Source organism: Mangifera indica, chromosome 1, assembly GCF_011075055.1.
Source record: "Mangifera indica cultivar Alphonso chromosome 1, CATAS_Mindica_2.1, whole genome shotgun sequence".
Classification (NCBI taxonomy): domain Eukaryota; kingdom Viridiplantae; phylum Streptophyta; class Magnoliopsida; order Sapindales; family Anacardiaceae; genus Mangifera; species Mangifera indica.
In genome coordinates, this window is record NC_058137.1 from 25,300,372 (window position 1) to 25,439,814 (window position 139,443).

Below are 139,443 nucleotides of genomic sequence, written 5' to 3' on the forward strand. Positions count from 1 at the left end.
GTTATCAGAAGACCTTAGTTATGAAGAAAAACCGATTCAGATACTTGACAGAAGAATTAAACAACTAAGGAACCGACAGATTCCTCTAGTAAAAGTCTTGTGGAGAAGCCAGAAGTTAGAGGAGGCTACCTGGGAAATGGAGCAAACCATGAAGGAGAAGCATCCAGAGTTGTTTTTGTGAATTCCGAGGACGAAATTCTTGTAAGGGGGGAAGAGTTGTAATACCCTCAGGTATATTCCAGGGGTAATTATGTCTTTTGACCCTGTTTTGAGATTTTTCTCATTTTAAATATATATATGTAGGGGTGTGCTTTATATATATATATATATATATATATATATATATATATATATATATATATATATATATATATATATATATATATATATATATATATATATATGCATAAATAAATATATATATATATATATATATAAATGCAAAAAAAAGGGCAAAAAGGGAAAAGAGAAAAAGAGAAAGAGATAAAGCTTATTAGATAAAGAGAAAGAGAAGACTTTTCCATCATTTTGCATCTTCTCCCGTAAAAAAAACTCCAGCAGCCTCCTTTCATGTTCTTTTCTTTGCTTTCTTGAAGCCAAAGGAAGAAGTTGAAGGAATATTAGAAGATAAAATAAGAAGAAAAGAAAAGGAAGCACTTGGAAGCTTTGGTAACCAAAGATCTCCTTCCTTCTCCTTTCATCTATGTTTATATGCATGTTATGTGAATATGTTAGAGTGTTTTGGTATTGATTTAAAGTTGTCTTGATGATAAAGGAAGCAAAACAAAGAGGAGAAAACCAACTTGCAAAGGTTTGACTTGAAATAAGGTAAGGGGTTTCCTCCTTGATATGTGATATGTTTTAGGGTTTTGGTTCCTTAGATCTATATTATATATGTTGATTTTGATGTTGAGGAATGTTGTTTTGCCATTTGGGATGTCTATGTATGTGATTTTGCTCATGGCAGAAAGTTATAGAATATTTACAGTTTTTGCCACTGAGTTCGTCCCATGTTTTGGCTGCCTTATTGAATGAATTATGAGTGCTATTATATCTTGTTGGAAAGATCTTTGAATCCTCTTTCCAATGATATATAGCTTATATGAATTAGAGATCATTTTGACTGTTAAAGATTGTATAAACCGAAAGGACTGTTTTACTAAAGAAAAACAGGGGAGGCAGTTTTTGCCACTGAATTTATCTGCTGTTTTGACTGCCTGATTGAATGAATTATGAGTGCTATTATAGGTCGTTGGAAAGATCTTTGAATCCTCTTTTCAACGATATATAGTTTGTATGAATTAGAAACCATTTGGGCTGTTAAATTGTATAAAAAGTATGCTGCCCTGCTAAATGTCTGTTCTGTGAACAGTATTTCGTAATTTTATCACTGAGTTTAGCTCACGTTTTGACTGCCATATCTATCGAATTATGAGTGCTATTATAGGTCGTTGGAAAGATCTTTGAATCCTCTTTTCAACGATATATAGCTTGTATGAATTAGAAACCGTTTGGGATGTTAAATTGTATGAAAAAGAAGGTTGCCCTGCTAAATGTCTGTTCTGTGAACAGTGTTTTGCAATTCTGGGCAGGAAAGAAAGAAGGAAAGAAAGAAAGAAAGAAAGAAAGAAAAGGAAGAAGAAAGGAAAGAAAGGAAAGGAAAGGAAAGAAAAGAAGGAAAGAAAAAGAAAGAAAAATAAGAAAAAGAATTTGGGACTCAAGATTTAGGGGTCGTCCCAAGAGTAATGTCTGGTGAGTTATGAACAAAATTAAATGGAAGCAAATTTAGTAAAATATAAGATCCGTATGTATGCTATAAACTATGAGGGGGCACTTTACACTACACCGCCCGCAGTAGGGCACGTCCGCAGTAGGACACGTCCGTAGTAGGACATAGACCCCTAGTAGGGTCCGCTCACAGTAGAGCATGCTCGCAGTAGAGCTCAATTCAGATTCAGAAATAGTGTAGTGAAAGAAAAAGAGCTTGAGCTTAGAAAAGTGCCAAATCCCTATAGTTAGCTTCCAGAAAGTATTAAATAGACACCAGATGGGACGAAGTATGACCCAAATAGTAAAGAGTGAACTAAATTACCCCCTCAATCTCTTATAGAGGTTAGGATGTGGGGTTGAGTCCCAAAAGTGAGTTAGAACAGGAAAAAAAGATAGTTTACTTAATTTTTCCACTTACTGAGTGTTCTTATCACTCACTCCCTTTTCTTTCCTGATTGCAGGTACAGGTGATCGAGATAGCTGCGAGGCAGGGTCAGGTCAGCATAGGTAGATCCGGCTGGAGCAGGTTATCTCTGGTTTATATTACATGCATACAGTGGCATGTTTTTATCGATTTTTGACGTTTTGAGATTATGATACAGTTGCATATGATTACTCCTTGTTTTCAGATGCTTTCATATGAGTATATACATCTTTTGTTCGCTTCCAGATTTTCAGTTTTCTTGGAATACTTTCTAAACACTTTTAATGATGCATTTATTTTAAAGTATTTTTAAATAAGAAAAAAAATAGATGCTACGAATATTAATTCGTAACATTTCTCCTTCGATGGGTAGTACTTCTAGGGAGGGATGTTACACGCTCGTTCGTTGGTGAAAGAGAAAAATCATTTTTCAAATTGGTGTGAAATGACACAAAGACCCCTCACGTGTCGCATGTTCATTCGCTCACTTTCCCTAGACTAATCCCTAGTCGTCGATTTGTGCCCCAAAAATTGCCACCGTTGATTTCAATATAATCATTCTGCATTTAATACAGACTGCGGCACGTCCTTCGAGCGCACAGTATTCGGCGGCTGATTCAAATTTTGTGCGCCCGATTATTTGCTTTTTCGTCAGGTGTCTTCTTTTCGTACTGCCACGTCAACCACCAAAGATTTGCAAACCCTGAATCGCCAAAAATCGTCGAAAAATCGTTCTGCTTTTCAGATGACAACGCCACGCGTCAGCTATCCGTGCGTTGCGTGTGCACGCGTCCCGTGCAGCATTAAATGTTGCAGGAATTTTTTTTTTTAAAAACGTTTATATTGATTTTAAAATGGAGAGCCAGATTTACCATATTACCCTTTTTTCTGACGGAAACTGTCAAAGTTAACCACTGATGGGTGGGCTTTTGGTGTTTTCATAGTTAACGGGTGGGTATTTGAGAAAACGTCAAACCTTGGGTGGGAAATAGTCGTTTGGCCTAAAGTAAATTCGGTTCGGCTCGCCATATCCTGCCAAGGCCCATCAAGGTGTGGCAAGACAATGGCTTCCTTGGCTTCTTTAATTATGTCTACTTGGGTCATCTGCGAGTCACCGAACACATTTTAGGGGTCAACCTGTTATATTATATACATATTTGTTTTTTAAATATTTTAATTTATTTTACAAATTAGGTCTTGAGGTCTTTGATATATCCTGTAAGTCTAATATGACTTATTAAAAAAATTGATTGTACCTTTTTAGAGAGAGCTAAGTAAATCCTCTAGAGAAGTCTACTCGATTTCCTCAAATTAAATTAAACTTAAGTTAGTTAAACTCTAGTTCGAGTCAATTCAAACCAAACCCTAGTTATCAAACCCAACCTTAGTTATTTTCATTTGTCGGTGAAAAACAGCAAAGGAACGTCTTCTTTATGAAATTTAGAGCTGGGCAAACAGGGTTGCGGGCCCTAAAGACAGATTCCGGATCCTGTGTAAGGTCTGAGGGACCTAGTCTAGTCTTGCGTTCAATTTTTAATATTATTCTTTATTTACAATGATTAATTTTATTATATTTATGTTTGTTTTAATTTTTTAACAATTAAAATTTAAACAATAACTTAAAACTTTAAAGCTAAGGTACCATTAATAGAAGCTGTAATTAAATCATTTATAGGCAAAACTCCTCAGCCAAATTTATATATACGTCATTTAGTGAATAATGATCCACGATTAGTTACAATAATAGCAATTATAGTAAAAGAATTATACAAAGCAATACATCAATATCTGAAAGATGGCTTTCTTGTTCTCTCATATCCACAAAAGACAGCTATTGTTTCCACTAATTCGAGATGATGTCGGTGATATATAATTATTTATTTTTAGTTTAATTATAATATTAATAAATATTAAAAATCATATTTACATTAGGAATATACAAATTTATTGCTTAAGTGCGACTCTACCTTCTTGGCTAATAATCCAGTGTATCCTCTAGTGATCTGCATTCTGCCACTAAAACCAGCCCGATCAGATGTACAGGTTTTTCTGTCCCGTATAATGCTGCTTTTTCCTTTCAGTTTCTCTCAACTTCCCCTCAATATCCTCCTTTGTTATAAAAGGAACAACTGATCAGTGCAGGCTATGGGCTCCATTTTCAAATACCATGGAGGCTTTTACAATAAGATGCAATGCGTCAGCTGAGAAAGCCATGAAGAAGGTTGTGTTTTGCTGCAGTAGTAAAATTTATGAACTTATAACATTAAACCTGTAAGCCATATTGCATTTAACTTTTTGTTGTATGATAATCTTCTGACTTCCAAAACAGTAACACTGTCAATGGTCTTGTGAGTCTGTTGCCAGATTTTCAGAACAAAATTATCTGTAGTAAGTTTTCGCCTATAATTTAATAACAATCATTGTATCATGCATGTTAGTCATTCTCACTCTTCCTTACTCCCAACAATATCGATGAAGAACTGATTTAAACGCTGGCCAAAAGTCTTCGTAGAAAAATTCTCTGTGACATGCCTCCAGGCCTCTTCACCAATTGTCTTGGCCAACTGTGGATCCTTGATGAATGTACCCATTCCCGAAGCGAATGCTTGGGGAGTAGGGTTGCAAAGGAATCCAGTAACCCCATTCTTAATTGTCTCCACAGGGCCCCCACTGTTGCATGCAATTACAGGTTTGTGAGCTGCCATTGCCTCCAATGGAACAATGCCGAAGTGTTCATCCTACAATTTTTTAACATTTGGTTTGAAATTCCCATCTCCATTTAATCTAATATTAATGAATTGTAAACACAATGCAGGAGAAAACCACACCTGTGGAGTATAAAGGACACACAAGCATTCAGATAGAAGAGCATTTCTTTCAGCTGTCGAGTAAGATGTAACAAAGTTAACCCGATCTGCCACTTTGTTTTCTATGGCAAAGTGTTTAAGCTCCTCCAAGTATTCAACATTCTCTCTCAAGCGTTCATCATACCCACCTACAACAAGAGAGAGATAGCTCAATTACTCTGTAAAACGAAAAGTCATGCCAGTTTTTTGTTCTCACATCAGCAATAACATTTCATTCATGTACATGCAGCACATATCTCAGTACACTATTTTGCTTTCCCTGCTGCAATAATTGAGTTCCCCCAATTCCATGTTAAAGGCCACTAGGAGTTTCATAAAGTAATGCTATTTCAATCTTTCACTGTGAAACTATAAACTTGACTAAGACATTGTTTGCAAAAGACTATTCCAGTACAGATGACATTATGCCTGATTTTCTCCCTTGTTTTTACCATGAACAGAAATGTGAGTTATTTGCATACAATAAGCCATAAAGTGCAGCATTACAGCCAACTCCAAGTTATTCAGGAAACAATTCAGTACAAAACTTGAGTTATGAGTCCAGTTTCCAGAAGAGACCAATACTGCCATATATATATAAAGTTTAACATGCAATCAAGATTAATAGGGAAAAGTTTTTACAACAGAGGAAGCCAAGCACAAAGTCTGTCTGAAGTTAAACAAATGAAATATTCCTACTGCAAAACAAGGATGGATCAAAGACATGTCATTAGAGACTTCATTCCTAGAAAAACTATATATAAGTGTTTCTGACAGGTCATTTCATTCCCAGACAAACTATCCACAAGTGTTCTGACAGGTAACCAAGACTACTATCAGACTGAAAGTGAACACATTCAGCACAAATATCCAAGTTACATGGGCATCCACTGCCCATGCAAAAGATCTCAGCTTACTGACATGCCCAATATGCAATATGAGATATCTGCCAAACCAGAAATAGGGAAAGACTTGCCTGCAATGGTCAAGGTAACATCAGGTATGTTATGGTCCCCATCAAGGATATGAAGCATAACAAAGGCTGAAAGTGCTAAATCAATATTCTTTTTTCTTTCAAAACGGTTGACGGAGAGAAAATTCAACCTACACCCAAAAAAGCAAATAAGAGATGAGAATCCAAATTAGTGCCAAGTAAAAAATACATGACCAATAACATGTTCTCACAGTCTTCTAAGAATAACTCATGCTAGAAACAAGGGATATGAGTATATTCTTTACTTATTAAAGCAGGGTTCATTAAACTGATCCATATTGACTGCTGGATATAGGACAGTGGGGAAAATTCCTCATGCATGAAGATGCTTGAAAGTATTTGCAAAGGTAGTGGCAGTAAATTTAGTATTTACAAGAATCATATCTGCCATCCCTGCATTTCAGAAAAGCAAGAAAAATAGATATTTATTGCAAAAGAATAATAAGAAAATAAAAATGAATATCGTATCACACGTAAGCAGTAGAAAACAAGAATTTGGAATCATACCAGTTGCTATTTCTTCAACAAAGTCTATAGGTTTCCTATAGAAACTCCTCAGAAGAGTTGTATGTTGAGCCAGCAACAAATCCGGGAAATGACAATAAAATAAAACCTGGCAAAGAAATGTATATATGTAATACATGAAACAACTATAGCAAGGAATGGCATGCAAGCATTGATTTTGATAATAAATACCTTTGTTGGCCCTTTAAGTTTCAACAATGGGATGACAACAGAGACTTGATCTGCTAGTATAACATCAAATGATGACCAATTGATAAGCACACAAAGCGCAACAAAAATACATCGAACATATGCACATAATGCATGAAGACGGTAGAATATATGGCAAGGTAGGAAATCTCCATACACTGTAACCGGGAAGGTACCTGGAGAGCCAAATGAAATAAATATGGTACATCACATGACTTTGATTAGAAAACAGAGAAAGCAATTGGAAAGCAAAAGAAAAGCATCAAGATGTGGCAGAAATAAACTTCAAAAGGATGTCAATGACCCAGTGGTATGACAGGACCCTAGGTTGCAATAAGCATATAACAGGAATAATTTTTATTGAATAACAAGCAAATACAGACAAAAGGCAAAATAATTTAAAATAAAATAACATAGATGCCATGCCTAGATAGGAACTGAGGTGTTCCATTTAACGTGATAGAGTTAATCTGTCAACAATGTTCAAAAAATTAATTGATGTTTTTCCTTCCTAACAATGGCTTGTTTAAAAAGGTAAATCCATTCTCTTATCCAATCCTAGTTCCTAGTTTATTAGGAAATCTTGCTTGTCCTAAATGCTCATTTAAATAGATTATCTTGTTTATAAAGGATTCCTGAAATCTTATCTTATAAAAAGCAATTGGGAATCTAACAAATACCTCTCCCTAGACCCCCTCAACAACTAAGTTGTCCTCAAGGCACAAGGACGAAATTGTGCTTTGATTTCACAAACGTCTACCCTATCGATAGGTTCATCATCCATTTCTATTGTGTACGCCACGGGTAGATTCCCTCCCTCATTGTTGTTGGCTATCAATACCCTCAAATGGATGTTCAAGCAAATATGATTTGGGGTGTGCTACTCGTCATAGCGAAAGCACTAATGCCTAGTTCGTTAAGCCTACATCTACATCAATGTCAAATTTAGATTGTCGTGACCTATACAAAGTAGAGATAGGAGATTTGCTAGAGGCGGAGTTGTTGCTTCCTTCATATGATGTGTTCATTGCTATATTTCATTTAGGTCGCCATGAGTTGGGATTTGGGCCTTGTCACTCATTTGTCATTGGTCATATGAAAGGGGTTGTGTGACCTGAGTGGTGTCATAGTCCAAAGTATCCCCATTTATTTCCTCCTCTCTAGTTTGAGCCAACTCCATTACCTAAATGCCATTACCTAAATGAGCTCCTGTAGGTCATTTGACATTATACGACATTTGATTTCTTCTTGGAGCCCATTGATGAAATTTCCCAAATATGCTTGTTTTGACAACATGTTCAACTTGTTGGATGTAGTCTTCAACGATTGCAAACTAACAAAAAGCTTCCATTTTCTTGTAGGGATTTCCGAACTTCCATTCGTTGAACCCCTTTCATTAATTTTGATGGCAACATCTCCTAACTCATTGGCGACATTTTCCCCTTCATCCATCTTAACTAGTGAACAGAAATTCTCTCCATTATTATAAAAGCCAATATGACTTTATGCTCAAGATTGACATTAAGAACCTCAAAGTATTGCTTAGCCAAATATACCCACCTCATCAAATCGTGGTCATTAAAATTTGGGAGTTCAACCTTCTTAACCGACAATCAAAACACATTGCCCTGTTGGAGGAACAGAGGCACAAGTGGTGGTGACACGACTTGGTTCGTTGGCATGGTTGGGTTTGTTGAGGTGCCAATGGGTCAAACATGGGTCACCATGAGGTAGTTGGTATTACTCCTACTCCTTGAAGTTACCTCTCTTGCGGACGTTTCAACCTATCTTAAGCAAGTCCTTGCCTGGGTAGTCAACCTCTAGTTCACGACAACCAGCATGTCCTGGTTAAAAAAAAAAATTCAAACAACTTCTTGTCAAACACTTGAAATTTGCTCATTGTCTTCTTCATGCTCTTGGCAACAAGCCCCTTAAATCTTTCATCTCCTTCTCCAAAGATTCCACCTGACTCTCCATTTGCATGTTGACCATAGGCTAAAAAAATGACATGGTTTTTTTAAATTGCTACTATGATACCAATTGATAAGACCCTAAGTAGCAATGAACAAATAACGAGAAGAATTTTATTTGAATAATAAGCAATTACAACCAAGATGTAAAATAATACAAAATAAAATAACCTAAAAGCTATGTCTTGATAGTAATGGAGGTGCTCCACCTATTGTAACAGAGCTACAATTGTTAGAATCCCAATTATAGTTAAATAGATAAGATTTTGAGAATTTTTTCTAGACAAGATTACTTATTAAAACTATAATTTAGGATAAGCAAGATTACTTGTTAAACTAGAATTTATGATCGGACAAAGGAAAAGATTTACCTATTTGAACAAGTCATTGTTGGTAAGGGAAAACATCGATTAACTTTCTAAACATTGTTGATAAAGTAACTCAATTACGATAGGTGGAGCACCTCTATTCCAGTCTAGACATAATGTCTAAGTTATTTCATTTTATACTATTTTACCTTTTGGCACTTTTTGCTAATTATTCAAATAAAATTCTTCCCACTATTTGTTTATTACAACATAGGGTCCTATCATAGTAATTCATGTCACTGTCTCTCTAAATGAATAAAGAATATACTATTCATCCAAAACATAAGGGCAAAATATGGATGCGAAGGACTGTCATGTACACATGTTTGAGAAATTACAAGGACCTTGAAATACCTTCACAACTATTCAACAGACCAAATTCCTGAATTGAATTAAAACAAAACAAAATGAAGCTCAAAATGAGACCCATTTTTTTTTACTAACAGAGAGAAATCACTAGTTACAGTCATCTGCTTAATCAACTAGGAATTAAGCTTAATGAGCAAGTACTTCAACAAAATTCCAAAAACTAGCAAATACTGTCCTACCATTCAGAGTAATAGTTCCAATGAATTAGCAAGATACTGGAATCAATTTTGTTCCCTACCAACCCTATCATTTTACTCTAAGATTTCTCAAGTGAATTAGTTTATACCGCACTAATTTACTAACATTAAACTTAGTCTCAGAGCCTTTTCAAACACATTTTTAGTCAGACTACATCCTAAAATGTCAAACATAATTTCCTTATTCTGTATAAAGAATTCAATGATGGGGTCACATACAACTTATTAAAGGAACTAATTCATCTAACTGTTCACATTGAACTTGGAAAAGCATACATACATAGCTCCTAGCCTTGTAAATAGCACATAAGAAATAAAACATGCAAAAAACGAGATACAATTATCACATTAAAAAATAACAGAAATATATTCAGCCTCTTCAAAACAACATACTAATCATAACCCATTTTCATTAATCCTGTGCCCACTAATTTACTCAACCATAAAAGTTGCATAGGACAGACACTTGGAGAAAATAACAGATAGAAATCCCAGCTCTAATTTAACTCCAGCTCAGTTTATTATTTGCATTTCCAGTTCAATCACAAATAAGTTAAATAATGGAAAGTTACTGGCCACCAAGAGTTTCCTCAAAACACCGAGTCCTATCAATGTGAGCTGTAAATACATGAACATTGTGACCATGGGAAACAAGTTCAACAGCCGCATCAACAATTAATCTTTCAGCTCCACCTATCAATTATTGAAGCGTGCCCAGATAATAAGATCAAAATCACCGGTTCTAAAAATACAACTAATGAACTACCAAGAGGGTCAAAATCCAATTAGCTGAACATCGGAAGTTCCATTAATCAAATTTTAATCCCAACAGAAGCACTAAAAGAAATAATTAAACGAACAAAAAGATAATTAATGGAGGTTTAGAAGTAAAATTACCGATTCCCAGATCTGGGTGTATGATGGCGATGTTCAGCTTTTTGCTTGCTTTGTTCTCCATTGCTTTTGCTGCTGGGTTTTCACTTGCAATTTACCATTCTTCAGGCGGACACGGAAGCTAGATGGGTTCGAGTACAGAGCAGAGAACTCATCAGCAACGAGCTAATATGATGCCTGATGATACGTAAAGCAATGCAATGGGAAAGTACTATTTCCCACCCAAATTTCAGCCCACCCATAATTCACACTCATAGGAAATGAGAAATCTATACCCTACTCGTAGATTACCTGCACTCTAAATTTTTAATTAGAGTCTAACGTAAAATTACTATTTTTTTATAAACCCTAAAACTTTAAAATTTATGTTACTCTCCCTTTAAAGTTTTAAAAACTAACATTTTAATTCAGTTTCAAAGTTTTAAATATTTAACTTTCATCTTTAGAGTTTGTTTCCTTTTTTTGTCACCATTGTTTTGACTAACAGTTGACACTTTTCATCTATCTTGTAGATCCAACTATGAAGAGTGATGAAGGATAGTCATTTAAATGCGACGATAAAAGATGATATCGAATTTTCTCGATCTAGACGACAAAAGGTCATCCTTTGTTAGAGAAGACTTTCATTTTTTCCCGATTACTAAACAGTTTCTTAAGCCATAGGAGATGAAACCTCAAAAGGGGGGGAAATGGATTTTTTAAAAGTTTAATCATGAGAATAAATATGAGTTTTTTGAATTAAGAGGAGAAATAAATAAATCTTTTAGGTTTTAGGATTTATGAGTAAAATAACGATTTTTATCTCTGTTTCTAATTGAAAATTTAGATGATAGTTGTCCTATAGATAGATGTTTAGATTTTTCATCAGCTATAAGTATGATTTTGAATTCATACTAAAATTTAGATGAAAAATTATCCTTTTCCCCAATGGAGTTTGTAAGCAGTGTCCTTTAAGTCTATTTGAAAGAGTAAGGCTATGCCTAATTAAATAAGGGAAATTAACTAAGTTTCAGGTACCAAAAATATATGCTCTTACATTAATTCTAATTCAATCCAAAAAAAATTCCAAGACTTACCAAACCAAACTTAAATAAAGAGGTGTTTAATTTGCTTTAGTTCGAATTTATATTTCTAATCAAAAGTTTAAGTTTGTCGCATAGTTTAAATTTATAGTTCAATTCAACTCAAATTAATGATAATCATATTAAATTTGATTCATTTCTACATATCAATTGTGTATATTAAGTGATTTTGCTAGTGTATAACTTGTGAGGATGTTTTGGTTTATGTTTTGGATTTTGGACCTTTCAATTTAGCCTTCACGTTTTGTTGTAATAATTAATACCTCTTGACTTAATTTAATAGTTATAGGATTAATCACCGCACTTAGTGTGACTAAAGTTTTCTTTTTATCTCTTACTTGATATACGGATGCATGGCTTTGGAATTGAAATTGAACTTGGAATTAGATATCAAATATTGAATTGTTTGGTTATCATACTGGACTTTAAGATTTGGTTTGTATTGGTTTTTCCAAGGAGTTAACACTTGATTATTCTTGGAAGACTTCTTGTGCACCACTGGCAAGATAGATGAGAGAGTATAATTTTTCTTCTTCAACTTCTTGATCATGAAGCTTTAACTTTTTTATCTCTGTTTGTTGCAAATTTTGAGTTTCCTTAAAACATCCAAAATGTTTTAGGATTTCATAAGTATAATAAAGACAGGAACTTAGACTTCTTTTTTTTTTTTTAATTCTAATATTTCATAGTTTTGTTAACTCCTGAAATCTCCAAAATGTTTCTTTTGGCACCCCAAAGAATCCTAGTTTCCTTTCTTTATCAATCATCCGTTTTTGTGGAGCCATGTGTAAGAAAGCATTTTGTCAATCTGTATAAGGATGGCAGCCATGAAGTAACGCATTTGTTGGTTAGTGGAGTGATCATTCAACTGCGTTTCTTTCCACTTTTCTTTTTTTTTTTTACCAGCAGGGTGAAATATCTTATTGTTGCATCGCAAAAGAGAAGTAATATTGTTCATTTGTTTTTGGTAGTGGGGATAGAAACCTGGAGAAGCTCTCATGAATGCTCAAGTAGAAGTCAAGAAACAATTTTTTCTCTTAGAGCCATCTCTAATTTTCTTTGATGAAAGGGCAGTTAGGAGCACCACTTTGTAGGTTCAAAAGGTGATGGAATCCTGGAAAATGGTACTCAGTGTTATTCCTGTGGTGATTGTTTGGTTTGCATTTCTGAAATTTCTGGGTTCCTTACACTGTTGTGGCCGTGGCGGAGGTGAGGCAGTGGTCGAACTGCAGATGTGGGATATTACGGCCGAACTGGAGGCGTGTGGTGGTGGTGATGGCGTGGTCATGCTCATCATTTATTTATTTATATTAAAATATAAATAACAGCAATATTATACCTACCAATTTTAAATACACAAATGAATACATATTTATATGTGTTATTATATGATTGAATATTATTTTATTATAAATTTAAAATTATTTAATCATATAATAATACATATATAATACATGCGTTATAATAATACATATATAATACATGCGTTAAAAAAATTCGCCCCAATACTCCCTGTCAGGCCTGCCAAGCTCCCGAACAGGACCCGGTCCTGAGCTCTGTCTTGGTCTTGCATTTAGAGACACAGCTTGGGCCCTTCAACTAATGAAGCCCTGGATCCTGGGCTGGGTTATTATGCTCAGGCTTGGACCATAATACAAAAGGATTTTTGATATTTTATAGTAATAAAATTTTAGACAGATGAAAATATATTAATAATTTGATATTTATATTAAATATTAATAATAATTTTATAATTTTAATAAAATAATAAAGCATCAATTTTTAAAAAAATTACACAGGATAAGCTGACATAAGTTTTAAAATTGAAAAGGTGATTATTGCGATTTCTCCAACCTTGGGTAGGAACTAATAATTTGGCCTTATAATTATTAATAGCATTACTGAAAAAATGAACATTTCTAATAAGACAAAAGAAAATGCATTTGGCTTTAAAAAAGTAAAGCAATGAATTTAGAAAGGCGTCTGACGAGGTAAGTTCCAGCCTTCCAGGTTGGAGTTTCTGCGTTCAGCAATGAATTTAGAAAATTTATGAAGAGGTACTTCCAACCTCCCAGTTCCAGGTTGGAATTTCTGAGTTAAAGTTTGATTTTATTTTATTTAAATATTTTACTTTTTAATTTTTAAATTTTATTGACGATAAAAAATTAATTATATTTTATGTCAAAAAATATAATAGTATTTTATGTATAAATTATTCTTATAAAACTTGTATATCATATATTTTTGCACACTTTATTTACCAAAATCAAAATTAACCATCATATATAATTATTACAAATATTAATTATTTTAATCACATTTTAAATTGTTTATATATATTTAGTCACTGTTTTTTTAATATATATTCATAATTATATTTATGTTTAACTTTTTTTTAAATATGAAAGTTGTTTAATCAGATATTTGATCTATCGAACAATCATTTACTACTAAATATGTTACAAAAATATGGTTGATTGGCTAGCTAAGGATTCGGCCAGCAACTATTTTAGCAAAAACTGGTTGGTTGACCAATCAAGCACTCGATCAAACAAATTTTATTTTTAAGAGAAGTTAAATATAAATGTAATTATAAATATATATTAAATAAAATGATGATTAAATATGTATAAAAAGTAAAAAATGTGACTAAAATAATTAATATTAACAATCAATATGTTTAAAAAAAATTGATCAAATAACAATACAATAATTACGAGATCAATTAAGAATGACCTCTTGCAAAAGATTTAATTAATTTAAATGTTTTTAAATTTTTTATAATAATATTTTAATTATTATACAAAACAATATCATGAATCAATTATCAATATTTTTTATATTATTTATTTTGTTTTGATTTTTATTATTTGCATTAACATGGTTATCATGCAAATAAAAAATATGAAATTAGCTTCACAGAATTAAAAAAAAATCAATAAAACAGTTACAATAAAACTTTATAAAAAATTATATCAAACACAATTGTATTGCACGTGCACGCGTGCACACACATATTTACGTAAAATGTATTCAATTTCAGAGATTAAAAAAATAAACATAATCGTGGTAACCACACTCGACCTAACTACACAATTAAAAAATATCCTTTTTTTTTTTTTATTTTGTGTACAAAAACAATCCTTCCAAATTTTGTTAAATTTTGTAGCCAATAGAATTGGGTCAAACAAATTTTCTTAATATATAAAGAAAATTTTATCAAAAGTTGACTTATGAGCAAATGAGAATCTGGTTGAAGGAAAACAAGTTTCAACCAAAACACCAGTTTTCCAGGATTTTTTTTTTATATATAAAAATGAGTGCAAAACTTAGAATATGGTATTTGTTAAATTTTATGTTTTTTGGGTTTTCCGTTTTAAACTTGGGTTTGTTAAATTTTGTTGATAAATGTTTGTGCTTTTTGGGTAAAAATTGATATATTGATGATGAGAAGTAAATTAGAAAAGGTTAAAATGTGTTTATATGTAGAAAATATAAGATTTAACATAAAATAAAATAAAAATTAGGTTGGTTGGCTTCCCAAACACTAAAACTTAAAAGAAAAAGACTTAGTTTCTAGTTTTTATTACATTTGTTAAACTCTAATTTTTTCCGTATAATGGTTATGAATTCGATAACTGTATCTTAGAGTTTATCCATCAAATTAATCCGAACAGAATTTCCTAATTAACCAAAAAAATAAAAACTTGATTTTGTTGAAGGGGGGATAAAAATAATTTCCTAGAAGGCTTTTTTTTTTTAGTTTGGGGGAGTATAAATTTACTAGTTTGGTTGGAATAATTTTCTAAATCACACCAAATTAAATGGTACATATCCAATAAAAAGTATCGATCTTAAAAAAATACAGTAAAACATTAACATACGTGTAAAAAATTGTATACATAGTGAAAGTTAATAAGTAAAATAATTAATCAATTTTGCACATATTCAAGAGTTTGCTTGATTCACTCATAAATAAACATATGTTGACCTACACGAAATGTCGACTTGCCAGGACATAACCTTAAAAAAAAAATCTAAAAATTTAAAAAATTATATAATATTGCTTGTTGGTTCACTAAATGTCCAAAAAACATGGTCCAAAAGTCTTTTAAGTTATATTTTAAAGTCTTATTATTTTGTAGGCTCGTACCGCATCAAATTTGGTCTAACATGTGCCACATCCATATCTACCTATAAAAAATAGATACTCATAGATATATATAAAATAAATTCTTTAGTGATCGATCTCACTATTACTAAATTAAATAAATCAAGGTTTTTTATCTCAATATGTCTCTAATCATTGAGACTTACCTTTTTACCGTCCACACTATTTTTTTCGAATTTAAAAACTAAAAACTCATACTTTTTTAAATGGGTACTTGTGTACTCATTTGTTAAGAATACTAAAACTCAAAATTTCTTAAAAGTTCGGTTGTCGTAATTTTTATTACTTTAACTAATATCTTATTTGGTACTTTAGTATATTCCAAATTATTTTTTGTTATTTTTATTATAGTATTTATATTAAATATATGATTTTACAAATAAAACTATTTTTTAAACAAACCGTCTGAAAAATTGAAAATCAACTTTAGATGTACACTATGGTTTAAATTTTAAGTCCAAGGGTCAAATGCAACGCAACCAAACCTAATTATTAATTGTTAAAAGGTTGACCTTTTATAATTATTTTGACTTAATCATGGCAACTTAACGTTAAAGTCATTAATTAATTAATTACATTAATCGTCCGTCAAAACAGTCGAATTTGTTGTTTAAGAAAAAGCCAAGCAAATTCCGAACCACTATCCCCACTTACTCACCGTCCTATACCCAATCAGAACAGGCCACGTATAAAAAAAAATTCACATAAGGCGTCCGTCGCAATTTCTTACCATTCATCTGGCCGTCTTCACTGTCTTACGCTCTCCCTTTTGTTTTACTCTTCCTTCTTGAACAGAAGCAAATCTCTCTCCATATAAAAAAACCCAAAGAAATTTTTCTTTAAAATTTTAAAGAATTCTAGAGACGCAAATGTCTCTGAGAAGGTCGTGTCTCTCTCGAAGGATCTCGAGATCCTTCAGGGAGACACAGAAATCGTTGAAAGAGACGCGACTCGGCGGCGCCGGGGAGGACTCGGTTGAGTCGGACTCGGACTCTGGGTCCTGGGCCGGGATGCTACCCGAATTGTTGGGAGAAATCATTAAGCGCGTGGATACGAGTGAGGATCGGTGGCCGCAGCGCCAGCATGTCGTTGCTTGTGCGTGCGTTTGTAAGAGATGGAGAGATATTACGAAAGATATTGTTGGGTCACCACTTCTTAATGGAAAAATTACTTTCCCTTCTTGCCTTAAGCAGGTTTTCGTTCTTTAAGTTTTTATTTGGAATTTTATGAAATGATGGGTGGATTGAGATTGGATCTTCGTGACCAGAGCTTGACTGAGGGATTTTGTTGTTGGCTTATGTGGTTAACTTGTTTAATTTAGGTTATTTTGTTGATTTGATGTTGTATTGAATCAGCTTTTTTAATTTTTAAAGCAGGGTAAATTAAATGTAATATAAGAAAGGGTAATAGTCGAAAATTTTGAATTTTGGGATGAAATTATCATGGAACGGGCAAAATGAACAATGTTCAACGTATTTGATTTTATCAAAAAGAAAAAGCGAAGTAACGAGGGAGTATATTTGGGGATTTTTCATTTGTGTTATATTCAGCATTTTTTAGGGTATTATGCTAATTGAAAACATAAATGATAGAAGGCATTTGAAGTCTTTTAAAACTTCTAAGTGTTAATGCTTTGATTTGACTTTTCAGTAAACAAAATTAGAAAAGTTTGTATATATTTGTCATATAGATCACAACCTTTTTGTAGGATTTTCTTTGAAAACGAGTGACACCTAAGAAATTGTATTTTCGTCTCTCAATTGTTCATGTAAACTATGGGTTTTTGATTTGGTGTATGCCAAGGAAATTTTTTGCAGTACTGGGATTGATGTCTCTGTTATTTCTCTTTTAAATGCAGCCAGGTCCACGTGACTTTCCTCATAATTGTCTGATAAAGAGGAATAAGAAGACCTCAACCTTTTACCTTTATCTTGCTTTGACGCCATGTAAGTTACTCTTTTTGAAGTTGAATGGGTCATAAATGGAGAAGGAAAACTTCTTCTTTGTTCTGCTTACTAAGTTTTCTCGACAGTAACATTTATTTGACTGGGCATATATTTAATTCAGACATGCAATAAACAAGTTGAAAGGGCTATATTTCCTTTTTTCAAATCTGTAGATTGACTTTTTAGTCCTGGTAGGCACATCAGATTTTAGTAAGCTGGCCTTGGTCTGAACCTGACAATTTTAAAGATTTAGAAAGCAAGTTGTTCCGTTTTTTAGTTTGATATATTCTGCTTACTAGACCATCTGGTAAAAACCATTTATGGTTATACAATAAGTGATAGATGCAAATTGGTGTCCTTTTATAGCACATGAAGTTATTTCCCTTGTGAGTTCCTCCTTTTACCTGTTGAGAGTAAACCATTATAGAATGTTTGTAAGGGACTCCCAAAATTGAAATATCCTTGGAACGAAGGTTGCTCATGAGCTAGAATATTATGTCATTTTTGGTCTGGGATTTTGATGTAGAATATTGGTAGAATGGAGTGTGATGGATTTTTCTGGGAGTATACAGTTAGGTTATAAGTAGGATGATTACTTGTTCATGCATCTTCAAAATTTGTGGTATAAAGTGTAAGATGGCATACAAGAAGGGCATTTTTAGAAAAAAAAAAACTAAAAAGTATATAATTTATATGAAAGAAGAAACTGTGAAGTTCTCATTCAGTTGTCAGCCAATAATTGGAATTTTACTTCTAAGTTTTTGAATTTAAAAATTAGGTTTTGTTGCAGCAAATGCTGATGCTGAGTTCCTGATTAATCTTAAGTAATTTATCTGCTTAGAGGTGCTTTCAAATCTTGAATCTTGTTGCCATTTTGCCTCGCTGCTCTTCTCATTGATTCAAAGATATCAGCGGTTATTTTATTGGGGACCTGAAATATCCTAGTGACTTGCCTACATTATAGTGAAAGCTTTTTCTTTCTAACATTGTGTAGAATGGCTGAATTTAATTCTTGTGGTCTATAGTACAGCTCTACAAAAGGTTAAAGGTGCAATGAATCCCCATCCAAGCCCCCTTCCCTCCCAAACAAATTATATCTGTTACTCCTTAAATTCTTTAGCAAGTCTTCAGCATGTGGGAGACTGAGAGGGTTATGTCTTGGCACTTAACATGACTATAACTTTCGGCCTACAAGGAAAAAAGGGTAAACCCAGTCAACTATTCAATTGAACTGACATTTACAATTACAACTTCAGTTTATATGAATACAATATATTGAATGATTAAACCAAGGATCCTAATGTTTCTGGGTTATATTTTATGCCATAAAATTTTTTATTTAAATTTCAATGTTTTCCAATTCTTTGGCAGTTGTTTATGATGAGAATTATAATACCTATGGTGTAATTAGTTAAACAACTTGATTAGGTGACCAACTTGGTCTAATATTTAAGGTAGTCACATGTTTGGATAAATTTCATTCTAATTGTAATATTTGTTTCCACCAAGCTTAATGTTAGATGTTAATCTTTTTTAAATTTTCTCAGTTTTGAATATATTCTGCAGTTCTTTTTCCTGCAATTATAACTTTGATGACCTTGATTTTGAACTCTTGATTGTTTATTCTCTCCGATTTTTCTTGTTTCCAGCACTCAACGATAAGGGAAAGTTTCTTTTAGCAGCTCGGAGATACAGGTGCGGTGCCCGCACTGAGTATATTATATCACTTGATGCTGATGATCTATCTCAAGGAAGTAATGCCTATGTTGGAAAATTAAGGTACAATGTTAATTTAAAGAAGTTTGTGAGAGGTATTTTAAGTTTTTTGCTTTGTTCATAATACAACTATCAGAATTTCTATGATTGTGTCTTAACACTTTATCAATTATACTTGATCGAAAGTTAGTTGACTTTCATATTTTCTGTTAGTGTATGTTTTGTCTTGCTGAAAAAGATATTGTCTTGATTATGGCATCTCTTGCAAATTTTCTTTTGAAGGGTTCATTATGTGACAGAAGCTCAATTTCCATTCATGTTTTTTAATTTATTTTCTCACTTGCCTTAAAAATTTTGCAGTTCAGATTTTCTTGGCACAAACTTCACAATCTATGATAGTCAGCCACCACATAGTGGTGCAAAGCCTTCAAGCAGCAGGTCTAGTCGAAGATTTGCAAGCAAGCAAATAAGCCCCCAAGTACCAGCAGGCAATTTTGATATTGGACAAGTCTCCTATAAGTTTAATCTCCTAAAGTCAAGAGGTCCAAGGAGAATGGTTTGCACACTGAAGGGCCCATCATCAGGAGAAACTGCTGATGACAGGTATCTGGACAATTCCAAGATGAAGAAACCAGAGACCGCTGTTTCTGGGTACACAGTTTTGAGGAATAAATCACCCAGGTGGCATGAGCATTTGCAGTGCTGGTGCTTGAATTTCCATGGACGGGTAACAGTAGCATCAGTAAAGAACTTTCAGCTGGTAGCAACAGTGGACCAAAGTCAACCAGGAGGGAAAGGAGATGAGGAAACGGTTCTCCTCCAGTTTGGTAAAGTGGCAGATGATACTTTCACGATGGACTACAGACAGCCGTTGTCAGCCTTCCAGGCATTTGCCATTTGCCTTACAAGCTTTGGCACAAAATTGGCATGCGAGTGACAGCATATTTAGGTATGTTATATATAGTTACCAGTTCAGGTGTATGTTTTATGATTATTGCTTCGTTTACTGTAGTCTTGAACAGTCTTGTGGGATGTACATTTTGCTGCTGTATAAATACAACTTTGTTGAATTATCATTGGTTGGTTAAAAATCTTCCTACGATTTTAGTAAGTGTCCAAGCATCACAGTTTCAGGCTCTTTGCATAGAGTCAGCCAACTGCTGCTAGGATTCTCCCTGGTGTCACGAAGTTAAGTTGCTTTTCAAGCTGCTGCTTGGTCACTAGGAAAAGTATCTTACTCTAATTGAATCTGAAGGGTCGATCAATGAACACAACCAAATCGGGAACAGAAATCTGCTGTTGTGATCGTTATTCAATAACAAATGCGGCCGTAGCCTGTTGGAATTACTAATCAGTAGGAACGGTATGTATCCCATTCCAAACCCACTGAGAAAAAACATTGACCAGTGACTTCTATATAAATTAATCTATTTTCTGAAGTAGCTTAAATAGCAATCATCCGATTAATATTTCATCCCAGATCTTTTTTTATCAAGGAGAAATTTCAATTAAGTTAGAGCGTGCTTTTAGGTTTAAATTAATCACATTAAATAAGTAAAATTTTAGATTTAGTGATTAATTTAATAACTATTAGGTTGAATCAAACGAGTTTAATACCCAAATTCTCATTTTTGTTATCACACCTCATTGTCACATATGTCCCCTTTTGGGGGCTATTTCATCCTAATTCTATCATCCAAGCTCTCATTCTTGACATTATACCTCATTGTCGCTCAAGGGTTATTTAATCTTAGTTTTACACTAGTGGTGATAAACATTTTGGGTTACGTTAGAGAAAACACAATTAACTATATAAATTATTCTTGAATTATGTATTATATTGTGCATCAAAAATCTAGTTTTATACAAATATATATTTTTTAAAATAAAATATTAAAAAATAATAAAAAATTCTAATTATCTAACCTTCATTTTAAAAAATATCACAAACTCTAATAAAAATTTGAAATTTCTTTTATATATATATAATTTTTCAACGATATAATATTTTTAATAATCATGATTCTCAACACAAAGTAAACTGCAGTAGGTGGGTACTTTCATCTTATCATGCAATATGAACTTGAAATACACTTAATGCAAGTCTAAAACAAAGACCTCAAATTTATAGCGATCACAGAGTCAAACTGTCAAAGACAATTCTTACAAGAGAGCCTTGATGATGGTAGAACAAGTTAATAAATACAGCCAATTTTAGAGACTCACACAACAATATTAAAAGTACTGGAAGTAGTTTCCAAAAAGTTCTGCTTCACTTCTTTCCCCGCAGTTTTGCACCAAGGGCCCTCTCCAGCTTGGTAAGTATCTGCTGATTAGGAATGGCCTTACCAGACTCGTACTCCTGTATAATTTGGGGCTTCTCATTGATCAGCTGCAGAGAAACTACAGATTTAGTATAATGGTCGTCATTAAGAATGACTCTATTGCACAAATACACCCATGCCTCTGTGTGTGTGTGTGTGTAGAGAAAGAGAGACCTGAGCAAGCTGAGCCTGGGTGAGTTTCTTTTCAGTTCGTGCCTGCATAATTGCTTTCTTGAGTTCAGTTGGTACTCGTTCATCTGTTCATTAATAACAACATCACATGGTACCCATTTAGACAATTTTGCTTAACAGTATCACTCACATACTATTTAAATAACAAATATGAGAAGTAACAAGAGAAGACAGTGCTGGTGAGAACAAATAAACAAACAGCCAAACAAGTCTAGAATCATGTGATAAGCTTTTTCATAGTCTTAACAACTAAATTTCAATTCTTAAGTCCTTATTAAGATTTATGATCTCTTGATTCCCATGATTACTAATCATTCACTTGCTTTGACCATTTATGTTATGGATGTGGTGCATCAACCACAACCAAGAGGTTATAAATTATTGGAATTCTATGTTGGCTGACTTGGAAGCATATCATTTCAAGGTTCTGCTATTTTAACAGAAAGGCACCCACCCATGTATTACATCAATTGAGCATTTCCTATACCTTGCAAACCACTCTATACTGATTGTACAATACTAGTTATCCTAAAAACAGCCGCACATGCTTCAAAAATCATATGCAATATCAAAACAGATGATACTATCATATAATTGAACTTTCGCATAAAGCCAACCTACTGATCACCATATCAAACCATTTTAAAGACAGACTGACAGTACAATAAACACGATCTCAATAAGTTGAGAATAGATTGGTTGAAGATTTTTCCCTAGGGAGAAGCTCCACAGACCTTCCAAGTCTATACAAGGTACATATTTCTAATAATAAAAAGTATACGAAGATAAAAATACAACATGTAAGAAAAGGACTACTCACGGGAAAGATTCTCTGTGTCTTCATCAAGTTTCCTTGTGTTCAGAGAAGTGCTGCTAGAGGCAGCCTTGTTCGTGCCAGCATTTGCTGCAGGAGAAAATAAAAGACATAAGCAATTAAACAGCTAATAATTGCACGCTTACAGACTTTTGATAGATCACTATCCATCCAGTTCATATATCCTTAAACACAGGTAAAGAGTAAATAAATGTCTTATCACAAACAAAGATCTCGTTAAAGCACCCATCAAACTTTTACTGGTTTCACATAACATTACTCAATTTTCAGAAAGATCCAAACAAAGCAATTAACATCTCATTTAATTCAAATTTTCATGCCATACATAAAATACAAACACACACATACACATGATCGGCTTGCCACATATTCCATATTATATTGCAGAAAATAAGTACTAATTTAGGATGATAAGAGATCAACATCATACCCATCAAAGACCTTTTCATTTCGAAATTCCCGTTGAGCATGAACAATTAACCACATAAGAAAGAAAAACCCTAAATATTCTATACAAAAATTACTAATCTCCCAAAAGAATACAGAACCCATTAAAGGAAAAAAACAGTACAGGAAATGTGATAAAAAACTCAGAAACACCTAATAAACTAAATAACGACCCATAAAACCTAAAATAAATTCAAACAAAAAAGCAAAGAAAAGCAGATATAAAAATCAACCGCAGAGATTATACTACTATCTAGTAAGAAATAAAGATTAACTCAAAGATTAAAAGGCGAAAATATGAACAGAGAGTTAACATTTTTTTATAGTTTCAATATCGGCGCCAGAGCGACGGGCGGCGTTGACGACTTTCTCGTCCTTCTTGGTGGCGGCGTTGGGGGCTTTCTTCCTGATGACAACGGGTTCCCAGTCCTGCGAGATAGGTCCCACTCCTGCCATAGCTCAAAATACCTCTGTTGATTGATTGATAGATAGATTGATTCTGATAAAATGCAATGGGGTGATAACGCGTGCTTTGATTTTGCTTTTATAGGAGATTCCATCTTCACCCAGAGACGTGTCGTGTTTATCTTGTGCCCTAACTATCTATTTCCCCTTTTACCCCTTCTTTTAATTAATTTAAGACATTTAATTTTAGGTTATTTGATTAAATAACCTAAATGAATGCATTAAATTTTTTTACTTTAATTTGAGGGTAATGCCATGCTTATCGGATATATAGAGATGATATGTGATTAAATACTAATTTATTTTTAATTTAAAATTATTTAATTACATGATAATATATTATCTATATGCTCAAATAGTGTATAAAAAATATTTATACATAATGTTATTATTAATTGGCTATTTATTTAAATTTAAAAAAATACTATCTCTTAAATGCTTAAATAGGATTATTAAATTTTTATTCAACAGTTTGACATACAGATAATGTGTTATTGTATGATTAGTGTTACTTTATTTTTAATATAAAATTATTAAATCACGTGATGATAAATTACCTATGTATAATCCAACTGTGTATTCAAAAGTGGGTATACATATTTTTACTTTATACCCAATAGTGCATAGATATACATTTAGTGAGTTCATCCCCCATCTTTGGAGTCCCCTGGTAATTGAATGGGCAGAGATTTAGGGAAGGGGAGCATGGTGATTACTCGTGTCATGCAACTGAACATAATTAGGAGATTTGTTTGGTCACCTCTGTTTTGACATCCTCTTAAATACAAACTCAGCTTCCTTTGGTCTTCCACCGGTCTCTAGGGAAATTTTCAAATCTTCTAGGCAAGGCAACTGTTGATGGAGCCCCTTCTCCACCAATTCATAGTACAATTCAAATGCTTCTGAAAGTTTATGGGCTTTACAAAGACCTTCAATAACTGTGCTGCATAAATGAATATCAACACCATGATTCTTCTGCAAACTAAATAACAACATTTTATGTGCCTCTAAGATCTTTCTATTCTGGCAAAGGAAACCAATTACTTCTTCTATCTCAATCACAAATCCATTATCATAAAGCAAAGCAGCAATCTGAAATGCTTTATCCCTCAGTCCACTACCAAAGAGTAAATTAACAGAGCGCGTTGAAAGAGCGATGCTTTGTCTAACTTTTTTCTCCAACATTAGCATTACCAAGCTTGCAGATTCGTGGGCACACTTCTTTTTCACAAGCTCTGCAAGAATAGAGTGGAAAGTAGATGTTCTAGGAAGATAAGAGCTCTTCAGCATCTTCTCTAGAGTCTCCTGGGCAAGAAGAGGTTCACCCTTCTGCAAGAGAACATTAATCAATGAATCATATGTCTCAAAATCAGGAACATAATCTCTCCTTAACATCAAGATCAACAGATCAAAGCCAGCTTTAAATGTGCCTTCCTTACAATGTCCCAAGATCAAAGTCTTGAAAGATGAAGGATCTTGTGTTCCTCTCTTCATCAGCTGCCTAAAGACTGTCTCTGCCTTCTTAGTCTTCCCGTTTCCACACAAATACTCAAACATAGGGTTGTATGCTGCAACCAGAGGAGCACACCCAGTCTCACTCAACAAGATCTCTTTCTCTGACAGCTCATCAAACAACTTCTCTGCTCTCTCAAAATCACCAGTGTGACACAAACTCCTTATCAGAACACTATACGTACTTGAATCTGACTGGACCTGCAACTCCCTCATCTTATCAAATATCTCAAATGCCTCTACCAATTTCCCTTCACTACAATGTGCATTCATCACTGTGTTGAAAGTACATGTATCAGGAATAAATCCTCCACTTTCTTTTGCTCCCTCCAAAATTTCTCTTATCTTCTCAAACTTCCTTCCTTCACAAAGACCCTTAATAAGAGTATTATATGTAATTCCACTAGGCTTCAATCCTTGACTGATCATCTTTTCAAAAACAAGCAAAGCCTCATCAATCTCCTGCTTCATGCAATACCCTCTAATCAAAGTGGTATAAGTAACAACATTCGGTTTCAAATCCACACTCTTCTTCCCCATGCCCTTGACGACATTGCAGGCAATCTTAACCTTACCGGCTCTACACAAACCATCAACAATTGTATTAAACGTAACAACATCAGGGACACACTTAAACCTCTCCATTTCTTGAAAAATCCTAAACCCTTCATCAACCATTGAATTCTTACAAAACCCTCTAATCAATATGTTAAAAGTATAAACATCTGGCGTTACACCAAACGTACTAAGCATTTCATCGAACACATTCTTGCCCATATTAGTTCTCCCCCTTTTCAACAAAACTAGCAAAAGACTATTAAAAGTAACAATAGAAGGCGAAACCGCCATACTTTTCATCATTGAGAGCATCTTTATAGACTCTTGAAACAAACCCGCTTCACCATAGCTCCTAATCAAACTATTAAAGAACTTGTCCTCGAGTTTAACCAACCCATCAGATCTCTTCTCAATAGAGAGAAGAAAATTACGAGCCACGTTAAGGTTTCGACATTGGCCCAGTATTTCAAGCATTAAAAAGAAAGACTGGTGATTGTGGACGAATCCCATCTGCTGAACCCAGTTGAAAAATTTAAGGGCTTTTTGTGGGGATTTAATCAGGCGAAGAGTTTGATCAACGGTGGTTTTAGAAAGGGATGGAGATAAAGAAGAAAGAGATGACTGGAGCTCACTTGACCAAGAGTTGGTGTTAATGAGTCGTGCCATGGATATAGCCGTGCTAGTCTTTGTCGTTGATTTTGGTCTTTTGAAGCTCTGCTTCGTTCGTTGCTCGGTACTTCTATGATTATCAGTGAAATTACGGTTGGGTTGAGAGGAGAAACACCTGAATTTGTGAAGCTGGGGCGAATAGTGAGAGGTCGAGCTGAAGAACTGCTCAACGAAGAACGATTTCGGCGCCATGAAAATGAAATTTGATTTTCCACGACTTGATTAACCGTCAAAATCCCTTTAATAAAGCGGTGGATTTTGTTTTAGTAGGGGCATGATATAAAAAAAATTAGAACACTAAAGATTTTCCAAATAAATTAAAATATAAGGCATCAATTGATACTACCATTTTAAATAAATGAAATTCTTTTTTTAGAATTTTCCACTCTTAGGGTCAACATGGAGCATGACCGCATGAGCTCCCACTTATCATTGCTTTTTACGTTCCCTTGTTTAATGGGTCATGCCTTTGCATTAGAGACATGGTCACAGAGGTATACTTGCAAAAATGTTAACCGTGCCAGATTTGTGGGTCACGTGAGCCTTATCAAGGTCTTAGCACAAGACTCACAAACCGATCCGCTACGATCCATTAAAAATTTTTTAAGTAATTAAAAAAATATAATTTTTCATATAGGCCTGTCAAAAACCTACAAAAACATGCCTCAAAAGACCTTGATTGTGACCTGGCCCATTACATCTGCCAATTCACAGCCCAGCCCCTAGGTACGGTGGGTTGTACCAAAGCCCGCTGCCATGTCTCTACCCACCTACTTTTCATAATTCCATGAAGGAGAATTTGGTATAAAGTATCATGTTCAACACATAAGATAGGGGAGAATTGCCAAAACTAGGCAAAAACATGATTCATCATTAGTAGATAAATCATATCCACAAAGGAAAACAAGATAATGAAAGTTTTAAATGCGCTTAAACATTACAATCATCTCATAAAGACATCTCCCTCTTGACTCATCTCCGAAACCAAAATGTTAGTACCTTGCTCACTGCTGTTATCTTCAATTAGAGAATCCTGCGATCCAAAGCACTAAATGAATAAATGCAAACATCAATTTTGCCACTCAGATTTCCACAAAGAAACAAACAGTGAAAGCTCCTCAACTTGGTGTGTAGCTAACCTCACTAATTCTCACCACTGATTCCTCTTTTTGAGCTAATTCACATATTAATTTGATGTTGGGATTACTTCGAGCCATCCTTATCATCATTGGCATTTGCTTCGACTCCAGCCTACAACATTTCACTTACGATATTAATGACATCAAAACTACTTGGAAAACCATCACATAGCAAGATCAGTTACCAGGAGAAAAGATATCAAGGGAAAAAAAATTCCAGTATACCATTGCCAAGAACGTTTCCACCTTAATCTTAAACAGTTCTCCAGTGATATGAGGTACTTATCCCTCAGGTCACCATGGATATCAGGTCTCAGGAATTTTGGTCCAGGCAAATTGCTTAAATTATAATAATAAAAATGAAAAAGAAAATGGTACTCAATTTTTTTGCTATTGATTTTTTTTAAGTGGAAATGCCATAAAGCACGAACCAAAATCCATAGTAAGGAAACCAAAATCAGAATGAGGAAGAAAATAATATCATGATCATGAGCTTTTCAATTTCGAACAAAATGGCATGTAGGGACTCATCATTTCTCAATAATCCATTTAACTAAATATTCAAATCATGGCTCTTTCTACTTATTGACAAAACCAAAGAGCTCAATGTTTTCAGCAGCTTTTAGTGTTGTAAGCATTGTTTAGTACTGAAAGAACATCACTCACAATGATTATCTGGGTTTCCTTTTGAAAAGGTCAAGCAAAGAAACAAGAAAAAAGAAGAATGAACAAAACTCATGATAGCATCCTACATAACAAATGCAAATGACTGCTTTCACCAGACAATCAACTGTTACATTTTTATTTGCTTCCAACTTCAAGAACTCACCATCAGAAGTTTCAACACATAAATTGGAATTATCTACCATTAAAAGAAAAATATTGTTTAGTCCCATACAAAAATGACCAACAGGCAAAGAAAAAACACAGAAAAAGGTTAAATACACACATAGCTAAACCTAAACCTTCCTGGGTTTTCAAGTTAAATTTGTAGTAAATAACTTTCAAAATAATACACATCACTAACCTCACCAATCATTAATCCACCATCGTTCCAATTACCATTTAAAACCACTTTCTCAACTATTTCACCATCATTTCCACTTGTAGAGCCCTCATCTACCTGAGCAACAGTCATATCTTCCTCATTATCCTCAGCATTTGCATTTGCCCATTCATCCTTCAAGATTTAAACCAATTCATGAACCACAGTTTATTTTCAATAGACAAATATTTCCCATAAAGATACCGTCTTGCAAAAAAATAACACACAGACCTCAAAACACCAATATCACAATTCAGAAAATGCACAAAAAGAATTGTTTTTGAATTGATTTCTGATTATTTCACACATATTTAGAGATTGATCTTTTTTAATGAACTCATTCTTACCAATCATCAATTCACCATCATTTCAATTTATAGTAAATAACTTTCAAAATAATACACATCACTAACCTCACCAATCATCACTTCACCATAATTCCGATTACCATCTAAAACCACTTTCTCCACTATTTCACCATCATTTCCACTTGTAGAGGCCTCATTTGCCTGAGCAACAGTAATATCGTCCTTATTATCTTCAGCATTTGCCTTTGCCCCTTCGTCCTTCAAAGTTTAAACCAATTCATGAGACAAATTTTATCTTCCATAAACGAATACTTCCTGGTAAAGATACCATCTTGTAAAAAATTAAAACACTGACTTTAAAACACCAACATCACAATCGAGAATATGCACAAAAAGAATTGTTTTTTTGTATTGATTTCTGATTATTTCACTATATATTTTAAGATTGATCTGTTTAAATTAACTCTTTCTTACCTTTGTAAGGTCGGAATTCACCAAAGAAGTTCCAAGTGGCTCACCCTTCAACACAAGCACTGGCAAACTATCAAAATCCCATCCAAGAACCTTACACACAACCTGCCCAAAAGCTCTATGAGCTCTCTTTCTTTTCGTCTTCGATATAGAAATTGTATGCTGAACAAGGCTTAAACAATTTTTATACCTCTTGTTAAGTTTTTCCCCAATCCCACGACATACCAGGCAACAAAATTCACCATTCTCATGGTTTTTCTCATAGAAACTCCTCAACTTATCATCTTTTACAAACAATTCTAAAAAAAACTTAAACTCTTCACTATCTAAATCTCCATCATCCTCAGTCAAATAATCTTCCTCATCAAACTCCTCATCACGAATGTGATCCTCTTCTTCATCACTTTCATCCCTATTATAGAAAAACTCGTGGCAAGCTTCAAGACCCTTCTGCTCTGTTTGCATTGCCATCACTTTAGCTTTCTCTTGTGCCGACAAAGGGCCAGATTTGCTCTCTGTTTTCATCTTCATCTCTCCCCATCCAGTTGTGAGCAGAGGAGGCGATGGTGTAGGCTTGATGGGCCATTTGCGGTCCAAATCACAATCCGGGTTGCAGTCTGATGTGTTACCATCTAAAACCGCTTTCTCCACTATTTCACCATCATTTCCACTTGTAGAGCCCTTATTTACCTGAGAAAAAGTCATATCTTCGTTATTATCCTCAGCATTTGCCTTTGCCCATTCATCCTTCAAGATTTAAACCAATCCATAAGCCACATTTTATATTCCATATATGAATACTTCCCAGTAGAGACACCATCTTGCAAAAGAATTAAAACACAGACCCTAAAACACCAACATCACAATCGAGAAAATGCACAAAAAGAATTGTTTCTTGAATTGATTTCTGATTATTTCACACATATTTTTAAAGATTGATATTTTTTTAATGAACTCTTTCTTACCAATCATCAATTCACCATCATTTCAATTTATTGGGAACAACTTTCAAAATAATAAACATTACTAACCTCACCAATCATCAGTTCACCATCATTCCGATTACCATCTAAAACAACTTTCTCCACAATTTCAGAATCATTTCCAGTTGTAGAGCCCTCATTTACCTGCGCAACAGTCATATCTTCCTTATTATCTTCAGCATTTGCATTTGCCCCTTCACCCTTCAAGATTTAATACAATATATGAGCCACATTTTATTTCCCATATAGGAATAATTCCCAGTAAGGACACCATCTTGCACAAAATTAAACACAGACCTTTAAACACCAACATCACAATTGAGAAAATGCACAAAAAGAATTAATTTTCTTTTGCATTGATTTCTAATTATTTCACACGTATATTTACAGACTGATTTTTTTTTTTTAATAAACTGTTTTTTACCTTTGTAAAGCCGGAATTCCCCAAAGAAGTTCCAAGTGGCTCACCCTTCAACACAATCACTGGCAAACGATCAAAATCCCATCCCAGAACCTTACACACAACCCGCCCCAAAGCTTTATGAGCTCTCTTTCTTTTCGTCTTCGATATAGAAATCGTATGCTGAACAAGGCCTAGACAATCTTTATACCTCTTGTTAAGTTTCTCCCCAATCCCACGACAAACCAGGCAACAAAATTCACCATTCTCGTGGTTCTTCTCATAGAAACTCCTCAACTTATCATCCTTTACAAACAATTCTAACAGAAACTTAAACTCCTCACTATCCACATCCCCATCATCCTCAGTCAAATAATCCTCCTCGCCAAACTCCTCATTGAGATTGCGATCCTCTTCTTCATCACTTTCATCCCCTATTTTTTCAGAGAAAAACTCATGGCAAGCTTCAATACCTTTCTGCTCTGCTTGCATTGCCATCACTTTCGCTTTCTCATGTGCCGACAAAGGGCCAGCTTTGCTCTGTGTTTTCTTCTTCATCTCTCCCCATCCAGTGGTGGGCGGAGGAGGGTCCGGTGTAGGGTTGACGGGCCATTTGTAGTCCGAATCACGACCCGGGTCGCCGTCTGATGTGTTATCCATATTGTTATGTTTTTTGGAACTTCTCTTTCTCTTTCTCTTTCGCTTCTTCAAAGGCGAGGCGGTGGTGGGTTTAAGGGGGCTTCTTGATGACTTGTTAGTGTCGTTGGGTTGGTTTGGTGGTGGGTCTGGGTTTCTGGAAGGGCCTTGACGCCACAGAGAATGAAGATAAATCACTTCATCTCTCAGTCTCCGCTCATCGTAGGGGTTCATTTTTCTCCAGGCTTTTCAAAAGAAAAACAAGTCGATTTCATTAAAGACCAATCTCCTCGGTAAGATATTTTAATTTTTTTTAACTTGTAAATTAAAAAGTGTGCTTTTTAACCTCTTTTAGGTTTCATCGAAGTCTGAAATTTTAAAAATATAAATGCTTATTTTCTTTTTTGTTAAAATCCCCTCTTACAGCTGAAAATAGTATCGTTTTTTAATAAAAATATTTAAAAAGTAAAACTTTACTTTATTTTCTTGTTAATTTAAAATATTAATAATTTTTTCTCATTTAAAAATTTAGAAATTATATTTTTCTTGAGTTTTCTTTCTCTTTCAAATATGACTATTTATGTTCTCACTGTTGATCAGTTTTTTAATCATCTTTTTCTTTTGTTATTAACCTTTCCATCACCTAATTTTTTCAGATGAAGATAAATTATCTTTGTCTGATAAAAAAACAAAAACAATTATCGTCTTAAAAGCTAAAAGTAATTCTTAAGTGAAAACTTATCGAATTTATATAAACATATTATTAATTTGACATTGTATATATAGTTGTATATTATATTAGAATGTCCAAATTATAAGTTTTTGCATATAAAATGTTTGAATCATCTATTATTTATGAAAAATCATAAACAAATAAGTTAATTAAACTCTAATACTTTTCTCAATTATATTCTAAAAGAGAAAATAAAATTTTAAAACTTATGAGTTGGTCGAATCTAGTTAAACTTTCTCTCTCTCTGTGCCAAGTTTGATATATACACAACAACTAAATTCAAATCGAATGGGAGCGTTTTGGCTAGATTCAATCAACAAATTGGCCAAATATAAGGGTTGTGGAAATTTTTGGTCAGATTTTTCCTTCAATTGCCATTTTTATATAAGGGTTTGTTATAAGGTCACAATAATTTCATATAAATTTCACATAAAAAATGAGAATGTACATTAAAGACAATATGGATAGTATACACTAAATGACTCTAATGATTTATAGATAGAGAAGTTATTTACGAAGATACGAGATTTCTGTATGTCTTTTAGATCGTGTCTATATGAATTATGTCGACTATACTATGTTAGTGTCGTGTTTTTTCCCTTTAAACATGTATGGATTATTCATTAGTTTCTTAACTGTCCATTAATTTTAGATAATAAAATTACATCTACTACATTTTGAAGGAGTGACCTAATCAAAGTTGTCTCCCATGGGGAAAACATATTTTGCATAAGACATCCTCATATTGTTCTTATGTTGACAACTAAATTTTTTTTTTTCAAATTTAAAGGATTAACAGAAATGGTGAAATTTTAATTTTTTCAGAACAGGCCTGGTTTCATACTGTATCCCAAAGTCCTTTTGTCATCTCTGCAAAAAGGAAAAAAAAACAGAGAGCCTTTTTCTTCCATGTGGTACCTTATGTATGTTATAAATAATGATAATGAAGTATTTACTGGTGAAGTTTTAATCTTTAACTTCGTGCAGTAACAGAAGTAATGGCGGGAAACGATTCTTGAGAACTCTCAGGTATCTCCGCAGCACAGAAACGAACTCCTTTCTTTATGTATAATCTCTGCACTTTCCGTGCACCCTACTGTAACGCTATCATTGTCCAACCCTTACTCACTATCACGTGTCGCCGGTTTCAGAAAACACGAGATTGCTTTCGCTCTTTTTGCTTCCAAAATCGCCCGTTAAAGCTATCAATGGCCCCCACTGCAGTCGTTGCGGAGTACGCGAAATCGAACCGGTCAGCATGCAAAAAGTGCTCCGAAAAGATTGCGGCCAAGGCCTTGAGATTGGGGTCGATCAGCCGCGGCCCGCAAGGGTTTGACTTGACCAAATGGTATCATGTGGACTGCTTTCCTTTCGCTTCTGAGCCAAGTGATTCGGCTGACAACATCAAAGGCTTTTCATCGCTTAAGGTTTAAGCCCCGTTTTCTAAGTATTGAGGTTTTTTTTTTTTTTGGGGTTTTGTTTGGGTGGTTAGAAAATTAGGGAAAAGAAAGGGAAGTGGAGAATGGGGGGAAGTATGACCATTTTTGGCTCTGTTTATAAGATTAAAAAAAAAATATGTTCCTTTATTATAATTTTAGGCTAAGGTATGTTTGTGCACCTGATTTTTTGGCGCTTTCAACTCAAGGAAGAACAATGAATAATCCACGCAAATCTATTTTTTCTCTTTTTTAACTTTGTATATAAAATAGAAGATCAAAGGAGATAGGGCCAAACATGTCTTGAACTTAGATTGGTATATTTTTATTCTTATCTATTTATTTATTTTTTTGGTTACCTTGGTATTCTTTGCAACCAAGTGGAGGCTTTGGCTTTGAAGTATGTGCAATACAAGTTGGAAGAATTTAGCTTATTTTTATTCTTTTGTGGTCTATATATTCAGAGTGGTGATCAGGAAGCTTTGAAGAAATTGGTGGTTGAATGCAAGAAGTCTCTTGAGGAGGTATGAGTTGATTTTCACAATAACATATACCCAAATGACTTCTCTTCCATTGGAGGTGCGGTCTTTTCACTATTATGGTTGTTGTGTTATATTCATGTACCTTTTCTGAGCATCTACTTGAGCAAATTGTGAACTTTGCTAAAATTAAAATTCAAAGGTACTGATGGTAAATGATGTAGATTTCAGTTATCCGTGTAATTCAGCTGGTATTCTTATTAATTAATTCTCTGTCAAATATTTTCTCTGTTCTGTAACTATGTTCAGAAAACTGATGGAGACAAAGAAGATGTTGAATCGGAGGAAACAAATTCAAAGAGGAGAAAGGTAGTAAATATTCTCTCTCTTGGTTTAGGAGTTTGGAGGTCTTAAAATTAATTGATACTTGTAATAATTCTGTTTGCAATGTGTAAGATGTTTTTTTAATAGCTGAAATGATTGTTCTTGTATTGTAATCTAAGTGGTGGAATTTAGTAGCTCATGGAACACAATGAATGACAAAACGGCAATTGCAATAGACAGAGAACTGTGTAAGCATACACAAAGATATCTTGGAGAAAAAAATGAAGATCCAAAATGGTAAATTTAGAGCAAAGAAAAAAAAAAAAGGACTAATGCTTATTCTTAGAGACATTTTTTTATCTGAAAATGTTATATTTATTGATCATTTCACGGTCGATGACCTTATGCTTATTAATATTTCATTTGTATCTTCTTGCTGCCTAGTTTTAAAGTGTATGTCTTTTGACTTAGAGACAAAAGATGTGACGGCGGGCATTTAGCCTTTTGCTATAGTTGTTTCATTTGTCAGTTTTTAAGTAGTTAAACTCTCTATTGATTGTTATCACTACTTTCTGTCCATTAGCACGCTGCTCTTAACATAAACAGTTGTAGGCTACTATGATACTTACATCCTTTTTTCACTAATCGCTTAGAAGTTGGATGTTAATTTCCTTTCTGCCTCATTTTCATGTAATTCCTCCAAGTTATCAACTCTTAGTACGGAAGCTAATGTGGAGATACCATTTTCAGTCTCTGACATCAAGGAAACCTATAAGGTATGCTATATTCTAAGTCAATTTATTTTCAAATATCAGTTTTCTGTTGTTTATTCTCCCAACCACCTGTATCCATATATTTAACTATCTTTTTTATGCAGGATGCTAAACTGTTACCAAACTGGAAGGCCTTCCAGACAACCATTTTTCTTGAACGGGTCAGATGCTGGGCTTACAGATGGGCACTATAGCTTTTGCTTCATCATCATCATCTTCTTCTTTTTGTTGCTTTTTTTAAAATTTATTTTTTGCTTTATTATTATTATTTTTTTGGTTTTGGTGGATGTTGACTGTGGTAAATTATTGTGTAATATTTGTTAGTATTTGTTGGTGAGGATTTCATAGTGGGGTAACATTGGCTAGAATTTCCTAGTGGGTAAATGCGCTATATTTAGTCTTATGATCTGCCTTGTTTTATGCTTTCTTTTTTGAGGCATTTAAATCCATGCTATTTTCTTAATGTTTCCAGTTACTTTGCTGCTTTTGTACACTGTAGTACCGCATATACGTGGTTACTCATGTCTCATATTTACTTGCATCTGTAGTTTGTCTGGAGGACTTTACATACTTATGCTTTTCATCAGTAGTGAAGAACCTACTTTGCTTATATGTTTTGTGCTTTTAACATTTATAGGATGATGGTCTTCATGATTCAAAGAAAATTGCTGCATTTGATTTTGATGGATGTCTTGCAAAAACATCTGTGAAAAGGTATACGTATCATTTTTTGACACATTTGTTTATAATAAATTTTTTATTAAATTATCTAAAAAGTGTATTATCATGACATCGAGTGTCTGCTAGACAAGAACGTAGATATTTGTTTTCTACTAATGTTTGATACTCTATGCAGTTATTCTATGATTTTGGGTGCTTGTTTTGCTCCAAATTAATTTGTAAGTCATGACTTACTGATAAACTATATGCTTATCTATTAATTCCAGAGTAGGTGCAGATGCTTGGTCCCTTATGTATCCTTCAATACCAGACAAGCTGCAGAGTTTGTATAATGATGGCTACAAGCTAGTCTGTCTCTTTTTGCATCTACAGCAATCCTATGATTCTGGTGTTACTGTTATTATATTCCTGGTAGGCTCTGTTGATTGTGGGGTGTGACAATTTTTTTAATGATGGTTAGGTAATTTTCACCAATGAATCTAACATTGAACGCTGGAAAAACAAAAGACAAACAGCTGTGGATTCAAAAATTGGACGGCTCAACAATTTCATTAAGCACGTGAAGGTCCCCTTTCAGGTTGCTCAACCTTGTTATTTAAATAATTTATGTCCATAAAATGTTGGTGCCTGAATTTTAATCCTTAAGTAATTGGTTTGATGTGACAATTATCAAATTCTGTGTCAAGCACTCTACTATTAGTCCTGACAGAATGACAATTATCAATTTCTGTCTTGAGTAGTTGGTTTGAAATGACAAGAGAAAGGATAAAGGATGTGTGGCCTCTCCAGATAAGAAATTTCAGCTTCATAATGTTTTTCCTCCTTAGACTGATTAAAGAGGCAAACGATAACTCGACATTGTTTAATTGTGAATGTTTTGATAATTTTGCTTGTTCTTACATTCAAGTTAGTGTCATTGTATCTCCACATGTATTGGTTTAGGTATCTTTGACGTCTACTATTTATACAATATAATTCCTAAATTAATTACTTCTGCTGCTGAACTTGGTGAATCCCAAATTATCACCAACTTGCCTTGGTAGTGCTTTAATAAATGCTTTAGTTTTTACTCTTCCACACCCTTTAATGCTTAAATTTTGTGAATGAAAGTGGCTTCAAAATTTCAGCTCAAAAGATATCGTTACTTGCATTGCCCTGATCAGTTAGCCTTAAACAGCATCTTCTAAAATTTATAATGAAAGCAAATGACTGTTAAGTTGGTAGTGCATGTGAAAATCTTTAACTGATGATCCTTCCAAGAGTTGCCATGTTCTCACTGTTCTTTAATGATAGTTGTCTCCATTCTCTTGCTAGAATAAAAGTGTGCACTTTATCCTTATGTTGCCATAGATCCATCTTTTAATTTGTTATATTTTTCATAAATGTGACCATGTGAACTAAGATAGAGCCTATTTGTTATACTTCATTATTTTGTTTAATTACATGTCTGAAGCATATGGCAAAATTTTATATTCTTTATTATTTATATATAGTATGTGGATATATTAAAGGAGGAGCTTCCAATTTTCTTTATGCAGGTTTTTATTGCTTGTGGATTAAGTAATTCTGATGGTAAAGCCGATCCCTTCCGCAAGCCAAAACCTGGAATGTGGCAGATTATGGAGAAACATTTCAACTCTGGCATTCCAATTGATATGGATCAGTTATTTTCCTCTTCCTTTTATTCTTTTAAATTTGGCTTTCTATTATTTCTATCCCATTCTTTTCACATTAGAAAGTTTACCTAAATTTTCATGTTCATCCTATTACCAATAGTTTTTCTCATGACTTTTTGTTTCTTCATCACTTATGAATTTGGCAGCTTGCCAATGTCCATCCAACCATTTTTAACTTGAGTAGTTCCCTATTGACTTATCTGCATGCATGCTCTTCAGTAGGATCCTTTTCCAGTCAGCAAATTCAGGGAAATCTGGAGTCTGCAAAAAACTTAAAAATTTTGGGGTGCTTTTCCATTGGCCTCAAAACAAACCATTTGAGAGTAAAAAATATTGGTGGTTTAATCTCATATGTCAAGTAATTGTGAGGATTATTCTGAAAAGCTTAAAAGGGACGCTAGGTCCACAGATATGTTTGACAAAGAGTTGAAGGCCCCACTCTGAACTTCTGAATGTATAGAGGTGATATTTGTTAAATGCCAATTATGTGTAAAATGACTTCAAACTGGGAAGCCCTCTCCTTGAAAAAACGAACTAAATGATTGGCAAAGGACTTGTGTGAATGAACTGCCAGGGTTTTGCTTGCATTGAATTAGATGCTTTAGGATTTGAAATCTTCTTTTACTTTTTTGAAGAATTTGGTTACTGGGGGCTGCAGTGACTTTGATGTGGTCCTTTTATATCTTCATTGTTTGTTGAGGGTTGTTATTGGCTATCTCACTCTTAGCAATTTTTTATATTGTTGATGGACAGTTGTTTAACCTCTATAAAATTTTCAATAAATAGTTTTGGTCCTCTTCATTTCCTGTTAAAAAGAAAACAAATTTATAATGCTTTTATGTTGCTGACTCCATACACTGAACAGTAATGCTGGATCCCTTCTTATCTGGTTAATCTCAAAACTATGACACTGTCCAGTCATGTAAGGAATGCTTTCTAAAGAGACACTTTGTCTTAATTTGTAGATCATTTTACGTTGGTGATGCAGCTGGTAGAGACAGTGATCATAGTGATGCTGATATTAAATTCGCTCAGGTATTGCTGAAGCCATCAGTTATATTTATGTATTGTCTCTATGCAAAATATATTTGGAAGTTCCTTGTCACCACTTCTCATATTGAATGCACTGCTTTCGTATTGGCAGGTCATTGGATTGCAGTTTTTTGTCCCTGAAGATTATTTTGTCTCTTAAAATGGTTATGGTTAGTAATGGATGCATAACACGAACTTTGCTGTTGTTATGCGTGTATAAAATAAACATATACATTTTATCGTTCTTGCTTCTGATGGTTGTAACTGAAAGCTTCCATTATGTTTGATAAACATATACAGAGTTTATGCCAAGCTTAACCCCCTCTCTCTTGTTCTTTGTCTGTGTGTGTGAGTATAGTTTGAATGAAAGCAACCCACTTTATACAGTGTTTATCTGTTAGTAACATTTGTAGCAGAAGTTGGGAACTTGTTGATGGAATGTTGGGCATGAGCATATGGTGTAATTGGAATTGTGGCAGATAAGTGTATTAGGCATCTCTAGGGCTGGTTTCGAAACGAACTTGGTTGAGCTTGAAACAAGCTTTACTCAAACAAGCCCGAATGCGAACATGAGATAAACAAACACGAACCAGAATACCAGTTAGAGAGTAATAGAGAAAACGAATTCAAACCCAAACCTGAATAGAGACCGTGCTTGGCTTGTGGGCCAAACATGACTCACGTTATTTAAAAAAAAAAAAATTAAAAGGAACAATATTGTTTAGGGGAGTTGAGTCGAACATCTTGTTCGGCCCGTCCACAGGAATTTGAACCGAACACAAACTCCTAAATTGCAAAGTGAGCTGAATATGAACTAATGTTTTTTCATGTTCATGAACCTGAGTTAAAAACGAGTCGAGTCCACCTAAAATCAAGCTTCACTTTGTTCTGCCTCGGTGATGAAATGCTCATTGTAGTGGACTAGTACAAATTAATGCATTGGCTGGTGTTCTCTACAAGGTTTTTTGTGCATCATCTGATCCATCAAGAAATAAATTACAATGAATTAGGTTCAGCATGTTTTAACCATTTGAGCCCTGGAGGTGCTTTCAGGAATGGACCAATAACTACGCTCATTGATTTAAATCCTCATTTACTCAACTTGGTTAAACAACTCTTTGATGTCACGATCTATAGTTTCTTGGTTCTCACAATTTCATTGAAATTGAATTTCCGAGCTCCTTTCCTTGAAATTATACAATCCATATATTTAAAAGTTACCATATTATATTCAAAATTTTGGTCCAATTATCTGGTATTAAGCCTAAAGAAATGAAATTGTTCTCAGATTTTGAGCTAGAGACAAGTAATTTATCTTGTTTAATAGTCGAAAGTGGATAGTCCATTGTTTTAATTTGTATACCACTGTTTGAGTCCATTGGTTTGTAAAGCCTTTGAGAATATTTTTAGCCTTGCCTGGCATTTGAGGAATGATTAAATTTCCAAGGCCATTTCCAGATAACACCAATACTCTGACAAATTGCGGCATCTCCATTGATTATTATTTTCAGAAATTTTGTATACCAGAGACCGACTTCTTCCTCTACCCTTGTAACTATTCATGGATTTTCATTTTTAACATTACCATGTCCCCTTTGAATGGTAGGTAAAAACTATTCAGTTATAGCTGAGTATATAAATGACTCAGAATTGCCACATGAATTTAATCAACACTAGCTGGAGGGAAAAAGTAAACTTGCATTTACAGCTTACAAGAATCACCAAGTCTTTTCAATATCATTTCTTGATATCTGAAGATGGTTCATCTGTTGATGCCGATGTTTGGAGCTCTTCTAGCCTCAATCCTGGGACTGCTTTTCTTGCAAAGTTTTACAGGAAAGAAGAAAAGTGGAGATGCTTCAATTGAGATGAATAGGAACGAGTGTTCAAAGAAATCAGAAAATGTAGAACACCCTGCAGAGGTTGCTGAAAGCACTACCGACATAATTATTGTTGGAGCTGGAGTTGCAGGTTCAGCTCTGGCTTACACTCTTGCAAAGGTAATAGACTCTGCAAACAGAATTTGGTTATCTTTTATTCAGAAACTTGGAATATGCTTTTTCTTGTTGTTGGATTTGCTTCAAACTGTTTTTGATTGCAGGATGGTCGGCGAGTGCATGTGATTGAAAGAGACTTGACTGAACCTGACAGGATTGTTGGTGAACTCCTGCAACCAGGAGGCTACCTCAAGTTGATAGAGTTGGGTCTTGAGGGTAAGAAAATAATTAGCTAAATCACTCTCTTATTGCTACAACACCTTTATTCCAATAGGTGAAATATGTTTTTGTGGTGACAGATTGTGTGAACACCATTGATGCACAACAAGTGTTTGGTTATGCTCTCTACAAAGACGGAAAAAGCAACAAAGTATCTTATCCCTTGGAGAATTTCAATTCAGATGTGGCTGGTAGAAGCTTCCACAATGGCCGCTTCATTCAGAGAATGAGGGAAAAAGCCGCCTCCCTATCCAAGTAAACTTTTCTTTTTCTCTTGGAATGTTCATTTTTCAATAGTTTGAAAATTCTCCTTGCGGTCAAGTTATAGAGATTATCTAAGTTTGAGATCATCTTGTTTAAATCATTTTTCTTATTTTCTGCAGTGTAAAATTGGAACAAGGAACTGTAACATCTCTGATTGAAGAAAAGGGGATTATAAAAGGGGTGACATATAGAACCAAGACAGGTCAAGAGCTGACAACATATGCTCCCCTTACTGTAGTATGTGATGGCTGTTGTTCAAATTTCCGGCGCTCCCTCTGCAAACCTAAGGTTAATATCCTCTTTGATCCGTTTTGTTATGCAATTAAACAACCTGTTTAGTTAGATGAGCTGCTTTGAAGTATGGAAGTACAGACTTTAGTAAGAAAGATGAGTTAGAAATATCAGGAAAACTTATTTATTTCTATAAAATTTAACACACTAGAGGCTAATGTAGGATTAATTCTTACTATTTCTGCAGGTTGAAATTCCCTCTTGTTTTGTTGGTCTGATCCTGGAGAAGTGTGAGCTTCCATACAAGAATCATGGACATGTCATATTGGCAAATCCTGCGCCAATCTTGTTTTATCCTATTAGTAGCACTGAGGTTCGATGCTTAGTAGATGTACCAGGCCAAAAAGTGCCATCCATTTCAAATGGTGAAATGACAAATTATTTAAAAACTGTGGTGGCTCCCCAGGTATGTGCAATTTGTTTCGAACAAAAAGTCTCAATACGGCTTAAAACTATGTGCAATTTAGCTTGTGACTGATTCTTTAATACTTACCGGAACTTGCATGTTTCAGATTCCCCAAGAACTTCACTCTTCTTTTATTGCTGCAATTGATAAAGGAAACATCAGAACAATGACTAATAGAAGCATGCCTGCTGCCCCATCTCCTACTCCCGGTGCTATTTTACTTGGGGACTCTTTCAATATGCGGCATCCTTTAACTGGAGGAGGAATGACTGTGGCTTTATCAGATATTGTTATTCTAAGGGATTTACTTAGGCCCCTAGGCAATCTTAATGATTCACATGCCCTATGCAAGTATCTTGAATCTTTTTACACTCTTCGTAAGGTAAGTAGCACTCACCGATCTCACATCTGACAATATTCCTACTTTGGTTATGATATATATAATGTTATTCTTGGATTTACAAACAGTTTGAACTTAATTCTTTTTCACAGCCAGTGGCATCTACGATAAATACATTGGCAGGTGCCCTCTACAAGGTTTTTTGTGCATCATCTGATCCTTCAAGAAATGAATTGCGCCAAGCATGTTTTGACTATTTGAGCCTTGGAGGTGGTTTCACAAATGGACCAATAGCTATTCTCTCTGGTCTAAATCCTCGTCCACTCAGTTTGGTTAGGCATTTCTCTGCTGTTGCAATCTATGGTGTCGGACGTGCATTGCTTCCCTTTCCTTCACCTAAACGCATGTTGATTGGTGCTAGACTGATTCTGGTATGTATCTCTACTTCTTGAAACTTTAATGTCCTAAGTAATTTACCAATCGTTTGTCTATCTTTCAATGGATTCAACATTTCCCAATAATGTCAACTATGATCTTCTTCAGGATGCATCAAGTATAATTTTCCCGATTATAAAGGCTGAAGGTGTAAGAGAGATGCTGTTCCCTGCTAGCATGCCAACACATTACGCAGTTCAGGATCTATGCTTAAGTTAGTTGAAGAAATATGTGAATCATCAAAAAAATTTCATTACATTTGTTCTTAAATATGACAGAGTTCCAATTGAACTGAACCTAGACATTCTTTGTGCAATGTTGTACAATGAAAATTGTTTATTCAGTCTATTTAACAATCATGACCCTTATACTGGAAAAAGGATTTACAATGTGCCTGTGTATGCTGAAACTTAAAATTATTTGTATATTGTAAACTACCTGTTCATCCTACAGCATGCCTTTTGACTGGCAACGAACTTATACTGTGATTGTGTTTGTTGGAATTGAGGGGAAAAATACAAAAAATAAGTAGCAACTGTCATCAACTGCTGCAGTTTCCATATCCATAAGGAATTACGATGATATGCTAAGTTTTTTCTGGTGAATACATTTTAGGCCAAAAGACATATTTCTACCCTAGACTTAGTGCAACTCCAAAGTCTCACCTGCTAAGTTTTGAAAATCTAAATATCTACTTGTTAGTTATTAAAGTTAACAAAATAAATTAGTTACAGAAATAAAATTATCATTTAATTGATAATATTAAAAAATATAAAATTTTATATCATCCCCCCCCCCAGACTGAAGTTTTGAAAAGTGATATTTTCCTCTCTAAAGTTTCCATTTTCCTTCCAACATTTCCAGCCACCGAAATCCATCTTTGGTCGCTTCTTCAGCAAGATCTCTCTCCCTACCAGTGCATCCACTCCTCCCGGTGCTAAGCGACCCAATATCTCTAGCATTTTGGCCGTCTTCTTCAGCGTGAACTAAAGAGATTCGCTATCACGTCTCTGCCTCTCCGACTTCGTCATAGTCATCTTTGTCTCTAGTCATCCATTTGGAATAAGCCTTCTGACCTTTTAGAATAACAGAACCATTGGTAAAATTGGACAATAGAACCATAGACAGAAGAGACACGGTTGCATATCTCTTCAATTTGCGTTGAAAAAGACGACCAAAATGCTAGAGATATTGCATTGCTCAGTGTTGAGAGGAGTGGGAACGCCAATAGGGAGAGAGATACTATTGAAGAAGCAGTCGGAGATGGATTCCAATGGTCGGTAATGTTGAAAGAAAAATGTCATTTTTCAAAACTTAAGTTTAAAAAAAAATTATTAATTTTTTAAATTAAAAAAAAAATAACATAAAATTTTATATTTTTTAATATTATTAATTAACAATTTTACCTTGTAACTAACTAATTTTATTAACTTTAACAACTAGTAAATAAGTATTTAAATTTTTAAAACTTAACGGATGAAACTTTGGGTTTTTATTAAAACTCTGGTGAAATATGTCTTTTGGCCGGCATTTTTATACAAGAAAACATTTTATATATACATAAAAGAAAAAAAAATCTGTAATCAAGCCATTTTTTTCTTGGTTGTTGACATTTGACAACATTATTCCGCAATTATTTTCTTCAGTAATTTTTTTGATTTAAATGTTGTTTACAATTATTCAGTGTGCCAAAGGTAGCAAAATTCTACAACCCTCTTATAGGTTTGGATCATCGATGAGCTCTTCTTCCTATGTCCCCTTGGAAGTTTCTTGTTAAATGGAGGCGCTGGTCAATTATCAGTTCTGAATCCATCTCTTACTTGAGTATTTGAAGGACAACATTCTTATTTCCTGATTTCCTTATAAAATGACATATATCTCTGACTGCGCTTCACTTTGTCAAAATCTGACATGTTCACATAATTTATAAATATGTAAGAATGTTCAGAATCTGTATATTTCTCCATTGCTGTTACTACAATTTCTTGATGATACAGCATGCCAACCTAACAGATGACTACAGAGATATTTCCTTTCACATGTGGTCGCTGAAAATATCAACCAACTTTTCCTCATCAGTAAACTAGGAATTATAAGTTTTCCGAAGAAAAGTGGGAAACACTACTTTGGTGTTTTCATTGTTCATAGAATTAATATTCTAGACATTGTTTTGCTTGTATTTCAAATATTTTATTGAACACATTTTTACTGTTTTCATCATTGGTTATCGATGAAATTCTTACTTGACAGTCCCACAACTGGAAGATAATCTATATGCACTTATTGTCAATGTATCACCCAACCATCTGTATGACCTGTCGAGGCTTGGCTATTTATATTTGTATCCCGTTATGATCGTAAATAAAAATTCATCTATGAGCTTACAGATATACCATTAATGAGTTAGCTGGTGTATGTAAACAGCTTACTGATACCTTGAGCTGTAAATCCACAAATGTATACACTTTCTTTCACCTAAAAGCTCCCCGAGAAATATATTCAATGAAAATACTTTCTGCAAGATAACCTCACTTGAAAGAGGTACTTTTGACATCTAAAAATGCACTTATTATGTTTATATATTCAGTCTCTTTTAACCTGGCCTTTTGAACTTTCCATGACAGTAGACATGGTACCCTTGTCTCTTATGGGTAGCGCGCTTTCTGCCTTATTCTCTCACACCATGCTGTCGATGGCCAAAAAAAATGTACTTGTATAATACTCTTAAAACATATTCGGTAGAATTATTATCTGCAGCTTGGAATATATCCATGCCATTGACATAGAGCATGTATTCTAAAAGGTTGATTATAGATACTGTTTGATATGAATGAGGATGGCAATGTTAATCCAATTAGGCTGTTGATATGGGTAAAGTATAGTTTTTTATGTTGGCTTGCACATTGCTTAGCTTTAATTCTGGTTTTTGTCAAAATGATGGAAACTTTAATGGCTTATTTAACACAGTTTTACCTTGCAAGTAATTTATCTACATGTCAACTCTTTGTTCTGGTGTCGTAATCCAATTATAGTTTTGCTGTTATAAATTTTCGTGATTGCATTTCAACTCCCTTCTTCCCCTCTAAATCCCCTCAACTCCCTGCTTCCTTAAGGGTCCATAAGCATACAATGGCCCTATGTGAGGCAATGAGACCCTATGACACAAAAAAGTCTTGGTTTCTAGGCGTTTTGGTACATTTGTCTTACTCTATTAACTCCTTACAAGCTCCATCAGAATTCTCCAAATTTCATCAAGCTTTTCATCATGAATTCAGGCTTCAGCATTATGTATAAATTCAACATGCATCGTTTAAGGTGATCAAGACAATGCATAAAAATTCTAGCCAATAAAACCAACAGGGCAACCGTTAGTCGATGGCTTCTTCTCAGCTCCCTCTTCTTCTCTCCCTTTTCCTCATCCTGCTCCTCCAACTTCTCTCCACCAAAGCCAAGCTTCTCAACAGCAAGTTACTCACGTCAACCATCCTTTCCCAACTATCAACCACCACACATGTCAATGAAACCAAACCAATCGTCTACTTCGAAGTGACCAAACCAAACAAACTACCCAGAACAAAACCTTGTTCCCAACTCATACTCAGCCATGACTTTGGCAACACCTATAGAAAGCCCCTAGTACTTGCAAACTATACCCCTCCCTCTCATTGCACTTCCCTAAAGTTATCCAAAATCATTCTTGAGTGGAAAGCAACATGTGAAGGAAGACAATTTGATCGCATTTTTGGAGTTTGGTTAGGCGGCGTGGAGCTTCTCAGAGGCTGCACTGCAGAGCCAACAGCCATTGGGGTCATGTGGAGTGTTGATAAGGACATTACAAGGTACCAATCATTGCTTGTTAAGAATCAGACACAAACTTTTGCCGTTCATCTTAGTAATATTGTTGATAATACTTATACCGGGGTGTATCATGTGAATATAACTATCAAATTTTATCCTACTGAAGAGAAGTTGAATTCTCATGAGAATGATTTGGATTATCCATCTTCCAGATTTTTTGCTAATGCTGATTTAATCTTACCCATTTCGCGAAATTTACCATGGAATGATGGGTTGTGGTTTGAAATAACGAGTCCAATGGATGCTCAAGTGAAGGAATTCAAAATTCCACAGAATGCTTACAGAGCTGTACTGGAAATTTACTTATCTTTCCATCAGGAAGATGAATTTTGGTATTCAAATTTTCCCAATGAGTACATTTCAACAAATCATCTTGGAAACACACCAGGGAATGGACCTTTTAGAGAGGTTGTGGTCAGTCTTGATGATGAAATAGTCGGCACAATTTGGCCATTTACTGTCATCTATACAGGAGGAATAAACTTCCTATTCTGGAGTCCCATTACAGGCATTGGCTCATTTGATCTTCCTTCTTATGATATCGAAATCACTCCTTTCTTGGGCAACATATTAGATGGAAAAAACCATAAGTTTGGTTTCAGTGTCACAAATGGTATGAATGTGTGGTTCGTAGATGCTAATTTGCATCTTTGGTTGGACAGTAAGAGCAGAAAAACCCAAGGAAAGGTTTTGGAACACAATGTCTCAGCTCTTCATGTTTATTCGCAGTCAGATTTTAAGGGTCTAGATGGAACAGTCTTGACAAATGTAAGCAGATCAATGTTCTCATCTGGGTGGGTCAACTCCTCCTATGGAGAGATGACAACCGAATGGATTCAAGATTTTCGCTATACTAACTCCATGTCGATAAGCAAAGATGCGACTAAACAGATCATTAATCAAATGATCCATTTTAATGACAGTGTTTACACCAGAATGCCTAACTATTCTGTGTACTCAATGTATTCATATAAAAGGTTTCCCCTCGGTATATCCACTGATGTACTGGATAAGGGAAATGAAAGTTATTCATTGGTAACAAACATCACGCTAGGATTCAATGAAAAGGAATCCCAGATTGCTGGTTCTGATTTCTCATTCGGCTCTCTCCAGAATCTGCAGAATGGGGAAGTTTTAGTAGCTATCCAGGACAACCATGTTCTCAACGCTCTGTGGAATACCAAACAAGCATATGAATATCATGGCAGTGACTTGTGCTACTTCAGGAACATAAGCAGCTTAAACGACAACATTCTCTATGATATTTTGTCAAATACATGCATGCAGTGAAGAAAGAATCTCATCTGAATAAGTTGAATCCAAAATTGGTTCATGAAATTCCTCTTTGTAAACATTCCATGTACTCTTTCCATTTATCAGCATGAAATCTTATTTGAGTGAAGCTAATGAATAAATTGAATGCTACATTGTCAAATCCATGGAAATGAGCACAGGAATAAGAAACTTCTAAGATCAATTGAGTGATTAAAAAAAAAAAACATTGCAAGTTAAAGAAATATCCCAATTAATAATATTGGGTGAAAGAAACATCCATGTTTGCAATTAATTATTCAGCACAAGATGTGTTAAGAAATGGACTCCAATGCAGAACCCGCATCTTCTGTAAAAATTAGTCTACATAAATGTCCTCAATCAGTTCACATGAAGAAATTGGACTACAATATGAACTGCATAACAGAATAAGTCTCAACCAAATGAAGAAAGATTTAATCTACATTAACATAGAAATTGAGTTTAGTTAGAGCCTATTTGTACATGGGTCTATGTGTATTGCTTTGGAAGTGTGAAAGAGAAGGTTCTAAATGTATTTAAGCCATGTGCTAAAAACTAGCTAAGAATACAGACATTACTTTATTTACTATAGCATTTTGGTTGAACTGGTTTTCATCATGTTGAATATTTGGCATAGTTTGTGAAGTTTATGGTTTAATAACCACCTCAGAGATTTTGAAAAATAGTAAAATCTACTCTCTGATCTAAGGCTGCCGTTCAAAATAAGTTCAACAAAGTCAGCCTTTCTTAACCCCCTTTTTTGCACTGCTTTTTGGCTCTCTCAAGAATCAGCAGGGCAACTGTTATTGGTGAACACGACAACTATGTTGCCAGTGCACTGTGGAATGCACAAGAATATAAATGTCATGGAACAGAAATGGGCTCCATTTAAAGCAGATGCTATGGAGTCGTCATCTTTTGTTAATATAAGTTCACATAGAATGACATGTCAAGAGCTTATTCACCAAGAATAATCCTAGTAAATGTGCACCATTTGTGTTGGCTAATCGGTATTCTTCTGTAGCCTCTTTAACATTGTTGTTCAGAAAGAAATAGCAATGTACAGCAAATTTTAGCTGTCTGTGGAAACTAATATAACAATGTAAGATCTAGGAAGGACATAACAACAAACAAGAGAGGAGTTAAGAAACTTTCCAGTAGCCTAACCGATATAACATGCTTGACAAAGCCAAAGGCAGTACCGTGCCCCTACATCATAACAAGACATTTTTCTTGTTCATAGAACACACAATGCTAGTGCTGAATATAAACATTATCAAAGGCTAATATTGAACTTCTATTGTAGGCTGCATCCAACATGGTTACAGCCTTGCTTGTAATAAATACTGACGGCATTGATTCATTTGCGTTATAAGCCAGCCATCTCAACAGACTCATCTAATTCAGTGGACTATATGATCATAAGCAATGATTACTTACCATAGAATTTGTGCTTAGAACATATCGGCAGCTCATGCTTCCACTAGCAATATAACGTAATAAAAAAATATACTCTTCAAAACTGAAGTTCATGAAACTCAAACATCAACCGCACCCAAATCCCTATATGACATTCAATTTATCATTCTTGGAAAAACAAAGCCAATTTTAAATTTAAGCACATAACTGAAAAGGTTAATATAAAAATATCCTCAAAGCTGATTTGTTCATAACAAATAACACCAGACACAATTTTTATTAGTTGCAGCTACATTCAGGTACCCATCCAAAAATCCAAGTAAAGGGGGCATCTCTATAAGAAAATGACAAATGATCCAATGATTAAAATTAATTTGCTTCCTCACAAATCACCATCAAACTGTTCAGATACTACAGGACCATTCTATCTGGCAGAAGCTGGTACTTTTGCCAACCCAAAACCAGACCGAGACACCATTCCTTTATTGCAATTTTTTTGAAATTTATCATAAAGAATGGTGTAGTTTGAGCTGCTTATGTTCCTAAAATAACAAAATTTCCTACCACCATAGTTATACAATTGCTGTGTGCTGCCTACTCCACTGCTTACCAAGTTGTTCTTCACAACCAAGACACCCTGTCCATTCTGCAAGTTATTCAGAGTGCTGCCTGAGAATCCAAAGCCAGCCTCCTTAGATTTCTTCACATTAAATCCCAAACTGAAATTTGCAACATTTAAAGAACTTCCATTTCCTTGATCCAAAGAGTCTGAATACAAGTACAAGGAGAACATTTTAAATGATTTCGCAGAGTGGAACTTAGCAGATGACAAGTTGGCAGAAACCCTGTCATTAAAATGAATTGTTTGATTCACAATCTGCAAATTGGCATTTTCGCCCATGACCACTGAGTTACTGAAACTAAAATCTTGAATGAAATTGGTTGTAATCATTCCCTGAGATGACTTAACCCAACCTGTCGAGGATATGGATCTGTTTACATCTGTTAAGAATGTTCCATTTAAACCTGCATAATTTGATACATAATTAACTTGAAGAGGTGTGGTCTCATGTTTCAAAAGCTTCCCCTCAATTTTTGTGTACTCACTGTCCAACCAAAGATGCAAATTAGCATCTATGTACCACACATTTAAAGCATTGGTAACACTAAACCCAATCTTATGAGTCTTTCCATCCAATATATTCCCCAAAAAGGGCGTGATTTCAATATCATAAGTAGGAAGATTGAATGAACCAATGCCTGTAATAGGTCTCCATAAGAGAGGATTAATCCCTCCTGTATATACCACAGTAAAAGGCCAAACTGCACCAACAACCTCACCGTCAAGACTCACCACAACCTCCCTAAAAGGTCCATTTCCAGCATAACCAGTCAGATTATTTGCAGCAATGTAATCATTCGGAAGATTTCCATACCAACCTTCATCATTCTGATGAAAAGAAACATACACCTCCAAGACAGCCCTATACACATTTTGAGGAATCTTGAATTCCTTAACCTGAGTATCAGTTGAATTCTCAATCTCAAACCACAGCCCATCATTCCTCGGTGAATTCCGCGAGATGGGCAAAATCAAATCAGCCTTAGGACTATACCCAGATTTCAAATCACGCTTCACAACATACTCATTCCTATCAAAACTCTCTTCAGCGGGATAAAAATACATACTTATATCCACATGATACACACCAGTATAAGTTTTATCAACAATGTTACCCAAAAAAACAGCAAAAGTTTGAGTTTCATTCTTAAGAAGCAACGAATAGTACCTTGTTATATCCTTCTTAACACTCCAAACAATCCCAGTAGCCCTCGGCTCAGCCGTACAACTCCTTAAAAGCTCAACCCCACCTAACCAAACCCCAAAAATGCGGTCAAATTGTCTTCCTTTACACGTGGCGTTCCATTCGAGGACGATCGTGGAGAACTTCTGAGAAGAACAATGAGTAGGAGGGGTGTAGTCAGCAGTAACCGGGGGTTTCCGGTAGGTGTAACCAAAGTCATGGCGGAGAATTTGATGCAAACAAGGCTTCGTTTTGGGATGCTTGATGGGCTTGGTTACTTCAAAGAAACGAGTTGGCGGGGTGTCATTGTGAGGGAGAGTGAAGAGTTGTGAATCGTAAAGATTTGCAGGGTTGTTAAGAAGGGCCTTGGTATTGTGGAGATTCGCTGAAGTGGAGAGAAAAAGAGAGAGGAGGAGAAATAGAGTAAAGAGAAAGGAAGCCATGAATGTTAAGTGGATTTTAGTGGTTGAGTTGAGTTGAGTTGAAGAAGATGGGATTGAATGAAAAACAACAGTGGCAATGATTAAGTTGGACAGCGAATATTAATTTAAAGGCCAAACGACTATTTCGCACCAGTTTTAACGCAATCTCAAAATTATTACTATAGACAAAATATTCGAAAATATTTGCATAGGTTAACTTCAATCAAAATTTTTTGTTTGAAAAAAAAATAAAATTAACCCTAAAATCTTAAAAAATATACACCATTTTCTCTTTCAAATTTTAAAAACTAATAATTTACCTTATTCTCAAAGTTTAGATAATTCAAATTTCATTTTTAGGGTTTATTTACCTTCTCTAGTCACCGTTATTCTGATCGATGACCGACATTTTTTATTAATATTTCATATTTGCCCATAAAAGACTATCACCCACTACCATGAAGGACGATGAAGTGTCATTTTTCATCGTCTGAAAAACGCAATGATAAAGGATGACCCTTCGTCACTTCTTCTCGATCTGGATGATATTTCGTCATCCAAATCTGAATGCTAAAAGGTCATCCTTAAGAAGATTGTCGGCTGCAGATGAAACCTAGAATTTGGGGGGGGGGGGGGGGGGGGAGTGTGAATTTTTATAATTTAATCATAAGATAAAATTGTTAGTTTTCTAAATTAAAAGAGAAAATGAGATAAATTGTTTAGATTTTAGGGATAAAATAATAATTTTACTCATACCTCTAACTAAAAATTTTTACCGCAATTAATTTATGAATGAGTATTTAGATTTTTCATCTATTGAAAATGTATTTTTGAGATTACGTTAAACTTAAGTGAGAAATTATCCTCTGGCCTAATTTAAATTAATTAAATTTAGGAGAAACAGCTAATAATTAGATTACCATAAACTTTGTGTTTAACTACTCATTAGATGTTATCAATGAAATTAAAGATTATAAAATTAAAGGAAATTTTTTTTTTTAATCTTTTTATAACTTGTCTTTTGACTTCACTCAAGTAGTGAAAATTAAATTAAAAATTTCTTTATATTATAGAAATAAAAAAAATAAAACAGAATGTTTTTTAAAAAATAAATAAGGAATGGAATAAATATTATTAATTATAGTGATTTTGCTTAATTATTCATTGGTAACAAACATTACGCTAGGATTCAATGAAAAGGAATCCCAGATTGCTGGTTCTGATTTCTCATTCGGCTCTCTCCAGAATCTGCAGAATGGGCAAGTTGTTGTAGCTATCCAGGACAACCATGTTCTCAACGCTCTGTGGAATACCGAACAAGCATATGAATATCATGGCAGTGACTTGTGCTACTTCAGGAACATAAGCAGCTTAAATGACAACATTCTCTATGATATTTTGTCAAATACATGCATGCATTGAAGAAAGAATCTCATCTGAATAAGTTGAATCCAAAATTGGTTCATGAAATTCCTCTTTTTAAACATTCCATGTCCTCTTTCCATTTATCAGTATGAAATCATATTTGAGTGAAGCTAATGAATAAATTGAATGCTACAATGTCAAATCCATGGGAATGAGCAGAGGAATAAGAAACTTCTAAGATCAATTTAGTGATTAAAAAAAAAGACATTGCAAGTTAAAGAAATATCCCAATTAATAATATTGGGTGAAAGAAACATCCATGTTTGCAATTAATTATTCAGCACAAGATGTGTTAAGAAATGGACTCCAATGCAGAACCCTCATCTTCTGTAAAAATTAGTCTACATAAATGACCCCAATCAGTTCACATGAAGAAATTGGACTAGAGTATGAACTGCATACCAGAAGAAGTCTCAACCAAATGAAGAAAGAGTTAATCTACATTAACTTAGAAATTGAGTTTAATTAGAGCCTATTTGTACATGGGTCTATGTGTATTGCTTTGGAAGTGTGAAAGAGAAGGTTCTAAATGTATTTAAGCCATGTGCTAAAAACTAGTTAAGAATACAAACATTACTTTTATTTACTATAGCATTTTGGTTGAACTGGTTTTCATCATGTTGAATATTTGGCATAGTTTGTGAAGTTTATGGTTTAATAACCACCTCAGAGATTTTGAAAAATAGTAAAATCTACTCTCTGATCTAAGGCTGCCGTTCAAAATAAGTTCAACAAAGTCAGCCTTTCTTAACCCCCTTTTTTACACTGCTTTTTGGCTCTCTCAAGAATCAGCAGGGCAACTGTTATTGGTGAACACGACAACTATGTTGCCAGTGCACTGTGGAACACACAAGAATATAAATGTCATGGAACAGAAATGGGCTCCATTTAAAGCAGATGCTATGGAGTCGTCATCTTTTGTTAGTATAATTCACATAGAATGACATGTCAAGAGCTTATTCACCAAGAATAATCCTAGTAAATGTGCACCATTTGTGTTGGCTAATCGGTATTCTTCTGTAGCCTCTTTAACATTGTTGTTCAGAAAGAAATAGCAATGTACGGCAAATTTTAGCAGTCTGTGGAAACTAACATAACAATGTAAGATCTAGGAAGGACATAACAACAAACAAGAGAGGAGTTCAGAAACTTTCCAGTAGCCTAACCCATATAACATGCTTGACAAAGCCAAAGGCAGTACAGTGCCCCTTCATCATAACAAGACATTTTTCTTGTTCATAGAACACACAACGCTAGTGCTGAATATAAACATTATCAAAGGCTAACATTGAACTTCTACTGTTGGCTGCATCCAACATGGTTACAGCCTTGCTTGTAATATATACTGATGACAGTGATTCATTTGCGTTATAAGCCAGCCATCTCAACATACTCATCTAATTCAGTGGACTATATGATCATAAGTAATGATTACTTACCATAGAATTTGTGGCTAGAACATATCGGCAGCTCAGGCTTCCATTAGCAATATAACGTAATAAAATGGATACTATTCAAAACTGAACTTCATGAAACTCAAACATCAACCGCACCCAAATCCCTCCATGATATTCAATTTATCATTCTTGGAAAAACAAAGCCGATTTTAAATTTAAGCACATAACTGAAAAGGTTAATATAAAAATATCCTCAAAGCTGATTTGTACATAACAAATAACACCAGACACAATTTTATTAGTTGCAGCCACATTCAGGTACCCCTCCAAAAACCCAAGTAAAGGGGGCATCTCTATAAGAAATTGACAAATGATCCAATGATTAAAATTAATTTGCTTCCTCACAAATCACCATTAGACTGTTCAGATACTACAGGACCATTCTAGCTGGCAGAAGCTGGTAGTTTTGCCAACCCAAAACCAAACAGAGACACCATTCCTGTATTGCAATTTTTTCGAAATTTATCATAAAGAATGGTGTAGTTTGAGCTGCTTATGTTCCTAAAATAACAAAATTTCCTACCACCATAGTTGTACAATTGCTGTGTGCTGCCTACTCCACTGCTTACCAAGTTGTTCTTCACAACCATGACACCCTGTCCATTCTGGAAGTTATTCAGAGTGCTGCCGGAGAATCCAAAGCCAGCCTTCTTAGATTTCTTCACATTAAATCCCAAACTGATATTTGCAACATCTAAATAACTTCCATTTCCTTGATCCAAAGAGTCTGAATAAAAGTATAAGGAGAACATTTTAAATGATTTCGCGGAGTGGAACTTAGCAGACGATGTGTTGGCAGAAACCCTGTCATTAAAATGAATTGTTTGATTCACAATCTGCAAATTGGCATTTTCGCCCATGACCATTGAGTTACTGAAACTAAGATCTTGAATGAAATTGGTTGTAATCATTCCCTGAGATGAGTTAACCCAACCTGTCGAGGATATGGATCTGTTTACATCAGTTAAGAATGTTCCATTTAAACCTGTATAATTTGATACATAATTAACTTGGAGAGGTGTGGTCTCATGTTTCAAAAGCTTCCCCTCAATTTTTGTGTACTCACTGTCCAACCAAAGATGCAAATTAGCATCTATGTACCACACATTTAAAGCATTGGTAACACTAAACCCAATCTTATGAGTCTTTCCATCCAATATGTTTCCCAGAAAGGGCGTGATTTCAATATCATAAGTAGGAAGATTGAATGAACCAATGCCTGTAATAGGTCTCCATAAGAGAGGATTAATCCCTCCTGTATATACCACAGTAAAAGGCCAAACTGCACCAACAACCTCACCGTCAAGACTCACCACAACCTCCCTAAAAGGTCCATTTCCAGCATAACCGGTCAGATTATTTGCAGCAATGTAATCATTCGGAAGATTTCCATACCAAAATTCATCATTCTCATGAAAAGAAACATACACCTCCAAGACCGCCCTATACACATTTTGAGGAATCTTGAATTCCTTCACCTGAGTATCAGTTGAATTCTCAATCTCAAACCACAGCCCATCATTCCCCGGTGAATTCCGCGAGATGGGCAAAATCAAATCAGCCTTAGGACTATACCCAGATTTCAAATTATGCTTCACAACATACTTGTTCCTACCAAAACCCTCTTCAGCAGGATAAAAATACATATTTATATCCACATGATACACACCAGTATAAGTTTTATCAACAAGGTTACCCAAAAAAACAGCTAAAGTTTGAGTTTCATTCTTAAGAAGCAACGAATAGTACCTTGTTATATCCTTCTTAACACTCCAAACAATCCCAGTAGCCCTCGGCTCAGCCGTACAACTCCTTAAAAGCTCAATCCCACCTAACCAAACCCCAAAAATGCGGTCAAATTGTCTTCCTTTACACGTGGCGTTCCATTCGAGGACGATCGTGGAGAACTTCTGAGAAGAACAATTAGTAGGAGGGGTGTAGTCAGCTGTAACCGGGGGTTTCCCGTATGTGTAACCAAAGTCATGGCTGAGAATTTGATGCAAACAAGGCTTCGTTTTGGGATGCTTGACGGGCTTGGTTACTTCAAAGAAACGAGTTGGCGGGGTGTCATTGTGAGGGAGAGTGAAGAGTTGTGAATCGTAAAGATTTGCAGGGTGGTTAAGAAGGGCCTTGGTATTGTGGAGATTCGCTGAAGTGAAGAGAAAAAGAGAGAGGAGGAGAAATAGAGTAAAGAGAAAGGAAGCCATGAACGTTGGGTGGACTTTAGTAGTTGAGTTGAGTTGAGTTGAAGAAGATGAGATTGAATGTAAAACAACGGTGGCGATGATTAAGTTGGACAGCGAATATTAATTTAAAGGCCAAACGACTATTTCCCAAAGTTTTCTTTTAACGCAATCGTGGAAGCATATTTACCGTATATGTAATATTCAATCATATATTTATAAGAGAACTGTAATCAAAATTGTATTGTTAGGAGTAAAAGTAAAAGTTTTACTTTATTTTAAATTCTAAAATTTTTAAAAATATATATAATTTTTTTTCTTAAATTTTAAAAATTAATATTTTACTCTCATCTCAAAGTTTAGAAAGTTTAAATTTTATCTCTACGGTTTGTTTACCTTTTCTAACCACTATTATTCTAGTTAACGACCAATGTTTTTCACTAATTTTTTGAATCTGACAACAAAGGATTATCACCCATTATTCATGAGAGACGATGAAGTGTCGTTTTTTGTCGTTTAAAAAATGTAATGATAAAGGATGACAGTTTCTCATTTCTTCTTAATCTGAATGATGTTTCGTCATCCAAATCTAGATGACGAAGGATTGTCCTTGAGAAGATCATTTTTTAGAGATGAAACCTAGAAATTGTGAGGTGGGGGGGGGGGGGGGGGGAATAAATTTTTTATAGTTTAATTATAAGAGAAAATTATTAATTTTCTAAACTAAGAAGAAAAATAATATACATTTTTTAGATTTTAGAGATAAAATAATGATTTTATTCATGCTTTTAATTGAAAATTTTAACAACAGTTAGCCTATAAATAAATATTTAGATTTTTTATCTGTTATAGGTATATTTTTGAGATTAGGTTAAAACTGAGGTGAAAAATTGTTCTCTGGCCTAATTTAAATTAATTAAATTTAGGAGAAACAGCTAATAATTAGATTACCATAAGCTTTGTGATTAACTACTAATTAGATGTTGTCAATGAAATTAAATATTATAAAATCAAAGCAAATTCTTCTTTATCTTTTTATAGCTAGCCTTTTGACTTCACTCAAATAGTAAAAATGAAATTAAAAATTTCTTTATATTATACAAATAAAGAAATCAAACAGAACGTTTTTTAAAAAATAAATAAGGAATGGAATAAATATTATTAATTATCGTGATTTTTGCTTAATTATTTTACTATAAAATCATCCAAGAAAAGATAATATTTTAATTTTTGGTAATCAATTAAATTAGTTACTTTGTATCGGTGGATACAAAAAGAACAACATTATATATACATATTTTTTGTATATAATTAAGATACTTAAATGATATATCATCAAGTGAATAGATTTTATTTTATTTTTAATTCAAAATTATTTAATCATATAATAATATATTATCTATATATTCAAATTATATCATATAATTTCACTAGATACAAAAATACCCACCTAACTGACGTATTTAAATACGATATTACTCTTAAAATACGATATTAATAAATGCAACAAAAAGCATAATCTACAAGGGAAAGATATTAACTTGTCCTCTTTCAGTACCTGGCCAAAGTTGCAAGTTAATTTTTTCCAATCCCATTGTTGAAGTTCCTTTTAGTAACCTTGCCTTGTTCTATATAGCCTTTTGGTAACCCTACTTATAACTGTAGAGTTTATTTGATTGCATGTTCATATGGAAATTAATTACATTAATAACACCCTAGTTACCTAGTATTAGCAATTTTAAAACCAATAAAATTATATGTATCTATTTTGAATATATAAATAAATACATATTTGATATGTGTCACTATATAATTGGATAATTTTGAATTAAAGATAAAGCGACACACAATCACATGATGACACATGTAAGTATATACTAATTTGTATATTCAAAATTGGTTCACATAAAAACTATCAAAATGGTAAGAAACCATATTCTGTTTTTTCAACAAACTGAAATTTTCAATAACTGAAAGCTGTTGCAGAATAGGATTTGCTGCTCTGTTTCTACTTGTAAAAACATGTCTTTAACATGTTTTTCATTTCATGAAGACATGATTTAAACTCCCCTGCTCACTAAATGCTTGTTTTCTTTCAACACAATATGATATTGTCTGCATCAAACTTTTCATGTATTAAAATGTATTTATCACTATAATACATAGTCACCTGGATAAACTTACCATATCATTGTAATTCCTTGTGTATATGGTAACTGCAGCAGTTGATGACAGTTGCTACTTATTTTTTGTATTTTCCCCCTCAATTTCAGCATACACAATCACAGTATAAGTATTCATTGCGAGTCGAAAGACATGTTGTAGGATATATGAATAGTTTTCAATATACAAAGAATTTTAAGTTTCAACATACACAAGCACATTGTGAATCCTTTTTCCAGTATAAGGTCAGGAATGCTAACTTGAAAGAATAAAAAGTTCACATTGCACAAATAATGTCTAGTTTCAGTTCAGATTGCACAAACAATGCTAACTGTGTCATATTTTAAGAACAAATCCTGCAAATTTGATGAATATAGTTTGATGATTCACATATTTCTTTAACTAACTTAAGCATAGATCCTGAACCGCATAATGTGTTGGCATACTTGCAGGGAACAACATCTCTTTTACACCTTCAGCCTTTACAATCGGGAAAATGATACTTGATGCGTCCTGAAGAACATAATTGGCGTATTAGAAAAAAGTTGAATTGATGAAAGATAGACAAATGACTGATGAATTATTTAGACCATTTAAAGTTACAAGCAGTAGAGATACATACCAAGATCAATCTAGCACCAATCAACATACGTTTAGGCGAAGGAAAGGGAAGCAATACACGTCCGACACCATAGATTGCGACAGCAAAGAAATGTCTAACCAAACTGAGTGGACGAGAATTTAGACCAGAGAGTATAGCTATTGGTCCATTCGTGAAACCACCTCCAAGGCTCAGATAGTCAAAACATGCTTGGCGCAATTCGTTTCTTGATGGATCAGATGATGCACAAAAAACCTTGTAGAGGGCACCTGCCAGTGTATTTATCGTAGATGCCATTGGCTGTGAAAAAAAAATTATGCAAGTTCAAACTCTTTGTAAATCTAATAATGACACTATAAATATCATAACCAAAGCAAGAATATTGTTGGAGATCGGTGAATGCTACTTACCTTACGAAGGGTATAAAATGATTCAAGATACTTGCAAAGGGCAGGTGCATCATTAAGATCACCCAGAGGCCTAAGTAAATTCCTTAGAATAACAATATCGGATAAAGCCACTGTCATTCCACCTCCAGTTAAAGGGTGTCGCATATTGAAAGAGTCCCCAAGTAAAATAGCACCAGGAGTAGGAGATGGGGCAGCAGGCATGCTTCTATTAGTCATTGTTCTGATGTTTCCTTTATCAATTGCAGCAATAAAAGCAGAGTGGAGTTCTTGGGGAATCTGAAACATGGAAGTTCCGATAATGGTTAAGGAATCAGTCACAAGCTAAATTTACATGTAGTTAGGAAAATTTAATACTTTGGTAGTTTGGTTGCACAAACTTTCAAAATTTGCTTTTGTCGCCTGGAATCACTCATATGTTTTGATGAATAAGCTAATATTATATTCTAATTTAACTAGTTTTACTAATGAACATATAAAACATGATTATGCATTAGTGATAAGATAGTACAACAAAACTGTACTGAGACCTATCGGTTCAAACAAATTGCATATACCTGGGAGGCCACCACAGTTTTTAAATAATTTGCCATTTCACCATTTGAAATGGACGGCACTTTTTGGCCTGGTACATCTACTAAGCATCGAATCTCAGTGCTACTAATAGGATAAAACAAGATTGGCGCAGGATTTGCCAATATGACATGTCCATGATTCTTGTATGGAAGCTCACACTTCTCCAGGATCAGACCAACAAAACAAGAGGGAATTTCAACCTGCAGAAATGATAAGAATTAATCCTTCATTAGCCTCTAGTGTGTTAAATTTTACAGAAATAAATAAGTTTTCCCGATATTGCTAACTCATCTTTCTTACTAAAGTCTGTACTTCCATACTTTAAAGCAGCTCATCTAACTAAACAGGTTGTTTAATTGCATGAAAAATCGGATCAAAGAGGATATTAACCTTAGGTTTGCTGAGGGAGCGCCGGAAATTTGAACAACAGCCATCACATACCACAGTAAGGGGAGCATACGTTGTCAGCTCTTGACCTGTCTTGGTTCTGTATGTCACCCCTTTTATAATCCCCTTTTCTTCAATCAGAGATGTTACAGTTCCTTGTTCCAATTTTACACTGCAGTAAATAAGAAAAATGATTTAAACAAGATGTTTGTTTACTCAACTTGGGCTTAAGGAAACTTTCAACCTATTGAAATTGGCAGTATGTTGAGAAATGAACAATCTAGGAGTGAAAAACTTTACTTGGATAGGGACGCAGCTTTTTCCCTCATTCTCTGAATGAAGCGGCCATTGTGAAAACTTCTGCCAGCCACATCCGAATCGAAATTCTCCAAGGGATAAGATACTTTGTTACTTTTCCCATCTTTGTAGAGAGCATATCCAAACACTTGCTGTGCATCAATGGTGCTCACACAATCTGTAACCACAAAAACATAATTCGCCCATTAGAATAGAGGCGGCAATAAGAGAAAACAAAGATAGAGTGATTTAGCTACATATTTTCTTACCCTCAAGACCCAGCTCTATCAACTTAAGGTAGCCTCCTGGTTGCAGGAGTTCGCCAACAATTCTGTCAGGTTCAGTCAAGTCTCTTTCAATCACATGAACTCGCCGATCATCCTGCAATCAAAAACAGTTTTAAGGAAATCCAAAAAAGAAAAAAAAAACATATGCCTAGTTTCTGAAAACAAGATTATCAAATTCAGTTTGCCGAGTCTATTACCTTTGCAAGAGTGTAAGCCAGAGCTGAACCTGCAACTCCAGCACCAACAATAATTATATCGGTAGTGGTTTCAGCAACCTCTGCTGGGTGTGTAACATTTTCTGATCTCTTTGAACGCTCGTTCCCATGAATCTTAATTGAAGCATCTCCACTTTTCTTCTTTCCTCTACAACTTTGCAAGAGAAGCAGTCCCAAGATAGAGGCTATAAATGCTCCGAAGATCAGCATCAACAGATAAACCATCTTCAGATATCAAGAATTTATATTGAAAAGACCCGGTGATTCTTGTAAACTGCAAGTGCTAGTTTACTTCTCCCCTCTGGCTCGTGTTAATTAAATCCATGTTGCAATTCTGAGTCATTTATATACTCAGCTATAACTGAATAGATTTTACCTATCATTCAAAGGGGACATGCTAATGTTAAAAATGAAAATCAATGAATAGTTACAAGGTTGAGGAAGAAGTTGGACTCTGCTATGCAAAATTTGTGAAAATAATATTCAATAGGGATGCCGGAATTTGTCGAAGAGAATTGGTGTTATCTGGAAATGGGGTTGGAAATTTGATCATTCCTCGTATGCCAGACAAAATTGAAAATATTCTCAAAAGCTGTGCAAACCAATGGAGCCAAATTACAGAAACAGAGTTAAAAGGGCTTTCCAAGTCCCTGTATTGGACAAATTAATATAAATGTATTTTTTATATATAATTTGAGTATATAAATTATCTTTAATTCAAAATGATATGTTATTCCTATTGAGACTACGGGTCATTACTTACTTGTGAACTACATGTCGGTTTCTTTCAAAACGACCTGTTGTACATTTATGAAATATTAGTCAGATCTCATGCACTTAGACCTGGTTACGGTTCATGAACCGATGGTTTCGGTTCGAAACCACTAGTTTACGGTTCAAAAAAATAAAAACTCTGAACTGGAATCGTTACAGGACAGTTCGTAATCAGTTTGGAACTGACGGTTCTGATTCATAACCCCTATTCGAAATCGACATTAAACCATTGGTTTTAATTTATGACGCCTATTTATTTTTTAATTAATAATTATAATAATTAAGAATAAAAAATTAAAAAAACGCTTATATTTAATTTTTTAATTAAATTTTCTACGTATCCATTTGAGATTTAGAAAAATCAAAATTTACGTGGTTCTATTTACTATTTTTCGAGAATGAATAAAAAAAATTATATAATTAATTATAAAAGATAATGAAAAAAATAATATATAATAAATAAAATTAATTATAGAGATAAATTCTATAATTAATTATGAAATTGTATAATAAAAAATAATAATTATTAAATTATATAAATTAAAATTAGAATTGATAAAAATAAAAAAGGAATTTAATTAAATTTGAGATAATTTGATTGAGATAGTATTAAGAATTAAGAGAATGAGAAATGAGAAATGAGAGATTTGAAAGATTGAATAATATTTATAAATAAAATTTTATATTAAAATTTTTTTTAAAAAAAGCCAAACTGCCATACTTTATACATTTGCAGGGGACCGGTCCCGCAAGAAGCAGCCATATTTTAGAATTTGCAGGGGACCGGTGTAAATGTTTAAAATATGGTGGTTCCTTGTAGCATTTTCCGGTTCATTTAAAAAAATACCGGTTTATGAATTTTTGAACCGTCGGTTCGTGAAACCGGACATGAACCGACGGTTCCACTGTTCGAAAATATTAAAACCGGAACCGAACAGTTAAAATCCGGTTTCGATTCCGGTTCATCCGGTTCCGGTTTTGACGGTTCCGGTTCCGGTTTTAAACGGTCCGGTTCACGGGCCAAACCGGCCCGTGGCCAGGACTACATGCACCTATGTTTAAGACTAAAACGTTGTTACCTTCAATGTGGGCCAATTTTATCCCCAAGCACAAATGTGGTAAAATCCAAGCCGTTGGCTTTGATTACAAACCTAAAGTCAGCCTTCTGATCAGAACCCTGAACTAAAACATAGAGAAGAAAAAGATAAGAAAACAGAGCAGTACAAAAAACCCCATAGCCTCTAACAACTCAACAAATCTCTTCACTGGAGAATGAGCTTCTCTTCTTTAACCAGGTCATTTCACCTTTTGATTTTTTTTGAACATTCAGTTGTGATTATAATTATTTTTTTTTTCATTTGCGTTGATTTTTCATTTCAGCTTTACTGCCTAGTTCTGACCGTGTTAATCGGTTGTATGTATACAGTGCGTGCAGTGTCTTAGGAAGCTCGTTCGTTCAGCTAGGGTTTCATTCTAATTCTTTAAATGGGATTCTATTTTCTTCTTCTAAGAAGACAAAATTTGCTGTGAAGAAACTAACTGTGTCATGCTCTTCTTCTGGTATGTTCAATTATATCTCTAATTGATATTTCTTTTCAGATTAAAGAAGCTTTGTTCATCTGTAAGTTGTACTAGTGAAAAGTTTTTAGCTTTTCAATTGTCATCGGAGTTTAATTTCATCAACTTTCTAAACTAGTTTAAAGGGAACTCTATGTATGCTCATTACTAGAGGTTTTTGAACCAATTCAGAGCAAATTTGATATAAGAAGTGGTAAAATTAGAGAATTTAAGTTATAAGTGGACTTATTTTGTCAATTGTGGAAGGATACATGATTACATGAAATGGTTTGGTTTGGTGCAATGAATATAGCTGAAACCAGCAACGTAATGTGCAGAATAATAACATGCTGTATCAGTTGATGTTGTTACTGGGATTTGGTGATTTTCAAAACTAAACCAGCTGTTGTTAGTTGCTGGAATTATATCTCTTATTCATGTTTTATATAGATCCGCTGTTGGTTAAGGCTGCAAAAGGACATCTTGTAAGTCGACCTCCAGCATGGATGATGCGCCAAGCAGGAAGGTATATGGCTGTTTATAGAAAGCTTGCAGAACAACACCCATCCTTCAGAGAGAGGTCAGAGACGACTGATCTCATTGTGCAAATTTCTTTGCAGCCTTGGGAAGCTTTCCGTCCAGATGGGGTTATCATATTCTCTGACATTCTTACTCCTCTACCTGCATTTGGTGTCCCATTTGACATAGATGAAATGAAAGGACCTGTTATTCAATCACCAATTTGTTTGGAGGAGGACTTAAAGGCATTACATCCCCTTGACTTGGAGAAACTTCAATTTGTGGGGGAATCCTTGAAGATTTTGCGCAAGGAGGTGACTTCTCTTTTTCTTTTTTCTTTTTTCCCCTTCACACAGACTGAAATGAGGTGAATATATTACATCTATTTGTGATATGGTAATAGATGATTGCCTATCATGCTTTCTCTAAAATTTTCTGTTTGCATAGGTCGGTGATTATGCTGCAGTTTTGGGTTTTGTCGGAGCACCTTGGACAATTGCTACATATATCATTGAAGGGGGCACAACTCGCACATATACCACCATAAAGAGTATGTGCCATACAGCACCACATATATTAAGGGCTCTTCTCTCTCATTTAACAAAAGCAATATCTGAATACATTATCTTTCAAGTGGAGTCTGGGGCTCACTGCATACAAATATTTGATTCATGGGGTGGACAACTACCTCCACATATGTGGGAACTCTGGTCTGAGCCTTATATTAAAGAGGTAAGTTGGAGCTGCTTTATTCAATCCCAAGAAAGTTGTCTTCTTCTCAGCATTGCGATGTCACAGTGACATTGTCATTGTAAAAGCAACAATTATGCATAAAGGAGTTGGAGTGACATTGCTTTTTCTAATCTCATTTTACATTTTTTGTTATTTTACTTGAATTGGTTGCACCATCTCACTCTCTTGTGCAAGTATTCTGGTTGATCTTATGTTATTGATGATATTGTTATAGACTTCAGTGAGAACAAAGATATAAATCCTTTTGATCAAAGGATGACATCTTGTGCCTAAAAGATCATTAGATTTTCTATTACTAGTTGTTTTTTGTTGCCTTGTTTTTGTCCTGGTTGTACTTAAAAAAATTGTATGATAACTAAGAATAAGTTTGGGGTTTCTGAATGTGCAGATTGTCAATTTAGTGAGGACTAAATGCCCTGACACACCACTTGTGCTGTACATTAATGGAAATGGTGGCCTCCTTGAGCAGATGAAAGGAACTGGTGTTGATGTGATTGGGCTTGACTGGACAGTTGACATGGCAGACGGGAGGAAACAATTGGGTAATGACATCAGTGTTCAGGGAAATGTTGACCCTGCTTTCTTATTCGCTCCTTTACCTGCATTGACAGATGAAATTCAAAGGTAATTATTTCGTGTTCCTACTGGGCTTTATATATTTATTGATTGGGTTTGTCACATCTAGGATGTAAGGAATTTCCACACTATGTTGGTATGTTAGCAAGTAATCACCATGAACTAGAATATTTTTAGCTAGGTTTTTAATTTGTATTTTAGGGTGTATCTCTCTAGAGATTGGTTAGCATGGACTAACATTCAAAACTCATGAAAGGAAAAACTTTTCCTCCCTCTAAATTTCTCTCCTACTCCTCTCTGGTTTCTCTACTTTCTTTATTCCTCCTGTTCACCTTTTGCTGGAATCTTCCACATTATTTCTTGTTGTTGATTGAACATGACGTTTGTAGCATTGTTAAGGCTGTCTCATTTCTTTTTCTTGGCTTTTCGGCTCTACACTGCTGTTTCTTCATGATTTTGGGCTTCTTTTCAGTGACAAGGTATCATTTTCCATGTTGGTTGGCAACTTGTCCTTAGGCTATTAGCCAAATGGTTTTCATATTTTGTGGTGTTTACTAGTTAGGGGTGACTTATTGTTCCTTACTCTTAAGGCTTTTGAAGCAATTTCATAACATAAATAGTGAATTATTATATAATTTAATACAATGTAGTTGTTGTTAATTGTTAGGCCCCCAAGTAATTTAGTAAATAGTAGGTTTTGGGAGGATTAAAATGAGCTTTTGAGAATCTAATTTTAGAGTAGCTCTTTATTATGGTAGGTGGAACACACCGTTAATCTCTTGGGTGAGTGCCAGAGACATTAGGTCTTTCAATTGTAATAATTCCTTATATATATAACAATTATATTTATTCAATACATTCAATTTATTCGACACGCATTTCAATTAATTCTATTACAACCGCAAAGTGCTCACCCTTACAATTCAGGGTTGCAACATTAATTCACAGACAAAAGGAAGAATAATATTGGAGTATCATTTGCATAGATGCATAGCTTGGCTTGTTAATCTTGCTGTTTCTTTCTGCTCAGGATAGTGTTTGATATGTGATTCACTACTTTCATTGGTGCTCACATTGGTAAATTATATTTTTCAGGGTTGTCAAGTGTGCAGGACCAAAGGGGCACATCCTTAATCTAGGGCATGGAGTTCTGGTTGGGACACCTGAAGAAGCTGTTGCACATTTCTTTGAGGTTGTGAAAAGCTTGAAGTATGATTCTTCGTCTCAAAGTCGTATGCTGGAGGAATCTAAATCGGTAGTCTGACAATATACCTATCTTCAAGCATAAGCCAGCAGTTTTGTTTACATGATGGCTGTTCATTATGAAGTTACACCCTGTTCCTTCCTGATGACCACTTGATACTGTTTAACTTGCCCTTTCCTGAGAGGTAGTTTAAAGCTAGAAGTGTGTAAACGCTTTTGCTGAGCTAACTAGTTTTTTCTCTTGTATCATTTATTCCCAATAAATTCATAAGTAAATTAATATATCAATTCTTCTTATCACTGATCTTGCAGTGTATGAAGGGCTTTTTAATGTTTATCAACAAATTATTTGAGTAATTTTCCGGTTGAACTGTTTCTCTACATGGGCTAGTAATCAAGCCTTTTTAGCCACCTTGATTTGCGATTGGTTCATTAGTCTGGCTAATTGAAATGTAGCATTCCTTCGATTGATTGAAGAAATCAGCGTAACAATATTTACGAGAAATGTTATCAACATATTGTTGACAATGGGTGAAACACTTTCCTTGATGGTAACTGTTTCTTAAATATATTTGTTTATTTATTTTTTATTAGTTGTTTTGTGCTTAAAAAAAAAAAGCATCTGAGTAAAACAGGTCTTGTTGTTTCCATGCATACTCCCATGGTCAAGGACAGATCAGAATGGTTGTGTGTGCACACAAACTTATGCAATTCATACTCAGTATAACAGAGAGTTATGTGAATGTGGTGATGGAGGTAAATAATGCAAACTCTCCACTTAACTTTTACCTGTTTAATTACAAGTATTCATTTATTTTCATAGGCTGTGCATAGCACTTGGCTTTTTACCCAACAGTTCTGTCGTAGAGTTTTAATTATATACTCTTCTTTTTCAAACTGCTTTGAACTGCTTGTTGAATTGTTGTGGAGCTAGGTATGTATTTAAAGGATTTCATATTGTAGGTGTCTAGGTGAGGTCCTTCAATATCCATACAAGTTCATTGTATTGGAGTTCATTATTCATTATTATTAATCAAATTTTGTATAGATGTCAGATTCATTGTATATATTCTGTATTTTTTTTCTCCTGCTTGTTATGTGTTATCTGTTCATTAAATTATCAACCGCCAAAACATGATGTCATATAGTTGCCATTGCATTTCTTTTCAGAACATATACAATGCTATGAAGTTAACTCCACTCTACATGTTGAATTATACTGATTTTCCTGGAGACTATTCATTCTGGAAGATAGATGGAATGTACCTTATTCATATATGCTTTAAGTTGCACTATTATATCTTCTAAATTAGTTGGTGTAACATTGTCCTGATGCATATATTGTGCTTAAATGATTAAGATTCAAACTCCACTGTATGTTCAACAGATCGGAATTTCATTTGAAGACCATCATCATACAATTGTTTTTAATAATATTTCATGTACAAATAGTTGGGTACTAGCAAATACAAACAAACTGAGGTATTATTATATAATTTAGTGATTTTGAATTATAGTTAAAACAATTAGATCATTCAATCACATGATAACACGATAGGTTGTTTGTACTCAATTATGATAATACGGCAATTTGTTTATACCCATTAGTAACCACCGTTTATACACATAATATTACTCTGTTCTTTCAGGAACCACCCTTTTAATGTAGACTACTGGACTTCATGTTCTCCTCTTGCTGGTTAGACGGGATGAACACTCCATATTTGCTAAATCGATCTACAACGGCCAGCCATAATGTTGTTGTATCCCTCAGACTTTGGCAATGGTGGGTGTAGGATATGATATGATTGGTCTCATTGAAATTTATGGGGTGCTGGTGTAATTTTTATCACAATATATGTGGGAGAGATAGCAAACAATATAGCAATATACTCATATAGAAAATTAAAATACATTTTCAGTTCAGTGATGTTCCTGTTAGCTTTTGCATGGTCACTGACTTCTCATTCATTTGCATTCAAGATCATGGATGCTAAGGAATATTAGGCTTGAGAAAAAAAAAAATCATAGCATGCTTTGTTGTTATGCTTCAGGGCCTGGTGAGAGAGAGAATTGATGTTACTTGGTGAAGTCTCAATTTGATTGGGTTACACCAACTAATTTTACACTTCTTCAAACGTTATGTGTCTACACTTTTGAGCACATAATTAGATATACGATGTGTTATCATATGATTAAGTGTTATTATATCTTTAATTTTAAATTATTTAATTGTATTTATCATTTATATATCCAATTATTTATTAAATAACGTATGCCCATAGTTTTATTGATCAGATAAAAGTAATCTGTGCCGCCACTGCTTCGGTGAAAATCATATTACTGATGTTTAGAGCAGTTGGATTGGCTAGTCATCCACCATGGCTAAACCCGCAACAGAAGGTTTTTTTTTTTTGGGGGGGCCACCATTTATGTAACTCTTTAATTATTATTTACGGTTATTAAATTTATAATTAAATATAAAATAATATATCATCATATAATTATTAAATAATTTTTATATATCATTTTATTAAACCGATGTAACAGCGGTTCGGAAATAGTTTTGATCCATGAATTCAAAGCACTTTGTTGGTCTGGATTTGAAGTCATTTCGAATAAGGAACTTGGGCTGTATCCTTCGGTATCAAATTTGTTCAACACAGAATTACGTTACAGGAGAGCAAAATGACTCCAAATCCAGTTGCAACAGTAACACAATCGGAATTGAATTTATTTATATATTTATATATATATTGGTAATCTGTTTTGATTATTTAATTTGAAAGAGGTAAATCACGTGATGAATATGTACTCAAGTATAAAAAATTATGCCCCATTTTATTTTAAATTTAATTGGATCAGTACATATTTTTTTTTATAATTTTTATATATTAATATCATATATATGTTGTACCAAAATTATTTTATGTAAAATAAAATAATGTTGCCCTCCTAATAAATTATTTATAAGCACTGGTTTTTAGGCTAACACATGACTTTCTGATGGTAAGCCATGGCCAGTTTGAGATATTCTCTTTTCTTCTTCGGTCCATGTGTCAGCCGTGCATGTGACATGCAGTCATATATTAACACATCACGTACAATAACTGGCCATTCTCTGTTAGTGTTTATGGGCTAATTTACTTAATAATTTTTACCATAAAATTAATCACACCTATTTTAGCTATATAAATAAGTTATATTTGATATATATTATTAAATAATTATATAATTTTAAATTAAAGATAACGTAATATTTAATCATATAATAATACATCATATATATACTCATTTGTATTCCAAAAAATGGATCCATATAAAATTACTCAATTTTTTACTATAAAGCTTAAGCTTAATTAATGCACTCTTTAGGATTATTGATTAAAATAACCACTTTTTTTTGCCTTTTATACATAGATAATAATTTTTTTTCTTATTATACAAAGATAACTACTTTTTAAGTTAACTTTGTTTAAAAAAAAAAAAGAAGATTATGAGATTTAGGGTTGATTTGATGGGTTGGGCAGCTGGCCAATCACCTGGCCAACTAATTTTTTAAAAATAAATTGGTTAGCTGGTCAAACACTCAACCAACCTTCCTTTCATATTTTTATCTCACTTTATCTCATATTTCAGTCTTGATTGGGTTAATGAGTGAATTTTATGTCTTAACTGAGTGAGTCTATGTTTGGTTGGGTGAGTCTAGACTAGGTGAGTCTATGTTTAGTTGGGTGAGTCTTGGCTGGATAAGTATAAAACCTAAAAATATTTTACGTTTTAACTTGTATATGAATAATAGAAAAAAAAAAAAAAAACTCTATTTATATATATGAGAGAAAAAAAAAAGTTATTTTAATCAATATCCCTACCCTCTCTGCACGGGTTTCTCTTTCACATATAGGAAACTGCAGAAATCTTTCAAACAAAATGAAAAAAGAATCATTATTTTGAATTCTGATCAATCATATATGTGAATATTGCTAGAATTATCAAACAAAAACAGAAAATTAATATATCAGTATGAAGATTAAGGAGGATTCATCACCAACTTGATATCTACAGAAAGCCCTTTTGAATGTAAATGTTTTCTTCATCAAAATTAAACAATCTAAAATAGATCTAAGTAATGGAATAAAATTGTTTAAGAGCACTTCTTCCAAGTATAATGAAGGGGAAAAAAAAAAGAAGAAAATAGAAAGAGGAAGAAGAAAACATAGAGAGGTGTGGCAATAGTGGGAGCATAAATTGGGAGAAGCAACTCACCAAGAATGTCTTTAATAATTTTTGGTCAAAAAGATAGAAAATTAATAGATTATTTTCAGAAGTGTTTTTAAGAAGTGGGTCATCATCTAGATCAAGTTCTTGTGGCAATTTTAATTTAGGGTTTCGTGCAACTTGACGTGGGGCTGGCTTGCCATGGCCATCACTATTCCCCGGTTATAAGGAAAATGTAATAAACTTTCTTCTTTGAAAATTTTCACAAACAAACATGTGATGAGTACACAGCCTAGTAGATCATATTGAATACTCGCATATAATATCACAAGTTTAAAAGATCCGACAACATAACAGCAGTATAAATTTACATATTTCTGGGGATTGTTTGTGGCAACAAACTTGAATAAATATGTTTTATGTTTCAGAAGATCGATCAAAGGGAAGAAGAGAGGCAAAACGAAAGAAACTTACTTCAGCTTATTTGGAGTGTTGCCCCTTCACCATCTCGATCGATGCTTTAATTCTCATAAATTTATAGATTGCTTCAACTACTAAAGAAATTCAAGAATTTCTTCCCAGAAGACTTGTTTGCAGTACCATAGAGCTCCAGAACATGACGGCTGAATCAAGACTTAGAGCTTTTCAAAAGGCCTGAAATCAATGAAACCCAGAAATGAAGTTAATTGTAAGCAAAATAAGAGATTTAGAAATCTTAACTCTAATAATTTGGATCTTTTATACAAATGGGTGTGTGTGTGTGTGTGTGTATGTATATATATAGTGTCCAAATGCTTCCTACATTATTAGCTGAATAATAATAATAATAATAATTAAATATTATTAATTAGCACTTCTGAAACGCAAACAAAAGACAAATCTGATACAATGCAAAGGGTCAATTATATATAAAATTAATTAGCAAAGAAAGGGACATTCACATAATTAACGGAAATTAAATTAATTATAAAACAAAAGATATATAAAAAAAAGTATTATAAATAATTAGAGACAGATAACTAGATTTAATTAATATACCTGCAGGTTATATATATATAGATGTATAAGATCTCAGTAGTAGCTGATGTAAAATGCTGAATAAGCAATATCTGGTTTATCCCACTTACCCAAGATCTTCTTCACCCATAAATTAATTTAAGTTTTGTATGACTGTGAAGAGTATAAAATTATTGTACAATGTTATGTTCATTCGTGGAGACTAAAGAAAGGAAACATGATTGTTAAAGATGGTTAACCACAGACTTCTATGAATTTTCAGGTGTGTGTATGAAAGAAAGAAAGAAAGAGAGAGAGGGAGAGGGGAGGGAGAGCCTTAAATTTTCATAGGATATCTAATGTGTTTTAAAGATGGTAAGTTAAAGTGAGTAAATTAAACAGTTAATTTGTCTTTTCCATTAAAGTAATTACAATACAGATTAGGGTTTTTGAGGTCTTTGGACTAGGGTTTATTATGAAAGGAAATGAGAGATGGGGCCTGAATTTCCATGGTAAAAATTATGTATGAAGACTGTTCAACCATTTTCTTCTGCAAATCATCCTGTGTAGACCATGAAATTATACAGTCCAGTTTGATAATTAATTAACTGTTTGTGTGTTGTATTATCAATATTTCATGAATCAAAATTCATTCTATTGATGGATCTGATGAAATAATTATAAGAAGAACAGATAAAATTTTACCAGCTTCCTGGGAAAAGCAATAGGAACCAAAGTTTATTGCATAGGAAAATTTGAAGTCTCTTCATTTGGCTTCATTGTCGTCGTCATGGCCCTCTTCTTCTTTTTCTTCTTGTATGGAATTCCTCTAGCCTTAGCTTGAGAGTCCCTCACTTCACGCAGATAAAGCCGAATACCTCCGCTGGCAAACGGGTTTGTCTCCGGCAACCCACCGTTCTCTTCGTAGGCAGCTCGGAGGCGGCCGATGAGAGCATCCAGGCTTCCCCAGGCTTGTTTAAGCGGACAAGAACAAGGCCCTGGTGGCTCAGGCTGACCAAAAAACACACAACCCTGTAAGTGCACCTTCGTCTTCCCGAATTGATCAAGATACCGAAGAAAATCCAGCACATGATTAGAATTGCACTGCGAAAGCGCCACCGGGGGCCGCTGGTTCCTCAAATACTGCCCAAAAGTGTTCCAATCCCGCCGCTTTTGCGACTCATAGCGGCTGAGCGGCGGTGGAGGAGCGGCAGTATTAGTTAGTTGATGTTGCTGAACAGAAGAAGTAGATCTTGAAGATGATCCTTCTGCAACATCTTTTCCTTTGTTATTAGACATCGATCAGAGGTACTTCTTCTGCAACATGAATGATTTTGAGGACAAGAATCTTAATTGGGGGAGAAGGAAGGAAGAGTAATAGAATTTGAGAGGACAAAATGAAGATCACATCAGGGGGTAATGAGGAGACATGAAATGGGGCCTATCAAATTGCTTTAGCTCTCTTTTTTTCTTGCAATAACATTATTTCTCCCTTTAATTGTACTATTAGCATTAACTATGGCCTTTTTTCCTATATAATATAATTATGCTTCCATCATCAAAGCAATCATTATGGACTATATTACCTTAATTAACACTTTAATTACTCACTAACTCCCCCACTCTGTGCCTATAACCTGAGTTAATTACAGATTGGTTCACCATATGTAGTTACCCCTATAGAATTTTAGCATTTATTTTATAATATATTGAAAATCATTCCGCACATACGTGTAGAATTTGAATAAAACTATGTGTATAAATTTATTTATATAAACTTATATAAAAACATATAATTGCATAATATAATTATTTATTTTTTCTATTACTTCAAAATTATTCAATTGCATATTGTTACTCTTAGAGTTAAGGCTAAATTTGAATCGAGTTTGAGTTCCGCTCAAACTCAAATCAAGTTTTGTAGCTTAACTTATTACTAAAATAACATCGTTTTAATACATATTAATCAAAATGACATAATTTTATATCAGATTTTTAAAGTTCGATGAACTAAACACCCTAAAACTCAAGCTAAAAATTATTAAACTTTTAAATTTGAGCTCATTTAAACTGAACTCAAACAAATTCGAATTGAATCTAACCTTACTTAAAGTTTCATTTTGAATCTAGAGTCTCATTTATTGCACGTTTATACTTCAATATATTTCCAAATATAAAAGTTTATTTTATAATATAAAAGTCAATATATTTTCATTAAGAAGAATTAGGTTAAGTCATATAATTTTATAATAAAAAATATTTTTAAATAGAATCTTGATACTTTAAAAACTAACGTTATTAAAGAAAGACTCTGTTTAATTTTCTTCTTTCCGTTCAAGTTTTGATAATTTTATTTATAGAAAAGTGACAACCATGTGCATAATCAGTTTGCTGAAAGGACACTACTTTCGGATTTGTTAATAATACAAGGGAGCTTATATGCTGTTGGGTAAGAAACATGAAAAAAAAATAGATAAAATGTGGATAAAATATTATGTGAAACATCAAATTATTGGTGGTAAGAGACAATTAAGGTACGCTCAAGATTGTGATTTTACACTCATTTTGGAGGCTTTTGATTCATTTGGAATTGTTCGGCGATACTGCTCTCCCCAATATTTTATGATGATTAATACATATTATTATATAATTAAATATTATATTATCGTTAATTTAAAATTATTTAATCATAAAATAATATATTATCTATATATCTAATTATATATTTGAAAATATATTACACATAATTTTATTGTTTTTATAAATCTCAACCAAAGTTATATTAAAATAACAGAGTCCATGTTCTTCTATGTCTTGATCAAGTTGTGATGCATCTACAATTTGGCATTAGTTTTGAATTTGTAGCCAGTTCTATAGTCAATGAACCAGGTAAGTTAAAAGTTTGATATTAAAATATCGTCAGAAAACACCTGAATTCATACTTTTTATAATATAAAAACACATATTTTGTCACTCAAACTATTTCTTATGGGTATGAATGACAAATTTTAATGTCATAAATCCATCGACCTTCACTTCAAAAAGTAAGAATTTTAACAAGGGGAAAAATAGTCATTAAAAGCCTATTTTCCATTGCTAAAAAGTTTTAATGAGGGAAAAATCTCATCATTACCCATCATTATAGTTTCTCTTGTTAAAAAGTATTAACAACGAAAATAAAAATCTCTTCATTAATATAAATAAAGAGAGGTGTAAATTTTGTCATAAAAATAGTAATAACAATAAATATTTATGTCATTAAAACAATGTTTTCAGTCATTGAAATATTAATAATGATGAATATCTCTATCATTGTAAATATATTTATCGGTTACTAAACATAATATCACCTATAAATATTTTTGCTGATATAATTGTATAAACTAGTTATTGAATATAATATTAATTATAAATATTTTTGTTATTTATAAGAAATTTATCAATCACTAAATATAATAAATATAACAGTAAATATTTTTATTATTATAAATAAATTTAACGGTCACTAAACTTAACATCAACGATCAAGTCGTCTTTACGTGTTAATTTGGCATTTAAATTAGATTTTAATAGCTTAGCAGTTAAGAAAGTTACAGGAATTTTCTCAGGTTTCCACCCTTTTGAATCTCTTAGTTGAAACCAAGAACTTCAATAGTAATCATAATAATAAAATGTTAATAAATAATACAGTCTTTCTATGGTTGAATGAGTAATTTTACAAAGAAATTGTTGTTGGGTTGAAGTGAATCAAATCTTCAAAAATCATTCATGCACTCTTAGTGCTGTATATTAAACAGATTGATATGATTTTGACTGCACAAAGGTGGAGGGGTAGGCATATCTAGTATTAATCAGATGAGCTGTTTGACTCTCAAAGATTTTAATTAATTAACAATTAATTATGTTCACATAACAGCTTGGTTGAATACCATGATTCTAAAGGCTTAAATTTTCATTAATTTAATCTCAATCAACCATGAAACCACAGCCACGTATTGCTTTCTGATTAAGCATTTGTGGAAGCCTGAAATTGCAGTGTAACAATAACATTTATATATGTATATATTATAATGATAGTCACCACCACCATTGCTACAACAAATCATCACTGTTGATAATGCAGAATCATGATTCTGAAACAATACTAAATCTTCCAGTGTTAGTGATGTTTTTTGTTTTTTTATTTTCATGTCATCCTGAAGTAAATCATACAGAAGAGATATTAGATATATATGTGTCTCGTATCATTTGAAGATGTTAAGTTAAAAGTGATTAAATAGTATATGAACTGTTTAAGTTGTCAAGATATTTTTTGGATTGTAAAACCTAAAATCAAAAGCATGAAAAAGTAAGTGAACAATGTCTTGATAGAGAGATGTGACAAATGACCTTAGAGTCATTTTGTGTGTTCTCTTGAGCGATCATGAGATAAACCTTCCTTCTGTAAGGGAGCTATTGAACTTGAGATGTTACAGTTTTACTCAAATTTTCTTTACCCTTTGTTGCTTTTAGATTTTTTTAATATCATCAACATGCACACAGCTAATGGCCAAAAATCAAAAGCATGATAAACTAACTGAACAATGTCTTGATAGAGAGATGTGACAAATGACCTTAGAATCATTTTGTGCATTCTCTTAAGCGATCGTGAGATCAACCTTCTTTCTGTAAGTGAGCTATCGGACAAAAGATATTACAGTTTTACTCAAATTTTCTTTACCCTTTCTTGCTTTTGGAATTTTTTATTATCATCAACATGCACACAGCTGAAAGGATTAGTTTCATCAACACTATTTGTAGCAATTAATTTTTGTAAAATGACTTCTTCGATCGATTTGCGCTCATACATGCAACTACGGGATTTAAATTATTCCTGTAATTTTAAAAGATAAAAAGGTCATTAGGGTTCGAGATTGTTGTTTTCATAAAAAAATCAGACTACCAATGGAGTTATAGTTCATGTATTTTAATCAGTAATTAGATTTGGAACTAAAAAGTAATATTATTTATTAATATTGCTAATTTAAAAACTTCCCAAATCATTAGATTAAGAGTTGTTGAGAAAAATTGCATTGTTCTAGTCAAATATTCTTGTTTTGAAAAAATAATATTGTTTTTTAAAAGCAAAAACAGGAAACTACACTTTATGTTTTAGAAAAGTATAAGAGTTTGTCTATTTTCAAGATGTTTTTTTTTTTTAATACAAACATTAGATTTTCAAGAGCTCTTATGTTTTCTTAATTTAACTGTTTTTCAAGCGTACCACTGAAAAGGGTTTAGGGTTTCTTTTCATTTGAAATTTGAAAGTAAATTCTTTAAGTTGTATATTATCAATATTTTAAAATTGAAAAACGTGCTCGATAAAATATTTAAAATAAAAAATGGTCTTTATTGAAAAAAGATACATATTAAGAAGAAAATGTGACTACTAATTAGGAAAGGGAGTATTTATTTATTTTTTAAGTAATTTAAAATAAAATTTTATAAGTATGATATGAATTCAAGCTTAAATTTTTTTTGTAAATATTTTAACATTTTATCAATTTTACTAATTTCTAATAAAGGCAAAGGATGTTAATCAAATTTTGGCCGGTTAATTCTGGTTATGGTGACGTTTGTGTAGTTATTTAGATTTTGTTAAATCTTTCTTATTTATTTCATTAAAGACATAAATCTACTAATTTATTTTGTCAAAAGAGAATTATTCGACGGGATGGGTTTGATTAAACATTTCACAATGCAATTAATGTGGGATTGTGTTTCCAAACCTAAATTAAGGTAATTAAGGGCGATTGATGATTGCTCTTCTTATATATATATATTTTTTATTATTCATAATTTATTATTTAATTTGTGAGATAATAAAATATTTTAATAATTTATATCATCAAAATAAAGTTATTATTGATAAGTTAAAAAATGATAGTTTGATTATCATTTATATCTAAGTGTTATAAAATTATCAATATAATTTTATTTTATTTATTAAATATTAAAAATTAAATACCTAAAATGAAAACTTAAAAGAATAATTTAATAAATTAATTTCATTATTTGACAACATAAAAAATTCTAATATATTATAAATAAAGATAATATTTAAAAAAAAAACTCAATAATGATTTATACATGTGAATATTTTGTTATAGTTAACCAAACCTAATTATTATTTTTATATATTAAATTTATCAAATATAATAATAAATTATACTAATAATTTTTCAAATAATTTATTTTTGATAATAAAATATTCTCCCTTAAATGTATTAATATTTTATTTGAATTTAACAAAAAAAAGTAAAAGCAAAATTAAGAAAAGCAGATTTAATTTTTTAATATAGTAAATACTCAGTAAAAGGGATGAGAAAAATTAGTGTTTTTATGTATTCTCTCCCACACAGAGAGAGAAGCCAGATTACAAAGCAATGCTAGATATAATTAGATATTTCGATAATGTATTATTATGTGATTAAATATTATTTTATTTTTAATTTAAAATCACTCAATTATATGATAATATAAATATATATTCATATATTAAAATTGAGTAGATATAGTTTTATTATTTTTTGAAATACAATATTGCTTATTAGGAACATATATTTTTTCTCTATATTCTGGGAAAATATTGCATAGGAAAGTTCTTTGTGGGTTGCATAGGAAAGGTTGCTGTTAGTTAATTCAAGTAATCCACAACTGTAATAGAACCCTAATCCCAAAATTAATTAAGTGAAATCAACATAAGGTTGATTAAAAACCAAAGAACAAGTTTTATGAGAAGGATTATTCTTTTGAAAAGGGAGTGACTATAGCCTTCTTAATTTATTAACGGAGTAATATTCTATATATTCATTTTGAATATACAAATGAATATATATTTATGTGTATTATCACGTGATTAATTATTATTTTATTCTTAATTTAAAATCATTTAATTATATGATAATACATATAAAATATATACATATTTATATATTAAAAATAAATACGTCTAATTGTATTGTTATTAATAAGATTAAACCAAAAATCTCTCTACAAAGATACTTCATAATTATCAAATTTGAGTGTATACGCCAAAAAAGACCTTTTGGTTTGTCACCATTACTGTTGCTAATAGCCTTATTCCCATTCTTTTGTTATTTCTTATAATGAAAATTATAATATTTTAATAGTTTTATACTCGAAATTAAACTTTATTAATTAAACAAGTAAAATTATTATCTAAAATCAAATGTGAATAACATTGAATTAGAATTGAATTGTGAGAAGTTTAGAAAACTTTATATTGATAATAATAAGTTAAACTTTCTAGTCAAGGGATTTTCTAAGTGTAGAGATAAAAATAACGCTAGTAATTAAATTTTATCTTCTAACTGTCTTTTTACTTTTTTTTTTATTCTTTTAATATTTTATAATTATTTTTTTCTCCCTCTCTTCATCGCTTCCTTTTTTTACTATGATTGTTAAAGGATTAATTTTATCTTTTTATCTCTTATCTCTATTTATATTTTTTATGTATTTTATCTCTCTAATTTTTCGTAACTTTAATATCTTTATTTATATGTATATTTATCTTCATCTGTATAATGTGTAAATAGTATTATATCTCTTTGTATCATTCATTCAATACAAAATATATTTTTCATAAATTATTTTATAATTCCGACAATACATCTCCCTCTCTTTTTATACTCTTATTATTTCCCTTCTTTTCTTTATATTTTATTTTGACATCTAGAGCAAAAGCCATAACAACTATCACAACTACTAGCTCAACATTTTGCATGGTCATCACAACAACTTCAAAAGCCTATATATAATAGTTTAGACAACTATTAATACAGGAAAGTTACGCACAGCAAGAAACGTAAAGAAGCCCAGAAGCAAGAATGGCAGCGGTGGCGGAGGTGGCAAGGTGGTGTCGTGATGGCAACAATTTAAAGGATCATCGGAGAAGAGTAAATAAATTTTTTAGAGGATGAATTATTATTAAGCTTTAATATAATATAATAAACAATATTTTTATCTTTTTTGCAAAATTTACAGTAAAACTCAGTAAAATTCATTAGTTAAACGGTGGATAAGTTGCATTTTCGGATTTAAAGGGTAAAAAAATTATTTAGAGTAGACCTTATATTGGGATTCATGGTGTTTCAAGGCTACTACTTCATTGGGAGATTACTTATTACAATTATTGAAATTAAATCATATTTAAATGACAACTAACCTCCTTAATTAATTATTAGAAGACTTTATGCCACTACATAAATTAATCATGAATTATCTCTCAACATCATCCTCCCATAAACCTATAATTTAATTGATTATATTATTCTTTTTTTGTTAGTGAAAGGTTAAATAAAATATTAATATATTCCTAGGTGGAAAAAGGGTAATCCATCTTTACATCCAATCCAAATCCCAGAAAGATTTGAGATTGGTTAAATTTGTATTAAATTGCACTCAAAAGGTTGATTCCTTATATTATTGGGACCTGTAAATTTTTGGTCAATCAACATTTCAAGTAGAAGATTAGTCTGCATCATGGCCATTTTGATTCCCATTAAACAAGGTAAAAATTTCCAAATTACAATAGTAATTTTACCCTAATCTTTTTCTGGGTTTATTCTTATGCCTTCTTAGACTCTTGACAAGGTTTTTGTTCTTATGTTAAAATTTATGATGATGCAATAAAAATAATTGAGAAAAGTGGTTCATTTTTATATTGTTAAGAGAATCTAACTTTTTTTTTTACAGCATAAAATAGGTAAATCATTCTTATCTACTTTATTGAAAGTTGATTCCATTTTTCAGATATTAATGTAGTTATTGTTATTATTATTGGCCAATAACTTCATATAAAGTGATCACTAGCGCATTCTCTATCCCTCCACGGATCGATTCACAAATTATCTATTAATATTAATTTTTTACTATTTTTTTTTATTTTAATGGTTAATTTTGTAATTTTTAATATTTTTCTCTTCAAATATATAAGTATTTCGTGAAATGATGAAAATTTATTTTAAATTATAAAACTATTTTCTATAAATTTGAAAATGTTTAGTGTTTATATTCTTTAAATTTGTTTTTAGCACAATAAATTTTTTAATTTTAGGGTGAATTTAAATTCATTTTATATTTAAAAAAAATATGTAAAATTTATATTTAATGTGTTGTAAATTTGATGTTGTAAAAGAAAATGATGATAAATATGAAAAAAATAACAGATGACTTACAAACATACCTGTTCTACTTGCAAAAATCTGTTATCTGTAAATACAAACTTAAAATAGATAAAATTCCAAAAATTCAAAATGTATACCTGTTTTTAAACAAATTACCCACAGATCCTGCAAATAACTCATCCGTTTTGCAAGATCTACTTACTGATTATGCAGATGTTTGAAAGGGAGGCCCCAAAAATAAATTTAAAGTTAGCTAAAGATGTGTGTCTTTTGAAGCAACAAAGCCAAGACCTTGGATAGGCCTATCTACTTTAAACTTAACAGCCCATAATGTTTGTTTGCATAGAATACTTCCAAATTGGAAACATTTCATCTTCATTGTTAATAAAGATAAATAAAAAGACTTTTGTTACTGACACGATACAACTTTTGTAATAAAAACCATTCCTAAATTCAGTACAATTTACCAATGGAAAGCATTTCAATCCTTCTTTATTTGATTAGAATAATTCTACTCGACAATTTTACACTCCATACTTGATGTATCCTACTGAAGTGTTCTTATCTTTGATAAGAGTCCCCAGCATTGGGGCAAGCAAGCATTTAGAACTATCTTCCTTGTAGAAAAATCCCAAACACTTGCAATCCTTGTTACATTTTTCTCTGCATTCTGCAACCTTCATTGGCCCCTCTCCATCATTCAAATATGGGTTCAGAAAATGCTCTACTCCCACAATCTTATAGTACCCAATCTTAGCCCCTTTCCCGCACAGCGGTGCCTTGGGCGGCGCACAGCTTTCGCTCCATCCCAGCAGCCCTTTTGGGCTCGGGCAGGCCACGCACATCGCGTTGTCACATAAGCCGTATGTGTCACATTTTGATGGCAATGCACATTCTCTAACGAAGTAACTTGAGAAGAAAGCAAAACTTTCTTCCCATTTCAAGTAACTCACTTTGTCATAATAAGTGAAGGCCTTCAGGTTTCCATCTGAACCGAGCCGCAGGAATGAGTATGTTGCATTGTAATTGAGCTTATTGAGGTTGATTTGTCCCCCGTTACCGATGGGACGAACCTGGAGGAGACGGCGGCCATTGCCAGGTGACAGTGCAGCCGGCGTCTGGTCCTGGTTTACTGTCAGGACTAGCTCATATGCCGTTGCTTCATCATTTTCAGGCACAACATCGAATGTTATTATGCTTCCATAGTCAGTCCCCGGCCAGCCTCCATATATAAGCTGCTCACCAGAATTATTCACAAACATGGTGAACCCTTTATGATCAAGAACAATGCTGTACCGTCCATTGGACCCGATCATGTCAGAAGTCCGGCTAACAAGCTTGTTAACACCGTTGATTTTAACCGACTGGCCAGCTAATAAAGTATCAGTGGGATGATCAAAACTCTGCCAAATAAATTTCCCATTTTTATCATGTAGCACCAAGTTACCATTTGGTAGTAGCTTGATGCCAGTGACACCTTTATTAGCCGTATCTGTTTGCCACACCAGGCGACCGTCGGCGTCCGCCAGCACAAAGTTGCCGTCCTGGCCGAACGTCAGGGTGGCGTTTTCGTGAACGGGGTCGTTGCGGTTGGCGTCCCAAACCCAACGCATGAGACTTTCGTCGCCAGGGACGCCGGCCCTGATGGCAAAAATGTATGCGTCAGGAGTGGTGTTGTAGAAACAAAGGCGAAATGGAAAAGTGTAAAATGTGTAAACATTGTTTCGGATGACACGGTAGCTGGCGTCGTATTCGATTATTCGGTCTCCGAATTCGCCCTGGTTGATGAATTTGAAGGTCTGGTTTTCAGGGACTTGGGATAGAGTGGTGAAGGCAAGGCAAAGGAGAGTGAAATTTTTGTATTATGAGAAGCCATTTTGCTTTAAAACTTGATGGGTTGGTTGGTTGTGGTATTTATAATTCTGGATTTTCTCTTTAGGAGGGTTGAGCAGTCAAGAATGGCGGATCAGCAACACGCAATTAAGCATCTGGGACCATCTGCACTCTGTTTCTGACCAAATGAAAAATGATGTGCTGGGGACGCCAACCCTTATGGTTAAACATGAATGAATCACTTCGAACAAATAAATTGAATTATAAAATATTAAAATTTCTATATATAAGAGTAATTTTAAGATTAATGATTTATCTGATATAGTATTTATGAATGTGTTACTAAACTTAATGTTATCAGATTTAGTATTTTATTTATCAATAAAACTATGTATACCTATTTTTTGTACATAATTTGTGTATATAGATGATGTGTTATCATGTGATTGAATGTTTTTTTATCATATGATGATACATGTTTTAAAATCACCTAATTACATGATGACACATCACTGTATATATAAATTGTGTATCAAAAATAGGTACACATAGTATTACTCTTTATTTATTTAATATAATTAATTAAACTAAAAAGTAATCTAACTCAAATAAGATTTATATGAAAGACAATAAACCAATCGTGAAAATGTGAGATAAGTTAAAAAAAATAACTTTAATGATAAAAGATTAAAATTGTAAATATAAGAATAATTTTAAATTTAATAATTTATTTTATATAGTGTTTATAGGTGTACTGTTAGACTTAATATTATTAAATTTGGTATTTTATTTATTTAATATAATCTATTAAACTAAAAGAGCAATCTAACCTAAATAAGATTTGTGTAGAAGATAATCAACCAGCCATGAAAATGTGGGTAAGTTAAAAACATCGTTTGAATTTCATGGACAAGTTGCAATTAAGCATTCGGTACCCTGTACACTCTGTGTCTGACAAAACCAATCTTGGAGCAATATTGACCTTGAATGAGTTGACGAAGAGAAACTATCCTGATGTAGCCGCCCTGGCGTTTTGTGGGAATCAGAGATGTGCCCTTATCCAAAATCCTATCCTTTTCTCCTTTGAGTTGCTTCATCTTCACAGCATTACAGCAATGGTAACACTTTTTTTTTTTTTTTTTTTTAAGTTCGGAAACTATTGAGTTGGGCATTTTTTTTAAGGTTGAATTAATTATATTAGATATGTTAAATTTTAAATTTAATTATTGATCCTATAATCTTTAAATTAGTTAAATTAAAAATTTAATATCGATAAATTATCAAAAAAAAATTAAACTTATATGAGTTTCTTTTTTTATCACTCAATCTCTTGGGAGTAAACCGTGTTCACAGCTCACAACATAAACTAATGTAATTACACATTCTTCACACTATTAATGCTGATTATGGTTAAGGGTTAATCAGTCAATTATAAATTAATGCCAATGGATTAGAAATTAATCTGAATGTCTCTTCCGGATTCTTTATTGTAATTTATTGCTGTATATACAGATCGGTCAAAGCCCACCAATAAATAAGCGTTGAGATGATTGGATGTGGCTGGGCTGGCAACTTAATTCCTCACATTGCCATCAATTTTGACCGGATTTTCGTTGACGGTCGGATTCAGAAAAAGTACCGTCTCAGGAGCATTAATGGTATCCTTTTTCTGGCAAATTGGCTAAAAATATATACGATCTATGTGCTTGCTTCGTGAGTTAGCCGCCTCCTTTGTTGAAATATACGACAAAAAGAACACGAGAAAATAAGTTTTTTCTGCAGATGCAATAGATTTACAGCTTGGAAGTTAACGTCAAAGTTGTTTGTGGTTAGAAATGAGGTTCAAATTTTAACATGAAATTGGCTGTAAAACCTGTTATTGTTTTAAATTCTGAAACAAATTATACTGGTGTGAAGATGACAGTTTGTCAGATTATGAAAGGATTAGGCCTAATCAAATCCTGTGATTCAATTAGACAGCATAATATTTTTTACGCAGTAAAGAAAATGACCTTTCTAATACAATGTGCAATTATTGAGATAAGGTTTTGAATCGGTAATACCAGTCGAAAAATACATAAAAAATGAGGCAAAACTGCCAAACATAGCTGTAAAGTTGACGGGAAGGTGCATGTATGGAAGAACAAAATAGTATTTAAATAGAACCTGCAGACTCATCTCTCCATCAACAACATTGAGCAGAATGTCATCTTCATCTGCATTGTTTTCTTTCTTCTTCTTATCTCTCCTTTTCTCCATTGTTAAAGCTGCTGTTCCTCTCTCAGCTACGTTTCAGTTTGTCAATGAAGGTGAATTCGGGGACTACGTTGTTGAGTATGGCGGAAATTACAGAGTCCTGAGTGTGTCTAATTCTCCTTTCCAACTCTGCTTCTACAACACCACTCCAAATGCTTACACTCTTGCTCTGCGCATGGCCACCACTCGATCGGAATCACTCTTCCGTTGGGTTTGGGAAGCCAACAGAGGCAAACCGGTTCGCGAAAACGCCACCCTCACGTTTGGAACCGAGGGAAATCTTGTCCTTGCCGATGCCGATGGCACCGTAGCTTGGCAAACAAACACCGCTAACAAAGGTGTTGCTGGATTCAAGCTACTGTCAAATGGAAACATTGTGCTTCATGATTCAAAGGGAAATTTCATTTGGCAAAGCTTCGACCACCCAACTGATACACTCCTGGTGGGTCAATCTCTCCGCGTTGGAGGAGTCACCAAGCTCGTCAGCCGAGCATCCGCTAAAGAAAACAAAGACGGACCTTACAGTTTTGTAATGGAGTCGAAACGATTGGCGTTGTATTATCAAATCAAAAACTCCCCTAGCCCGGTTGTTTACTCAGCACCAGAACTATGGAAAACTCAGGGCACTTTTGAGTATGTGAAATTCAATTCCGCCCCGGAAAATGATGACAATTTTGCTTATGAACTAACTCTAGAGCTCTCAACCGGCGGAAATCTTATTTTAGGTAGGCCAAAATACAACGCCACATTGTCAATTCTCCGGCTAGGAGTTGACGGAAATCTTAGGATATTCACCTACTACGACAAGGTCGACTGGGGCGCATGGGAAGAGACTTTCACTCTCTTCTCCAGAGATTCAGTTTGGGAAAATGAGTGCCAGTTGCCAGAGCGATGCGGCAAATTTGGGGTGTGTGATGAGTACCAATGCGTTGGTTGCCCATCGGAGAAAGGCCTGCTGGGGTGGAGCCAGCAGTGTGAAGCAAAGAAGTTGAGCTCTTGTGGGGTGAATGATTTTCATTACTATAAGGTTGAAGGAGTCGACCATTTCTTGAACAAGTATAATTCAGGAATTGGACCGATTAAGGTCGATGAATGTGGGAAGAAATGCACAACAGATTGTAAGTGTTTGGGGTATTTTTACAACCAGGATACCTCAAGATGCTGGATCGCCTATGAATTGAAGACTCTGACTAAAGTCTCAAACTCAACACATTTTGGTTATGTTAAGGTACCCAACAAGTAAAAATCTTTGTCTTTTCTTGTTTGTTGTAATCTGTTCATGGGAAGTATGAATGGAAACTCATTATAATAAGTTGTCTGTGGAATTCAAGTTCCCACAGAAAGTTGTTTTATGAAAATAAAAGTGTTGGGTACGAGAGCTTTTACTTGAAATGCTCCTCTTCATTTTTGGTCTGGCTTCAATATCTAAGAAAAGGGTGATCAGTGAATCAGAATCCTATATTTTTCCATTATGATTAACAAAATATCATGGAGACAGAGACATTGTGATGGCCTTCCACCACATTTACTTGTTATATATTAAAGCTTCTCCTTGTCCGAATCTACGCATACGATATCTGTGGATTATTTCCGACGCCTAGCTATGGTTACAACAATTAAATATATCTTTTATATGTCAATTGTCTAAAAATGTTCATAAATTTTCTAAGCAAAGATAACAAGAAGGGAAAGTTATCATTTTTATAAAATGCAATGCTTGTATGTTCTTTCTTAAGTAGGGAGGACCTTACGAAACTTTATTAATTTTCATAATTTTACACTATTTTGTATAATTTACCCAAAATAGTACGATCTAATAAAATCTAATTTGAATCACATTGTTTCACCATAATTCAGGCTAAATCGCATTTGGAATAGTTTGCTTTAGGCCGTGATGTGATTCTTGCTAGTACAATTTTAACATAATTATACCATTTTGGATGTGATAGTCAAGATCTTATTTACCTAGAGGCCCCCCACACAATCCGCAAAATTCATACCATACTTTGTGTGCAGGCTGACTTGGCCCCTTGACATGTTTTGTTAACGGGTTCCAAATCGTGGATATGAAAACTAAGTTTTAAAACTTGAAAATGGAAAGAAGATAAAGTAAATATTGGGTGGGAAACAATCGTTCTCTCTCAATGAAAGAAGACTTCCTCGTACGGTAATTACCAAAATCACTTTATTTATTATTTGTATGCTTGAACAGATGGGTCAAAAGCAGAAAATAAGTGATTCCGAAACAACTTTAGCTTTTGTTGAAGGCCAAACGACTGTGTCCCACCCAAGGTTTAGTAAAATGACAAAATCTTACTGCTAATTTTAAAAAATTTAAATATCTATTTTTTTGGGTTAAAATAGACGAATCGTCTATTTTTCATCCGAGAGTTGTTTGGACGGATAAAGACGAATCATTTTTACCTGTATGAAGAGATAAATCCATCTTCATTTAACACAAATCAATGATGGGGGCAATAGATTGATAGGAGAGAAAGATTTAAATAAAATTAGTTGTCAATCAAAACTGTGGTTATATGCAAAGAAGGAAAAAAAAAAATCTTAGAAGAGAAATGATCAATTTTTAAATTTTGAGTAAAAAAAATTATTAGATTTTTAAATTTATAAAAAAATGATAAATTTTTAGTTTTTTAATATTTTTATCTTTAATTTTAATAATAAATTTTAACCGAAAAAAAAATTTTAAATTTTTAAAAATTAACACATAAAATTTGTTACATGACTAAACGTTGGAAGGGAAATAGTCCTTGGGCCTTTGTTGAATTTGTCAAAGCCTGTATCTTGCCATTTGCACAAACACAAATAAGTAGGTCGGCAAATCACCGGCCCCCACACCCACCCATATAAGTAGGTGTGCAAATCACTTCATTTCTTTTCTTTTCTCCCACACCAACCAACCTTGACTTCCATCTAATAAAAATAATATTTAAATTAAACTATTAATCAAATTATTTATATCAATATCTTAATAATTGATCTTAATTTTTAAAATATGAATATATCTATTTTGCTTTAGTTTCTTTTTGCATATTGTATGTGAAAAAGTAAAAACTGTCACAAATTCACAGTATTTGTAATTACAATCACTCATGTAATTTTATTCTACATTTTTTTAATGTAAAAACAAAAATTTCGTGGTATTTTCCTGTGTTTTCTTGTTAATTACGCTATTAATTAATTAATCATTAATTGTGGATTATGTCAAGAATGGTTTTGTTGCCTATCATTTTTAATAGGCCAAATGGCTAGTTCCCACCCAAGATTTGATGTAAATTTAATTGTTCACTTGTTAATTATAAAAAATATAAATATCTATCAATCTATTAAATTTTATTGTTATTGTTAGGATAAAATTATCATTTAACAAAACATTTAAAAAATTAAAAATTTATCACATTTTTTCCTTAGGTTTAAAAATTAGCAAACATCCCCCACTCAAAGTTTGAAAAATAAACATTCTTCCCTAAAATTTTTCTAGCCACCGTTGTTGGTGTCCAGTTGCAGCAAAGACTGCATTCTCTCTTCCTCTCAGTTTCTCTTTTTTTTCAGTTCTATTTTTGACTATCACCGACTTAGGAAAATAATCGATAAAGATATGTCTTTGTCTCTAAATAAAGACGCGATTCATTTTTGTCAGCCAATAATGATTGAAAATGGAGCACAGTCGAGAGAGAAGCTGAGAAAGAGGGAGAACGTGGCCATCAATGTTGTCTCTAGTTGGCGACAATGTGCTAGAAAAACCCTACGGGGAAATAAAGTTTTTCAAACTTTTAGGTAAAGAAAATTTGTTAGTTTTTTAACCTAAAGGGTGAAAACATAAGAAGTTTTTAGTTTTTTTTAAATACTTTTATTAAATAACAATTTTACTCCTGAGAGTAATAATAAAATTTAATAGATAGGTGAACATTTATATTTTCAATAGTTAATAGGTGGAAAGAATTTACACCAAACCTTGGGTGGGACATAGTTATTTGGCCTTTTTAATATTTTATTGTAGAAAAATTGGTGGATAAGCAATGGCCCCTCTCATAATTGATTCCCCTTATCCTCCCTTCCATCCCTATGTTATCACTAATAATATATTATTAAATAATTAAATTATATTATTAGAATTGGATTGAACACAAATTGACGCATTTAAAAAACTAGTGCAATGCACGTACCACCCTTTACAAAGACGGCCAGTTATAATAAAGTTAAAAGATAATTTTTTTTTTTTTAACCAAACGTATGCTTATGATTGGAAAAAATAAGAAAGAAATGGTATTTATTTTTTTTCAATTAATTCTAATGGAAAGATGGACTTTCCGAAAGTCAAATACGTAGTGTACCAAACCGACGGTATTTATAACTCTGAACACTTATCTTCAAAAGTGGTCCATGCACTACTTCCTTGGGACCACGATAGCTTGATTGATTGAGTGGTACAAGAAAATTTTCAAACTCGAATCGTATACTTTGTCTCCCAGAAATTATATCTAATTTACTTAAATAATATGTAGATTTTTTTTAACAAGAAAACATATCCAAATTAGATTATTATATTAAGATTCTATCAATTATACTGAATAAAATAAATTTCAAATCCAATAACCAATGGTATAATTATTAAAATTGTCAGAAAAAACTTAAACTCATATTGCTTTATATATAAATTTTTTTTTTTTTACCAATCAAACTATTTTTTAGGGGTTAAATTTTTTTATTTAGTTATTGATAATTTTTAAATTCATAAAAAAGGAATAAAAATATAAACACAATTATTATTATTATTATTTATAATTTATAATTTTATTAATTTATATATTTATATTAATAATAATAATATATTGTGATATAATTTTTATGTCTAAATTGGTATGATTAAATAGTTTTATTATTTTAAAATATAAAGTTGGATGGCATATTTCAATATTGCCACCCAACAAGCTATACGTGGAAAGTCAATGGAAGTTTCTAATGAAAACAACGAGTGGTTATCAAAAGTTGATAAGCTGTCAATCCCCTTTTTTCATAGTCAAACTAAATAAATAAATCTGCCGAAAGGCTTCCAATCAAATCATTAAAATATTAAAGATTTATTTATTTAGTTCAAATAAATGTTATTAAAAATATAAAATTAATGCAAAAATTTAACTAAAAGATTATTGAAACATATATATATATAATTATAAATAATTAACGTCAATAAAACATCCTTATATATATATATATATATATATATTATATTAATTAAATGTTTTTAAGGAGTTTTGGATATAATTTAGTATTATATTTGATTAAATTAATATATATTATATTAAAACATTTACATTACATATTTTTTGAAATATTATTTACATTGATCATGTATTACGATTTTTTCATGTTGTTAAATTATTAAATTGATTAATTAAATTATCTTCATTTTTGGGCATCGGTCGAAGGAGAGAGCCGATGAAAGTTTAGGGTGGGAAGACAAATTATTAAATTTGTTAAGTTACAAACACCAGTAAACTTACTGGGAGTGGACTACCATAATAAAACCTAATAAATAACTTACCAAAAATAAATAAATAAAATAAATTGAAGAAAAAAGAGAATGAAACAAAATCCAACCCGACATTTCAAATTGGGTATTTAGGATACCCCATAGGTTTAGTGAGAAAAAATTGGATTCACATATTTTAGAATACAACATTTGTACAATTTTACCCTTATAATTTAATAATATTTATGAAAGATAACTATCATAATAATATTATATAATATAATACAAATAAATTATATATTTTTATTTCTTAAATGTTAATGGAATCATTGTAGTTTAATATTTAAAATTATCTAATATATTTAATATGATATAAGATGTATTAGTCGTTATATCAAGTTTCTGATTTAATATTATCTCTTTACTTAAATTTTTGTTAATCACAAGTAGGATTGGATTTGAAATGAGTTTGAAATAAATTTTGCTTAAACAAGTTGAATACAAATATGAGGTAAACAAACATAAACTCGAATACGAGCTAAAGAGTAATAGAAAAAATAAATCCAAATCTGAACCTTAGTGAAGTCTAGTTCATCTACACGAACTTGAGCTAAATACGAGTTGATTACGAACTCTTAAATCGCAAAACGAGGCAAATACAAACTAATATTTCTCTATGCTCAACGAGTCTGGGCCAAAAACAAACCAAGCCCACTTGAAAACGAATTTCACCTTATTTGAGCTCGATTTAGCTTAAATCAAACCTAAATCAAAGAGTGTAACTATTGTATTAATAAGGCAATTGGTTTGGATAATTTTAATTATTTTGGTAATATGTATTTCATTATTCACATTAATTTGTTCAATTAGTTATATAATAAAATATTATGACAATTTTTTTTATTAATATGACATATAATATAAAAAATATTTTTATTATCATATCTACCTTAGATATTAATTTTTTATTACAAAAAATAATGTAATTTTATTATCATGTTTATTTTAGTTAACAAATATTTGACATAAGACATATTATTAACCAAACACAATACTAATTTGTCGAGAATAAAATAACATTATAGTATTCATTTATTAATATCAACCATCTATGAAATTATTTATACATATTAAATTTATCAAATATAATAATATAATAATGATTTATAAAAATCTATCACTTTGTGTAATAAAAGTATTAGTCAAATCAAATGCACCCTAAGGGTGTAACTGCTTTATTCTAAAATATGTAGGTCCTGGTTTTTTTAAACTAAATCTTAGGGGTATCCTTGAAAAACCTCCACTTCAGTTGAAACCAGGCAAAATAGGGGAGTTTGTTAATTTTTAGACAATCTCATAATTAAATAACTAAATAAATAATGATTTTGTATTGTATAATTCCCATAAAAAAAAAAAAAAAATCCTTCTTGTGCTCTGTTCTTCAGTCTCTTATATATATGTGTATGGCTATCTCCTCATCTCTTCTCTGTATCCCCCTCTCTCTTTTCTGATCCAATTTCCGTCATTTCTTCCTCAATATCACTTTCTCGGATTTAGTTGCTCCATTATACGTTACTCTTTTCACTTATCCTCATCTGGGTACCTATCAAGATCCATCAATTTTCAACTCCATTTGTAAGCATACTATGTTTTTCTCTTTTTCTTTTTCCTCTGTTTCTAATGATCCCACAAGTTTAGATTTTTTTTTTCTTAATACTACGTTTTTTTTTGCGCTTTAAACGTGTTGTTTTTGCCATCAAAGTTTCGGATCTAGTTTTCTGGGTTTTGACAAGATTTTTTTTTTTCATTATGTGTTTAGTTTTTTAGTTTTGATTATAAATTATTGAATTTTTGTTTTCATCAGTGAGAAGGATTAGCTGCAAAGAGTGAAGAACAATGGCAGCGCCTAGGAATGTAGAAAAGATGGCATCGATTGATGCACAGCTGAGGGCTCTGGCACCTCGAAAAGTCAGTGAAGATGATAAGTTGATTGAATATGATGCTCTGCTTTTGGATCGGTTTCTTGATATTCTTCAAGATTTGCACGGAGAGGATCTCAGAGAAACGGTTTGTCATTTACTCTTTTGACTCATTTTTCCGATCATTTTGAGCGTAAAAAGAATTTCTTTTTCAAACTTGAATTTAGATTATCCTCATGTAGCCAAACAGTCTTAAACTGATAGTAAAAATCTCAGTTTATGGTGTAAAATTTCTGGAACAAGTTTTTTTTTTTCTATCGAACACAGAATCTCATGGATTAGATGGTTTTAAATGATTCCCATATAACGGTTGAAGAACAATTATTATAATTATGTTTAAGTCAAAGTATCTAAAAGGCTTTGAAAATAATCTATTTTAGATTGAATTATATGCACAGCTTCGGCTATTTTGATTAGTTTAAAACCTGAATTAAAGTGATCAAATGTTTAAGAAGATTATGAATGTTTACCACTTAACTAATGATATTAAATTTTTTTAGGTTCAAGAATGTTATGAGCTTTCTGCTGAGTATGAAGGGAAGCATGACCCCAAAAAGCTTGAGGAGCTTGGAAATGTCTTGACAAGTTTGGATCCTGGGGACTCCATTGTTATTGCTAAGGCTTTCTCCCACATGCTTAACTTGGCCAACTTAGCTGAGGAGGTTCAGATTGCCCACCGTCGAAGGATCAAGAAGGTGAAAACAGGTGATTTCTCAGATGAGAATTCTGCAACAACTGAATCTGACATTGAAGAAACCTTCAAGAGACTTGTGGGAGAACTGAAGAAGTCTCCAGAGGAGGTTTTTGATGCTCTGAAGAATCAAACTGTGGATCTGGTCCTAACAGCTCATCCTACTCAATCCATCCGTAGATCTTTGCTTCAGAAGCATGGAAGGTTTGTTTTATGATTCTCACCTTTGTACAGTTTTATTTAGATTTTTTAAGTACTTGCCTAGTAATTTTCAGGTAAGCTGGATTTCTACTCTCATATGAAGATCAGATTTCATGAATGTCCTTCAGCTTTTCTTTGTAACTTTTGTGAGTTTTCTGATGTGTTCAGGATTCGGAATTGCTTAGCCCAGTTATATGCGAAAGATATCATCCCGGATGATAAGCAAGAGCTTGATGAGTCTCTACAGCGAGAGGTAGACTACCAGTGTTCAATTGATCTTCTACTTTGTCTCCGGTTACCATTACAAGACATTTTACTGAGCCAGCGTGATTGTTTGAAAATTGATGTATTTGTTCAATACTGAATTAACAATTTCTTCTGGTGAATTTTGTGTATCACATAGTATAGTTTTCAATTGCAAAATGACTGCCTATCAACAGTAATATAACTGATATAATCCCCATGGTAGGCCAATGGTTCTTTGTTACTTTATGTTTCACTAGCATTGAGATTTTAATTTTTTTCTTAGCTATTTAACCCTGTTTCTGTAGTAACATTTTTAAATAAATAAATGATCTAAAGCAGGAACCTAGCATTTGTTAACTGGTCGCAAAAGCACCCTTGCAATATTAATATTTTTGCTATATTTCTTTGGTCTTCCAGATTCAAGCTGCATTCCGCACAGATGAAATCCGAAGGACCCCTCCAACGCCACAAGACGAAATGAGGGCAGGAATGAGCTACTTCCATGAGACAATCTGGAAGGGTGTTCCTAAATTCTTGCGCCGTGTTGATACAGCTTTGAGAAACATTGGGATCAATGAGCGTGTTCCTTACAATGCTCCTCTTATTCAGTTTTCTTCTTGGATGGGTGGTGATCGTGATGGTATGATCTTTTTTCATGGGGAAATATCATAAGAAATATTTATTATATTAACAACATTGCTAAGTGATCAAATTAATGATGACATGCAAGAAGTCAGAAGTGTGGATGTCTAGCTCAGGAGCTCTGTCTTCCTCTGTCTGCCAAAGCTTAATTTTTGCATGTTATGAATTTCAGGAAATCCAAGGGTGACTCCTGAGGTCACAAGGGATGTTTGCTTGTTGGCTAGAATGATGGCTGCTAACATGTACTACTCCCAAATTGAGGATCTTATGTTTGAGGTATTCAATTGCTTCTCTGATTTTTCTTTTTGTCCCTTTGTAAGGAGCTTCATTTCCATATTTATAGATTTTCATTCATACATTGTTGTTGTATATTATGTTGTCATCATTATTTTAAGTTTTAAATTAGTTTTTCCTTTGCAGTTGTCCATGTGGCGTTGCAGTGATGAGCTTCGTGTTCGTGCAGATAAACTTCTTAGATCCTCAAGGAGAGATGCAAAGCACTACATAGGTAATCGCAGCAGAAATCATTCTCAAATTTATATCTTAGGATATAAATGTATTCAAAATGTTTCTAATCTGCCTTTTTCTACCAGAGTTCTGGAAACAAGTTCCTCCAAATGAACCCTATCGTGTAATTCTTGGGGATGTGAGGGATAAGCTGTATCAGACACGTGAACGTGCTCGTCACCTATTGGCCCATGGAATCTCTGATATTCCAGAGGAGGGAATTTTCACCAATGTTGAGGAGGTATCTCTTTCGTTTTCTTTCATATGACTGTTTGTTTATCATATAGTAAACTTTTATTCTCTTTTTTTTTTCTGACGCTATTATTGCCATAATTGTCATCTCTAGGTATCATAAAGAAAGTAATTTTCAAGAGAAAAGGAAAAAATGTTATTTGAGTTGGATTATGATTTAAATAATTTTGTTTTCAAATCATACTCAAGAGTTGATTCAGACACCGCAGCATGAATTGCCTTTCTCTTCTCTACCTTCTTATAGCTTCTTTTTACTAATTTGTTTCTTGTTTGTAGTTCTTGGAACCTCTTGAACTCTGTTATAGGTCACTCTGCTTTTGTGGTGACCGAACAATTGCTGATGGAAGCCTTCTTGATTTTCTGAGGCAAGTTTCCACCTTTGGACTATCACTTGTTAGGCTCGATATAAGGCAAGAGTCTGATCGTCACACTGATGTCTTGGATGCAATTACCAAACACCTGGAAATTGGTTCCTACCGTGAATGGTCTGAAGAGCGCCGGCAGGAATGGCTTTTATCTGAACTCAGTGGCAAACGACCATTGTTTGGCCCTGATCTTCCTAAAACTGAAGAAATTGCTGATGTTTTGAACACATTTCATGTCATAGCAGAACTCCCAGCTGACAGTTTTGGAGCATATATAATATCAATGGCAACTGCACCATCTGATGTGCTTGCCGTTGAACTCCTACAGCGTGAGTGTCATGTGAAACAGCCACTTCGAGTTGTTCCACTCTTTGAGAAGCTTGCGGATCTGGAAGCGGCTCCTGCTGCTCTGGCTCGGCTCTTCTCAATTGATTGGTACAGAAATCGGATTAATGGTAAGCAAGAAGTCATGATTGGGTATTCAGATTCAGGTAAAGACGCTGGACGATTCTCTGCCGCCTGGGAACTATATAAGGCTCAAGAGGAGCTTATAAAAGTTGCTAAGAAATTTGGTGTCAAACTAACCATGTTCCATGGTCGTGGTGGGACTGTTGGAAGAGGAGGCGGTCCAACCCATCTTGCTATATTATCTCAACCACCAGATACAATTCATGGCTCACTCCGTGTTACTGTCCAAGGTGAGGTTATCGAGCAATCATTTGGGGAAGAACACTTGTGCTTTAGAACACTTCAGCGTTTTACAGCTGCCACACTTGAGCATGGTATGCATCCCCCAGTTGCACCTAAACCAGAATGGCGTGCACTGATGGATGAAATGGCTGTTGTTGCAACAGAGGAATACCGCTCCATTGTGTTTAAGGAACCTAGATTTGTTGAATATTTCCGCCTTGTAAGTAAACACATGCATCACTTTTTAATCTTTTCAAAATAATGATATGTTCGTGATCAATTAGATAATCCTGTTCTGCATATGATTGTAGGCTACACCAGAGCTGGAGTATGGCCGAATGAACATTGGAAGTCGTCCATCTAAGCGAAAGCCAAGTGGTGGTATCGAATCTCTCCGTGCAATCCCTTGGATCTTCGCCTGGACACAAACAAGATTTCATCTTCCTGTGTGGCTTGGTTTTGGAGCTGCATTCAAACATGTCATGCAGAAGGATGTGAAAAATTTTCCTATGCTGCAGGAGATGTACAAGGCATGGCCATTCTTTAGGGTCACCATTGATTTGGTTGAAATGGTGTTTGCCAAGGGAAACCCTGGGATAGCGGCCCAGTTTGACCAACTCCTTGTCTCTAAAGACTTATGGCCATTTGGAGAGAGGCTGAGGACCAACTATGAAGAAACCAAGAGCCTTCTTTTGCAGGTAAAGTTACACCAACAGAATGCTTTGTTATTCTTTTTATGATGCCTGGTTCTTACTCTCAGATCTGGGAACTAATTCTTTCTTTTGTTTCTACAGATTGCTGGACACAAGGATCTTCTGGAGGGAAACCCCTACCTGAAGCAAAGGCTGAGGCTGCGCAATTCATACATCACAACTCTCAACGTGTGCCAAGCTTACACACTGAAACGAATCCGTGATCCAAACTACAATGTGAAGTTGAGGCCACATCTCTCCAAGGAAATTATGGAATCAGGATCGGCCAAACTTGGTGATGAGCTTGTGAAACTGAATCGATCAAGCGAATACGCCCCTGGTTTGGAGGACACACTCATCTTGACCATGAAAGGTATTGCTGCTGGCCTCCAGAACACCGGTTAAACTATTTCTTTATGAGCTTTTCTCGAGGGTTTTTTTTTTTTAATTTTCTGTTCACTCTTGGAAAGAGTTGGTACCCAATAATTTTATGCACGGGTAAAATTGAGGTGAATCCGTGTGGTCGTATGATCAGGCTGCTGTGCTCAAATACTATCAGAGCATAGCCATTAGCAGTGTTATTGCCGCAACAACTTATGAAACTCAATAAAAATGTTGTTATGATTTACAATAAAAGTAGTGCTATGAAGCCTTTTAATATGTGATGTAAGATGCTTCTGGTTTTTCTTTCCACAATTTTTGTTGATGATGAAGATGAAGATGAAGATGTTTTTTTAAATATTTAATTATTTTTATATTAACTTAAACACTTTATAAAATAAATTTCACATCAAAAAATTCAACGACAAACCTATTTTTTACATAGCATGTAAGGTTTTGAAAACTGCTTCTGTGTATGACTTGGAATGTAGTTTTTCATGAAAATCCATGCAAACCTCTTCTCACAGAAGGAACCCACATTCCATCGTCCCATTCTTGATGAACTCTCAACAGTGAACCAGAATAAACGATCTCGTCTCCGCTACTGTCAAAGTGAACATAATACTTTTCATCACCACCGCCTCTGCCGGTAACCCTTCCGACCCACCACCCCTCTCTGTCGTACGCGTCCACCTTCTGCAACATGTGGAATTCCGCCACCCTAATGAGAGGCGGGCACGGCCTCACATCCCTCACCGCCACCACTTCCCTCAGCCTCCTGTTCTCGTCTTCTTCCGAAACCAGCGTCGTGTACTCCACTTTCAACCGCTCTTTCCCCACTCTTCCCACCACTTTGGCTACGAAATAAGAGCCCAGAAACCCGTCTTCTTTGCTGCAAACTTCCACGTATTTCCCTACAGAAATATTCTCCTCCATTGATGATGAGCTCTGAGCTTCTTCCTTAATCTTCATCCTTTTTATCCTCATTATCCTCATCATGGACCAAATTCATATAACATTAATCTGATTAGAATTGTCTTATTAAATTGATTTTGATGCGAAGAGGGTTTTCTCTATCAGAAATTCAAACTTTATTATCCTGTTATTTTTTGTAAAACTTAGGGGTGGCCTAGTAATTTTGCAAAAAAATAAAAGCCCATATTTTACTTCGGGTCGAAGCAACGGATTATTCCACGCCGGAGGATCCTTTCTTTAGTGAGTCTGCCAAATCAGTAACCCTCAACTCGCTCTTCATTTGTCGCTCTCACCGACAGTTAGAATTCATTTTGAAGCTCGATGTCTCTAACGACGCGGCAGAGGCGCTCACAGCCGACTGATCCCCCGCCATCATCGTCCACGTACACGAAGTACGATAAGCTGAAGAAGGAATCGGAGGATAAAGGACTCGGGTGGTTCCTTCCGGTGGTGGCTCTGGGTATGCTACGCTACATGAGCGCTACATCAAACATCATTCACGACTGTGACGAGGTTTTCAATTACTGGGAGCCGCTTCACTACTTGCTTTACAAATCCGGCTTCCAAACGTGGGAGTACAGGTACTGTAAGATTAATTATATTAATTCATTTTTCCTTTTTTGTATAAATCTTTTTTGGGTTCTTTTGAAAATTCTAGTTTAACTTTCAAAGGGTAATTTCGAGGAATTTAACAGATAGATTGTTGATTGTGAAATGGAATGTCAACTGCATTCTAATGGTTGCTAAAGATTGAAATTTTGGAAGAGTTTATTGAGAAAATTTTCATTTTTATATGTCCACTGCAGTTCTCAGTTTGCTCTTCGATCATATTTATACCTTCTTTTTCATGAATTAGTGGGCCGACCGGCCTCCTGGTTGTTTGCTGATGAGAAAGTAAGATTTTTTATTACCTTCTGAAGTTTTCTTATGACATTTCTTGATTGTTGACTCATATTTTGATATCTGCATATTTTTTTTCATTCTTATAGGTGAGAGTATTCTATGCAGTGAGGCTCTTTCTTGGTGCCCTTTCTGTTGTTGCAGATGCTGTTCTTGTGGTAGCAGTTTCGAGGAAGTATGGAAAACGTCTGGCCTCATATGCTCTTGCGATGCTGTGCTTAACCAGTGGTTGCTTCTTTGCTAGCACTAGTGAGTGACCATGCCTTGTAGGTCTTAATTAATTCTGTTAATAAGCATTCCTATATGTTCCAGTTATCTGACTTTCTAATTTCCACTATGTTGGGGTGATTTTTTAGGTTTCCTCCCTAGCTCATTCTCAATGTATGCCATTAGTCTTTCATCTGGATTATTTCTTCTAGACAAACCTGCAATGGCTGTTGCAATATCAGCTGTTGGAGTAATCCTTGGTTGGCCATTCTCAATTTTGGCTTTTCTGCCAGTTGTATTATACTCTTTAATTAGAAGATTCAAGCAATCATGTCTTGCCGGTGCTGTCACCTCTGTTGCCATTGTTGTAAGTCAATCTGATCACTAGGTTTAAAATCCATATATAGCTTCTCTGGATTTGGAATGTATTGTCAAGTTTCTTGCTATTCGCATTAAGCGAGAATCACTAAGGAATTGAATTTTACAGGCACTTTCGGTGTATGTTGACTACCATTACTACAGAAAATGGACATCATCTATACTGAATTTGCTGGTATATAATGTCGTAGGAGGTGGTGAGAGCCATTTATATGGAACTGAAGGGCCTCTCTATTATTTGAGAAATGGGTTTAATAATTTTAACTTTTGTTTTATTCTTGCTTTGCTTTTCCTGGCAATTTTGCCGATCGCAAGGAAAAAGTATGCCCCAGATCTGCTGATTGTGGTCTCACCTTTTTATATTTGGTTGGCATTTATGTCAATGCAACCACACAAGGAAGAAAGGTATGATCAGTTTGATCTTAGTCCAGAAATGTCCTTGCTTATTTCTTGCTGTTTCCTGCTATAACTATCTTGTAATTTTCCTTTTTGGAGAGTCAGATGGGTCTGGGTAGTTCCTGATAGATTTTATAAGTTTATATCTTGTTTTCTTTTACTTAGATTTATGGAATGAATTTTTTGTCCTTTTCATAATACATTTGCCATCTTAAAACTCGAAATTTTAACAAGAAATTATTATCTTATGTATCCATTCAACTTAAATATGTAGTTCTATATGGAATGTTTGAATTTAAGACCATGTAGAAGTTAGTTTATGAAATATAAATCATGATTATAGAAATATTGATTAATTGTATTCTCTTAACATTCTAGAACATGCAGCTGTGTAGGTTTTGGCTTTGGTATTTGCTTCAATGTAGACCTTTAATTTCTGAATAATCTGTCACTATAAGGTTGGGATCAAGTGACTTTTAAATATTGTGAGAAATAATTTAATGATCTCAATATATTTTAAAATTGAATAGCAGTATTTGGGTACTCTTGGATCATATAGGTTATGATAATAATTGCATAATTTCCAAACTGAGAGTTCTCATCTGGTATCATAAAGACATAAAACCCTTCCTTTCTCAGTATTGGTTGAATATGATTTTAGAAATTGTCCCAAACCTTAATTTTTGTCTATCTTTTTTCCATCTAACCTGCAGCATGATTGCAGGTTCCTTTATCCAGTATACCCACTTGTTTGTGTTGCTGCTTCAGCTGTCATTGAGAGCTTTCCTGATCTCTTCCAAGACAAGTATAATCCTTATAATAATTCTTGGCTAGTTACGGTATGCTCCTTTAATATTCCTATAATCTGTCCATCTATGTTGCTGGCTGTGATTGATGGCCTTTTTGTTGGTTGGATGTGCAGGCAGCAAAATTTCTTAGGCCTTTGGCTCTTAGTCTCATATTATGTGCCTCCCACTCCCGTACATTTTCACTGATTAATGGTTATGCTGCTCCAATGGAGGTATACAAGATTTTGGAGCACCATGATGATGCAGACCCAGGTAACATCTGTTCTGGGGCTATATAATTGTTGCCGATATTTCACCCTTTCCCGCAAGTATACCCATTAAAAAATATATCCATATAAAAGTTGCGAAAAATCTTCAAAGTAGTTGAGAGTACTTTTAGAAAAGTTTTTTACATATTTTGATTCAGATTGTTGTGCCTTTGTTTTTTTATATGATTTAGACATGTTTGGTAAAGTTGGGGTGTAGAAATGACTGAAAGACTTTTTACTGACAAGAATGCTGTTTTTCAGTTAAACAGAATTTCTAAATTTCTTCAAACTGCAGGAGAACGGCCTTGAGTATTTGAGATGGAAACTCATTTAACCTATTTCTGAACTCTATGCATCAACAGGTTCTGTAGTTTGTGTTGGAAGTGAATGGCACCGTTATCCTTCTTCATTTTTCATTCCTAATTTTGTTAGTGAAGTTCGATGGATTGATGATGGATTCCGAGGGCTACTTCCACTCCCTTTCAACTCTACCTTGGGTGGGACTTCTGCAGCACCACCATATTTTAACAATAAGAACAAGGCATCACCTGAGCAATATGTAAGCTACCATTCATCTCTAGAAAACTCAAAGATATTTTTTTTCTTATTATTATGTCATTGGCTTTATTCATCGTGAAGTAACCCACCATCTAAATTGCAGCTCCATGATCTTGATGCGTGTACTTTCCTTGTTGAGCTGGAGCTTAGTCGACCTTTTGCATATCGTGGTAGTGACTTGTCAAAATGGGAGGTAAAATCAGTCACCTTCATCTGTGTATACCTTCTTCAATTCCCTTGGCTTTTCCCTCATGATTATATTAACATCATATGCACTTTCAGCCAATTGCAGTACTGCCGTACCTGGACAGGGAGATGTCACCTCCCTTATATCGATCATTTTTCATACCATATATGTGGCAGCAGAGGAATGCTTTTGGCAAGTATAAGCTGCTTAAACGAATACCCAATGCTTAATTGTAATCGCGATGCCCCTCATCGATTAGTATGATCATCTTTCTACTCAATTTTGTCATTCACCTAATGATCGACTTAGTGATGAGTTTTGTTGTGATGGTGTGATAATCGAACAGTTCATAGATGTAACCAAATGCTGCTCTCTTACTCTTTTTCTCGATCAGGTACTTCAAATAGCTGCTTTAACCACGACTCTCTGAGTGTTTTTCCATTTTGGATTTTTAAAGAGATTGTTATTATATTTGGTCTTTTTTTTTTTCTAAATATTCCAAAATGAGACAATCGATAAAATGTCATTATAAACTTTAAGGATTTTTACCGTCATGTAATTTGAAGATTTTGACATTTATTTTTGGTAAAAAAATATAGTAATTAACCAAGCATTCAATTATGATTTTTAGTCAATAATTTATGTGTGCGCTTCGGATGATTTGACTGTTTTCTGATAGTGAACTCTCATGTTGAAAAACACTTTCTCAGCTCCGAGTATCTAAAATCAAAATGTTAAAAAAAATAATAATAATAATTTTATAAAAAATTAAAATGAGTAATTTTTTTTTAAATTTCACTTTTATGTTTATATATAACAACTTGATCATTTTTTCGTAAGTGCGAAAACTGATAATTCAATCTATGCAAGAGTTTGGAAACTTCAAACCTAGCCATCTCGATATATCAATTTAATCGCTTTTATCATTTTTGAATCTTTGTCAACGAAGTTGTTATTGCTTTTACCACTTTTGAATCTTTATCCCTTTTTCTTGTTGACGAAGATGTTATTGCGTATAAACAAACATCAGAGAAGTCGATTCTGGTCATCAACTAAGGGCAGTAATGTACTTATCAGTTATTATGGCTACCATTTTGATGCCGTAGCAACTGTGACATAAAACAGGATAAAAAGTTTGAGGAAGCTTACGGGGTTGGAAGTCTGGCGAGGTGATTCAGTGGCGTTGATCAAGCCACCCAAAAAAGACCCAAATTAAAAAAAAAAAAAAAAAAACACAACAGCGATCTAAAAAATTATACAGAAATTAAGTAAACGATTTTCTGTATAAAAAACTATACTTTTTCATTAAAAATTAAAATTAAATACTAACGGAATGCTGAAAAAAAAAATTAAGTAAACGATTTCACTTAATAAAATTATCACAACAATCTAAATAAACAAAAATTTAAAAAATTTCATTCAGATATCAATTTTAAGTTACAACCCTGAAAACTGTGTCATGATTCCTTCCCTTGTTCAAAAGTGTTTCTAGCCTTGGATAACGTCATATAAATCACATATGCAGACATATTATATATCTATTCATACAACAAATTCAAGGACGAAAGGCTTCCAACTGAAGAAATAGAATATAAATAACAGGCAGAGTAACTGGAAGCTGTTCAATATATCAAACTCTCAATATTAAAAAAACATCATCAGTTCTTCCATTTTAATTTTAAATAGACAGTAAATGATAGCATACATTACACAAATTGTTGTTTTAGATAAGTAAACCTTTCCACCATTCACATCATGCACCACTCGCATATAAACGCGTCCATTCCTTTGCTGCGATGTCCAAACATAAAAAAAAAATAATACCTAAATTCCATATCCAAATGAAAAACTTTTTAATTACCAAGAAAAAGTATCAACATTACCTGTTTCAACAGCTTCTGCCTCATTTGTTTTCCAGTGCTTTGCAATGTTCTCGGAGAGAGGATCATCAGGATTTGGGGCACTCAGAAGTGCTTGAATGCTAACAGAAAAAAAAAAAGGCCAAAATTAACTATGTAAGTTCATTCTAATCTCAAGAGATATAAACTTAAAAATACAATTACAACAGTTCAAACTCATCCCCTCAAAAAAAAAAAAAAAGGTTACTTTCCATTTTAGAGGCAGTCGAATACCTATATGAATAGACAAGCAAAAATAATTACAACAGAAAATTGTTCAAGAAATAAAAAATATAAAACAAAGTGAAGGCTTCAGCAACATGCCAAGGTGAGTTTTTCCCCGTTATAAAACACCACTGAAACTGAACCACTGCCATAGATTCAGAACATAATAGGCTCCAACATAGAAATAATTTCAAATTACAAATGACAAATTACAAAGTCACAGCACAAAATACCTCAAAAGTACAGTTCGAATTTGGAGAGCCGGACTCCACTTGTCTTTCAGAATATCAAGGCATATCCTTCCAAGCTGCAGAAAGAATTTCATTTGGTAAGACCAGAAGAGACATTTTTAACATCAGTTCTTTAGCTAAATCAAGGAGCCCCAAGCACAAAAGGTAATAACCAACCTTGTCAATGTTAGGATGATATATCTTGGTTAGGAATCGAACCTGTTACAACAAAAATCACTATGAAAAAAAAAGTGGGCAATCTTATGGGCAAACACAAAATATAATGAAACCTAAATTAAACCTAACCATACAAATTCTACAACTATAACATGGTAATAATAGATGGAATGTATAATCTCCTAAGAATACAAGCCAATCTTTGACCACCACAACATGAAGAGACTACCAAAAGGATCCAATTTCAATACACCAACGAGCCATCCTTGATATGAGATTGGATTTAATTTTGAAACATATGGAAACCAAACCTTTAGGACTGGATATAATCCATTTAAGACCTAGATCACAACCCTGGGCATCCAAGAAAATGAAAAGACAAGCACAAGATTAACTTCTCTGGCAGTATCAAAAGTTTACAGCCAAAAAATGTGTTTGCCAAACAGGTTACCAAGTTGATTTAAAAATCATCCGAAGGCATTCCATAGACAATTACCCATCCAGATCACATAAGCAATTTGAGCACCTTCCATATGTATGAATTATCAAACATCTTGGCACCCAATGTAGCATGTGTAACAATAAAAAGGAAGATATACTGATATAGATCACCAGGTTCAACACAATTATCAACTTTTATGTTGGCAATATTCACCAAGAAACAATTGCAGTCACAGGATAGAAATTTAAAAGAGCCTAATCCAATCTTGAAAGACACAATCTACTATTTAGCTATCTAATTATTATTGTCAAGCGTCAACTAGTATCACTCGATGTTTCTTTTTTCAGTTTTCAGTACCATAAATATATGTACTACTAGAAGTCTGAATGTCAGATAAAAAGAAAAGAGACATCCATTCTGCACTATGACAAACTTGAGAACAATTAATACCTACAAAGCATTGTGCAAAACATGGATAGTTTTGGGATAAATGCTTTCCTCAGAGAGAAAAAAACTTTAAAATGTAAGAAATCTATAAGGTATATTAAAAAGAAGAGGAATATAATGTTGTAAATATATGAATTTTGTTCATTGAAAGGTTCTTTGGAACAATACATACAAAACTTTCGCAGGCTGTTAGGTTTCTTCATATTTGTCACACTGCCAAAAACTTGAATAACATAATAAAATAAGAGGATAAGAAAATCATATACAATAAGAAGTAGACACCTTTAAAGAAAGTTAAGATAGTGACAGTACAGAATGAATGCCCAAAAATTTAAGTACCTTTGGAGCAGCCATTGGATATTCTTCAGGCAAAAATAGTTCCAACTTGAAAACACCTCCTACATATATGGAAACAATACATCATATCGTACAGAGAGCAAAAGTAAAAGTTAAAGGCCAAAAAAGAAACATGCAACCTGGAGATACCATTTCTCAATAACACAACTCTTTCTAATTGATTTTTCTTGCTAAATTAAAAAAAAAAAAAAAAAAACTATTCAAGCTCTTTACTTAATAAAAAACATAAAAGAGCAAGCAAAAGCCAAATAAACGAGTAGAAGCAATAAGTGAAATTCACCACCCACTTTCATTACACAACTTCAGCCAAAAAGCACAGCACAAAGGATGTAAAATCTAATAAAGAATGCCATGAAAGATAAGGTCAAAGTAGAACTAACTTAAAAGCACAACTACTCAAAAAATTGAAATCATTCAAAGTCTATGATAGACAGTCCTCATGAACAAACCAACCGAAATGGGGATTTCAACATTATATAACCAAAGCAGCAATAAGATTTCTAAGACATTAAAATCAAAGTTCCACTCGGAAAATTACCTTCATAAGGGGATTGGGTTGGTCCAAGAATCATCACATTGAAGTAACGCATATTATCCTCGGACGGTGAAGCACTTATCCCGGGAGCTGTATCCAAAAACCACAAAATCAACTCACCGAAACCCAAAGAAACAAACCTAAACGCACAGAACTCAAAAAAGGAAACGCTAAAGCAAATAAATTGAAAGGTAAAACAAGTGGAAAGGTAATCAAGTATTTCACCTGGTTCACTAAGGAGACGCTGAGTTTCCTGTTTGGATCAACAAATAAAAAATAAACAAGTTAAAAACACAACACAAACTCATCCACAACAAAACCCTAATTTCACCGTTCAATAGACAGCAAAGATCTCGATCAATTAAAATCCCTATCACACGATTAGAGCAAATCGGGATAATCGGTAGACTTAGTGCATGAAACAGAAAACACAAGTAATCATTCATTTAGAGGCTTCAACTAACAAAATTGATTCGTTTTTTTGAAGGAAAGCGATCTGAAAAAACAGAAAGAAGAATCGAAAGAGGGAGAAAAACCTTGATGATTCGTCGGGGGAGATTACTGCTAGCCATTGGGGAGATCGAATGGTTTGGGTTTGTTGCAGAGAAAAAACGCTAATAAACACAGATGGTCAGAGAGCTTAATAAGCTAAGTGCAAGAAACCAATTTCTTTTAAAGTGGGCTTGTGTGCGAGCTTTCTAATTTATACGTAATTTTTGCACTCCCTTTCTTAAGGAAAATAACACACGCATCCCCAAAGGCTTCGACTCAAAACATTTAAACCCACATAGGAAAATTGTTTGCATTTAATTATTAAGGGGAAATCCTCGAAGAAATTTCAAATGATACCCTAAAAATGGTCCAAACGCCATTTTATAAATAACAATGCCGTATGTGCTCACTCATATGTACTCCCTCTTAATACATAATTCGTGTATATATATATATAATTAAATATTATTTTATTTTTAATTTAATATTACTTAATTATATGATAATATATTATTTATATACATAAATTATATACATATATATATATATATATATATATATATATATATATATATATATAATTTTATTAATTTATAAAACTAAATTTTTTGTGTAGGATAAATAAGTAATAAAGAATGAATAGTATTATGTACATAATTTTATATAAAACTTTATATACAAATAATAATATATTATTATATAATTGGATAGTTAAAAATTAAAAATAAAATAATATTTGATTATATAATAATATATTATTATTTATGTATAAAATTATATACAAAAATTATACATATAATTTTAAAAAAATATTATATATACATATTTTAGATAATAATTATGTACAAACTTATATATGTCATTATATTATTAGATATTATATTATTTTTAATTTAAAATTATTTAATCATATAATAATACATATAAATATATAATTTATATTTTTAAAATAAATACACAAAATTTTATTAATAATTCCATTGTAAATGATTGAGTTAGCGTTATACTAACGCTTGTTTGGTCCACATGTGATGGCCAAACACAAAGTATAGAACTTTGCATGATTGGATTCCTACGTTCAGATAAACAGTACGTCTTTCCAGAATTATAGATTCCTATGGACAGCCTTAGTTTTTAAAAGTAACATCTAAGCCCCAATCAAGGCAGAAAACAATAACACTCAATTTTTTCTTACTTCTGTTTTGCATGAGTTAGCTCAAATTCAAATAGAATAAATCATCAAATTTAACTCCAATAAGTCAAACCTCTAAAGTCAAATTTGGTTTGAATTTGAGTTAAATAAATATCAACCAAGCTAACTTTTGCGACTAAACTTACTTAGTTATAGCTAACTCTAATTCTAATCATCATTTCTTAAATAATACAAAAATTAAGTTTGAATTCTATGAGCCAGGATTTATCGGACTGGAAAAGAACCAGACCGGTTTCACCGGTTACCAAAATGTATATATATAATTCTGCAGTCCAGTGTTGTTGTCTTATTTCTCTTTATTTTAAAAACCTTTCCTTGCGCCTGTACGTCTACTGCTTCCTCCTCCATGTCTGCAAAATGCTGATCTCTCTTCCTCATCTAAACCCCCTTAAACCCTACACACACTCTCTCTATTCCTCTCTTTCCCACACCCACACCTACACCTGACTTCCCCAAACTCTCTCCATAACTGGACCTACATCTCTCTCTGGCCACGTCTCCATATCCGGCTCCAAAAATTCCTCTTTCTCTTCTCGCTGCTACTCTCTTATGCTCCAACTCTTCACTTCTTGACAATGTTCCCACCGACTAAGCCGACATTCAATCCATGCTTTCAGTTTTGAAATTATTGGGTGTCAAGACCCAGGTTGACGTTACAAGGAAGCGAATTTTGGTTAACAGTGATGGTGTTAGGTGTGTTGAGCCATCTTTGGAGGAAATGTGGAAGATTCGTGGTGGGTTTTTTGTGATCGGTCCGCTGCTGGCTTGCTTTGGTGAAGCTGTGGTGGGTTTGCCTGGTGGGTGTGATATTGAGGAGAGGCCTGTGGACTTGTACGTTCGTGGGTTGAGAGCTCTTGGGGCTGTGGTTGAGTTGAGGTAAGTAGTTTTTATTGGATTCTATTTTTTTTTCCCTTAAAACTGATTTATTTGATTTTTATTTGCATTTTGTTGAAGATCATACATTCTTTGTTTTTATAGTCGCGCTACATGGGTTCAGATGTTATGGTTTTAAAGAGGTTTTATTTTCGTAGTTATTAATTTGTGATGTTTACTTTTCCCTCTTATTTAGTGCATCATATTCATGATTATTGTTGTTTATGATTTTGTTGAGGAAACTTCTTTTTAAAGCTGATTTGCAGGTGACTCTGTAGAAAAGCTTGTTAATTTGCCGAAATTCTTGTCTAGTTATGAGTTTGGGAATGTGGAAAGTAATATGTAGATGAAGATGTTAATTTGATGAATTTGGTATAACTTGAAGTGTGTTTAATAATGTATGCTTACAGGAAAGAAAAAGTGAATCTAGCCAGAAAAGAAAAAAATTGCAAGTGCATTCACTTTCTATGACTGATAATCAAAATGTAAAATAAATGTGATGAATTATTATTTGCAGTTATGTGAAGAGTTGACTCTAAGTGAAACATTGTTCAACATTACAGGGATGGGGAAGTGCTGGTACGTGCTGCAAATGGCAGAGGATTGATTGGGGGAAATTTCCACCTTGATTATGGAAGTGTTGGGGCAACTGAAACTCTTATGATGGCAGCATCTATGGCTGATGGAGTGACCATACTTTCAAATGTTGGCAAGGTATGATTAAGACTTCTCACTGTGTTTTTACTTCTAGGCTGTGTGGAAAATGGATGGGCGTATAGTGTTGCCTTATCTGTTGGAATAAATTGAATTATTCTTGAATTATTCCTTAAATTTTCACTACAGGAACCAGAGTTATCGATCTTGCTCGATTTCTGAATGACTGTGGAGCTTGTGTGAACGGAGCTGGGAGTGACAAGCTTTTAATTAAGGGAAAAATTCAATTGCATGGTTCTGAATGTGTTGTGCCACCTGATCAAATCGAAGTAGGGCCTTTATGCTGGCTGCAGCAATTACTCGCTCAAGCATCTCAATGTTACCTTTCATTCCTTATCATGTCTTATGTCTGATTGACAAACTAACAATATCTGGTTGCAAAATTACACAGTGTAACCATGAGACCTTTCAGGTAATAAAATTTTTTACTTCTATTTCATTTTTCATTCAATTTCCCTGTCATTCCAGGTTTCAGCAGTCCCAGCAAGTGCTGGTGAGAATTTGCAAGGTTTTGATGTCAAGACAAGCCCATTTCCTGGATTTCCTACAGATCTCCAACCTCAAACAATGGCATTGCTCACTACATGTAATGGTTTAAGTATGGAGGAATCTGTGTTTGAAAAACGCACGGGTCATTGTATGTGGTATTGATCGAATACACACGTGCTTATAAATTCAGTTTCACTTTATCCTGCTCTGATGCTAGCATGCTAACTTAAGTTTTCATTTCATAAACACATCCAAGAATGTAATTCATTTTTTGCATAGAGGTCTTGAAATTGAGCTCATTGATTCACTTCAAAGGATCTTCTGTTAAGCACTTCACACTTTCTATGTTATTGTGGGGCTGTGAGACTGTGTGATGCTTAAGTAAGTCTAACAATGCAGCAACTATTTCTCGATCCTTTGTGGTGAATTTCTTAATTTTTACCAAAAGTTTGTCGCTTCACTGGCCATCTAAAGTTTGAATCAGCAAACACTGCTCTCTCTTTCTCTTACATCAACGTCCTACAAATTCTTTTCCTTTATAAGCATGTAGTGCTGCTTGTGTTTATTATCGATCAGATGGTGAGAGAAATGCAAAAGCTCGGATAAAAATTCAGGTCTGTGGGAGCAGTGCATTTTAGCAAAATTGACGAAATATTATAACTTTTAAGATAAATCTACGCTTGTGAAAGGTCTAGTCATTGTGCTCCGAATTTATGTCCAATAAATATAGGTGAAATCTTCGGTTATTAAAAAAAAAAATAATACCTACAAAATCGGATCAATAATCTGGCTTTGCCTATTATTGTTCATTCATTTCCATTTAACAAGGTTTATCCCATTATAACATTGTCTAATTTCAAGTGTTATGTAATTCCATGGAAAATTTTTCCTATGGTCATTAGAAAACCATTGAATTATCAACAATTATGCAAAAAATATCGTTATTCTACCAATTAAATAATTCCACAAATGATACGAGAAAAATGCCCTTAAAAATACCAAAGATTTCAAATAGGGTTTTAAATAATTTTAGAGATTTTTTAAATTTTAGATTAACTATAATAAAATATTAAATAGTTGATTTTACAGAAAAGTATTGTCCTTGATAGATTGAAATTTGAGTGGCAAGGAAAAGAGTTTTCAGGTGTGATGCCATAAGTTTGGGTCTATTGATAATATATTAAAGTTAAATTTTTAGAATATTTTGGTTAAAATAATATGTTATTATAAAAAATAAAATATTATTATAAGAAAGATTAATAAAAAAATTATTCAATATAAAATATTATTATATTTGATAAAAATTAGTATATAATTATTATATTTGATTAAATATAATAAATAATACTAAGACATTATCATGTGTAAATGTATTTAAATATAATTATTTTAATACATTCTTTATGTTATTTGTTTATCTTTTAATATTTTGAATAAAACTAATAATCAGATTATCTTTTATATTATTTATTATATTATTAATAATAATAATAATATAAAAATAAATTATAAAAATAATTTTTTACTTCTTTAATCAAATATTATTTTAATTTATTTAATACAATAATTATAAATTTAATTAACCATTTCAAACCAGGTTTTATAGACAACAAAAAAAAAAAAAAAAACAAGTGGTCCAAGAAAAAATTTACAAAAAGCCAAACATTTGCCCGAAAGGCATGATCCTACCGATGCAAAACGACACTAGAAAACTGATCCACAACGGCTATTCATTATAAACGTTGACTGTGTACTAGTACGATTCAGTCATCATGACTTCCTTTTGGTTTCGGTTTCTGAATTTTTTTGCTTCTTTATCTTTACCTTCATGTCTTCCCCTTATTAGCTAATTCCCAGCCCCAACCTCCGTCCATGTCTGTGGAGGCGCGTGGATTACACGCTTCACACTTTCTGTGTCAAACTTTTTTCCATTTTTGATGCAACTCTCTGTTCTTTTTTTAACATTTTTGGTTAATTTAGCTTATTTATTTAATTAAAATTAAATAATGAGAAAATCGAGGCAATAAAATATCATGTTAATTAGATAGAAGAATCCGTCTTTTATGAATTGAAGAGCTTTTCATTGAATGCCGACAATGCCCCTCAACGTCAGCGAAAACTACAGAAAAGGACTCTGACACGGAGATAATACTGATATCATTGAATGCAACGGTACAACACGTGGCCAATGCTGAGCGTGGACCCACCAAAAAAGGGACGGTTACTGTCAGCATTAGGCGCAAACTAGCGCCGACCAGTAGAGGCTTTCAGCGGGTTAGGTGCGCCGTGTAAGTGCGGGTCAATTAAATGCCCACATGTGATTGGATTGGGGAGATTATATTAGAAAAATGAAACCCTAAAATTCAACTCACTCGCTAAAAACAATGCCCCAAAATTAAGGCACCTTTAAACGAAAAAAACCAAAACCCACTTCTGTTTTTATGCATATATTTATTTGACCACATTAATTGCCCTTAAAATTTATTATAAAAAATGTGGGTTCGTGAATTAAGGCCAGACCTGTTTGAGCAATGAATTGTGTCAACTACTCTGTCCACTCCTCAATAACTAAACCAAACTTTTCTTTCAAGACAAGTCAGATTTCCCTTGATCTCATTTTCTCTTTCATAAATGGATCAGTGACATTATCAATAATATGGACGGAAAATGAATGAATAAATGTGAAGAGAGGGCATAGAAGACATTAGGAAAAAAAATGGGCTCCTTTCCTTTATTGATGAAATGATTGGGGGAACAAACAACAATATTGATAACAACACATTCTTCATCCTTTCTTATCACTAACCCAGTAAATTAAGTACACACCAGACATCCAATCTCCCCCAGGGCTCCCAAAGTGTTGTATATATCATCACATATATACATGTACAGATCCTCTCATCTAAGAGCCTGCTAGTTCTCTCTCTCTAATTGTGGTTAAAGGACCGGATTTTATCAAATTGTACATACCTCTGAATTTTCTTTTTTAACGGAGGTGGGGATACAAGAACCAGCCTGGCCTACAAAGAAAATGGAAAAGGAGTTCCAAAAAGAAAGGGAAAATGACAAAAAGGAGATGGGCAGGAAGAAAATGGAACCACAGGACAATGAGAAATGAATGAATAAATAAAACCGCAAAAGGGGCTACGCTACCTCTCTGGGTTCCATTGGCTGATGAAATTATTATGTGGTTCTGATTTATGTCACAGCTATCTAGTAATTGACTTAATAGTTTTATGATGGGAGGACGGAATGGGACGGCAGTGGCAGTGTATTCCCATCGAATCAGGAGTTTGGGCAGCAAGAAGAAATCTAAAAATGACATAAGTACAATATTATCTTGAGTTCTAAAAGCTGTAATGCCTCACCGAGTGTTCCAACATCTCACGACTTGGGCAGACAATTTCCTTCACCCGGCTACAATTTTTGTATATCTTGAATGTTGGTACTATCCTCACATTCTCAGCATTTGCAACTGCTGGACTCTCATCAATATCCACCTTTTAATCACACAAGACAAGATTTATATAAGAAATCCACTTTCTTTCTTTCGTTCTCCTATAAACAAGTAATATATCAAGGGCGTGAATATGAAGCAACTCAATTACCTTAAGAAAATTTATCGAAGGATAGCGGCTGCATAATGTATCCATAAATGGAGATATTTGTTCGCATTGTGAGTTAGATGCTGATTTAAAATGGACTATAGATACGCCTGTAATATTTTAAATACAATTATAAGGATTCTATAACAACACAATTTGAAATTTCAAAAAGCAGGAGGAAAGCTTACCAGGTGAAGATACTGCAGCTCTGAACTGCTCTAGACCTGAAACTTCCTCTACTTCACCACCAAATTTCATATTGTAAACTTCTTCACCGCGAGATTTCTTCAGTGCAACTTGCGCATGAAATAGGGACTCAGCAACTTTGTTGTCATCTGGAAGTTCCCTTCTCAAGACCTCATAATCTCTGACGGCATCAGCCCACCTTTCTAACTGCAATTTACCAATTATCACTGCATATAACTACAAGCACTCAAGCGAGTAATACAAGTCTTATCAGACACCATACCTTGTTGTTTGAGGCAGCTCTCCGAAGAAGGGCTTTTGTATAATTGGGTTGAATAAGCAATGCTTGGTTGCAGTCTTCAACAGATCGGTCCCAAAGCCCCAGCATGAACCAACAAGCTGCTCTGTTGCAATAGAGAACAGAGTTTGATGGATCTAACTTGAGGCCTTCATCATAAGCTGCACAGGCTTCAGTGAACCTTTCAGATTTAAAGAGATCGTTGCCACGGGTACGAGCTCTTGCCACAAGCTTGACATTGTTAAGCAGTACCGCAACTTCAACATTCCGGGGATCAATTTTCCCAGCTTTCTCAGCAGCTGTAACTGCATTCTCAAACCTGCAAGACATCCATTATCTGTTCTCACTCTCCCCTTTGGCATCTTATTTCTGATGAAGTGTAGCAGTTAGAACTCACCTTCCAAATGCCATTTCAATCTGAGCCTGGACAAAAAAGGTATATGCTTCAGAGAGCATTCCAAAAATCTGAGTCTGTGAGCAAGAGACAGTAGGTGGCTCCAACTTGGGAATGCTTGATAAGCTTGATTCAGCATCTTCAAGTTGGTGGAGTTTCAAGAGGGCTTCTGCTCTAGACATAAGGAGCTGTAATTTCAATTTGAACCAGTTAAGCCATCTATTACTTTCCAATATTCACCATATTCATTTCAGAAGCATCAGATAGGCACTTACCTGAGGAGAAAAGTCAGCTCCGGCAGCAATGGCTGCTTCACCTTCCCTTAGCACAATCTTCCAATCACAAACTCTTCGAGCATCTGTGCATTTGCTAAGATGCTTCTCTACTGCCTGCAACTTGTGCAACTCATTTTGATCAGGCCGCAGCCCAGGCAAATAAAGATGGCTCCTGGCCTTCTCAACCTGTCCTAACCTGTATCAAAATTCATTTAATGGCGTGGCCAAAATCTTAAATGGATTTCGACTATTCAAAATGATATAAACATGCAAAAGGCTGGCATCCAGAATCTAAACCACATGTAAAAGTAGTCAAAAAACTGAAACACATGCAATTTACAGAGTGATATTACATTGCCAACAATACTTTTAATAATTGAAAGCAATAAAAATGCTATGATCAGTAGGCAGAAGGAGAATCAACAAAACAGAAGTTAAGTCACAAAGAAAATGAAACCAAAGAAATCAGGAAAAAATAATATGAGAAACCAAGACATTTAAGCATTCAGAGAAATACAATTTTAGTAACCAAATAAATCTAAAACAAATTGAACTCAGATAGAAAAGATAAGCAGTAAAAGAGAAAAAAGGAACTGTCTATAGTTAATGTCAACACATCAACAAGATCTAACAATCCAATAAATAACCAATTTCAACAATTGCACATTCACTAGCCAATAAAACCAAGACATTCAAAATTAAGAAACACATTAATAGAATCAGTACAAAATCAATAACATCACCCACCAATGCATCAACAACCTAGGAAAGTATAACCATCTCCATAACCAGAGCACACATTTGAGCACCCATCACACCACAAAATCACCATGATTTAGGCAATTCATAATCAGTATAATCACCATCAAACAGCAAAAAACATTCTCATAAAAAGTTTAAGCATTACGAATATCAATACAACCATAAAAGACAGCTTCATTAACTTACTAACATCTCCTCAAAACCAATATATTTCTCACTAACGCAGCTCAAAACACCACTAGAACTCACATAAACCCACCAGTAATCAAGCAAACATTCTCCATACAACGTATAACAAAACCCAAAACACGAAACTCAATTAATCCAGTCAGGTTGACCAGACAAATTAAACCAGCGTCACAAATGTACATCAAATATCACCTACACTCACAAGAAACACAAAGACTGACCAAAACTTGGCCTATATAGATCAAAATAATGACCCAAAAAACCCCAACAAAAACTCAAACTTCACTCACTCGCTCACCTTATAAGCAAAGATGCCAAACGCTGATGAGCCCTCCAATAATTAGGATCCAATCTCACAGCCTCCTCGCATTCCTTTACAGCCTCCCAAAACCTCCTCAACCCTGTAAGCGCTGCCGCCCTATTACTATGATACGCTGCGTTTCCCGGCGCTAAAGCTATCGCCCTATCATACATAGTCAAAGCATCAGCAAAACATCCCTTCCTATACAAATCATTTCCTGTTCTCTTTAGCTCCTCGGCATCTCCTCCGCAAGCTCCGCCTCTATGAATCTTACCACCGGCCGCATTTTCCGGGCCCATCACCACACCTCCTCCGCTTCTACAAGACGAAACAGTTGAAACGTTGTTACTCCCGCCACGCATTATGCTCCCGTGTCCATAATGACCCGAGCCAGATCGAAGCGTGTCAGTTCTAGTGTTCCGGTTTGCCGTTAGACCCATTCCCGTTTTCAATGTTTTTCCCAATGGACAGATGTTGCCACTGGGAAGTACATTGATGGGCGGTGAGTTGACAGAACTCTGGCTCTGGTGCTGACCCGAGTAGATTAACGGGTGCGCGGATCCGGAATCGGATCTACTATGACACGCCTTCAAATTACGGTTAGCAGCGGTTGGGCTCGTTTCACATGAACCGGAGAGTTCACCGGAGTGGCTGTTCGGACTAGATTCAGGCCTCTTGGCAACTGGGTTGGACCTGTTTTGGCCGGAGACGGATCCGGAAGAGCTAGAACTGGAGCTGGTGGTTGTTGTGGTAGTGGAGAGTCCAGTGGTTCGAGTCCGAAGAGGCGAGACAGGTGAACCGAGATCGAGTTCTCGGAAATCGGGCTTGTTCATTTCGCAACTGGAGTCATGAATGGAAAGATTACCAAACCCTAAGCCAGGGGTGATGTTTTTCCCGGAATGCGACATCCTAATTGTAAAAAAGAATCAAATTAGCGAAGAAAACAAAATGGGGAGATGGGCAGTGAAATTGTGAGGTGGGATTATTAGAAATAGCAATGTATGTGAATGGAACTAACAGGAAGTGAAAAAGGCAGGCATTGAAGAGGAGGAGGAGGATTAGAAGAAGAAGGCATGAGATGGGGGAAAGAGAAGAAGAGATGGGGATCTCGTGATATATAAAAGGAGGAAGCAAAGAATGACTGAACGAACGTGAGGGGCAAAATGGTAGCGATTGAAGAGTATGAGGGTTTTAGTGTTTACAGGAGATTAAAAAAAGAGAGAGACCTTTTATTTATTTATTTTTTAATTCTTCTTTTTATTTTTCCTTTTTCACTCTTTCACCTGCTGCTTCACGAGTCACCTCTCTTTTGCTCTTTCTTTCACTTCTCTCGGACTATACTTAGGCAAAATAGAAGGAGCAATACTATGTAAATATCTTAGGAGGTAGTTTTAATGATTAAAAAAAATAAATTTAAGTTTTTTTTAATGATAATCAAAATTAAAATTTTAATTTATTTAATTTAATAATTATAATTTGAGATAAATTTTTATTTCTACATAGAATACTTATAATTTTTATGAAGTATTTGAAGAGAATGAATATTAAAAATTACAAAATAAGTATATTAAAATAATAAAAACATAAAAAAAAATGATAAATTAATATTAGTAGATAATTCATAAGTCGACCTATACCCATAAGGTTGGATATAAGTTTTAGAAATAATTACTCATATAAATCGACCTATTTTGACTTGTGTACGTTTTTAGCCAATTTGCACCCAACCCATGCACCTGGTTTGTTAGGTCTATCTCGAACTAATACTATATATATAAACTTATATGTAAAATAAAGATAATAATATCTAATTAAATGATTTTAAACTAAAAATATATATAAATAATAACATTTTTCAATCACAAAACTGTCACATTAATTTTTACAGTTAAATTTATACAATTTTTTTGTATACATAATTTTATTTATTTACTAATTCTATATAAATATTCTTTCTCTGATTTCATTATTTACCTTCGTTACATGTGATTAACATTTAATCATAAGTTAAAACAAGTTAATGAAATTGTAATAATAAAGATTAATTTAAAATATCTCATTCTCTTATATGCTTGATTGCATTACTAATTAATTTACTAAAATTAAATCAACAACTTATTAATTAATTTACTAAAATAAAAATAAAAATAAAATCTACTATAGTTTAATTATTGATTGCATTACGTTAAAGACCACAAGTTTCAACCAAAAAATCAAATAATTTAATTATTTTATTCACGAGAAATTAATGAAATTTATTCTAATAATTAAGAGTGTTGATAATAATATTAATACATTATAATCATACTTAACATCATAAGGAAATGGTTACGTCACAAATATTTAAAAAGATATTATTTTTAAGGCAAATGATTATGAAATTTTTGTTAAAATTTAATTAAAATTAAAGGTAAAATTATTATTTATTAAAAAATTAAAAAATTAAAAAATTATTATATTTTAAAAAATAATACCTAAAAATGGTGTGAGTGAATGCATGGGAGTATTTCCCTAATAAAATAATTAATTTTTCGTTCAATTTCTGATACCTATAATCCTAGATTCCTGTACTTTCTAGATTTTTCACTTTCTTACGCAAGCCAAAACTATTACAGGATGTTGCAGAGCCCATCAATTCGAACGACCGATTTCCATGATAAATTTACATAACTGCCCCTCCTTTTTGCCAACTGATCTTTGTTTATTATTGGGCATTTTGAGTAACACATTTAAGCATATTTTTTATATTATTTTAAGGGGAAAGTGTAAAATTTTTTATTCATGAATACGAAAGTCAATTCAAACTTTAGCCGAACTATATGTCAATTCAGTTCAAAAAAAAAACATGCAGAAAAAGGCATATTGGCAAATAACATCGGCAACAAGGGTGGATATGTAAATTCACAGATTCTCCAGACACGATGTGCAGCAGACAATAGCCTGCCAGCTGGCCCAGTCAGAGGGAACCCGAGGAGTGACAGTGGCTTCCAGCTAAGCGTTAAACGGAGAAATCAAACGCCGTCAACATGATCACCCGGACCGGAAAGATAATTAATTAAAACGCCGTCTCTCTTATTCTCTTCTCTTTTTGGTCGGTTATACACTAATCATTTTTAATTACTTCTTAATGAGGTAATCAGCATATAATTAACACGAACCCTAATTTAAATGTGCTCCAACCAACCACTACTAAAGATGTGGTTTCTGTTAGCTAATTAATTAGTGAAAAAATAAGCTGCAACTAAAACCTAATCCTTCCTTCAGTTGGATGCTCTATTTATTTTTATATTTCTCTGGGTGGTTGAAACTTGAACCATCAATGGAGTTTTTATTCTCAGCAACGAGTTATCGCTGGAATTCCATGCTTCTTTTAACTATCAACGCGCTTCACCTCAACCGCCAGACAACACCGTTCAAGATCTTCTCAAAATTACAGTTACCCTTGATTCTTTCTGCAGTAGCCTCTCCCAGATATGGACTGCTATATTGGCAGCAAGTAAAACCGCACGTCTCATGGATTTTCCACGATATTGATAGAATATTATAACATTTCTGTTCTAATAATCTGATTTAGCGATGTGGGACAGACATCCACGCACACTGGATACCACAACTTGATAATTCAATTAAGTATCTTTGCATATTCTAAACTACCATTTGTAACATCGTCGCGTGGCTTTGACATCATACATGGAGTTGTTCTACCATTTGAATACCGTGTGTAGCATCCCTGAGTGGCTCAGGGCTCTCATACCATATGCGGAGTGACTCTACCATTTGTATACGTGGAATAATTCTTATTAATAATATATAAAACGAAACAATGATTGAATCTGAGCAGGAAATAACCAAAAGTCACCAATATGATAGTTTCTGAGCTCTTACAAATGGGCATCACGTGCCTTTAATTTCCTGTTACTCACTACACTCGGCCACCCATTATTTCTCGTACCCATAATACATGAGAGAGAAGAAAATGCAACGCAACTTTTATTGCCAGTTTATTCTTTCTACCTGACTCATCAAAATTAAACCAGAGCTTTCATGGGAGAGGAGGTCCCTTATCTGCAAATTATAACTAAAGAGATCAACAGAAGAGTAATTATTCAGAAGAAGATAAGAGAACTGTAATCGATGAAAACAAAATAGGAGTGATGGTGAGGACAAAATACTGAGCTGCCATGAATGAAGCTCATCACTCTTACAGTGGAATCCAAGGTGCTCCTTTCGCAGACTACGAAAGCAGTAGCTGCATATACATGTATCATCTCTTGTCTTCTAGCAGAATTTTATGGAATTTGCGTGGTGGACCCTCTCAGAATATACTCTATATATATGTATATAATAATTCCTCTGTTTGTTGCATGCAGTGTTTCGAAGTTCAAGGCATAGAACCTTATTCATATATATTCTTTAAAGTAGACACGATAATTTGTATAATTAAATTATTTATATTATAGTAATTTAAATTTTGAATTCAACACTTTAAACTTTAATTTAATTTAAAATAAAATTATATCTAAATTTTGTAATTTTAAATCAAATCAAATATTTTTATATTGTTTTAATTCGATTTGAATTAATTCAAATTGTATAATAAGTAAAGTCATATTAAAAATATATGTAACAATATAATTTATTATAAAACAATATATTTTGTCAAATTGTAAGAAATAACATGATTTATTATATAAAAATACAAAAAATGATATTTTGACATGAAATGACACTCTTTTAAAACAAAATTATTTTATTTTAAATTAATACTAAAGAGATGTTTGGTTCACTATATTCAAATATTACTCTGATAATCTATTTTTTTATTAATAACATTTCTTAATTAATAACATTACTTTATTTAGTTTGTCAGTAATAAAAGATTTTAATAATTTTTTATTTTCATATGTGATGTGATAGATAATATAAAATATAATTTGATTACCATTTCTACCTTTAGTATTAATAGATGAGTAGTATTGTATGCACAAATAACGATGTATTATTATATAATTAAATAGTAAAAAATTAAAGATAAAACAATAGTGACAAATCGTTGTTTGTGTATTAAGTTATATACAGTTTTATTGTTAATAGATTACCAAAGCAATCTTGATTTTATTATTATTATATCTTTACTTATTAATTTTTTAAGATAAAATTATTTTTATTTTCAATTAATATCATAAGTAATATAAAAAATATTATAAAATAATTATATTTAAAGATATTTAATTAAAATTATATCTTAGTAATTTTTTTATATCTAATCAAATATTATAATAATTTATATTTAATAATCATTTAGGGTATTTATCATTGTGATAATAGCTTATTTTTTTAATAAAAGATTAACCAAACTAAACATTATATAATAGTTTATTTATTTTCTATTTATATTATCAATTGTAGAGAGAAAAAAAAAACAAAATATCATAATCAAAAACTCAAATAAACTAATAACTTCAATTTCAAAATAATACAACCGATAACCAATGAGATTGATAACTACTTGTCAAATATTTAAAAAAATTTAATTTTCAATTCATACGATGAATATAATTATAATAAATATTAAAATCATATAATAATTTTAAATCAGTAGTATTTATAATACATAAAACAAATACAAATAATTTTTTACAAGTCTCCCAAAAAATTTTTTGTAAAAAGTTATTAAATTAAAATAAATGTATTTAAGTAATGCAGATTTTGTGTTTGATGGTGCAATATCGATTTTTTTGTTGATCAAATTAAGGAATATTGATTTTGTGAATTGAAACTTTTTTTGTCCTATGGAAAAAATAAAGAATATTGGTTTTTATTTTCTATTATGATGTTATACAATATTTTGTTTAAAATTTTTGGATTAATATCATATCAATCCTAATCGGACCCCATTTTTTAAGGGCCAACCCGAATTACTTTTTGCATTGAAAATCATAAACCTAATCAATTTTATTCGTACCGTATTGTGTTAGTTAAAAAGATTAAAATTTCACACCAATTTATAACATTAACATAAGGTGACTTTCTTAATGGTAGTGTGGTGTTAGAATGGTTATTTTTCCTGCATTAGATTGTTAAAAGTTTTTTAAGAATGTTATGTGTATATACTTTTTAATTATAGATAATATATTATCATATAATAAAATTATATTTGATTTTTAATTAAAAAATATTTAATTATATAATGACGTATTATTTATATATTTAATTGTGTATTATAAATTTTATATATATATATATATATATATATATATATATATATATATATCAAATTTGCATAAGGGAAAATTGTTTCATGATGAGCTTTAAGTGATGGATCAAAGTTCAAGGCAAGAAACCCTATCAATTTGTACTCGACCGCCAATTGAACCAAGTGATTAGATTGACTGACCAATAATCAAACCTCTTAATTTTAATATCATATTTGAAGTGTAATGACATGATGATCGTCTAGTGCAATCGAAAAGCTCATTTTCTTGTGATCCTTTGGTGATATGTGTGTGTCCATATACACACAGATATATATTGGGAATTGTAGTTGTAGGTAAAGTAGAGTAGACAGGGTGTGGCCAAATGAAAACAGGAATGGGGTCAATACAAGCTGTGTTTTGGAAGATGGGCAATGGGACATAGAAGGCTAAAAGAGAGGGCGTTTTCTTGCTTTCTTGGAGAGACATGTGTAATCCAACCCATAAACTGATGAAATCTTCAAAAAATTTTGATCTGACATCACCTATGATTATTTCTGTCTCAAAATTTTCCTGAAACTTTTCCTATCTGTACTTTTCTTTTCCCTTTGAGGTTCCTCATATCCAGACATGCTAAGTTTTATTCCAAACTTTTCTTGGTTTACCCACATGGCATCTCAAATATCCCCCCCTCGTTTTTCATTTTTCAAATGATAGAAAAAATTAAAAAAAAAACTTTCCACTCCATTCATTAGGGCTTGGAGTTAATCGAGATATAATTAGAAATTGAAGAAGATGATGGAAATGATGAACACATTTTAAAATCTAGTACTTCGAAGGCTCAAGTCCCATCGCATGTGACTTTCATTGCTCAAATGCTTCACTTTTTCAATGAAAAAGAAACTGAATCCCAATACTTTCAATCACTAAACACTGTTATTTTGTGGCCCATTTTGTTTAAGAATTCTTGCTTTAATTTAAAGTAAATCACAAATTAGTACTCATAAATGTGATTTCAGATTAACATTATTATTTCCTTCATTTAAACTGCATGGAAATTTCATAGTCATGCTGCTCATCTTCTTCTGAAATTTGGGCATTGTGCTCTGCGGTCAAAAAGAAGACAAGGCATCAGGGCACAGAACTGGCAGTCGCAGAAGAAGGATGAGAAATATTGACTGTTAGAACGGCATGGAGTGATGAGGTAATGAGATGATGGAAGATATGGATAGGATTTAGAAGAAGAAGAAGAGATGATGATGAGAAACTGAAACATGCATGTTCCCTGGACACCCCTGATGTTTAACGAGCCCACAGGTTTTTGAAAGAAACACTGCCACCATTCTAATTAGAGCAATGCTATACGCATGCAGTTCTAATTGCCCAATTGGGCACTCTCATGAGTTTCATCATCTGATTATGTATTACAGATTTAGTAGTTAAATATTCTAATGATATACTATTATATGAGTATTGTAAAATTCAATAACTGAGTTCAAAACTATTAAAATAGATAAGTAAAAAGTTTGATCTTGAAAGTTATTGAAGGACTTGACCTATACTCTCAAACATGATAATCCACGTTTTTGCCATTTAATTCCACTAAAGCTGAGGAGTGTTTATGTGCGAAACCTTGTGAAATATGTGATGTGCATTAATAGACAGAAAACAAGAATATTTTTTAGCCAAAAGCTTTCAGAAAACGATTTCTCACTGCATAAATCTCCCCTAAAATCATGGCTTCTATTGCATGGCCATGTGGCCATCACATATTTCTCTTTCAGCTTCATGACAAAACCCCTCTCTCTTTCTCTTCCTTAACCATCACCACCAACATTTACCCACAAAAAAATCCACTTACTTTCAGTTAAACGCCATGAACCAATGGCCAAGCTTCGCTGATGATGATGATGGCGATGGCGATCATACTTTGATAATATTTTAGCACTCCACTGGCTTCCCTTTTGCCTCTGCCAAATCCCCAGTTTCCATATCCGTCTTTTCTTTTTGATTCACTCAAAATAGTTGCATTAAAATGCGCAAAACTTTCTGCAGTTAATCTGCTCTTCAATCGGTGCCATGAACCCCATCAAGATAAATGCAGAAAACAACAAGTTATTATCCGACAAATTACAGCAGTCAAATCTCTATAAGATTATTTCTTTTGTTTCGATCATGTGCTGAAGATAGGAAGCACTGAAGCCATGATGATTATTGGGACAGAAATTTAAAAAATTACCTTAAAATTTGTGTGTCCGTACCATGGGGGATTCCAAAGTTTGAGACATTCTAAGGTTTTTGTAGCTGGCGCTGTTCATGTCTCGCACATGGAGGGTCAGATCATTGGAAATTGCAAAGTCCCTTATCTAAAATTTATTTTAATCGGTGGTTTTTGATTAATCTGTGGGCTATTAATTAATTAATTAATTAAGATTAAGGGATTCATAATAAACTTTTGAAGGTTTGAAGTATGTATTTTCCCACAAGTCAAATTAAAGTACATTGAAAGAATGTTGATGTTTAGCCTCAAGGCTAAAGACAAAGTTTAAAGTAGAGAATTTTGGCATTGAAAATGTTACAAATTAAGGCAAGAAATATTGGAGAATATTGCATAAATTCCACTATGACAGAAGCTTTTATTTTTGGGCCTAAAAAATGAAGCATGGGATCATCAAATGATTGAGTCCTTCACAAACCCTAATGATTTTTATGTAGTTATGAAGAATGGGAGGACTAATTTCTCATCATCCCAATTTTAAATTGAATAAAACTCATGTGTAAAAATATACCTTGTTAATTTATTTATACACATTGGTGTAATATCATGTGATCTGATTTTTATTTATTTTTCACTTTAAAATCACGTAATTATTTGTTATCGTATAAAATTGTATAAATAAATTTATAAATAGGTGTAATTCTGTAAATGAGTTTCCAATTTATTGGTAACAAAATCACCATGAAATCAATCTTCTTCCATTTTTGATTAATTTAATCTTAGATGAAACAAATTTACCATTTACTTTAATTTTCTTTTAATTTATAAATATCATGCAGAGAATCTTCAACAAATCCCTAAATAATCCTAATGTTTCTTTGAGAGCATTTTAAACACAAAAGATCTAACAAATATGTAGAGTTCTTTATTAATTGCAAACATGCTACTCAACCTTAATATCTATTCGTATATATCATATCTGTGGTCTATCTTATTAAGGTATTGCTCACTTTGTCAACAAATTTTAAACCCAACAAAGTAGACATCATTCTCTTTTGGCACAAACTCGTAATGTTTTGTACTTGGGCATGACCGAAGTACTATAACTTGAATCTTAAACTCATTCATCATGCAAATGTGAGATATGACAAACTTTCCGCCTGATGGACCTTGTATAATTATAGTTTATCACATTTGTTATTGTATCTCTGATACTAATTGTAACATTTAAAGTCAAAGTAAACAATATACACTTAGTTAAATTAGTTATGATAAAAGGATTTACTATAACTGTATGAATTTGTTTTTCTTACTATGTACAAGTCTTAAAAAAAAAAAAAAGTGTTTTTAGGAAAAAAATATGAACTTAAATGATATCACAAGGAAACTTAGATCTAAATATCCAGTGTGGATCCAATCTAAGAGACAAAATTCAATTCAAAGTCTTGGAGTTTTTAAAAGAAATCTAGCTTGGATTGAGTGAGTGTTGGTTGGGTAGCAGCAGAGCAATTTGAATCTATAAGCATGTCAAACCACATGCATAAGATACGCCTAGTAAATGTGAAAGCACAACATGGGGTATTCATATTTCTTAACATAAAATTCAGAAAGGAAAATAAATGACATGGGATTTTATCTTTTGATGGCCAAACGGGATTGGCCTTTGCATTTGTCCAACATTTGGCAATATAAAATTTTTTTCTTTAGATTTTGTTTTGGACCAAATTGAGTCCATTTAGTCTGTATTAAGACAGAAAGTTGAGATGCCAACAGGCAAATCACATGGTGAGCATTAAACATACTAAAATCCTAGCATCAGGAAACTAATGAGCTTCATCTGGATTTAACTCAATGCTCCAATTTTAAGACCAAATCTCTACTAAAACGATGGAAGTTTAGGCTGCCCTGTCATTACAGATGTGACCTTACATTTATTTTGAAACCAAAACCATCTACTGACGCTCAAGTTGATCAAGAGTAAAATATAAATAAAATTATATGTACAAATAAACCTTACTCACTTTTTTCAATATGAAGTGAGGTGGCAACATTCTAGAAGATTTGGTTAAAGTTTATAAGCTTTAAGCCCATTGTTTCTCCCCACTAAGTTATAATTTTAATGTCAATAAAATGGAATTCATACATCTTTGGATGCTTGCAAGAAGCCATTTTTCATTAATTTGAACTAATTAATTAGATTAAATACATCATTAACGCCAGATAGATCATTAAACTAGTTTCATGCACTTGTTTGGCTCCATGTCAATGAAAGAAAACAGAATCTCAGAATATAGCATTTTACAACAAAGTGGGGAAAGTGATGAACTTCCAATTCCTCAACACCCTTACAATGCAAAGTAAGCAATCTTCACTCCTCTGTATTCTAAATTTCTAATAAACAAAAGTTATACCTCAACACCAATCTTCACTTCTCTGTATTCTAACAAACAAAAGTTATACCTCAACAAAAGTTAACCAATCCTCAAATGAATATAGTAAGGAGAATTCCCGCCGGTTGAACTCTTATCACAGAAAATCAATATGTTGCATGACAACCCGAGTGGTGGGAACTGAAGATCATAAATTGGAAAGGAATGGCTAAGGAGGGATCTGGTAGTAGCACAACCACCTTGAAGATGAGGTATTCAAGTAAGCACCTCTCCTTCATAAGAAAACTGGGTAGCATCAAATAAAATTTGCTACTCGTCATCCGATGGCAAAGTAGGGCTTTTTGAGCAGCTGTCTTGCTGATGAAGTTCCAATAATCTCTTTTCTGGATTGCAGAGCCCTGGACAATAAAAGTAAAATGTATATATATGTATATGTATATGCATATGCGTGTGTGTGTGTGTGTGTGTGTGTATATATATATATATTTATGTATGTATGTATATGCACATCACAATTAAATGAGAATTCAGTACAAACATATTTCTACAGAAATGCACAAAAAATGTATTTTTAATGTTACATTAAAGTACTTAGAAATTCTACAGAAACCAAATCACCACGTTGAATTTTCACATGTTTGAATTGAGTCAACTATATTACCGATAGCATCACACTGAAGTCATTTCACTATTGATGTAAATAATCCATTTCTATTTGTTTCTTATGGAATGATAAAAAAATGTAAAGACATTTAAAGACATCCAAAAATGATATACCTAACTAAATATTTATAATCATGTTTGGCCCTAGTTTATTTTGTGCTTGAAAGCATTATATATATGCACTTTAGTGTGAAGTAATAACGTTTACTCCACTAGCCATAAGATGCAATCAACTACTTGCTATGCTTTCGCCTTCAGAGAAATTTAAAACCAAACACATTCTGATTTAACTATACACACTCTTGACTCTGTACATCAATAAAAAAGTTTGAGGGATTTCATATTCCAGTACAGAGGTCAAGATAAAATTGAGCACCTAAAATGACATAAAAAAGAAACTGATAAAAAATAATTGATCTTAGAACTTAATACCAGTTACCGTTTCACCTTTATCATTTGGTAGCTAAAATTACCAACCTGAACATTTGGGAATATCCCAGACAGCAATAGATGTTGGTGTACAGTCTGCTGCACAAAGTTGCCTGTTATCTTCATGATTGACATTCATTGAAAGCATCCATGAACCAATTGTAACATCTTCATTGCTGAACATCCGGAAACTGTAATTTCAAACAAATTATAAAAACATTATGCGCAAGGGAAAAACCAAAAATAATACTGCTAACATTATAAAAATACTTCCTATACATATGATATTTTGTCATGAACAAGAAAGTCAGCATGCGTAAATGGTTACATTCAGAAAGAGGAAAAAAAGACATTTTTTTTTACAAGAATGCACAGAGTCTTCAAAAGTTCATCCAGATAAATAAATTGTGTTCTTTTGGGGTATTATCAGATAGCGGATCAATTATGAACAAATCCATCAGTAACTCATCAAACACTCATATTTCTGGTGTAACTGAAAAGTTTTCATGATAATTAATATTTGAGCAACATAAAAATAAATGAGAGAAAAAAAAACACTAAATAATAATCAATGCACTGAATGAGTTGTTGAAAGAACAGACATGCCTGTCATTCCTGAGAGCAACCAAATTCGCAACAACATCTGCAGAAAGAGCATATATAGGTCCATATGCATGAAGAAAGTATTCCTTCCCAATCAAATATGACAGTGGTTCATACCTGCATGAATTAAGTAGATCTGATCATTTAGTCAGTACATAAATTTGGCACAAATTTTTCAAACCATTGACCATTAAGCCTCCACCAGTTACATACTGGCGCTTGTTGTAAACCCAAAGCTATAACAAGAGGTTCAAAAAGAAATGCCTTAAAATTTATGAATTGCATTTGGATCATTCATAAAATATGTCCAGGAATATAGTTGGACAATGTTTATTTTGTTTCTAAACTATGGTTAGTCTGTAATCCTTTTGTCATCCATTCCTTCTTGATCACTAAAGCAGAGCCTAATTTAAGGATACTACTTTTCTCATCCAATTCCTTCCGGTTCGCTTGTTCCTTTCTGATTAATGAACATTAACCTAAAAGTGGCTCTCTGTCTCTTTTTCATCATTTTATTATCAAACACAGCATGACATTTGACTCAAGTAAAGCAGTAATCACCAAAAATCCAGGAAAGAAAGCAGTCAACAAATATTTACATAAATCAATGACCATAAAGCAAAAGATTAGGACAAACCATTTGAGCTTCGGATCAGTAAAAACAGGACCCTTTTTCATGCATCCCAGATAAGTCTGAGAGTGAGTGCGGTCTTTTGCTAAGAGCAACGACAAGCGATCTATGAATATGAAATATAAGAAATTAGAAAAGAAACATGATTTCCTACTAAGTATCAATAACTTTTGTTAAATCTAGTCACCTGGCCGCAAATATATGTCATCATCAGCTTTGACATAAAAATCAGAATCAAAGAGTGCATATGCTGCTCTAAAGAATGCCAATCTGCCCCAAAGAATCCAATTGTGAACGATTTTTTTTTATTACTCTTATAAAAGATAACTATAAAATTATCACCAACACTAACGTTTTGTATGGGAGATTACTGTACTCCTCCTGAATATCTAATAGAAGGAAATCATCATATTCTGCAACCTCCTTTTTGAGAGCTGACATCTTTGAATCATCACTGGTTCTACCGATGACAAACCTAAAAGCCAAACCAGTGGCTTCTTCCAAGCTGCAAAGCATGTTACAAAGATACAACATGATTTTGAGAAAATGCTACTAGTGAAAAATATGCTAAACAGTGAACAGATAATGACTAGCAGAAAATTTTAACATGAGTACAACAATTAATTAGTAGATTAGAAACAAGAGGAAAAAATGCAAGAACACATAATCACCAAATTTTACTAGAATATGACATATAAGATCTTGAAAGCCAAAAATTTTAAAGAATCAAGAATTAACATTGTAGCTAAGAAACACTAAACAGTAAATAAATAAATAATCAACTAGGTCGGTAATGTGGGAACATCAACCAATGCTACAGTCCACTTAGCTCAGTAAAAGTTCTACTAGCATAAGCACGACCTCATTTCTAAATCACCTACTCATTTCAGAACACAATTGCTTCAAATCAATCTCCCTAACACAATTCCAGTTTCTTAAGCCTATTTTCTCCATAATTCCAACTTTAAAACACATTTCCACAATTTTACTTAAAAATTCTTACTGATTTAATTCATGACTTACCCTAATTAACTTCATCTTAGACCAAAAAAAAAAAAATTTCTCAGCAAAATTATCAAATTCAATAATTTTACACCTAACGCGATGAAAAACATTGAATAATAAACCTAGAAAAAGAATCCGTACCGTTGAAGGCCTTGACGATCGGACGGCATCCACGTCTTTCTCAAAGATCTCCTCCGACCCGTAGACCCGAACCCGGTCTGGATCCCAACAAAGCCCATGACTTTATGCCTCTTGGATTCAGAAGCTAAACCATCGTTATTAGCACTAGTGGTCCAGCGGACTTTGACGGATCTCAGAGGGGAGTTGCTGCAGCCGCGAGAGACGGCGAGGATGGCGGAGATGCCGAAGATAAAGCCGGCGATGCCAACGATGAGGCAAAAGAAGATGAGGAAGGTGGATTTGGAAGAGGAAGGGGCACGCGCGTGAAATAATTTGGGAGAAGAAGGCATTGTGTTAGGAGTGGTGGGTGGTGGTTTAGTTCGTTAGTGAGTTTTAAGCTTCCATTCATTACAGTACAGAGACCGTGGAGTGTAAGAGAAGCAAAATCAAATCAAAGTGATTTTTAAGTCAAAAATTCCTATAATTATTTTTTTTTAATGTAATAAATTTTTTTATTTATCACATAATTAAGTTTCCTTTTTTAATTTTCTTAATTAATAATAATATTTTAATTTGAGTATTACCCCAAAAAAAAAAAACCATTAACTTAGATTAGATAATATATTATTTTTTATATATTAATAATATTATTTAATTAAATACTTATAAATATGTTAACCCAATCTAAATTAAGGAGAATAAAAAAATTGCATGAAATCCAATAATAGGGTTTGAATCGAAGAGTGTGACGGAAAAGTTTTAGGATTGTTCTCGTGTCATGTCAATCTGATCTTCTTTAGGATTATATATTTGATTTCTTTCGATAACCCTTATAATTTTTGGTTGTGGCTGATAGAAGGTTGGTGGTATATAGGAGTTGATGGAGGTATGTTGAAAAGACCATTTTAATATAAAATAAAAAAAATTGTTGTCTTAATATGAAAATTAAAATTAGTTTAATTGAATGCGAAAACTTTTTTATCTTAAAAATTTAATAAAAATAAAATAGAGATGAAATTATTTTTTATATTAATAATAACCCAATTTTATTGAAATATTTTATTAATTAAATCAAATAAATTAAGAATCGAAATGGAATACATTCTTCCTACTATGAATAAATGAAAAGGCTTGCTCTAAATACATTTTTATCTTTTTTGTTTTGTAATTTTTCAGTTCACATATATGCTTATCAAGGTTTTGCTGACCAAGATTGAGCAAACTAAATATATATTTACATTCATTTCTACTTCTCATCCAACTCAAAGGCTTTTCTTCTGGTTGTTGGTTCAGATAAACTTGTGCCTTGTCATCCATACATGGGGTTTCATTTCAATTAACCTTGTTTTCTCCAGGCCCTTTTCTTCCCAGGACAACTTTGAATAATCCTGCCATGGATTTTTCTTCATATCCATCTTCCATGATGGATAAGTTACAAGTTATTTCTCCAGAAAACTGAAACTGTCGTGAAGAAGAATCCGTGTTCTCTTCAAATGGGCTTAAAAACTCACCAGATTGTCCATCTGCTTTTTGATCTCCATACAAGGGTTTTTTAAGAAGAATCATTACAGGAAAGACCATCAAGTTAATTTTCTTTAGAGCTTTCGTCTCCTCTGGCTCCACTGGCACAAAGCCGAATCCCTTGGTCCATCTGTCAACTAAATTGGGAATTGCTGATAATGACAAGCATTTCCACCTTGAATGATAGTAACATGTACAACCGCCATCAAGGAAAAGAAGAAAAAAATTGTAAATCAGACAGGGAGGCTGCTTTCAAGAAAATTAAAGCATCTCAATGTGATGCGAAAGCTGAATGAACAACCTTCAAATCAAGGGAAAAAACTACACATTAGAGATCTTGAAAAATCTCTGTTTCAATAGGGGAATAAGATAAAAAACACAGCCAATTACATACAGAGGGAAAACTTAGGCATAGAATTTTGCAGTAATTATACCTCTTCTATGGCAGCCACAAGAAATCTGCACATTCCCTCATTGCAGTAATTGCTGCATGTAGCTATTAGTGGCATCGGTAATTGCTGCATGTAGCTATGAGTGGCATCTCTGCAACAGCTGATCCATGAACTCTACAAACAAATAAAGCTTTGATTACATATTCACGGTAAGTGAAAAGCTAACTAAACATGATAATGAAATGAAACTGGCTGAGTTCAGATAATTGTCCAAATGATATAAACAGTAAGTTATTGAGATTGTAGAATTCAAAACTATATTAATATTATATTAGAAGATCATACTTTCTGATGTGAGATTTAATTCTCATATTTTGTACTAGAAATGCCAACGGAATCTTTTAAAAACACTGGAGGTTTTTTTTTTTCATTTTCTTTTAAGCCAAAGTAGATTTTACTATTTAGTATTTCCATGTACTTCGAAACAAGTACTTTTCTTTCCATTGGGGTTGGTTGACAGGTTGAACCTGGATCAACCGGGGAAACGGATTCCAGGGAACAGATAAATATGTAGTTAATTCTCTGGTGAAACTTTAAGTAAACTGTAGTCCTGCTGGGACTGAACCAATGAGAAAGTAGTTATATTAAATTTCCGAACAGCCATTACCATTCTACCTGTATGACAGATGGAGGTTGATCTAGAATGTTTTTGCATTGAAGTTCGATCTTTCATACGCATACTTGAAATTTTGAAAAAGCAAATTTGATAGGTGCCTCAGTTGGGGACAAACTGGAAATTCTTGCTTCTCGAACAGCTAAATTAGTGGCAGATGTGCTTCTTGATGAGGCTGCTAAACTTTCATTTGACCTGATTGTATTGCCGGTAAGTGTAGTTCTGATTCTTATTTTCGTTTTAACCAAATTTTTGCTCATTTGTAGGCTGGGTTCGGTGCTGCTCAAGTATTTGCGGATACAGAGATATTGGTGAATATTGTCACGAGCTAATCTTTTGATCTGTTTGTATGACATCCTTAATACTATTTTCATAAGAATTAGTCTTGCATACACCTATATTATGAGTTAGATTTATTAGTTTCATCTTGTTTAGACTCATCAAAAAAGTAATTCTGACTCTTGATTAGCTTATGCATGAATAACCTAATCCCTTTTCAATATTGCCTCCCCCCAAAACCTCGGCTCCATTGCTCAAGCCCCGTGGCTAGAATACCCCTAACAAGCAACAACACACCTATACGCGCTAATTCATTAGCCCATCCATACATTGTTTATGCCAAAGTCCGCGTCATGCTCACCAACCGCGAGCTGTGAGGCCCGTGACAATATGCTTAAGAAAAAGAGGGAATCAAAAAGACCTTATGGGGCTATATGTGCATCCCCAGCTTTAGCCTTAGAGCCCAATGGCTTACTCAAGGTATTGTGTTTATCACACTGGATTAAATGCATTCCTCTGATTTAGACCATTTGATGTGAACTTAAGAAAGATGCATAATTTCTTGTGCTTTTATGAAAGTTGGGCATCCTGGTCTTATCTGACATTGACAAGTAACCGAACTTGTGTGTCATAAATTGCTGAATTTATTGCTGAATACTTACATTACATGTTCCCTAAAGTGTGTGTGCATCTTTTTGTGTCTCCATTCTTATGTATTTGACCTTTTCAAAATTGAACTCTTAAAAAGCTAACGCATTTTGTTATGCTGATGTTTTCTCTTTATGACTTATAATTTATGGTGAAGAAGGGTGTCCCTCTCCACTTCCATTGACCTTATTTATAAAGGGTCAAAAACTTATTTTCACTAAAGTATAATATATCACAAATTAAAATTTATTAACTTTTAAAAATTCAAAGTTTCATTCATAAATTAAATTCTATTAAAATTTTTAATTAAAATTAAAAATAAAATAGTTATTTTGATAATAATATTAAATATATATAATTTATTATATTTTTAATTATTTTTCATCCCTAAGTTTTAAAAATTAATAATTTCACCTTTAGTTAAAGTTTTTTAGTTTTAAAAAATCAAAATTTTCTCTCCAAAACCTAGGGTTTTCTTTTCTCCCATCTCTAGGCGACTTCCATAAAACTCTCTAAGCCATCTCCGAGCACCACTTTTATTTGGATTTTTTGATAAATCCAAATGAAGGTGGTGGTCAGAGATGAGTTAGAGAATTTTGTAGAGGTCTCCAGTGGTCGGAAACGTTGTCAAAGAGGAGAGGAAAGAAAACACTAGGTTTTGAGGGGAGGGAGAATGTAATTTTTCAAAAATAAAAAACTTTAATCTGAGATGAAATTATTAGTTTTTTAAATTTAAAGATGAAAATATAATAAATTATATATTCTTTTAATATTATTATCAAAATAACGATTTTATTTTTAATCTTAATTGAAAATTTTATCAAAAATTAGTTTATAAGTGAAACTTTAAATTTTAAAAAATTGATAGGCATCAGCTTGAGATCGCACTTTACCTGGGTGGGAATAAGTCTTGTAGGCTTTATGGAACAAAAACGTGGATCATGTTTGAACATAGTTCCACACTGCGGTTAGGTACTACAGTTTGTTTATAAATAAATGAGCTTTAATGGTGAGGGAGCTTAATAATTTTGTAAGGGAGGCTCGGAGTTTGTGGGTCTTGTTGATGTAGACTTTCCCATTTCATGTAATGTTTTATTATATTTTAGGTTGCCAAATGGGTGGCATCTAAATCTAATATTTGAGATTAAAGTTCAGTTAGGTTTGGAGTGTGGTTGAGTTTGTTTAGAAAACCTTAGTTTTGAAAATTAGATCAGATCGATTGATTGAATCGAAACTTATCAATTGAAATGATTTTAATTTTCTTGAAAACTATTTTTAGAATTAAATCACTCTAGATCAGATTAAATTAGAAAGAATTGTTCGCAAAAAGCCAATCCCTTTAGACTAGATTGAATAAGAAAGAATCGTTTAAATTTCAAACTGGTCAAAAACCAATTGTTTTAGAATTGATTAAATAAGAAATAATCGTTTGAAAATTCAAATGGACAAAAAATCAGGTTTAACTTAGTCAACATAAAAATTTGAAAGATTTGTTATTGAAACATAAGCTTAAGATTTCATCTATTAATTTTAAATATTTATGTTATTAAACTAAATTTATTTTAATGGTGAAATATTATAAATTATATAAAATTATTTTAAATATTATATTTAAATATTTAATTGATTCAACAAATGAAATGATATCAACCTCAAGCAATTTAATGGGCCTTCCTCTGAAATTAAATGATATGGTTTTAATTAATTAAGATTTATTATTATTTATATTTATTGATCAAAATTGTAAAACATTATTAGGAGAAAAGTATTTGTTGATGGATGAAAAACAAATAAAATCTTTATTATTTTTTTATGATATTAATTAATTTAATTTGCTGATAAATTATAAAATGCTCTAATTTGCATTTACTTCAATTAAAAAGGGCTGAATAGAAAAAAAAAAAAAGGGATAAATTAATGTGTATCAAAAAGGAATGAGTTGGAAAAAAAAAGAAAAAATGTATATTGACATTTGAAAAAAAAAAAAAACTAAGTGAGAGAGATGATAAAAAAAAAAAAAAGAAAAATGGGGAAAGATATAAGTATTTATTGAAAAGAGATGAATAGAAGAAAAAGAAAAAGAGACATAAATTAGAAAATGGAAATACTGACTAAGGAAAAATGTGTAAATATTTTAGATTGTAAAAAAAAAAAGTTACACATTTTAAAATTTTTTAAAATTATTGTTTTCAAATATATAAATTTTTTAAAACTTTTTACATAATATAATTTAGGGTAAAAGATTTGTTTTTATTCAAGGTATAATAAAATCTTAAAGTGTTATTTTTTAATTTTTAAAAATTTAAACATTCATTTATGAGTTAAATTCTATTAAAATTTATAGTTAGAATTAGAGATAAAATTGTTATTTTAATAATATTAATAAAATATATATAATTTATTAATTTCTTTTCTCAGTTCTTAAAAACTCACAAATTTACCCTTTTGAATAATTTTTTTTGTTCAAAAAAGAACATCCCACCCCCCAAAACCTAAATTTTTTTTCTTTACCTCTAGTCATCATCTCCGGCGTGGGGGATGTCTCATTTCCATCCTAAATAATCGCCAAAGATTTTTGTCTGGATGATAAGTCTCCGATCATGAGACGATTCTTTTGACATTAAATAAAAACAAATTGTCTTCACCCTGCTAAAGAGATGAAGATCAACTTTTGTTTGACAAATACGAATTATCTTTATCTGATGAAAATAGTCATTAGAGAGGGAAAATCAACTAATCTTAAAGATAGCATCAGAGAAGGAGAATAATAAATCTTAAAAATGAAAAAGGTCTATTTTCAAATTTTAGATAAAAAATGGTTAGTTTTTAATATTTAAAAAGAAAAGGAAATAAAATAAAATTTTAATTTTTAAAATATTTTTATTAAATAATAATTTTATCATAATTTTAATTAATATTTTTTATAAAAATTAATTTAAAAATAAATGTTTAAGAATTAATGGATAATCCTCTATACCTCCGACGTTTCAAAGAAAACAGTTAAAAAAAAAGGCATACGTACGAACAAATAATATCTAAAATAAAAAAGTAATGATAATCAAAGGTCATCAACTTTGACATTTCAACTTCTTCTTCCTCTTTCTTCTACTACATAATCATCATTTTCCACAGCATTGCAACATTTTCTCTCTATATTTCATCCATTTTCCTTTTTCTTCGTCATACTTTCAGGTGTGTGAGATTTTGTAACTTCTACTTTTTTGGTTATTTTGTAATGTTATTCAATTTTCATGCGTGTTTGAATGCTTATCTAGAAAAAAGCTGAATTCCGGGGTCGTCTGTCTGTATTCTTCTCAAAATTTTAAACCTGTTAAGTTGAGCGTTGTATTCAAAGAGTTTTTTCATCGTTCTGAGTAGACTCATGAACAAAGACGACTGCTTTTGGTTTTGGTGGTGACCTCTTTGGATTTAAATATGGGTAGTTTGTTCTCTAGCTTAGGTCTTACGGGGTTATATTGTTTAAGAGCATAGTCTTGGATTTGTTTGTTTTTATTTTAGTTTTTGACTTTGAGTTACTGGTCATTTTTAAGATTGATTATGGATGAATGTATAAAGTTGCGTTTGAAGCCTCATAGACTGTGTTTTGAAGTGATCCAGCGAGTTTAACAGCTTTTCCCATCACCTTTTTATGTAGAACCCAAAAGAATAGAACTAAAAATTTTCCCTGCATTGGGTCCGCAACTTCTTTGCTTGACAGATTTGTCCAAGTTTATGTAGAGGGGTTATGGTTCAGTTTTCTCTAATCGCTGAAAACAAATATGAGTTTCCATGAAGGTTTGAGATCTAATGGCTTTCAGATTCCATGGGAGAGAGAAGGAAATCATTTTATGCTGCTTAGTTACTGATAAATCCTGCTCTGAGGTTTTTTTTTTTCTTGCCCATACTGGTTCTGCTGAACTTTTATTTATAATTCCTGAAAGGTTTTCTTTTTGGTTCAATATATGTTTTGTTTACTTAACTTTTTTTCTTCATTTAATAGGATTTTGAAGTCAATGAAACAACAAGGTTATATTTGATCTTTGGGATAAGTTTTGTATTTATCACATTAATGACTTTTTCCTGACCTAGATAAATATGCTTTCCGATATTAGCAATAACTGATTGGTGATGCTGATGATTGTTAGACTGCCATTGATTTATTTTTCCTTTTTGGGATTTCTAGTGTCATTAATCAGATTCTGCTAAAAGAATGAATATATATATATTTTTGATTCATGAGAACAAGTCAGTGATTCATGGTTTATACAGGAAAGAAGATTGATCTGACTTCTAGAATTGGTTCACATAGAGCGGCTCAAGATGACTTGTTTTCCTTCATTTTTCAGAAAGAAGAGAGTTCCATCTGGTAAAGCCTCTGTAGACGTTAAAGAAGGTACATAGTTCTGCAGTTTCAATCTTCAATCCCCATAATGTGACTGAAAAAGCCATAAAATAAATGAGGTTGAGTTTGTGGATTACCAATTTCTATTCAGACCAGTTTCTTGGACACTTAAGTGAAATTTCGGCAGTTAGATTAGCTACCATGCGCCTTATTAGTGGAAATGTAGAGTTTGTTATCCATGAGAATTGAGAGGACTAATAGTTCAAGCTGTGTCTCCATCTCCTTTTACATTCTTTGAATACAGTTGCTCATGAATCATTACACATGCATGTCTTGATCTTGGAAAATTTTTGCATCTTATATGCTATGTTTGTATTTAAAAGCTTCTAACAAAATCATGTTGGGTGCAGATTTTTCAAGCATTCATGATACAACCATCTATACTTATGGAGAGTTGCGAAGGGCAACAGAAAATTTCAGTGCAGCCAATAAAGTAGGACAGGGAGGCTTTGGTTCTGTCTACAAGGTGATTGCAGATATGGCCCAAATTTTTGTGAATTACATGTGATTGCTATTTGATAAACAAAATGAATTATGATTTGAAATTCTTGTTAACAACAGGGAAGGCTTAAAGATGGAACTCTGGCTGCTATAAAGGTACTATCAGCTGAATCAAGGCAAGGCGAACGAGAGTTTTTGAGAGAGATAGAAGTAATTTCAAAGATAAGGCATGATAACTTGGTTCAATTGCATGGTTGTTGTATGGAAGCGAACCATCGAATTTTAGTCTATGGCTATCTTGAGAATAATAGTCTTGCACAAACTCTTCTTGGTAAGCTGATGTAGTTTAATGTTTGATTTTCTTGACTGTCTTAGTAATATGTTATTCTTTTTCAGGTAGAGGGCACAGCAGTATACAATTCAGCTGGCATACACGACGTAGTATTTGCATTGGCATTGCTCAAGGGCTTGCTTTCCTTCATGAAGAGGTTCAGCCACATATTGTTCATAGAGATATTAAAGCAAGCAATATTCTCCTGGATAAGAACCTCATGCCCAAAATTTCAGATTTCGGTCTTGCAAAGTTTTTTCCACCCAACATGACTCACATCAGTACACGTGTTGCTGGGACAGAGTAAGTTTCTGAATTTTTTATTACGGCCTCGTCATTTGTTTATTTAATAGTAAAAGTGACTTACAGATGGTGGGAGTAATTTTTACCTGTATGATTCGAACCAT

The 139,443-nt window shown here is 33.1% G+C and overlaps 21 protein-coding genes, 1 long non-coding RNA gene and 2 pseudogenes across 34 annotated transcripts in view; 11 read left to right on the forward strand and 13 right to left on the reverse strand.

Annotated features, from left to right (window-relative positions):
* Positions 1 to 4,150: 4,150 nt before the first annotated feature.
* LOC123219392 lies at positions 4,151 to 5,473 on the forward strand. The gene is made up of 2 exons (XR_006502872.1): positions 4,151 to 4,415; positions 5,010 to 5,473. It is a non-coding gene; the product is annotated as an uncharacterized LOC123219392 (long non-coding RNA).
* On the reverse strand, positions 4,458 to 10,807 carry LOC123219385 (annotated as a pseudogene).
* Positions 10,808 to 16,541: 5,734 nt separating this feature from the next.
* Positions 16,542 to 20,552, forward strand: LOC123219380 (tubby-like F-box protein 7). The gene is made up of 4 exons (XM_044641321.1): positions 16,542 to 16,992; positions 17,658 to 17,745; positions 19,395 to 19,524; positions 19,822 to 20,552. The coding sequence occupies exons 1-4, from the start codon at positions 16,669 to 16,671 to the stop codon at positions 20,396 to 20,398; spliced, it is 1,119 nt and encodes a 372-aa protein (XP_044497256.1). The 5' UTR covers positions 16,542 to 16,668; the 3' UTR covers positions 20,399 to 20,552.
* Positions 20,553 to 21,567: 1,015 nt separating this feature from the next.
* On the reverse strand, positions 21,568 to 23,787 carry LOC123205969 (multiprotein-bridging factor 1b). The gene is made up of 4 exons (XM_044623082.1): positions 23,574 to 23,787; positions 22,798 to 22,881; positions 21,960 to 22,042; positions 21,568 to 21,853 (listed from the first exon to the last, which is right to left on the reverse strand). Exons 1-4 carry the CDS (start codon positions 23,713 to 23,715, stop codon positions 21,734 to 21,736), a joined length of 429 nt encoding a protein of 142 aa, XP_044479017.1. The 5' UTR covers positions 23,716 to 23,787; the 3' UTR covers positions 21,568 to 21,733.
* Positions 23,788 to 24,284: 497 nt separating this feature from the next.
* Positions 24,285 to 26,763, reverse strand: LOC123213852 (pentatricopeptide repeat-containing protein At1g02060, chloroplastic). Its single transcript, XM_044633471.1, has one exon. The coding sequence runs from the start codon at positions 26,653 to 26,655 to the stop codon at positions 24,481 to 24,483; it is 2,175 nt and encodes a 724-aa protein (XP_044489406.1). The 5' UTR covers positions 26,656 to 26,763; the 3' UTR covers positions 24,285 to 24,480.
* A 483-nt stretch (positions 26,764 to 27,246) lies between these two features.
* LOC123227630 lies at positions 27,247 to 31,729 on the reverse strand. 7 transcript variants are annotated; one of them, XM_044652707.1, is made up of 7 exons: positions 30,834 to 31,729; positions 30,458 to 30,610; positions 29,430 to 30,173; positions 29,061 to 29,213; positions 28,630 to 28,782; positions 27,618 to 27,714; positions 27,247 to 27,496 (listed from the first exon to the last, which is right to left on the reverse strand). In XM_044652707.1, exons 1-6 carry the CDS (start codon positions 31,677 to 31,679, stop codon positions 27,667 to 27,669), a joined length of 2,097 nt encoding a protein of 698 aa, XP_044508642.1. In that variant the 5' UTR covers positions 31,680 to 31,729; the 3' UTR covers positions 27,247 to 27,496; positions 27,618 to 27,666. The 7 variants fall into 7 exon arrangements, 1 of the variants encoding a protein (XP_044508642.1); XR_006504556.1 differs by having other exon boundaries at positions 27,603 to 27,714; positions 30,458 to 30,553; XR_006504553.1 differs by having other exon boundaries at positions 27,247 to 27,511; positions 27,603 to 27,714.
* Positions 31,730 to 33,017: 1,288 nt separating this feature from the next.
* Positions 33,018 to 38,897, forward strand: LOC123225823 (polynucleotide 3'-phosphatase ZDP). Of its 2 annotated transcripts, XM_044650111.1 has the most exons (12): positions 33,018 to 33,207; positions 33,330 to 33,605; positions 34,079 to 34,138; positions 34,403 to 34,462; positions 35,122 to 35,193; positions 35,295 to 35,351; positions 35,828 to 35,904; positions 36,138 to 36,219; positions 36,332 to 36,448; positions 37,410 to 37,534; positions 38,513 to 38,582; positions 38,692 to 38,897. In XM_044650111.1, the coding sequence occupies exons 2-12, from the start codon at positions 33,387 to 33,389 to the stop codon at positions 38,737 to 38,739; spliced, it is 987 nt and encodes a 328-aa protein (XP_044506046.1). In that variant the 5' UTR covers positions 33,018 to 33,207; positions 33,330 to 33,386; the 3' UTR covers positions 38,740 to 38,897. The 2 variants fall into 2 exon arrangements, with proteins under 2 accessions (XP_044506046.1, XP_044506041.1); XM_044650106.1 differs by having other exon boundaries at positions 33,018 to 33,605.
* Positions 38,898 to 40,047: 1,150 nt separating this feature from the next.
* LOC123225816 (squalene monooxygenase SE1-like) lies at positions 40,048 to 42,922 on the forward strand. Its single transcript, XM_044650093.1, has 8 exons — positions 40,048 to 40,579; positions 40,681 to 40,792; positions 40,876 to 41,050; positions 41,179 to 41,347; positions 41,538 to 41,756; positions 41,863 to 42,138; positions 42,249 to 42,527; positions 42,640 to 42,922. The coding sequence occupies exons 1-8, from the start codon at positions 40,337 to 40,339 to the stop codon at positions 42,748 to 42,750; spliced, it is 1,584 nt and encodes a 527-aa protein (XP_044506028.1). The 5' UTR covers positions 40,048 to 40,336; the 3' UTR covers positions 42,751 to 42,922.
* Positions 42,923 to 45,710: 2,788 nt separating this feature from the next.
* On the forward strand, positions 45,711 to 47,791 carry LOC123228231 (peptide-N4-(N-acetyl-beta-glucosaminyl)asparagine amidase A-like). Its single transcript, XM_044653555.1, has one exon. It carries the CDS (start codon positions 45,907 to 45,909, stop codon positions 47,677 to 47,679), a length of 1,773 nt encoding a protein of 590 aa, XP_044509490.1. The 5' UTR covers positions 45,711 to 45,906; the 3' UTR covers positions 47,680 to 47,791.
* Positions 47,792 to 49,295: 1,504 nt separating this feature from the next.
* Positions 49,296 to 51,422, reverse strand: LOC123228224 (peptide-N4-(N-acetyl-beta-glucosaminyl)asparagine amidase A-like). Its single transcript, XM_044653542.1, has one exon. It carries the CDS (start codon positions 51,347 to 51,349, stop codon positions 49,526 to 49,528), a length of 1,824 nt encoding a protein of 607 aa, XP_044509477.1. The 5' UTR covers positions 51,350 to 51,422; the 3' UTR covers positions 49,296 to 49,525.
* Positions 51,423 to 54,289: 2,867 nt separating this feature from the next.
* Positions 54,290 to 56,501, reverse strand: LOC123193144 (peptide-N4-(N-acetyl-beta-glucosaminyl)asparagine amidase A-like). Its single transcript, XM_044605942.1, has one exon. It carries the CDS (start codon positions 56,415 to 56,417, stop codon positions 54,594 to 54,596), a length of 1,824 nt encoding a protein of 607 aa, XP_044461877.1. The 5' UTR covers positions 56,418 to 56,501; the 3' UTR covers positions 54,290 to 54,593.
* A 2,315-nt stretch (positions 56,502 to 58,816) lies between these two features.
* Positions 58,817 to 61,955, reverse strand: LOC123221443 (squalene monooxygenase SE1-like). The gene is made up of 8 exons (XM_044644295.1): positions 61,309 to 61,955; positions 61,094 to 61,205; positions 60,828 to 61,002; positions 60,531 to 60,699; positions 60,122 to 60,340; positions 59,568 to 59,843; positions 59,179 to 59,457; positions 58,817 to 59,069 (listed from the first exon to the last, which is right to left on the reverse strand). The coding sequence occupies exons 1-8, from the start codon at positions 61,549 to 61,551 to the stop codon at positions 58,959 to 58,961; spliced, it is 1,584 nt and encodes a 527-aa protein (XP_044500230.1). The 5' UTR covers positions 61,552 to 61,955; the 3' UTR covers positions 58,817 to 58,958.
* A 1,283-nt stretch (positions 61,956 to 63,238) lies between these two features.
* Positions 63,239 to 68,634, forward strand: LOC123221452 (uroporphyrinogen decarboxylase 1, chloroplastic). Of its 4 annotated transcripts, none has more exons than XR_006503264.1 (9): positions 63,239 to 63,395; positions 63,527 to 63,660; positions 64,108 to 64,490; positions 64,624 to 64,908; positions 65,318 to 65,553; positions 66,601 to 66,893; positions 67,021 to 67,259; positions 67,344 to 67,464; positions 68,358 to 68,634. XR_006503264.1 is itself a non-coding variant. In XM_044644305.1 (6 exons), the coding sequence occupies exons 1-6, from the start codon at positions 63,373 to 63,375 to the stop codon at positions 66,767 to 66,769; spliced, it is 1,230 nt and encodes a 409-aa protein (XP_044500240.1). In that variant the 5' UTR covers positions 63,239 to 63,372; the 3' UTR covers positions 66,770 to 67,008. The 4 variants fall into 4 exon arrangements, 1 of the variants encoding a protein (XP_044500240.1); XR_006503263.1 differs by having other exon boundaries at positions 67,384 to 67,464; XR_006503262.1 differs by having other exon boundaries at positions 67,021 to 67,464.
* A 2,588-nt stretch (positions 68,635 to 71,222) lies between these two features.
* On the reverse strand, positions 71,223 to 73,343 carry LOC123214275 (protein LIGHT-DEPENDENT SHORT HYPOCOTYLS 7-like). Its single transcript, XM_044634047.1, has 2 exons — positions 72,628 to 73,343; positions 71,223 to 71,580 (listed from the first exon to the last, which is right to left on the reverse strand). Exon 1 carries the CDS (start codon positions 73,219 to 73,221, stop codon positions 72,661 to 72,663), a length of 561 nt encoding a protein of 186 aa, XP_044489982.1. The 5' UTR covers positions 73,222 to 73,343; the 3' UTR covers positions 71,223 to 71,580; positions 72,628 to 72,660.
* An 8,158-nt stretch (positions 73,344 to 81,501) lies between these two features.
* On the reverse strand, positions 81,502 to 82,972 carry LOC123199335 (EP1-like glycoprotein 2; the record flags this gene model as incomplete). Its single annotated transcript, XM_044614629.1, has 1 exon — positions 81,502 to 82,972. A coding segment is annotated over one exon (1,338 nt), but the record flags the coding sequence as incomplete, so codon positions are not given.
* Positions 82,973 to 85,101: 2,129 nt separating this feature from the next.
* LOC123198541 (epidermis-specific secreted glycoprotein EP1-like) lies at positions 85,102 to 86,760 on the forward strand. Its single transcript, XM_044613591.1, has one exon. It carries the CDS (start codon positions 85,147 to 85,149, stop codon positions 86,440 to 86,442), a length of 1,296 nt encoding a protein of 431 aa, XP_044469526.1. The 5' UTR covers positions 85,102 to 85,146; the 3' UTR covers positions 86,443 to 86,760.
* A 5,340-nt stretch (positions 86,761 to 92,100) lies between these two features.
* LOC123209371 (phosphoenolpyruvate carboxylase-like) lies at positions 92,101 to 97,615 on the forward strand. Its single transcript, XM_044627385.1, has 11 exons — positions 92,101 to 92,325; positions 92,555 to 92,757; positions 93,170 to 93,564; positions 93,730 to 93,814; positions 94,225 to 94,447; positions 94,622 to 94,725; positions 94,870 to 94,957; positions 95,043 to 95,197; positions 95,485 to 96,483; positions 96,575 to 96,961; positions 97,058 to 97,615. The coding sequence occupies exons 2-11, from the start codon at positions 92,587 to 92,589 to the stop codon at positions 97,358 to 97,360; spliced, it is 2,910 nt and encodes a 969-aa protein (XP_044483320.1). The 5' UTR covers positions 92,101 to 92,325; positions 92,555 to 92,586; the 3' UTR covers positions 97,361 to 97,615.
* Positions 97,616 to 97,831: 216 nt separating this feature from the next.
* On the reverse strand, positions 97,832 to 98,323 carry LOC123226217 (protein AGENET DOMAIN (AGD)-CONTAINING P1). The gene has a single exon (XM_044650781.1). The coding sequence runs from the start codon at positions 98,321 to 98,323 to the stop codon at positions 97,832 to 97,834; it is 492 nt and encodes a 163-aa protein (XP_044506716.1).
* Positions 98,324 to 98,480: 157 nt separating this feature from the next.
* On the forward strand, positions 98,481 to 102,413 carry LOC123209377 (dol-P-Man:Man(6)GlcNAc(2)-PP-Dol alpha-1,2-mannosyltransferase). Its single transcript, XM_044627397.1, has 10 exons — positions 98,481 to 98,892; positions 99,118 to 99,205; positions 99,301 to 99,460; positions 99,568 to 99,785; positions 99,906 to 100,201; positions 100,917 to 101,031; positions 101,115 to 101,253; positions 101,612 to 101,808; positions 101,911 to 102,000; positions 102,090 to 102,413. Exons 1-10 carry the CDS (start codon positions 98,633 to 98,635, stop codon positions 102,222 to 102,224), a joined length of 1,698 nt encoding a protein of 565 aa, XP_044483332.1. The 5' UTR covers positions 98,481 to 98,632; the 3' UTR covers positions 102,225 to 102,413.
* Positions 102,414 to 103,466: 1,053 nt separating this feature from the next.
* Positions 103,467 to 106,996, reverse strand: LOC123230086 (ubiquitin-conjugating enzyme E2 35-like). 2 transcript variants are annotated; one of them, XM_044656213.1, is made up of 8 exons: positions 106,842 to 106,995; positions 106,531 to 106,558; positions 106,309 to 106,395; positions 105,753 to 105,811; positions 104,525 to 104,566; positions 104,351 to 104,424; positions 103,878 to 103,975; positions 103,467 to 103,785 (listed from the first exon to the last, which is right to left on the reverse strand). In XM_044656213.1, the coding sequence occupies exons 1-8, from the start codon at positions 106,875 to 106,877 to the stop codon at positions 103,748 to 103,750; spliced, it is 462 nt and encodes a 153-aa protein (XP_044512148.1). In that variant the 5' UTR covers positions 106,878 to 106,995; the 3' UTR covers positions 103,467 to 103,747. The 2 variants fall into 2 exon arrangements, with proteins under 2 accessions (XP_044512148.1, XP_044512140.1); XM_044656205.1 differs by having other exon boundaries at positions 106,309 to 106,558; positions 106,842 to 106,996.
* Positions 106,997 to 108,475: 1,479 nt separating this feature from the next.
* LOC123226323 lies at positions 108,476 to 110,546 on the forward strand (annotated as a pseudogene).
* Positions 110,547 to 112,790: 2,244 nt separating this feature from the next.
* LOC123228419 (TPR repeat-containing thioredoxin TTL1-like) lies at positions 112,791 to 117,282 on the reverse strand. The gene is made up of 7 exons (XM_044653846.1): positions 116,094 to 117,282; positions 114,845 to 115,040; positions 114,573 to 114,757; positions 114,161 to 114,494; positions 113,880 to 114,084; positions 113,695 to 113,801; positions 112,791 to 113,586 (listed from the first exon to the last, which is right to left on the reverse strand). Exons 1-7 carry the CDS (start codon positions 117,002 to 117,004, stop codon positions 113,434 to 113,436), a joined length of 2,091 nt encoding a protein of 696 aa, XP_044509781.1. The 5' UTR covers positions 117,005 to 117,282; the 3' UTR covers positions 112,791 to 113,433.
* Positions 117,283 to 126,774: 9,492 nt separating this feature from the next.
* LOC123209128 (probable beta-1,3-galactosyltransferase 14) lies at positions 126,775 to 130,809 on the reverse strand. The gene is made up of 7 exons (XM_044626920.1): positions 130,371 to 130,809; positions 129,577 to 129,729; positions 129,412 to 129,494; positions 129,231 to 129,330; positions 128,597 to 128,710; positions 128,039 to 128,181; positions 126,775 to 127,296 (listed from the first exon to the last, which is right to left on the reverse strand). The coding sequence occupies exons 1-7, from the start codon at positions 130,697 to 130,699 to the stop codon at positions 127,208 to 127,210; spliced, it is 1,011 nt and encodes a 336-aa protein (XP_044482855.1). The 5' UTR covers positions 130,700 to 130,809; the 3' UTR covers positions 126,775 to 127,207.
* Positions 130,810 to 136,921: 6,112 nt separating this feature from the next.
* The window catches only part of LOC123210829 (cold-responsive protein kinase 1-like), a 4,380-nt gene continuing 1,858 nt past the window's right edge, over positions 136,922 to 139,443 (forward strand). The window contains exons 1-5 of one of the 2 annotated variants that reach the window (XM_044629319.1): positions 136,922 to 137,054; positions 138,132 to 138,255; positions 138,615 to 138,730; positions 138,826 to 139,036; positions 139,102 to 139,339. In XM_044629319.1, the coding sequence (XP_044485254.1) occupies positions 138,183 to 138,255; positions 138,615 to 138,730; positions 138,826 to 139,036; positions 139,102 to 139,339 (638 nt within the window). In that variant the 5' untranslated portion in view covers positions 136,922 to 137,054; positions 138,132 to 138,182. Of the gene's footprint in view, positions 137,055 to 137,078; positions 137,745 to 138,131; positions 138,256 to 138,614; positions 138,731 to 138,825; positions 139,037 to 139,101; positions 139,340 to 139,443 lie in introns of those variants that run through there. The other variant, XM_044629327.1, reaches the window with a different exon arrangement.

Bases quoted from the DNA above. Each gene is read 5' to 3' on its own strand.
- LOC123219380 (XM_044641321.1), top strand. From the start codon at position 16,669: ATGTCTCTGAGAAGGTCGTGTCTCTCTCGAAGGATCTCGAGATCCTTC. The intron at 16,993-17,657 runs GTTTTCGTTCTT...TTTTAAATGCAG, and splicing joins TCCCTTCTTGCCTTAAGCAG to CCAGGTCCACGTGACTTTCC. The intron at 17,746-19,394 runs GTAAGTTACTCT...TCTTGTTTCCAG, and splicing joins TTATCTTGCTTTGACGCCAT to CACTCAACGATAAGGGAAAG.
- LOC123205969 (XM_044623082.1), bottom strand. From the start codon at position 23,715: ATGGCAGGAGTGGGACCTATCTCGCAGGACTGGGAACCCGTTGTCATC. The intron at 22,882-23,573 runs GTTAACTCTCTG...TTTCTCCTGCAG, and splicing joins TATTGAAACTATAAAAAAAT to CAAATGCTGGCACGAACAAG. The intron at 21,854-21,959 runs GTCTCTCTTTCT...GTTTCTCTGCAG, and splicing joins CCCAGGCTCAGCTTGCTCAG to CTGATCAATGAGAAGCCCCA.
- LOC123213852 (XM_044633471.1), bottom strand. From the start codon at position 26,655: ATGGCGCCGAAATCGTTCTTCGTTGAGCAGTTCTTCAGCTCGACCTCT.
- LOC123227630 (XM_044652707.1), bottom strand. From the start codon at position 31,679: ATGAACCCCTACGATGAGCGGAGACTGAGAGATGAAGTGATTTATCTT. The intron at 29,214-29,429 runs GTAAGAAAGAGT...TAAACTTTGAAG, and splicing joins TGAATTCCGACCTTACAAAG to GACGAAGGGGCAAAGGCAAA. The intron at 28,783-29,060 runs GTTAGTGATGTG...TAAATCTTGAAG, and splicing joins GTGAAGTGATGATTGGTGAG to GATGAATGGGCAAATGCAAA.
- LOC123225823 (XM_044650106.1), top strand. From the start codon at position 33,243: ATGTATAATCTCTGCACTTTCCGTGCACCCTACTGTAACGCTATCATT. The intron at 35,194-35,294 runs GTATGCTATATT...TTTTTTATGCAG, and splicing joins ACATCAAGGAAACCTATAAG to GATGCTAAACTGTTACCAAA. The intron at 35,352-35,827 runs GTCAGATGCTGG...TAACATTTATAG, and splicing joins CAACCATTTTTCTTGAACGG to GATGATGGTCTTCATGATTC.
- LOC123225816 (XM_044650093.1), top strand. From the start codon at position 40,337: ATGGTTCATCTGTTGATGCCGATGTTTGGAGCTCTTCTAGCCTCAATC. The intron at 41,051-41,178 runs GTAAACTTTTCT...TATTTTCTGCAG, and splicing joins AAAGCCGCCTCCCTATCCAA to TGTAAAATTGGAACAAGGAA. The intron at 41,757-41,862 runs GTATGTGCAATT...TGCATGTTTCAG, and splicing joins AAACTGTGGTGGCTCCCCAG to ATTCCCCAAGAACTTCACTC.
- LOC123228231 (XM_044653555.1), top strand. From the start codon at position 45,907: ATGGCTTCTTCTCAGCTCCCTCTTCTTCTCTCCCTTTTCCTCATCCTG.
- LOC123228224 (XM_044653542.1), bottom strand. From the start codon at position 51,349: ATGGCTTCCTTTCTCTTTACTCTATTTCTCCTCCTCTCTCTTTTTCTC.
- LOC123193144 (XM_044605942.1), bottom strand. From the start codon at position 56,417: ATGGCTTCCTTTCTCTTTACTCTATTTCTCCTCCTCTCTCTTTTTCTC.
- LOC123221443 (XM_044644295.1), bottom strand. From the start codon at position 61,551: ATGGTTTATCTGTTGATGCTGATCTTCGGAGCATTTATAGCCTCTATC. The intron at 61,206-61,308 runs GTAATAGACTCG...TTTTGATTGCAG, and splicing joins TGGCTTACACTCTTGCAAAG to GATGATCGGCGAGTTCATGT. The intron at 60,341-60,530 runs GTTAATATCCTC...TCATTTCTGCAG, and splicing joins GCTCCCTCAGCAAACCTAAG to GTTGAAATTCCCTCTTGTTT.
- LOC123221452 (XM_044644305.1), top strand. From the start codon at position 63,373: ATGAGCTTCTCTTCTTTAACCAG. The intron at 63,396-63,526 runs GTCATTTCACCT...GTATGTATACAG, and splicing joins AGCTTCTCTTCTTTAACCAG to TGCGTGCAGTGTCTTAGGAA. The intron at 64,491-64,623 runs GTGACTTCTCTT...CTGTTTGCATAG, and splicing joins TGAAGATTTTGCGCAAGGAG to GTCGGTGATTATGCTGCAGT.
- LOC123214275 (XM_044634047.1), bottom strand. From the start codon at position 73,221: ATGTCTAATAACAAAGGAAAAGATGTTGCAGAAGGATCATCTTCAAGA.
- LOC123198541 (XM_044613591.1), top strand. From the start codon at position 85,147: ATGTCATCTTCATCTGCATTGTTTTCTTTCTTCTTCTTATCTCTCCTT.
- LOC123209371 (XM_044627385.1), top strand. From the start codon at position 92,587: ATGGCAGCGCCTAGGAATGTAGAAAAGATGGCATCGATTGATGCACAG. The intron at 93,565-93,729 runs GTTTGTTTTATG...TGATGTGTTCAG, and splicing joins TTGCTTCAGAAGCATGGAAG to GATTCGGAATTGCTTAGCCC. The intron at 96,962-97,057 runs GTAAAGTTACAC...TTGTTTCTACAG, and splicing joins CCAAGAGCCTTCTTTTGCAG to ATTGCTGGACACAAGGATCT.
- LOC123226217 (XM_044650781.1), bottom strand. From the start codon at position 98,323: ATGAGGATAAAAAGGATGAAGATTAAGGAAGAAGCTCAGAGCTCATCA.
- LOC123209377 (XM_044627397.1), top strand. From the start codon at position 98,633: ATGTCTCTAACGACGCGGCAGAGGCGCTCACAGCCGACTGATCCCCCG. The intron at 98,893-99,117 runs GTACTGTAAGAT...TGTCCACTGCAG, and splicing joins TTCCAAACGTGGGAGTACAG to TTCTCAGTTTGCTCTTCGAT. The intron at 99,461-99,567 runs GTGAGTGACCAT...GTGATTTTTTAG, and splicing joins TTGCTTCTTTGCTAGCACTA to GTTTCCTCCCTAGCTCATTC.
- LOC123230086 (XM_044656205.1), bottom strand. From the start codon at position 106,877: ATGGCTAGCAGTAATCTCCCCCGACGAATCATCAAG. The intron at 105,812-106,308 runs GTAATTTTCCGA...CCATATATGTAG, and splicing joins AACCCAATCCCCTTATGAAG to GAGGTGTTTTCAAGTTGGAA. The intron at 104,567-105,752 runs GTACTTAAATTT...TTGTTGTAACAG, and splicing joins ATCCAATGGCTGCTCCAAAG to GTTCGATTCCTAACCAAGAT.
- LOC123228419 (XM_044653846.1), bottom strand. From the start codon at position 117,004: ATGTCGCATTCCGGGAAAAACATCACCCCTGGCTTAGGGTTTGGTAAT. The intron at 114,758-114,844 runs GTAAGTGCCTAT...TTGAAATTACAG, and splicing joins GAGCTGACTTTTCTCCTCAG to CTCCTTATGTCTAGAGCAGA. The intron at 114,085-114,160 runs GTATGGTGTCTG...GGTAAATTGCAG, and splicing joins GAGCTGCCTCAAACAACAAG to TTAGAAAGGTGGGCTGATGC.
- LOC123209128 (XM_044626920.1), bottom strand. From the start codon at position 130,699: ATGCCTTCTTCTCCCAAATTATTTCACGCGCGTGCCCCTTCCTCTTCC. The intron at 129,730-130,370 runs GTACGGATTCTT...CATGCTTTGCAG, and splicing joins GATCGTCAAGGCCTTCAACG to CTTGGAAGAAGCCACTGGTT. The intron at 129,331-129,411 runs GTGACTAGATTT...TCATATTCATAG, and splicing joins TGACATATATTTGCGGCCAG to ATCGCTTGTCGTTGCTCTTA.